The sequence below is a fragment of the Pholcus phalangioides genome, unplaced genomic scaffold (assembly GCF_987345545.1).
Source record: "Pholcus phalangioides strain wild (caught in Gottingen) unplaced genomic scaffold, Ppha-v1.0 ptg000009l_1, whole genome shotgun sequence".
Lineage (NCBI taxonomy): Eukaryota > Metazoa > Arthropoda > Arachnida > Araneae > Pholcidae > Pholcus > Pholcus phalangioides.
The window spans coordinates 52,861,273-53,005,451 of NW_028301602.1; the positions used below are offsets into that span (position 1 = coordinate 52,861,273).

The 144,179-nt window shown below is 37.8% G+C and overlaps 3 protein-coding genes and 2 long non-coding RNA genes across 7 annotated transcripts in view; 1 reads left to right on the forward strand and 4 right to left on the reverse strand.

Moving 5' to 3' along the window:
• Window positions 1–6,564, reverse strand: part of LOC149083289 (tumor protein D53-like) — a 106,139-nt gene extending 99,575 nt beyond the window's left edge. The window contains exon 1 of the mRNA XM_089236533.1: window positions 6,253–6,564. Coding sequence (XP_089092659.1) covers window positions 6,253–6,298 — 46 coding nt within the window. The 5' untranslated portion in view covers window positions 6,299–6,564. The remainder of the gene's footprint in view (window positions 1–6,252) is intronic.
• A 46,438-nt stretch (window positions 6,565–53,002) lies between these two features.
• Window positions 53,003–101,250, reverse strand: LOC149083290 (large ribosomal subunit protein mL53-like). Of its 2 annotated transcripts, XM_089236534.1 has the most exons (3): window positions 100,950–101,250; window positions 79,479–79,591; window positions 53,003–54,429 (listed from the first exon to the last, which is right to left on the reverse strand). In XM_089236534.1, the coding sequence occupies exons 1-3, from the start codon at window positions 101,063–101,065 to the stop codon at window positions 54,287–54,289; spliced, it is 372 nt and encodes a 123-aa protein (XP_089092660.1). In that variant the 5' UTR covers window positions 101,066–101,250; the 3' UTR covers window positions 53,003–54,286. The 2 variants fall into 2 exon arrangements, with proteins under 2 accessions (XP_089092660.1, XP_089092661.1); XM_089236535.1 differs by lacking the exon at window positions 79,479–79,591 and having other exon boundaries at window positions 100,950–101,209.
• Window positions 101,251–115,144: 13,894 nt separating this feature from the next.
• LOC149083291 (uncharacterized) lies at window positions 115,145–117,918 on the reverse strand. Its single transcript, XR_016193242.1, has 3 exons — window positions 117,425–117,918; window positions 117,188–117,261; window positions 115,145–115,307 (listed from the first exon to the last, which is right to left on the reverse strand). It is a non-coding gene; the product is annotated as an uncharacterized LOC149083291 (long non-coding RNA).
• A 1,048-nt stretch (window positions 117,919–118,966) lies between these two features.
• On the forward strand, window positions 118,967–123,904 carry LOC149083292 (uncharacterized). Of its 2 annotated transcripts, none has more exons than XR_016193310.1 (3): window positions 118,967–119,058; window positions 121,023–121,070; window positions 123,645–123,904. It is a non-coding gene; the product is annotated as an uncharacterized LOC149083292 (long non-coding RNA). The 2 variants fall into 2 exon arrangements; XR_016193309.1 differs by lacking the exon at window positions 118,967–119,058 and adding an exon at window positions 119,077–119,625.
• A 3,112-nt stretch (window positions 123,905–127,016) lies between these two features.
• The window catches only part of LOC149083293 (DNA excision repair protein ERCC-6-like), a 435,993-nt gene continuing 418,830 nt past the window's right edge, over window positions 127,017–144,179 (reverse strand). Inside the window, exon 21 of the mRNA XM_089236536.1 lies at window positions 127,017–127,918. Coding sequence (XP_089092662.1) covers window positions 127,396–127,918 — 523 coding nt within the window. The 3' untranslated portion in view covers window positions 127,017–127,395. The remainder of the gene's footprint in view (window positions 127,919–144,179) is intronic.

Genomic DNA, 144,179 nt, shown 5'->3' on the forward strand with positions numbered 1-144,179 from the left:
CCAAAAATCAAATTAAAATACTCCAAACTATCAATTTAAATATATCTGAAAATAATAATTTTAAATATTCCCTCTATTCTCTATTTCTATTTTAACTAGCACAAGCTAGTTAACAGCTTGTCGATGACATCACCTACGTTTTCTGGGAAAAAAACCCAAATGTGAATGAAGAAAATGTATCTTTAGTGACATATTGCAACCAAGAGCTTTATAGTTCTGAAATAATTCCTCCAAAAGGTCCTTATATTTGTCCGTCTTGTTATTTCCAAGGAAGTTCTGGACTACTTTCTTGAATGACTCCCATGCTGGTGTTTCTTGCTCATTTAGGGTGACATCGAATTCAGCATCGTTCATTATTTCTCAAATTTGAGGGCCAACCAATACGCCTTCCTTGATTTTAACGTCACTGACCCGTAGAAATTTGTTTTGTAGAAAGCTAAAACCATCGCCGTTTCAGTTCATTCCTTTAACAAAATTTTTCATCAATCCCAGTTTAATGTGTAGAGGTGGCAGGCAGACTTTCTGAGGATCCACCAGGGGTTGACCGATGACATTTTTCGTTCCCGGAATGACCTGTCTTTTTGGTGTCCATTGTTTTTTTTTACATAATGGTTTTGTCTATATCTGCTGTCCCACAAGCACAAGAAACAGCAAAATTTGGTATATCCTAGTTGAAGACCGAGTACAAGGGTAATGACTTTCAAATCTCCGCAAAAGTGCCATACATGTCTTTTATACTGAACCATCCGTAATAATGTTTTCATATATCTCCTTCATGTGGGCCCCGTAAGCGATGGGAACAGAGGGGGTTTTCATTACCATTGTGCAAAAGTACTGCTTTCAAGCTGGTTTTAGAGGAATCTATGAATAACCTCCTCTAGAGGATTATACTGATGCCCCCAATGCAACGTACAGAGCATTGACATCATTGCAATAGACAGAGTCCTCTTCCTTCAAAAAAGGTGCTGAAATTGCTTTGGTCGAGGAGCAAAGCTTGGACAGTTCGCTCAGGAATTCCCTAGAAAGGGTGAAAGGAGCTCGTAATTTCCTTGTCCCCATGGCTAGCACATGATCAGAGGTATCTCAAAAGAATCTTGATGTACTATTCCATAATATTTAGTCAGATGAGGCAAGTTTTAATATTCATAATACCCATTATAGGACTAAAAATGTTGATCTTCTAAGTATAGAGTATTAAGGCTGGTTATGCTAACCCACAACAATGAAAAATGCAATGGTGGAAAACTGGTGCCTGATGGACGATTTCTGACGATGGATTCAGAATCAAAAATAGAAAAATACGTAAGAAACTCAATAAAATACGTAAGTACTCAGCGCCCAAGAAACAAAAACCTTGTTTACATTTTATTTATTTACAATAACCCTAGAAGGCATGAAATGCACTTATACTGGAAGGGGGAAAAAAAATAATAGTCACAATGGGAAACACTAGCGCACACAGAGTCAGGTCGAAATCCTCAATAGCAGAAGCAAATCTTGCGTAGGAGACACGTACGAGTACTGATGGAAGACTGTTCCATATTCTCGCCACACGGCATCTATATCCGTGGAAAAAGCAATCCCTTCTAGCCGTTGGTATCCTTATTTGGAAGCGATGCCTACGTAGGTTAACTTGCCTGTCTATGATCTCAAAGAAAGGCTCTCTCGATGGTAGATAAACAATTTGGTGGACTAGTTTGTAGCACATCTTCAGATCTGCAACGATTCTATGCCATTCCAGCGAGTGTAAACCCAGAAATTGAAGTCTCTGGCAGTAAGATAGACCACTCATGCCCGGTATTCGTTTAGTAAACTACCTCTGTGGCTTTTCGAAGAGCTTTATGTCCTTGATTTTGTAAGGGCTCCATACTTGCGCACAGAACTCCAGAGTCGGGGGAACGTGTATACAGAAAGCATATGACAACGTATGTGCATCACACTTATGGTATGCTGTACATAACATATATTAAATTCTATTAGCTTTGCAGACTATGCCATGATAATGATCAGTGAAATCCAGAATGCAGCTCATTGCAATACCTAAATCTATGCATCTATCCTATTGCTGTAACGTTTCATTACCTAGTTGGTAATATTCAGCATCGGTGCATCTACCTAAATGCATTGATCCACTTTTCGATGATGAAATAGGTCATACTGACAACTCCACTGGAAAAGTTGTTGGCATGCAATTCTTAGGCACCTAGTGTTTTCCCCTCCCCCGTCAGCAAAATTTTGTCAACAGCTTAGAATATTTCATATCTTCAAAAAAGGATGGTTGATGACGTAAGCAACCTTTAAACCCCCCCCCCCCCAATCAAAAATCAGCAAATCCAAAACCCCCTTGATGCTGATGTAATACTTGAATGACCCCTTATTCATGAATTTACTGAAGATAGAGCATCAGAATGAAAAAAGCAAAGGTTAGAAAATGTGGGAAGAATGAGAAATTTTGGCTTTTGTATGTAACTTTAAATAACTAACATACTTCATATGAAAAAAATATATACATTCAGGCCACTTTTATGAGACTTTTTGAAAAAATACCCCACTCATACCATTTAAAGATATACCATCAGAATGTTCCCCAAGAATATAAAATGTGGTAAAAATGAAAAATTTTGGCTACTAATGAACCAACATTTTTCAAGGAAAAAATTATATTTACGCCACTTTTAATTTTTTTTAAAAACCACTTGGTTAAAAAACCAAGGTTCAAACCAAACAACCCTGATGCAACAAGACAAACAGCATTTCACGTAACACCCATGTGGGCTGACATGCACACTTCATTGATAGTAAATTACCCATGGCAATAGATGGAGTTGGGCTAGGTTTGAGAGAAACAGGGTTGGCAGGTTTGACTGACGCATGTCAGTTTTTGACAGTTTAAACCGTCACGTCAAAAACCTCAAATACTGCTTTTCAACATATAAATTCCCATTGAAAATACGCACATTGATTGCATGTAATGCTTAAAGTGACTATGCTGCAATACATAATGTGTGATTTTAAAATAATCTTCCCCCCCCCCCTACATAATTATTTTGGACAATTATATACATGTACATATACTTGTAAAATATAGAATTTGAGTAGAGCATAGCATAAAACTACGGAAGGATATGTAATGTATTCAAGATAGTTTCAACCTTCTAAAATTTCTTCAACTGTTTATTTATATATGAATATATATATATTTGCATATCAACATCTGCTCTTTTTTTTTTACAACAGATACATGTTTAAAAAGTTCTTTCATGCTTGCTATATATAATGTTGATTTCTGTTATTATATTATCTAGACAATCCCAAATATTTAAAACATTATTATTGTATATAACATTAGAATATATATATCCAGCAATCAAAATACTAAATTATCCTAAAATAATTTTTCCCCTGAAAAATTAATTAGTTCATTATTAGTCAAAATTTTTCATTGTTACCACAGTTTCTATTCTTGGGTTACATTTGGTGGTATATTTTTAAATGACAAGTGTTTTTTTTCCTATTCAAAAAGACCTTATAAAAGTAGCCTGAATATACATATTTTTTTATATAAAGTATCTTAGTTACTTAAGTTACATTACAATATCGAAATTGCTGATTCTTACATTTTCTAACCTTGGGCTATGCATTCTGACGTTCTATTTTTAGAAAATTCATGAATGGGGATTGCATCACAGATCTAAATGTAGTGGTATATTATATATCTCACAGGGTTTTCTTTTTCTTTTACCAAGAAGCAGCAACAGTAGTGACTGCATTATCATGCTAGGGGGCAGATGGTCTTATAATCCAATAAACACACCAGCTGCCCTTAGAGGACAAAGACCAGTGTACTAGAGAAAAGTCCAACTTTGCTATTTATTGTTTGAATTGTAAAGTAGTGAGGATTAATATGGAAACCAATTTCAGAAATTTCATTTGGTATTTTTTTTATGTTTAGTGAAACCAATTTCTAAGAAATCATAAATATTTAGTCTATTATTAGTTTAAAATATAATGAATCGTGGTGGAAGGCCACAGCATATAGCCTGACAAAATTTTGATAAAGTAGAGAAAAATGGAAAGATATATGCAAAATGCATTAATTGTGGAGTTATGCGATGTAATCGTGTGGACAGGATGAAGAGCCATATAGCTCGGTGTATTGGAAGGGGCAATGATGTTGAACAAATACCTGATGTACAAAAAGCAACTACATCAACATCTACAGAGTCCACTGCTTCACAGCCTATTATTTTGTTGGAATCAACAGAACCTGAAATTTTCACTCAAAAAAAGAAGCAAAAAATTGATGACTTCATTGTGAAATCAAATTCTGCTACAACTAAAAAAAATTGATTTATTAGTGGCAAAGTTTTTTTATGCCAATAATATCCCATTCAGTGTTGTTGAACATTCAAGTTTCAAAGATCTAGTTTCTGCTTTGCGACCTGGTTATAATACCCCAAGTATAAAAGCTTTGGCTCAGTCATTGCTTGATGAAGTTACAAGAGAGGTTGAGAAAACTGCAAAAGACAATTTCAGTGGAAAAGCTGTAACTTTAATTGAAGATGGATGGAGCAATATTCATAACGATCCAGTCATAGCTACATGTATGCATTCTGAAGGTAAATCCTATTTTCTTGAAGCTGTTGAGTGTGGTGCTATTATGAAAAATGCAGAGTACCACAAGCAAATAATTGAAAATTCCATACGTTTGGCCAACGATAAATATTCTTGTGAAGTAAAGGCAGTTGTAACTGATAACGCGAAAGTAATGGAGAAAGCCAGGCAACTTTTGCTTAATGAGATTGACCAAAATTTAATAGAATATGGGTGCTCTTCTCATTGGCTCAACTTACTCGGACAAGATCTAACACCTGAAGCTGTGCTCAAACAGGTGGTTAAAATACAAAAATACATTAGAAACCATCATTTGCCTTCGGGATGGCTTAATGAACATATGGGGTCAATAAAACCCCAATTACCAGGTGATACTCGATGGAAGAGTACACTTACTTGTCTTGAAACATTTTTACACAATAGGCCATTTTTTCAGAAAATAGTAGAAGATCACAAAAATGACATTGACAAAGGAATTGTTATTTTAATCAACAATTATAATTTATACAAACAGTGTAAAGATCTTTCATTCCAACTCAAGCCAAAAAGTGTTGCAATGGATATTCGTCAAACAGATACAGCTACAATAGCCGACTCATGCCGTGTTTGGCTAAGCCTTCTCAAAGAAAGTGCTCTTCAGCCTCACATTGAAAAGATACAAAACAGAATGAACCAGATTCTGAGACCATTTCATTATTTGGCATATAATTTGCATCCGAAATATAAAAGGTGAAGGACTTACTGATGTGCAAAGTGATTTGGCTCGCACATGGGCAACAGAGAAAATTAACGGTTGTCTGCCATTGCTAATTTCATATGAAACGGAAGAAACTCCTTTTCCACCTTCTTATTTCAGTGCAGCAGGAAGAATGACAAATCCTGTGATTTGGTGGAAAGGACTTTCTAAATGTAATGCTTTTTCAGCTGAGCCTGCATCTGAACTCATAAAACTAGCAATGCTTTTGCTGTCCAGTCCCGCCAGCCCAGCCTCCATTGAAGGAGTATTTTCTAACTTTGGATTTGTCCATTCAAAACTTAGAAATCGTTTAGGTGTAGAAAAATGCGCAAAATTAGTTACATGTTATCGGATGCTACGTGGTAAAAATGAACCATACTATTAATTATATATCTATTCTAGACATTTTGTACCTCAAATTCAAAATCGCAAATTATAATTAATATTTTGTTTCAATTTTAATAAATTAGTGTTTGGAAATGAAACATTGTAATATTAAAGTGCCTCATCATTAAGTTATATACCTATTCTATTCGAAACATCCCAAAGCATTCATTTAGGTTTTTGACGGTTTAAACCTGTTTTCGACAGTTTAAACCAGTTTTTGACACTTGTCACGTCAGTTTTTGACGTCAAAAACCCAACCCTGGAGAGAAAGGAAAAAAAAGAAAGCCTTTCTCTTTACACACGGAATGGCAAATTAAGTACATATTTTTTTTATTATCTTAAGTTTTATTGGATTTTTTGAGGGGCTAATTTGGAGATATGAGTCGTCAAATTAACTACCCTAAGTTGCACATAAATGATGAATTATAACTTAACGCCCATTATTTATTTTCGGTCAAAAAAAAAAAAAGAGCGATCTCTACTTTAAATAAGAACCACTATTGGTGTGAAATAACCTTTTGAAGACGATGATACCCGATCTCTACTCGGCGACGACATCATCCGTATGAGAAATCGGGATGATCCTCAGATGTTTCAAACTTCACAATACCCAGTAATCTGCTATTGTAATTGCACTCTCCCAAGTTTCAAATTCTAAAAAAATATGCAAAAATCTGCTCTACTTCTTCTTCTTCTTCAATTATACAGGGCTTTATGCCTTCGGGCCATCCCATTTGAGAAAAGAATTCCAAAAAGCATAGAACATGTCATAAAAAATATACTAACAGAAAAGCTACCATAAACACAGAAAATGTAGGAATTCCAACATTTTCAATTCTTCTCTCTTCTTGAGAAGGATATGAAAAAAAATCACAAACCAGACGAACAAACGCAGATGGAGATGTTATATGAGATGAGGAAGAAGTCTTCAGGCTTAGGGGACGATGTTAAGCCGCTTTAAAATGATATGACATGGAGTCCCTGGATGAGTGTGTGTGGTAACAAAACTGAACCAAGACAGAAAAAGAAACAAAAACCAAACGAGAGAGATAGGAAAAAAAAGAAAAACTCGCGATAAACGTTGACTGTGGGTAACAAACTTCTCAAAGCTACAGATAATACTCTCAGGCTTGCCTGAACAGAATTTGGACCAACAACTAACTGGTGGGGAAAGAGAACTAAAAGTCGAGAAACGAACTTGGGAGAACCTGATGCAAGAAAACAAAAAGTGAGAGGATGTTCAGGTACATTGCATTGTAGACAAAGAGGGTTAGCCACTTTCCTAATACGATGGAGGTAATCATTCAAGGGAGCTCTATTGCAAATGAATTTGTAAAACAACCATTCCAACCTTCTACTCGAAAAAAGAGAAGTTCTGGCAGCAGTTATAGAAAGAGCTAAACTCAGGAATAGATAAGAAAAGAGCATTACCGATATTTTCCTTGAAATATCGGAAGTAAAGAGAACGAATGTCTTCCACATAAAGGCTAGAGGGTAGTAGATCAATAGTGGAAGAAGCTACAGTTCGAACATGACTGTCAATTGCCTCATTAATGGCGATACCCGAATGAGCTGGAACCCAAATTAGTGATATGTGTTAACCAATGAGGTTAACAGCATATCACTAATTTGGGTAAACTAGTATGAACAAGTTGAGCATACAAGAGATGAGTCACCGTACACGAATGAATAGAAAAATTGTCAAGAGCCATAATATGACTGATTTGGAATCCATAAATATCATAGGCGTAAACTTATCAAAAATGTTGGGGGGGGGGGCTCAGGCTCAAACAATAGAACCTCGTTTATACGGCGCGTCGTATAATTGCGAAAACCGTACAACTGGAACTTTTCCGAAAATTCCCCCCCCCCCTTTTCCCCAGACGTTCCCCAAAAACAAATTTGTAAAAACTCTGTCGTTTTGATTCAAAATTATGTGCTTGAGAAGAAATATTTATACTATCATAACATTATACTGTTGCTATAGTGTCTCAAGCACTCTTAAGGTATTCATTTCAAGATTTAACAGGAAAAAAAAAAGTGTTATTTAAACCTTATGTAAAACGTCCTATACTTGTTTGTTTTGCTTTTGGGCTTTTGGTTTCTATATCGAAGCAAAAAGTAGATGATGTATTGAGTTCCTTTGTTGAAAGATTTTTCTTTTAAAGAAAGAACTGGTAGTGAGCATGTTTGCTATCAGCAGGGCCAGAACTAGAGGGAGGCAACTGCCTCGGGAGGAAAAATTTAGGGGGGCGGCAGTATTAGGTAGGAACAGAGAACACCGTTATAAAATTATCGAATGTGGGGGCGGCAAAACCATGTTTGCCCCAGTCGGCAAAAATCCTAATTACGGCCCTGGCTATCAGCATACCATAGCCCGTTCAATAATTATTTTAGTACCTGTCAAAAGCCATTGAACCGGTCAATCATCTTGAATTTTATGGCTTTTTCAGTAAAAAAAAATGCTGAGTCGATCCCGCTTATAACATTCCCGTTTAGCTTGGAACGTTTTTCCGCTTAGTACGATTTACTTTCGTGTTCCATCTATCACTATACTCATCGAAATTTCCTATTTGCAGCATTTTTCCGCTTACAACGTTTCTTCATTTGAAAAACGGAATGCGCTGTATTTCAGTGACGCGTTTTTGCCAATTTAAAAATTATGTGATTCGATTGATAGGAAGGGTGTTGTTTTCCAAAGACTTTTGAGAGTTTGAATAGGCTGACCATATTTCTTCGAGAGAAATACGGGACATCGGGATTCCAAATACGGGAAAATACGGGACATCGCCAATAATCGACGCCAAAACCAAACAAAGTTGCCAAACATTGTTGAGATTACGGAAAATCACAATGGCGGGAAATGATGCATTACCACAAGTAGCAGTGGATTAAAATGTATTCCACGAAAAAAAAAACGTTCACCATGGCAAATGTGGGAGATTAATATTCTCATATATAGTAGTAATTATCATAAAATAATTTCTGAGTTGAAAAATAATGTCAATCTTTGACTTCAATAGAGAATAAAAATTCAAGTAGGCTTCGTGTAAAATACGGGAAAAACCGGGACACTTTTGCCAAAAAGTCGGGACGGCCAAAAAAACAGAAAATACCGGGACTGTCCCGGGAAATACGGGACGTATGGTCACCCTAAGTTTGAACCGAAGTGAAAACATCGATTAATTGAAGTGTATAAAGGCAGGGCCCTGAGTAAAACAGGAATTATGAAGCTCTTGCGACAAGAGTCAAAGATGTTAATTGGTCAGTGAATGTATGTTGTTTGAATTTCGGGGGCTCAAAGTTATAAAGGCCCCATTTGCCCAGGGGCGTCTGAAGTGTTTTCGATCAGTGGGTGCTCACACAGGCGTACGCCGGGGGGGGGGGCAACCCTCCTTTCTTGAAGGATATCAAAAATTGAAAACGTTTTGTAAAATAAATATTAAAAAAACACAAATATATTTTTTTATAAATTCTATATACCATGGGTGGCTCGAGGCGAAATTCTCACCCATGCGAGACATTTGTTACGCGCCACTGTGGCGTATAAGCCGCATCAATGAAGCAATCCCGAAAATTTGCAACTGTGTCCTAGCTAGATAAAATGCATAAAAAATTAGTTTCTCCGAGAGTCATTAATGCACCACTATAGTTCGAGTGTTTTTACAGACGCGAAACACATTCTCTCTTTCTCTAAACTTTTCTGCAATAATATTTCTCTTTACTCCTGATTTAGTACTTTTCCCTATAGCAGTGCCCTGTGCCGATGGCACAGCCCAAAAGCCATCCCTGTTTATACGCTGTTGCGATATATATCTCTAATAATCTATTTACTCTTCGGCTCCTGTACTTAATATAAATTAATTTTTTATTTCCCTTGATAAAAAAGATACTTTATAGTAATAATTTTTAATAATTCATTATTACTAATCTTAAATAAGCTATGGTTTTTCTTTATAATTATTTTTGCTACGAGCCTAATCTATGAAAATATTTTATTACGCAAATCTTTGAATTTATACAAAATGTTTTCAATTGTATGTTAATTGTATGTAATTATGATAGGGTAAGGTAATTAAGGTTGATGAATATTTTCGGAATAGTAGTACAATAATTAAAACCTGACTGTGAAGAGGTAACTAAAAAAATAGGGTCTTTAAGCTTAAGCAGACTGTCGAGCCATTGAGAGCAAATTAAATTTCAAATAATTTCTGGAGTACCAACTAAATTCATTGTGGCGCTAATCATAAACAATTGAATTAGTATTTAGTCAATGCCAGAGCACTGGTTATAAATTTTTTCTACAATGCTATGAAGGGAGGGGACAACAATTCAAATGAATTTTTTTTTTCAGTATACGATAGGCAGTAGCGCTTCAAATGAGGTGTTACTCATGCAGACTTACGGAGCCACAGAGGAGACACCAAATCAGGGTTAAGGAAAAAATGATTAGATAAAAGTTTGACGTTTTTTCCTAAGCGTGCAACGAAAAAGAGGTTTTTCACGCAGTCAGATGCACCAACTTCAGGACCGCAACTAGTTCTTGGGCACCGAATACATCATTAATTTATCATCATAAAAATTTTATACCTCAGTAAAATATTTCATTTCGTACTTTGAACAGGGCCGTAACTAGAGGGGGCAACAGCCCCGGGCGGCAGTTTTAGGAGGGAATAAAGAACACCATTACAAAATTATCGAATTTTAAAATTGGTGGTGTGGCAAAATAATGTTTGCCCCGGGTGGCAAATATCCTAGCTACGGCCCTGCTTTGAATAATGATAAAAAAAATTGCATAAATTGAAATACATATAAGGAAATCGTCGGAAAAAAAGAATTTCACATGCGATATGGTTTTTTTGCATTTTGCATAACCTTTTCTAGTCAATCTTCATTAGATTCAGCGTACGTACCGCTTATTTTTCAAATAATAGGATTAATAACGAAAATGGGAATACACAAACTCACCTCCATCTTCACTGTGTACACCAATGGTTCTCAAAGTGGGCGTCGCGACTACTAGGGGCACCGCGGTGAGCCGTCGATATTGATGTGTGCCGGTTCTGTGCTTTGAAGCGATTCTTTGTTATAGACTATTGTGGGGAGCTGCGAAAGGGGCAATAGCCACGGGTGACAAAAGCTTGAGAGTCACTGGATTACACTAAAATTTGCAACGCACCCATGTTCATCTAAGAACGGAGGCTATATTGGCAATCATTATGGGTAGTACTGTACTTTTACTCGCTATCTAAGTAACGTAAGTAACGTAAAAAAAAGAAGAGACGACAATTGTGCAATGCTGTTGCTGTAGGAACAACCATGCTGATAACACTTAATCACAATAAAGAAGGGGCGCGGTAGCCCAGGTCGGTAAGATACTCGCCTAAAGTGCCAAAGGATGTTTAGAGGTATCGCGAGTTCGATACCCGGTTCGTCCTTGTCAGCAAACTTTCCTGACACAGGGGTACAACAAAAATGGCGACATGACCGCAGCAAAAATTGCTACCGCAGGGAGTCCCCCATCGAGGGGTTAGCGCACCAACCTCTCAACGAGTATAAAAAACAAGCCTGCCGTTCGGAATCGGCAATAAATTGTAGGTCCCGGTCTAATTAGCCCTCGTGTGCAGAAAATGACCGTGGTGCGACAAAAATGATCAAATGATCAAACAATAAAGAATTTACGATTGGCAAAATCGGACAACAAGAATCTTCTCACATGCTTCTACAGCTGGTTGTCGGCAAACCTCACTGATCGTTTAATAGCATTTTTAGCATTGGATTTTTTTCCAATGCTAAAAATGCTTGAGGAATATCAATGGTTTCAAAATCTTCTTTGCTTCTTTGGAGTTACCTCCCCCGTACCTACGTACCATTTACCACACACTAATATACCAACACCTACTAGAGCCTTCTGCTTTAGAAGGTATTGAATAATACCCGCTGCTACTTCCGCTTTCTGGCACCCAAGGGGATGTCGGTCAAACTGAAAACCCCCGTCTTTGCATATGCTCTTCAGAATTGCTTCACTAATTGTGATTAGCCACGATAGCTTTTTGATGTTATCAGGGTTTGAAACTGGAAGCTGTTTATTCTCCCACGAAATGTAAGTTTCGGGGGGCGGAAAGAATCGTGTTTCTCATTTCAGAAGAAAAGGATTTCTTTTATAAAGGTTATCGAAAATTAAGCCGCCCCCCCCCCCTTAATTTCGCGGCCAGTTGCTACCGCACCTTTCACAACTGCCTAGGTCTGGTCTGCTTCAACAAAATGGAAAATGAAAAAACAACGAGATTTCTATCGGATTGAGAAAGAGGGTCCTTCCTTGTGTCACACGGAACCCTTGTGATGGTCCCATATGCATACCCCCTTTAAAGAATAATATTCGGTATATAATAAAAGAATAAAAAGTGAATTGCTTCCTCATCCAAACTCGCTGACCCCCTCAAATTCTTCGGAAGAACCAAAATAAAGAATGCTCGAGCCCACGTGATCATGCGCAGGGCCGTCACCATCGTTATCCCACCTTAACCTTTAAAAGGGTTATGGTGAGTTCATCCCCCCCCCCTTCTCTTTTCATTTTGCAGAATAACTGTCAAAGATTTTAAGAAACGTGTAAAATAAGTGTACATTATTTTTGTTGGGGACCACCCATTTGGCTCAGGTTTCTGGAGCATTGTCCGGGATGCCCCAGCCTAGTTACACGCCTAGGACAATTACCATCATTTTTAGTTTGTCATGCTATGAATCCATTATAGAAGGACCCGTGAAAAGTCTGGATTCGGGGGCCCGCTAAAGATCCCAGGCTAGAAGCCCTTCTTCGGTATGTGGGGGGGGGGAGCTATGGATGTGCTTATAGCCCACTGAGCGCACTCCCCCCCCCCCCTTGTTAAAAGTCAGCAAAACACTAACCCCCTTTTCCCCCTTGTCAGCAAAATTTCGTCAGCAGCTTAGAATATTTCATATCTTCAAAAAGGGTGATTGATGACGTAAGCTACCTTCAAACCCCCCTCCCCCCTTGTCATCAAAAGTCAGAAAATCCGAACCCCCCACCCCGTCGATGCTTACGGAATACTTGAATGACCCCTAACTAAGAGTAGATTATTGCTGTCGAGTGGGTGGGAGGGGGGGGTGGCTGAAACAAATGTAGTTTTACATCATCTCCACAGTGTAAAAGTCGATGACGGAAGAAATTAAATTTTAATTAGAAGAGTTAACTATAAATTTAATTTTCAATTTAGAAAAAATTAAATTTTTTCAGATATGAAAAATAATTGCAATGCACCCTCTCTCCCCTGCGGACGCACTTGTCTCGTATATAGGGGACGACCAGCAACTTTCGGCCCCCCCCCCCCACCAATTTTTTCTTCACGTGGGAGCCTCTGCATGCCCCCCGATTGGTGGGGCTGACAAGGCTCCAGTTCGGGATAATTCATGTAATTTTTTGATTTTTCACGCTGTAAATTTACTATGTAGGAGCCCGAGAAAAGTCTGGCTAGGGGCCCTGCTACAGGATGCGAGTGCCATGCCACGGCGTATTGCGATTAAGCTCTTTACGGGGGCAATACATGCAAATGAATTTTATTAATTAATTAATCAATTAAATTATTTTTTTGGTGGTACTAACAACGACGATTCAGAAAAGTTGCCAACAGCAACAAAAATTTCGGGGCATGTGATGATAATGTTGCCTCTCGATATAACAATAATCCCTTTAAAACAATTATTTTTTCTTTGTCCGCAATCGTTATATCTTAGTTTCATTGCATTTCATTTAGCTATTGTTTATTTGTCGCAGTGTTACTAGTCATGCAGTATTCTGACAAAAATGTTTCGCGGCCCGGGCTCCCGAACTCGATAAGTGAAATATGGCTCTCCATATTTCACTTCAATCATTTTATTAGCCTATTTTTTAACCTTTCATTCCTCCTGCATCGTCTGGAAGAAACCTTTCCCAAGGGTCACTTTCAAACAAAAGAAGAGATGTTTTTGAATTTTCCGACAGCGGGAACAAGAAAGGGCCCAAAGCACCACCCTAAGGCTGGGACCTGACTACGGCGCGGTTGCACGCGGTTGAGGTTGGGGGGGGGGGAAGGCATCATCTATAGTTTTATTCTGTCAACGCACAGATACAACTGCAACCGCTGAGCGCGGTTTTTTCAACCGAGAAAATCCACATTTTTTGGGACGGTTGGGGTAACCGGAAAGCTGCCATCATGTATTGCAAAGGCTTGCGCTCCCTGATGACGGTTCGGCTGGACCTGCGGTTGCTTTCTTCCATTGTCTATTAAGTGGTTTGACAAGGAGGGTGACTGGATTTCGGATGCACCGGACAAAGGAATTGCTCTACTTCTCAGGCTGCCATAAAAAAATGAGAGGAGAAGACAAATTCGAGGAACTGTATGGTGAAGTTCCATGCGACGGAAACTAATTCTTTGTTTGGCGCTTTTGCACTGATAACAATAAAAAAAACCAATGAAGAAAAAATTAAATTTTTCTAACTAGTGAAATTGTTTTGCTTTCCTACATGAGTATACATTGAAACTCGGTTATAATGACATTCATAAACTAACGTGATTACGCTAAAACCGAGATGTATATTTTAGAACACTTGAATGAAATGCATTGGATCGCGATTATAACGTTTTAGCAAAAAACCAATTAGTTACCCCTTCCAAAAGAGTACAAATTACCACGGGGCCCAACCATTTATAATAAATTCATAAAAAATTAGAAGTAAAAATTATCAGACATCTGAAGGAATATATTTTTATATTTGCAAATTCTCCATATCAAACTTTTGAAACATTTATTAAAAGCCTAAGTATGAACCGGGGAGGAAATATGTCCCTAAGAACTGCATTGCGTGTGTATTGCTTTCATTATTGTCTTTTTGTTATTTATTTTGTATCGTATATGAATGTGGCTGTCTATCTGTTGTTTTTGCAATGAAAAAAAACCATCTAGCCCAATGGTTCTCAACCGGTGCTCCGTGTGAACTCCCAAGGGCTCCGCGGCCCTCGAGGAAAATAAAAAAAGAACCAGTAAATTTGAAAAAAAATAATTATTAATATTTTTGAATAAAAATAAATCAGTAACTTTGATGAATAAATAAAAAATAAGCCTACGGGGCTCCGCCATAGAAATTATATACTGGAAAGGGCTCCGTGTGTCAAAAAAGATTGAGAACCGCTGATCTAGGCAAAACGTTGTATGCGGGTAATACAGAAGAGTGCACTAAGACAATTTTCACACCTACCGTTCTTTTCAAGCAGTTTTTAATTTACATACACACACAAAGCCACAACTAGGGAGAGCGGGTCCACTGTATCGAGTGCTTCTTCTTCTTCTTACCAGGCAGGGACCTGGCTCTGTCCCGCTAGGGATATTAGCCATTTACTCGGCAGAGTTGGTCCGTGCTGGAGAGTGCTGAAGGTGTCCGACCGGGAAGCCCTCGAGATACATTCGAAGGCCATCCGGTCCGGCACATCCAGCCCCCTTTCCTCTTTTTATCCATGATGAGGGCACTATCCAGTCCCCTCCCATCAAGCAGCCTAGCATTAGTGGTGTCCCTGTGGGCCGCTCGTTCCGACCTGATTTGATGCAATCCTGCCATCTGGCTCCTTACCAAGCTGTGGCTCCCGATGTTGCACATGCGCACCACCCAGCGAAGCCCTACCTCTCCAGAATTTCTTCATCATCAAATATCATATTTAACAATTAATTACAAAAATGTCAGGAACTGCTTCGCGAGCATTCGGCTCCTCGGGGCGCAGCGTTTCCTGTGTGCAGTTCATCTTCTGCCTCGCGACATTGTGCCACTTCGGGGGCAGATGATGTTGTCGGTGCTTGTCGTTTGCTTTCGTATCTAAGCTGAGAGTTGAAAACGTATCTTCGGATGTGTTGGAGGGCGGTTCACTGGCGATGTTGAGCGTCCTTTTATCACTTTATTCCTCCACCTCGTCTGAGTCTTCCTCTGACGAAGCAGCCATCGAGGGTTTTCTGTTACTTTGTGGACGAGCTTCTATAGGCATGTAGTCGTTTTGGTTATGTTCAAGAAGGCGTATAAGTTTTCCTATTTTCTCCGTGCGGTCTGCCCTTTTCAGAAGTTCCGCTCTCCATAAAGATATGTTTTCTTCTGAAGGCGCACCAAAATGTAACTCCTTTGTGAGGGGGCATTTTGTGGAGTAGTGCATGGGGGTGCCTCTTTCCCCGCACTTGCAGCTGTCGGTTGATCGAACATGAAATCTTTTGAGGTAGGCGGGAAAGGGCCCGTGCTCTGTAAGGTACAGGGTCATTCCCCTTGACCAGCCATTGTCACCAATCTTGACCTTCGGAAGGATCTGATAGATCTTTCTTCCTGTTTTGGTGTTGGTTTCCCACTGTTGTTGCCATTTTCGAAGCATGGTTTGCTTAAACTTGTTTTTAACCCATGCTCTGGGGAACGGGAGGTGGTGATCCACGGTTTCCTTCTTGGTGGCCTGTTTAGCCAGTGTGTCTGCCTCCTCGTTTCCCCAGTTGCCTTCGTGCGCCTTCACCCAGGAGAGCGAGATGTTTGAGCTATTAATAAGAATTCCTCTGATAATTCTGGCTGCTTCCGTTTTGGATAGCGGGTCAGCAATCGATTGAAGTGATGAGAGAGAATCCGTTATTATTCTGACTGGTCGATTCATCACTTGGGCCTTTTTGACTGCCTCCAGAATGGCATACATCTCTGCTTGGAAGACCGAGGTCTCGTTATTTAGTTTATGGGCCCATTTGTGTGTAATTTTCTGTTTTTCGATGATGACGAGAGCTGCCGCCGTGGCTTCATCCATTCTAGACCCGTCTGTGTAAATCTCTGTCTCTGTTGTTGGTTGCTCCTCTTTCAGACAGATTTGTCCCTGCTTGGTGCTGGTGGCTGGGTGGGCCGACCATCCTGTAGCCTTTTGGTCTATTTGTGAGGGCGTGACTATCCCGCAGCTTCTCTCCGGTCTGGCGGGTCTTTTAAGCCTGGTCAGCAGTCCTATCTTGGCTTCAAACTCTGTCCAGAGACTTAGTGGGGGGAGACCCGTGATCGTCTGAAGGGCGTTGGTCGGGGTCGTCGAATATGCTTTCGTGATGTATAGCAAGAAGCCCCTTTGCGTAGAATCCAGCTTCTTTTTGGCTTGTTGGGACAGTTTTTTCCCCCAGACTGGTGCCGCGTATGTGAGAATTCTTTGGATGACTGTGATGTATAATATTCGCCGCATTCTGCTGTTTATTCCCCAGTTTCTGCCCGCACAGCTGAGTAGAGTGGGGAGAATTCTATTGGCCTTGTCTCCTTGTTGCTGAATGTGGTCCACAAACGACATCTTTCCATCAATGTGTACTCCGAGGTATTTAAGTACCTTGGTTCTCTTTATTAGTGAGCCATTCATTCGGAGCGATATGGGGTTTTTGGAGGAGATCCATAAAAATTTGGATTTTTCCGTTGCCACCTCTAATCCATGTGCCTCCATCCAGTTATGTATTGTGTCGAGGACCCCCATAGCCCTTTTCCTTGTCTTTTCTTTGGTATGATCCGATACCAACACTGCAATATCATCAGCGAACGCTTGTATTCTGGTGTTGTTTGGCCACTTTGTTTTAAGTAGGCTGTCTATGACTGCGTTCCAAAGTGTTGGCCCGGAGCAAGAGCCTTGCGGGCAGCCCTTGGAAAGGTCGTGAGTGGCTAGTCCGTCTTGCGTCTGTATCGCAACTTTTCTTCCTTTCAACGTGTTGCATGCGATTTTGAAGAGTTGGTTTGAGATTGGCATATTGTTGAGTTTTTCTATGATTGTACTGTGTTTGATCGAGTTGAACGCGTCTTTGATATCTAATGAGATAAGCACTGTGTCGAGCATAGCATTTTTTCGTTTGCCGATTTCTTCTTTTATTTCAAGCAATGCGTGCTCAGTTGAGCGTCCCTGGCGGAATCCAAATTGTTTGTCGCTCCACCAGTTCTCTTTCTCGGTGTGGTATATGATACGTTGGGTTATGATCTTCTCCAGCGTTTTTCCGATAGTTGGAAGAAGATGTATTGCACGGAACGAGTGTATATCCCTTGGATCCTTATCTTTCTTGAGGATAAGGAAAATCTTCCCCAACTTGAAGTGCTGAGGGAATACACTCAATTGAAAACATTTATTAAACATAGCGGGTAGGAATCCGGGGAACGTTCGGTTAATGGATTTGAGAAGTTTATTATTGATGTGGTCGTGGCCCGGTGCTTTCTTGTCATTGAAACGATTAATAACTCTAGATATTTCTGGTTTCGTAATCGGCCTTTCTCTGATTTTATTGTTCCTGGGGGTACTTAAAAGTTGTTCGAGATCGAGTTCCCTGGATGTGTTGCAAGCAGGAAACATCCTCTCCAGTTGGCGTTTTGCTGCGTCCATTATCGTGAGATTTTCTCCCTCCTCCATCATAAGTTGGGCTGGTCTTGCTTTTCTTTTTACTGTGCCTTTATATGTTGCACCATATGGATCCGATGCCTCCGTGCAAAACTTTTTCCATTGATCTCGTTTGGCTTTTTTAATCGCTTTTGTGTAAGCTGCTCTAGTTCTGTGGAATGTTTCCTTGGCCCTGATTTTTTCCTCGTCCTTGGCTTTGTTGTATCGTTTTTTGCTGGCCCGATATCGTTTCCTCATGATCTCGAGGTCTTGGCTCCACCATGGGGTGTGATCTTTTTCTGTCTCTCTGGAGACCTTTAGTGTCTCGTCCCCGATATTCTGGAGAATTTTGAAGGTTTCCTCTACTGTTTGCTCGAGTTCATTTTCGTTATTGGCCCTGTTGAATTTATGTGTCAGCCCCTTCACCTTTGGTTTTAGCTTTTTGAGAAAGTTTTCGATCCGCCTTCTTGAGTTTGAGAATTTTGTTATTGATTCTGTTTTGGGGCTATTGTGTACCTGAATGACTATGTATTTGTGTAGACCTGGGCTTGCTTCTTCGTGAATTTGCCACAAGATGCGGTCCAATATGGTATGTTCGTTTATAAGGGTGACGTCAGGGGACCCCGTTTTTCCATCGTGGCTGTATGTGATTCCTCCGTCATTGAGAATCGTTAGGTTAGAGGATCTTATAAAATCCAGGAGTTTTGAGCCCCTGGGTTTAGTTTTTTTGTATCCAAACACCGTGTGGGGTCCATTGAGATCTGCACAGATGATGGTCGGTGTGGTGCCAGCTCTTCTTATTACTGTGTGGAGTTCATTTGTCGTGTCTTTTAGTTTATCGTATGGGGACGAGTAAGCTGATGAAAATATGTACTCTCGATTCGTGAGACTGGTCTTGATGGTTACACTGTTCTCTGACGTTGCGAACGTTGTTCCTTGAATTCTGTTGTTTGGGATCAAGATAGCAGCTTTCTTGTTGATCGAGGTCCACTGTGCCCATTTTTGTGGGAATCCTTTCAGTGTTCCGTCGTCTCTGACACCCCAGGGCTCCTGCAGTAGAACCATGTCTATATTTTGTTCTTGAATAAATTTAATCAGAAGATGAGTGACTGGCTCACTCCTGTCACAATTATATTGAAGCAGTTTAGTGCTCTGTTGGTTCATTTTTTGTGTTTTTCTTTCGTTTAGATATGTAGTTGTTTTAGCAGCGGTGTGTTGTGGACGATATTGCGAGATGGTATTTCAATTTGAAATTGTTTGAGATCTCTCGACTGATGGCGTTGGCGAAGATTGGGCTCGAGCACACTATTTGTATGCCGTCGTTGGTCATTTTGGTGTTAAGAATGTACTTATCGAGTTTTGAGTACGCCATTTGTTCGATGAGGTCTCGTCTCGTTCTCTGCGTGTTGATACGTTCCAAAAAGAAAGTTTGGAGTGTGAAGCTTGACCTTTGTGAGATGGCTTGAGCGAAGGTTTTGTGCTGGGTGATTGACGCACTCCTTCGGAGTGTGTGTGGCAGTTGGTTGTGTTCTTTAATTTGATCTCTGTCAATCTCTTTAAATCTTTGTTGATTATTCCTTCTTGGAAAAGTCTGCCTCATGTATCTCTGTATATGAGAGCCTGCGATGTGTTGCCTTCGTTGCCAAGTGTCCGGGTTTCCCATACGTTTGTTACCTCCCTGTTCATAGCCGCTTCTGCTATCATGTACTGGGAGGTTCTGATTGAAATAGGTCCTATTCTTTCTTCTTCTAGTATTTACTGTGTTCCAACCTTCTTCTGTTGTTCCCTCTATCTGTTCCATTGTGCGTTCTGTGGTCGATGATGCAATGGTGATTTTGAGTGGGGCGTATTGGGCGTTATTTCGAGTGGTCTGTTGTACCTGTCCTCTTCCATTGCTGTTCGCAGTTGTCTTGGTGATTCGCCTCTGGGGTCCTGTGGTTTCTCCGTTCTCTCCCTCTCCAGATTCTCTCACTTCAGGTCTCTGAGGGTTCGCTTCTTCGGGGATGCTGGTGGAAATTTCCTCCTCTGTCTTGTCAGTTTGGTCGACAGTGGGGCAAGTGTCCTGTGTGTCGCTGGGGTCATCTTTAGTGCCTTCATTTTGTGCCGATGGTCCGTTCTGCTCGTTTGTTTCGGTCTGGCAAGCGGTCGATCTTGCTACTTTCAGTGTTGCCTCGGCCCATAGAAGGATAATATCTAACAGTTTGTCCGCTCTACGGCGTTCGTGGGTGGGCACGCTGTATTTTCGTCGTTCGTTCGGACCGGTGCTGTAGTGCAGGGTGACTCTCACCCGTCTTATCATTTCAGCTATGTTTATAACTCCGTATTTTTTCTTTATAATTTCATGTTCTTTTAGAATCTTCTCAATGTAGGCGGGATCTTCCGCATCTGCATCTATATAATTTTTTGGAGTCTCGTCCCCGTTGACCCGGTTTGTTGGTATATCAATATCTGAGTCGGAGATGTCTGTGTCCTCTTCCAGTGTGGTGTCCCTCTTTCTCCGCTCAGGGCCCGATGTTCTTTTTCGTTGCGGCGCTCCGGGGGTAGATGTCTGGGGGGGCTGTGGGGTCGTCTGTTCCCTGTCACCCTTAGCCCTCAATGCTTTCTTTCCCTGTCTCGTAATCCTGGTTGTTCCCTGTTTTGCATTGTCTGTTTTTACCAGGTATGCACTCTTCGAGTATTTTTCGGGCTGCTCATTGAAGAGGTCTAGAACATCCTCGAGTCCTGCTTCTCCTGATAGCTCAAAATCGTCTTCAATTCCTCCGCCGAAGAACCTGGAGATCTTCTCTTCGTTTGGGTTATCGTTTTCTTCAGCGGTTGTATCACGATCAGGAATGCGGCAGCATTTCTGCAGCAGGTCCTCGATGATTTGTGCTACTGCTTGGGAATCTTCTTCTTTCGTGAGGCTTGTTTCCACACTTGGGGGTTCCCCGCTGTTGGTTTGTTCCATGGCTAATGGTTGTGTATTGATTGTTTGTTCCTGTTCTCTGCTCTCCGTTTGCGTCTCTTTGTTGCATTGTTCTTTGCGACTTTTTATTTCTTCGGTAGGGATGATGCGATCTGCGGGTTCTCCTTTGCTCTGTCTTTCTGCTCGGTCTGCTCTGATTTTAAGGGTTCGAATGAGGAGCTTTAGTAGGTTGAGGTCTTGCGTTTTCAGTTTGTTAAGTCTCTTGATAGGCTTGTTGTCACCTTTCCGTTGCGTAGGAGACACCAAGGTATTCCAAATATGCTTGAAGATAGTGGCGTTGTCGAGATACTCAGTTTCTGGGGAGTCAGGTGGGGTGGTCTTCTCTGTGCTTCTTTGTAGTTCCGGCTCATCTCTTTCTGGCGCATGTTTGGTGCTACATCCGGTTTCGGTAACACTGTTGTTTCTGCTGGTGTCCGGGTCTTTGGTGTTCCCGGGTTTTGGACTGATCATTACCCAGTGTCTTGCGTTAATTGGTTGCGTAACACTAGGGTTCTTATTGCGCTGGCTAGCCAATAGTGCTATTTTTGCACCACGCGAATATGTTTTATGAGATGGGGGAAGCACAATTTCTCGCGTTGCGGTGGAGGTCCTGGGATCGCCGATCGTATTTGCCGATCGTATGACTGTTGAAGGCTTCGTACGGGTGCGAGGAGGGGGTGTCTTCTTTTCTGCTCCAGACGGAGAGGAAGTTGCTTGGTCCATCGCTAGATGAGAGTCGTGTTTGTTTGTCCGAAGAGATAAATGACAGTTTATGTCCCACAGAAGATTGTGGTGGTATTGTCGTTATCTAGTATTCGACAACTCGTAGATTGTGCACTGTTGTGTACAGGGAGACTCGTCAGATGTCTCAGAATCAGTTCGCGGATGGAGTTGCTACTATACTGCTCGAGGCGTGTTGAAAACTCGAAAATCTATGAAGACAGTGGGAAAGTTCCCACCAAAGCGTATTAAAGACGTATTATTGATACGCTATGGCTCCCACTTCAAAAACACAGGTGACCGTTATTCTTATTTTCACGTAGGTACTGTGAAGAAGGGATACGGGACGAAAAACGGGACGGTGTGAGGAATATGGAAAGACACGTAACCGTGATAGCCCGTACACTATGAATGAAGTGTTGTTGAAAAGAAGAAAACATTCGTACATGTGTTGAGAGAGAGACCATTCGTTAACAAATCTCTGCTTTGGAAGCGAACTCAAGACGATTGTTGTGTCCCGGAAGAAAAGAGACTGTCCTGAGGAATTGAGGATATATGGCAAAAGGGTGAGTTGTTTATCAAGCAGGCTTTGGGCCAAGTCGCAATACGATGCGTGTGGGCTTTATTGTCCGCCAGTCAGGTTCTCTCTCACTCCCCTATTGTATTGCTCTTCTTCCCCACCGTATTGTCCTCGGGGAAGGGGAATGTGTGATTCTTTCTCTATCAATAGACCGGACAGGAAGTACACACGAAAATGGCGCAGAGTTGAATTTTTTTTTTTTTTTTTTTTTTTAATTGAAATTACTCGCGAAAAATTCACTTTTAACAGTATATTGCCTTTATTCACCTTATAACGGTCACAGCGATACCAATGTATCGAGTGCTGAACTAGAGGGGGCGCCGAATTGCCCCTTTAACACCACTCCTTCTAACCTTTCCTTACACGGGGACGCCAAAAGCTTGCTAGCTCCAGTTAAAAAAGTATCCAGTTGCGGCCCTGTGTGTACCTTAAACCCTGCAACATACATACCGATGTACACGGCCACAACGACATGCGTGGTCAGCCGGGGCAAGCACGCATTTTGGCGCCCCCTTGATATTAAATTGAAGGAGAGATGAAAGGTTAACATTTGCACTCCTGTCTGGCTCGGAGTTCGGGGCATCAGTCAGTGCCGTCTTAACGCATAGGCCCACCCGAGCACGGCCCGGGTGCCTCAAGAGAAGAGGGGCCTACCAAAAATGAGATCCGATTGAAATTTTAAAGGATTTACCATGTAGGGCCTCCTAAAAACCACTTGGCCCGGAGGGCCCATAATACTCTTAAGACGACCCTTCATAATGTTGTATCATAATGTTTTTTAAAATTTGATTTTTTACAGTTTTTAAAACATGAAATTTTCAGAAATTTCATTCCGATTTCCTATCTGAATTTTTTTTTTCCTGACCATCAAAAGAAATATATATTTTTTTAAATAGGAGAAAATAATTTTTTCCTTGATTTTTTTTTTTTTTTTTTGGTCATATGGGGTTTCCCAAAATTACAATTATTATGCTTAATTTCCATTAATTGGAAATTTACTTTAATTACAAAGAAAAGCGTGCTAAATTCATGGCCAATAATTTTCTTCAAGCCAAAACTTCAAAAATATGTTACTTAAATAGTTTTTTAATATATATGTTATTTAAATTAATTATGATGATTCTAGTTATCATATATAAAAAAATTTGTGCGATTTGGTCACGAATCGTAAAAGCATCAAAAATGGGTCAACTTGTAGGCTGTCTTTCTTCAACTCTGAATTAATTTCAAATGGCAAATATTGTTACAGAAAATTAAATTTCATTACATGAATATTTTTATTAGTATATACAGTAAAACCCCTCCTTTTTGTGAACACGGACAGGACAAAAAAATTAAATCCATGTAAAATGGGTGACCGTTATGTTAAAAAGAGGTTTGAAATTCATACTTTTATATATTATACAACTAAATTATTATTTGCCCGTAAAAGAGGGAGTATCCGTTAAGAGGGGGATCACAAATTTGCATGCTAGCTGGAGCCAACTTCAGCTTGGCGAAAATAATTTAGCCAATCCCGAGATGTCACGTGACATTAAAAAATAAAAAAACCCCGGTTGCTAACAGCAGTGTGTTTTTCACGCGAAATTCCACGGTTGCTGATAAGATCAACCGCGCCAGCCGAACCGTAGTGTGCCGGCAGCCTAAAGGCGCGTTTACACACACCGTTTTATCGTGCGTTCTGGGGTGGACCAAACCGGTCTGAAAATCGTGTCATTTTTTGGGGGTGTCTACACGCAACGATTTTTCGACCGTTTTATCTTGCGATCCAGCTTGTGACTGGACTCTATTATGGATGTCCACAATGGAAGACGCGCTCTTGCTATTCACTCGTTACCTCTTTATCAATTACATATATCAGTTGCAGAAGAGCAGGAAGAAAAATAAAAGAAATCGCAGGTCAGAGACATAATTTACTATATTAGAGAATCGATGGAGTGGAGGGAACATAATATAAAATCAAAATACAAAAAAAAAAACCGAACTATTCACAAAAAACGAAAATTACCCAACAAAAAAACGTTGGCGCACTGCCATGGGTGGAGATACGCCTGGGGGGGGGGGGGATGCTACCTCCCCCCCCCCCAGCGTCAAAATTGAAGTCAACAGATATAATGTATATGCGTATATGTGAATTGACATCATCATGCCCCCCCCCCAGACTTCCAAGTCTATCTCCGCCTATACGCAGGGCAAGAAAAATACGTACAACTGAGGTCGGTAAAAGGCAAAAAGTGCCCTGAAATATATGTCTTCTGATACGTGGATTTTATAGACTCCTTTGAATGCTCGCAGACCATTTCAACTTTCGGGGGTCACCGAGAGATGTGCAAGATTCTTTTATGGCGTGGAAAACATTTCGTACTGCCCTAAGCCCAAATTTATTGGGACATCATTCTGGAACAACTTGTACGTTTGTTTAGGGGCGCCATGGGCGCAGAATTTGTGTTTATGGATTACAATGCCCGTCCTCACCGAGCAAACATCGTAAACGAATGCCTTGAATCTGAGGATATAACCCGTATGGGATGGCCAACATTCTCACCTGACTTGAATCCGATAGAGCATGTGTGGAACATACTTGGCCGACGAGTTGCAGCCCGTCAACCACCTCCTACACGTGTACCGGAACTTCGGAGAGCATTGCTTGCTGAGTGGAGTGATCTTCCCCAATATCAGATCGATAATTTGATACTCAGCCAGGGGCGTAGCCAGAAATTTCGTTCGGGGGGGGGGGGACCAAAGTAACAGAACAATGGATTTGGCCATCTTTTTCCCTTTTTTGGGTAATTTTCTCACATTTCGGGGGGGGGGGACCAGACCCCCAAGTCCCCCTCCCTCGCTACGCCCTTGTACTCAGCATGCCTAGGCGTTGTACGGACTGTATTTCATCGCATGGGAGACATACAATGTATTAACCATCATACCAACCATGTAATAGTAAGTTTTTGTAAAGGAAATATTTTTTACAATTGCTCCAGGGAGCAAAAATCGTAGTTTTTATGAATGGTATCATACATACTCCATCGTTTTTGTTCTTTATCTTTCGTTTAACAAATGGGCTTTATGAATAAGTAACGTTTGTTTTGTTTCTGAATTTTTATTTGCCGGAGCTGGCATTATCCTTAATTTATGACACGAGTGTATTTTAAAATACTTGAATGAAATGCATTGGATCTCGATTATAACGTTTTAGCAAAAAAACCAATTAGTTACCTCATCCAAAAGAGTACAAATTACCACGGGGCCCAACCATTTATAATAAATTCATAAAAAATTAGAAGTAAAAATTATCAGACATCTGAAGGAATATATTTTTATATTTGCAAATTCTCCATATCAAACTTTTGAAACATTTATTAAAAGCATAAGTATGAACCGGGGAGGAAATATGTCCCTAAGAGCTGCATTGTGCGTGTTTTGTTTTCATTATACTGTCTTTCTGGTATTTTTGTATCGTATATGAATGTGGCTGTCTATCTGTTGTTTTTGCAATGAAAAAAAACCATCTAGGCCAGCGGTTCTCAACCGGTGCTCCGTGTGAACTCCCAAGGGCTCCGTGGCCCTCGTGGAAAATAAAAAAAGAACCAGTAAATTTGAAAAAAATAATTATTGATATTTTTGAATAAAAATAAATCAGTAACTTTGATGAATAAATAAAAAATAAGCCTACGGGGCTCCACCATAGAAATTATATACTGGAAAAGGCTCCGTGGATCAAAAAAGATTGAGAACCGCAGATCTAGACAAAACGTTGTATGCGGGTAATATCGAAGAGTGCACTAAGACAATTTTCACACCTACCGTTCTTTTCAAGCAGTTTTTAATTTACATACACACAGCCGCAACTAGGGACAACGGGTCCACAGTATCGAGTGCTGAACTAGAGGGGGCGCCGAATTACCCCTTTAACCACTCCTTCTAACTTTTCCTTATACGGGGACGCCAAAAGCTTGGTAGCTCCAGTTAAAAAGTATCCAGCTGCTGCCCTGTATGTACCTTAAACCTTGCAACATACATACTGATGTACAGGGCCACAACGACATGCGTGGTCAGCCGGGGCAAGCACGCATTTTGGCGCGCCCTTTTAATATTGAAGGAGAGATGGAAGGTTAACATTTGCGCACCCCTCTGGCTTGGAGTTCGGGACATCAGTCAGTGCCGTTTTAACGCATGGCACGGGGGGCCTCAAGAGAAGAGAGGCCTCACAAAAATTAGATCCGGTTGAAATTTCCCAAGTAGGGCATCCGGAAAACCACTTTTCCCGGGGGTACATGATACTCTTAAGACGGCACTGAATGAATGAACGCCAGAACTTTGCCACTGGACTTAGCCCGTTGCCGAGATCTCTTCCAGCCCAGCTTCGTGGCAGAGTCTGGAACACTTTATTTAGTGTCAAAAAAAAAAAAAAAAAAAAAAAACCATACAAACTTTTTTACAACATATTTTCCCCGGACAATTGGGTACTGTCGCGATTAACAAATTTTGTGGTGATTATAGACGAGATGGGATTAGGAGTTGGAGAAGTTTCGGGGTTTAGTTAACATGAATGTGCACTTATTAGGATGGAGGTATGTTTTAAAAGTAATTGAGCCCCTCCCCACCATGCCAAAGGTGCCGACATGAAGGAAACATTGAGGAGGGATGGAGGTGAAAATCGCCATTCATTCCGTTTATAAGGGACTCAAGCACGTACTCAGGAGGCGAAATGGTGCATTGCATTGTATATTCACGAGTTACTGGAGTTGGGGGGGGGCCCAGCTTCTGGTGCCTATGGTCAGAGCGTTTGAATATTATTTCGGAGTGATAATACAAAGTGATTTGAAATGTAAACTGAAGAGCCAAAAAAACTGATAAGGGCATGCGTATGCAAATAAAGAGATATGGAACCAATCAGAGTACAGAGCTGCGGTCTACAACGCCTATATAACACAACAAGTGTCTGGCGTAGTTGTTAGATCGGTTACTGTTGCTACAATGGCAGGTTATCGAGATTTAAGTGAGTTTGAACGTGGTGTTATAGTCGGCGCACGAGAGATGGGACATAGCATCTCCGAGGTAGAAAATGAAATTTGGATTTTCACGTACGACCATTTCACGAGTGCACCGTGAATATCGGGAATCCGGTAAAAAATTAAATCTACGACATCGCTGCGGCCGGAAAAAGATCATGCAAGAACGGGACGACCGACGAGAATCATTAAACGTGACAGACGTGCAACCCTTCCGCAAACTGCTGCAGATTTCAATGCTGGGCCATCAACAAGTGTCAGCGTGCGAACCATTCTACGAAACATCATCGATATGGGCTTTCGGAGCCGAAGGCCCACTCGTGTACCCTTGATGACTGCACGGCACAAAGCATTACGCCTCGCCTGGGCCCGACAACACCGACATTGGACTGTTGAGGACTGGAAACACGTTGCCTGGTCTGACTAGTCTCGGTTCCAATTGCTTCGAACTGATGGACGTGTGCGGGTATGGAGACAACCTCATGAATCCATGGACCCTACATATCAACAGGGGACTGTTCAAGCTGGTGGAGGCTCTGTGATGGTATGGGGTGTGTGCAGTTGGCGTGATATGGGACCCCTGATACGTCTAGATACGACTGACAGGTGACAGGCACGTAAGCATCCTGTCTGATCACCTGCACCCATTCATGTTCATTGTGCATTCCGACGGACTTGGACAATGTCAGCAGGACAATGCGACACCCCACACGTCCAGAATTGCTACAAAGTGCGGTACTTCTGCGGGCTCCCTACACGATATTATTGGCAGTTTACCAGTTTTTTTTGGCTCTTCAGTGTAGTATACAACTGTAAATTACTATTTGGCCGTAAAAGAGGGGTGATCGCATCTGAGGGGTGTTCGTTAAGGGGTATTTTACTGCAATGCCATTAAAAAATAAAAAAACTCCGGTTGCTAACAGCAGTGTGTGTTCCACGCGAAATTCCACGGTTGCTGATAAGATCAACCGTATCAGCCGAACCGTAGTGTGCAGTTCTGAAATTTCCGACACGCTACTTGCGTGCGCGTAAACTAAAAATTAGAACAGGAAAAACGGAAGAACGAGTGAGTATTACACAGCTATATATATATACTCTTGGTGGCTGACGTCATACGTCGCACAAAGTGTTGCCACAATACTCCCCCCTCCCGTTAAGAAGTAGGTGGAAGCACAAATCGGACTCTTCTGCCACTTCGGGTGAACGTGTCTTTGGTAGGCACTGTGGATTTCACTTCAGTCGGCACTGGACGTAGCACACCAGCAGGTTTTGATTCTATTGTAAAGGTGGGTTTGACACGGTCAATCGAGACATTGACCTTTTTACCTTTCACCTCTAAGAGGAATGTTCTGTCCTTTCTTTGGAGCACACGGTAGGGGCCTTCATACGGTGTCTGCAGTGGTCGTCTAACTGAATCGGTACGCAAAAAGACGTGCGTGCACTGATTCATGTCTTTATGAATGAAGGTGGCTGGTTGATTATGGCGGCTCGCTGGAACAGCTCGAAGATTGTTCATCTTCTCCCTTAAACGAGAAACGAACTCGTGCACGTTATACGATGACACTTGCTGTTCGGAGCAAAAAAATTCCCCTGGCAAGCGAAGAGTAGTCCCGTAAACGAGTTCCGCCACGGAACTGCCGATATCCTCTCGTAGACTTGAGCGTAATCCCAAAAGGACCAATGGAATTGTCTCGACCCATCTTTCGGTAGCATGGCAACGAATAGATGACTTGAGGTTTCGATGAAACCGCTCTACCATTCCATTTGCAGCAGGATGGTAAGCAGTTGTGCGCCTTTTTTTCGATGCCAAGCAGTTTCGCAAGCTGGCTGATCAACCGAGACTCAAACTGAGCTCCCTGATCGGACACGAGCGCCTGTGGGCAGCCGAATCTGGATATCCAACCTGTGACGAAGGCACTGGCCACCAGTGGCGGATCATGATTTTGGGAGGCCCCAGGCGCAACCTGATCTGGAGGCCCCCCTATCAGGGACGGATTAAAGGTAGGGGCTGTCACCCCCCCCCCCCCCCCCCGAGATCAGAAAAATTAAATGGAAAGAAAAATGTTTTCTACGTTTTTGACTGAATAACAAACCAAGAAAATAAATTTGCTTAAAAAAAGGGGAAAATTCAGAATTTTTTCCAAAAGAAATCAGAACCGTCCTGAAAAATTGAACACATGGTCACAACCACCGCCCCCACCCACAAATTTGCGTTTATCCACCACTGCACCCTTTTGGCCCTAATAAGAACGAGATGGTTCACTAAAATGAACAATATTATCAAAAATCATAACTTTTTTTTTATTTTTGCATCACCAAAACCATAAACACAAAAATAAGATAAGGAAATATAATGATATTCTCTGGTACTAGATGAAAAATAATCACACTCCCATTAAAAAAAAAAAAAATCACAGTAAAATTCTGCATCATATTTTTAGTAATCTAAGATGTCCGTCCTGGTGCCTTCCTTCAGCCACACGGCAAAAATGGAGATCCGTCATAGTTTTAATAATTTAATATTACTGATTAATAAAGATTTGATAATATCTCAAATATAATATATTTGATTTGATATAAAGATACTGATAATATTTAATAGAAAAACATTTCTTCAATAGAGGGAATAGAGGGAAGAAATTATATCGGAGTAAATATAAGAATTATATTTTTAATGGAAGAAATTATTTCAGAATGAATTAAAATTATTGTCAATGAAAGAAATTATTAAAAAAATTTTTTTTAGAAATTATTATTTTTATTTGTTTATTCTATTTTATTTTTACTATTATTATATTGATTATTATTATTTTCTCTTTCAGCCACCTCGTTGGGCACTCTGCCTGTTGTGGCCTTTGCCTTTGCATTATTTGTATTCAGAGTGAATAAAAATCTTCTATATTATGCCCCCCCCCCGTTTCGTTTAATAACGAAAAATGCCACTGTATAACATTGTGGCCCGCGTACTTTATAAAATGTTTCAATATGGCCTGCTATGCCTCAAAGGTTGAAGACCCCTGCAGTAGACTCTCGCTAATCCGGTACGTATTACACCACGGTGTGCCAGATTTTACCAAAATTGCTGGATTAACTTTGAAGAAACCCATTGAAATAATATATGAAATTTCGTGCAAAGACATAGTCAGGACTTGATCAGCAATTAAGAAATATTAGAACGTGTTAAGGGGGTTAGGGCATCAGGAGAAAAGTGACACCACACCACCTAAATATCCTGGACTACTGGACGTGCTGGATTAGAGCACGACCGAATTCTCGAGAGACTACTGTAGTTGAATTGAAATGCTCAAATAAAAATTTATCAGATAATTTATATATTTTTAGTTTTGCTTACCGTTATTTTTGGAGATTCTGCAATCTAAATCCTAAAGGAAATCTTGAGGATCGGCATGGAAATTTTTTTCATTACAATAACACACATTACAATTACATTAACAATAAACACTTTTCGGTCTGACACAAAGATGTTGTCTACCCAAGCCTCCTTGACCAATCCAAAAATGTAGCTCTTTTCTTTAGAAAGAAGGAAAAGAAACCCCCTTGATTTTTTTCAGCCGGGGAGGGAGTGTTAAAAGAGCAACAGAAAAATCACGTGATTCAGAATGCATGTCATTCAGCATTCATTTCAAACCCCACTTTTCTTTTGTCATATGGTCGTATGGTTCCAGTCATAGATTGCAAATGTATATGTTGTTTGAACCAGCTTATAGTATTTCATTCAAACAAGTGGGAGACAAAATCACAATAAGAGCTCTACTACATTCATTTTAATTAGTACGACTGTCTCTTCCTGTCGATGTCGCCGCTTGCCGATAGCCATCTTGCCATCCATTATACTGTATACAAAAGCTTACACCAAAGCTGTCGTATTATCGGCGCCCATGAAAGCATTTAATACTGTGGAATGAGACATCTGTTTATGCCTTCACTACAATTTTCATTTCGGACAGACATTAGGACCTGCTGTTCTCATCCCTCCTCCTGCTTGTGCCCTTAGGGAAATACTGTTTGAAAATGACCCTCCCTGAATGATCGCTTTACAATGTCTCTTCTTTCTTTGTCGGGGAAGAACTGGCCCTTGAGAGCTGCGTCTTGTAAATTGTTCTTTTCTTTCAGTTCCCGTTTTTCTTCCATAACTCATACGTACAGTATACAAAAAATAACAAAAATAAAAAATAAAAAAAAATTGCGGTTGAAAAAAAAAGGGAGAGCAGATACTGTACTTAGTTCAAGAGATTTGTTGATGCGCATGTAAATTCATATGTAGGATGAAGCACACAACTATTTGGAGGCCCCCCGCTCTGCCGAGGCCCCAGGCGCGCGCCTCATGCGCCTGTGCGGTAATCCGCCACTGCTGGCCACAGTTTCTGCTGTCTGGTCGGCGATTGGGAGAACCTCTGGCCATCTTGTCCATCTGTCCACGCATGTCAGGCAATAACGGCAGCCTTGTGAAGTTGGCAACGGACCGACCAAATCGATGTGCACTATCTGGAATCTTTCGTCCACCAGAGGAAAATTTCCAACTGGGGCACGCGTGTCACTGGATTTTTGACACGAAATACATGAACGTGTCCAGGTGGCATAATCTTTTTTTAAGTCATTTCCACACAAATTTCTGCGTCATGAGATGAACTGTAGCACGTACTCCTGGATGTGAGAGTCTATGCACCGCATCGAACGCCATTCGCCGAAATACTGCTGGAACATATGGCCTAACTACGCCAGTAGATACGTCACATGCAACAGAAACGTTTGTGGGTGAAAAAATCAAGTCTTTAATCTCGAGACCAGAGTCGGGACCGCGCAACACCCCCAATTCCTGATCCTTGGTAATTTGCTCTTTTGCAAGCTGTTCATAATTAATTTCATTAGGAAAATAAATACTTGAAATTCGTGAAAGGGAATCTGCTACAACATTTTCATTACCAGATATATAACGTAAATTGCCCTAAATATTCGAGGTGTCTCTGCTGTCGTGGAGAACATTTCTCCAATCTCTGTTGGAAAGCAAACGTTAGGGATTTTTGATTCGTGAATATTGCGAAATTCCTGCCTTCTAAGAAATAGCGAAAATGTCGCACAGCAGAATAGGCAGCAAGCAATTCACGATCATAAGCACTATATTTTGCTTCTGCAGGTGTTAGTTTACGGGAAAAATATGCTAGAGGTTGCACATTTTTATCCACTTCCTGCTGTAAAACTGCGCCAACAGAGATAAAAGAAGCGTCAAGTATTAGTGAAATTTCTGCATCAACTACCGGGTGAGCCAACAATGTAGATGTCGCTAAAGATTCCTTACACTTTTGAAAAGCGTTAAGAGCTGCATCTGTCCAATTAATTACAGTTTTATCATTTTTCTTTTTAGCTTTTACGAATTGATATAGTGGAATTTGAATTTCTGCGGCTTTTGGTATAAATCTGTGATAAAAATTTAGAACCGCCAAAAATCGACGTAATTCTTTGACAGTGTCGGGTTTTGGAAAATTAACGATAGCTGAAACTTTTTCGGGTAATGGTGACAAACCTGATGCTTTGACCAAATAACCAAGAAATGGTAATTCGTCAGCCCCAAACGTCAGAGGCGTAGCCAGAAATTTCGTTCGGGGGGGGGGGCCACTTTCATTTCGGGGGGGGACCAAAGTGACAGAACAATGGATTTGGCCATTTTTTTCCCTTTTTTCGGTCATTTTCTCACATTTCGGGGGGGGGGGGGGGGGAGACCAGACCCCCAAGTCCCCCCCCCCCCCGGCTACGCCCTTGCCAAAAGTGCATTTGTCAACATCTATGACTAACCCATACTGTTTCAGTCGGTGAAAAACTGTACAAAGATTTTCGCGATGAATTTTTTCATTTTCAGATGCTACCAATATATCATCCAAATATGGAAAGCAGTAGTCAAGTCCGCGTAAAACTTCGTGTATAAACTTTTGAAATGTATTCGCAGCGTTACGCAACCCAAAAGGCATATATTTAAATTCAAACGCTCCAAAGGGTGTAACAACTGCCGTTTTTTGGACATCTACACTCATGTCCATAAATTAAGGATAATGCCAGCTCCGGCAAATAAAGGTTCAGAAACAAAACAAACGTTACTTAATAAAGTTAATAAACGTTAATAAAGCCCATTTATTAAACAAAAGATAAAGAGCAAAAACGATGGTGTATGTATGATACCATTCATAAAAACTACGATTTTTTCTCCCTGGAGCAATTGTAAAAAATCTCCCCTTTACAAAAACTTACTATTACATGGTTGGTATGATGGTTAATACATTGTATGTCTCCCATGCGATGAAATACAGTCCGTACAACCAGGGCCGGGCTTAGGAATTTTGCGGCCCAGTGCAAAAAAAAATTTTGCGGCCCCTCCAAAAAAAAGTTTATCAGTCACTCTCCAACTTGTAAATTTTTAGACTTACGAACATAAATCTTGAAGGGGAAAAAATTGTTCAGGAAAAGAACTCATTTTATTACACTTATTTTTTAATTATTTCAGGAACGCATTGATAGTTGAGATCGTAATCAAACACAATATATTGAATGTAAATCGCGTTTTAATTAATTTGACGAAATTTATAAATGACTAATAATAATTGGCGTGGTCCACTTGCTTACACTTCTTCGTGGCTCGAATCATATTGAACAGACATACATTTCTGACATACTTTTAAAGCGTTGCATCATCTTTAGCAAAGATATGTTACAATTCGATAACTTTGATCATTTTTCGAATCTTTTATTATTGTTTTTGCTGAACTAATGTATATAATAGTAGTAAAGGAATCAAGAGTACTGGGATTCACAGAAATAAAGTGTATTCCGTTTAACGTTCCCACTTGGAAAGTTCTCGCTGTGAGTAAGACTTTTATTTTCGTAATTCTACATTTTACTAACACAAAAAATTTCCCGTTTAGAGCATTTTCCTGCCTACAACGTTTTTTATGACGAGTTTTTGAAAAACGCTTCAAGTGGGATTCATTATATATGAGCACTCCAATGTTAACTCCTTGTTACATTCCTCCTTGTTACATACAGCACTCCTTGTTTAAAACCAATTGCCACAAATAATATCCAAGATTGTAATCTCAATATTTGAATATTCAAACTTGAAATTCAAAAATTCAATTAATACATTGTATATCCGCCTTCCGGAATGTATGAGAGAATGATTCTCAGATGGTGGTGTTAAGAAATTTCGAAAAAGTTATCAAGCCTCCCTAGCAGGGCCGTAATTAGGTTGGGGCAACCGGGGCACTGCTCCAGGGCAACGAGCGTAATAGGGGGGGAACTCCAAAAAATTTAAATTCTTTTTGCTTAATAGAAACCCTTTCCGAAGGGCTCCAAGGAAAAGTCTGCCCCGGAAAGGCACACTACGGCCTTGTTCCCTAGGAAAACATCATGACAATTCCCAGGAAGGTATGCAATTAACACTCCGACGTTACCTCACTCCGGGGCAGTCATCATTTAGAGATGTCCATGCCACAGGATACTATGGCTAATGGAGGCACCACCGGATGAAACTACACATTGTGCGACTATTGGTACCTTTAGACCAGATGGTAACTCCAATGAGGGAAGGATAAAATTACTAGATTTCTTTTCTGGTGTCCCTTTTGTTTGATGCCCTAAGCATGTTTTTTTTTTCTTGGTTGATGTAGCCGTTATATCTTTAATCAGCGTTTTTCAACATTTCAGAACCCAAGGACCATTAAACTGTCTGAAACAAATTGGTGGACCACTTTTGTCCCGTATTACGGGACATTCCTGTAATTTTGGTTGTACCGGTTTTTTTTATACATATTGTCTCGTTTTTCCAGTTTATTTGAATTTGTAATATTCACTGGAGTAATGCATACACATCATTATTTCATTATATATAAATTATATTATGATAATTATTTCAAAAAAATATAAATTTATATTTTAAATATAAATACGAGGTATATATTTATATATATATCTCACGTATTTGTCAAGTTCAACGTTTTTTCCACAATTTTTCAGTGATTTTAACACAAACTGGTGATTGTGTCTACTTCTGGAGCGGATTTCGGTGACAATTTCCGATCTTCCGTATTTTACTCCATTTAAGAGATTCTAGTTACCATATTTTTTTCTCAATGAAATAAAGTGATCCGTTCATTTGAATAATTTTTTTGTGCACATTTTTTAACTGATTTTTTGCAGCCGTTTATTTTCCTCATTTTTCAGCAATTGAATTTTTTGGTAAATTTTAGAAACATCCCGAATTTAAGATTGCATTTTCATAGATCTATGGTGAACCTACATACATCATTATTACTACACGATATTTTATTAGATGTTTATACGTTATTACGTGTAACGCACGAAGGCATAATTTTTAGATAACTCCATAACGTTATTAGGCCTATATACCACAATGGTTGAATAATTTTTCATTCAGTCAGAATTAAATTATGAAGTCTGCTTGCGGACCACTTCTGGTCCACGGACCATAGTTTGAGAAACGCTATCTTTAATGGCAGAAAGAAAAGCTAGAATGATTTTTTTATGGGTAAAAAATGTGACCACCTGCATACACTCTTTTCCTGTTTGAAATAAGCTAGTATATATACCTAATAACATAAAAAATGATATTACAGGGGGGCTTCTAACTGAAAGCCTCCTTTCACAATCAATAATAGTTTGAGGGGAAAAAAAATTAAGTTTTAATCAAAAATTTCCAAAACAACTGCTGAGAAAGAAAAGGGTTTCTTTTGGAAGAATTGCGGCCCTTGAAATTTTGCGGCCCGGTGCGACCGCACCTTTCGCACCCCCCTAAGTCCGGCCCTGCGTACAACGCCTAGGCATGCTGAGTATCAAATTATCGATCTGATCTTGGGGAAGATCACTCCACTCAGCAAGCAATGCTCTCCGAAGTTCCGGTACACATGTAGGAGGTGGTTGACGGGCTGCAACTCGTCGGCCAAGCATGTCCCACACATGCTCTATCGGATTCAAGTCAGGGTGAGAATGCTGGCCATTCCATACGGGTTATATCCTCAGATTCAAGGCATTCGTTTACGATGTTTCCTCGGTGAGGACGGCCGTTGTCATCCATAAACACAAATTCTGCGCCCATGGCACCCCTAAACAAACGTACATGTTGTTCCAGAATGATCGGATCGCAAGATAAAACGGTTGAAAAATCGTTGCGTGTAGACACCCCCAAAAAATGACACGATTTTCAGACCGGTTTGGTCCCACCCCCCCCCCCCCAGAACGCACGATAAAACGGTGCGTGTAAACCGGCCTAGGCCGGTTTTACACGCACAGTTTTGGGGAAAAGAGGGAGTGTCTGCGATAAGATGGTGTCGTGTAGACGGAAAAAATCGAAGGTCAAGTGGTTCAAGGTCGCGTCAAAAAATCTGGTGGCCGAGCAATAGTTTTCCGTGAAATAGTACGATAAAAGGGTGCGTGTAAACGCGTTTCCGTTTTGTCGTCAGCTTTTTCCCTCCTCGCACCCTTTTTTATGGAATTAATTTCCGTGTACAGTCGATCCCGGTTATAACGTTCCCATTTATAACGTTTTCCCGCTTGATGCAACTAATTTTGGGGGTCTAGGTAATTCTAATTGAGATTTCCCGTTAAAAGCGTTTTCCCGCTTACAACGTTTCCTCATGGCGGTTTTTTGAAAAACGTTATAAGCGGGATCCACTGTATTTTATTTTAATTTCCTGAATTTATTTTTCCCAGTCAGACTCATTTATAACGATCGCGGTTTTAATGACAATTTGGCTATAACAACAATTCTTGGCGGAATGACTAATTCCCATACAGAAGAATTTTCATGAACGTTGCTTACAACGTCGAAGAAATTCAACGCCCTCGGTTACAACGATTCATTTTTTTGTCAATCTTTCTTTTGTTTTTATGGCATGTCTTTTTAAGAAAATTCTCCATTTCTCCCAATTTTCAATAATTCTACCTACAATTGGTTATATTTTTAGCAAAAATTGGTGATGCCTCGTATTTATGATCCCAATTCACCATACTGTTCTAGATCAATTATGGTCAATGAACACTTCATTTACATTATTTGATTTCATCTGATTACATTTTTGATCAAAAAAATAAGTACGTCAGCCTCGCTTGTAATGACTAGAGCCCGGAAGTTTAGGCACTAAAGATGGTCGAAATAGGCAGGCAAAAAGGCACTAAAAATGAATAAAATAGGCACAAAAATGAGACATAATTTTAATGAAAAAAAAAAACTACAAATAACTAAAAATTAAGGTATTAAGGGCCCAAAAGATAGCTGAAAAATCGATTGTACTTAATCCGTCTATTATTTTAATTACAATGTATAATAACTGCATTATTATTTAAGTTAAATGGATTTCAAAACAAAAATAAAATGTTACTAGACCGTCAGGATTAGGCCAATTCCAGTGCCACGATTACCAGACGCGGGGTCGGTAGGGACAATGATCTGTGGAGCTATCTCGAGTTGCGAATGATTCTCGTTTATTTGTCGTATCATTTTGAATAATCATTGTCATTTCTATAGTTGAAACATGGCTATCGTGTTCTATTTTTGTAAAAAGAAAAAAAATATTTTTTTTGTATTACTACGTATACAAGACTACTTCATGGGGGGCTACTACTGCGTGGGGCCGTGCATAACCCTGAGGCCCTGCGAGAATAGATCTTGTGACATCTGTGATCAAGAACGTAAAAGTTTTTATTTGCGAGCCATTCGCAGCAAACAATTTCAATTTCGTGGGCTTTAAATTTTTGTAACTTCTACTACGCGGAATCACGGAAAACGCTGCGCCGGTATCAACCAGGTACCGATTTCCGGTAGTTTGGTCAAAAACGAAAAGGCGAATAGCTTCAAGTCCAACATTATCCGTCGCCGCGAGTGTTGGACGATTTAGTTTTCCGACTCGAAGTTACATGGCTTGCGGCATTTAATGGCTTTACTACCAAAGCGAAAATGATACCAGCAAGTTTCAAATTTTCTAGACCTACTTCTGCTTCTGGATCGCGATATTCTGTCTCTCGATGTCGATCGCATCATATTTCGTACTCGTTCATTAAACGTTGCGATTTCTTGACGCAACAAGGCATCTCGGATTGATCATCAACGTGCGCGATTGTTGCGGATACAGCCGAAACTTCGACGATTTTATCAGCCATCAGAGCCAGTTTGTCAAGCGGATCAGCTGAAACGCCAAAAATTTGCTGAACAGAAACTGGAAGTCTCTGTAGCCATAGAGCACGTATCGCATCATCTTTGAAATTTGAATTATCAAACTCCTTCTTCTCGCGCAAACAGATGACTGGGTTTTTTGTCACCCAAGTCTAACTCTAGCAACAACATGCGAAGTCTAGCGGTCTCCGATTCTGAAAATTGACCAATAATTCTAGCTTTCAGAGCATCATATTTTTGAGTGCTTGGAGGATTTCTCAACAAGTCACTCACATGCAAAAGAATATCGGAGCTTAGAGCTGAAATAACCGAATGATATTTGGTTTCATCTGCGACTATACCCGAAATAATAAATTGTGACTCGATATGATGAAACCATAAATCTTTATTGGCTTTCAAAAATGTCGGAGGCCTAAAAGCTACTCGAGCCAACTCGGTACCTCTCGACTGGGGTCTCGTTTGGTTTTCGGTTGATTCGTTCATCGTGACCCTCCGCACAAGCACAATACCACTTAACACGATACGAAAAACGGGGGAAAAAAATGTTATACCTCAAGAATAAAAGGTGTCGCACGCTCCGTAATCCAGAATCAAGAATATGACGAGCAGAGCTTTTCGTCTGTCAACACCAATAATTCAGTCCATTGTTGAAACGATGAATTTCTTTCGAACGCGCGCGATGAGTACGTCATACATTACTTGGATTAGACTCGCGCCCTTGGTCACCAAATTAAACAGTCACGAGCTGCTTAGAATTTATTTTTTGTTCAACACTACGGAATAAAATCCCAGCGATGCATTGACAGTTAAATATTTATTTTCAGAAATACAACATGATCAAATTCTGAAATTAGTGACACGCAACTTGCGTGCGCGTAAACTAAAAATTAGAACATGCAAAAGGGAAGAACGAGTGAGCATTACACAGCTATATATATACTCTTGGTGACTGACGTCATACGTCGCACAAAGTGTTGCCACAGATGCCATCCAGACTTCGGGCAGCTACGATTGCAACCGAGGGAGAATGATAATTGGAGTTCGAGTGTCGTTGTTGACCGTGAGAAAAATACTACAAATTTTTACAAAAAAAGAAAATCAACAAGTCGATTGCGATTTTAAAAAAAGTATTAAAATAAAATTTCATACAGCTTTTTTTGGGGCTATTTTTTTAATCAAAAAATATGGGAAACGTGTCCACACGAATTTTTTTTTTTGGGGGGGGGGGCTGAGCCGGTCCTTCGAAATTATTGGGGCGGCCTGGGCCCGTGGGCCGGATACAAGTTTACGCCTATGCTGGCTACTTCACGAACTGGCCAATTTCGGGCTTTTACTACTGTACAGTAGAACCTTGATTAACTGTTGGTATTGTTTAAAATGTTAAAAAAATTATTCAATAAGCTTGGTGGCGATATACAGTACGAGATGTGCTGCTTCCTATGGAAAGAAAATGTCTGTGAGGTAATGTAACTGGTCTTTGTCCTTGAAAAACAGCTGGTCTATTTTTGGATTATAAGAGAACCTGTCTTTAACAGGCCAATGAAGTCACTGTTGCTGCTTCTTTGTGAAAGAAAAAAAACCTGTGGGATAATCATGGCCCCCAGGCCAGGATTTTAAGTGGGGCCCCCTTTATGATGGATTTACAGAGTGAAAAAAAAAAAAGGTAAAAACCGTCCCGGGCCCCAGGGCTGGAGCCTTGTCAGCCCACCCCTTGTGGAGGCCATGGGGATAATACACCAACACCACGTATGTGTGATGAAAAACTTCTTCATGAATTTGCTTAAGATATATAGAGCATCCGAATGTAGTGCAAAGTTCTGCTGAAGTACACTATGGTATGGCGACGCCATCTGGCGAGTGAAATATGAACTGAGGGTGCCGGCACACCACAGATACTCCCCCCCAATGTGTACTGGAAGTACAGAGAAATTACGATGATTACAATGTTTAGACACAATCACGATATTTAAAATTAAAGCGAACAGTTCGTCCTGAACGAGTCGTGACACCAGATTTTTTTTCATCGCAGTTCTTTTTGTTCTTCACAGTTATATTCGAAAGATTTGATGCCGTTAGGGTTAATGGTTGGTTTTGGTCGGAGTTGGTTTCTGCAATGTCCAAGAAACATGGTTTAACTCTGTCCAGACTAACAGTTGATCTCTTGCCATTTACATCCAGAGTGATTAGTTTGTCAGTCCGAGACACAACTGGATACGGGCCATCATAAGGTGGAGTTAGTGGAGGTTTGACGCAGTCAACTCTGAGGAAGACATGAGTGCAGGTTGACAGTGCTGGATGTTTGAAACATGTAGTAGAATGTCAACCTCACTCTACAGGAGTGAGTTGAAGTTGGTACTGGCTGCAACTTGGCCATAGTGTGGCGCAGTTGTTCAACAAAGCTGCTAGGATCTTCAGCTTGGCACGGTGTCGACAAGCACAACAGTTGACCTGGTAACCTAAGGGTGGTACCATACACTAGTTCAGCACAAGTACTGCGAAGATCAGTTTTGTAGGCAGAGCGGGGACCTAGTAACACGATTGGTAGTGTTTCAGTCCAACGCTTGTTGGAGTGGCACATTAAAGACTGTTTTAGTGAACTGTGAAACCGTTCCACTAAGCCGTTGGATGCCGGATGGTATGGAGTTGTTCTAATGCGCCAGGCACCAAGGAGAGCTGTAAGTGCTCTGAAGAGGTTGGACTCGAACTGTCTGGACTCCTGGTCTGTGGTAATATTAGACGAGATGCCGAATCTTGAGACTCATCCTGAGACAAATGTTCGAGCAACTGTGTCAGCAGATATATCTTGAATAGGGTATGCTTCTGGCCATCTGGTATATCTGTCGACACACGTTAAGAGATATATGTAACCGTCTGATGGTGGAAGTGGACCTACTGGGTCTATGTGCACATGATCGAATCTTGCAGAGGGCAGGTTAAATATCTGCGATGAACTGTGAGTGTGTTTGTTCACTTTACATTTTTGGCATTGGGCACATGACCTTGTCCATTCTGCAACATCTTTCAGCATAGAAGGCCAGATGAAACGTTCCTGGATTAGTCGTTTTGAAGCACGGATACCAGGATGAGACAGGTTGTGAAGGAATGTGAAGACTTGATAGCGCAGTTTATGTGGCACATACGGGTGAACACTTCCGGTGCTAGTGTCGCAAATACCATGAGTAGAGGGTGACAGTTCGAGTGATTTCCAGTGCAGTTGAGAGTCTGTCTTCATCAGGTTTCAAAGCTCTTCATCTTCTGCCTGAGCTGTAGCAAGTTCTGTGTGGTTCGGGCATTGGAGATTAATTTCATTGATGCGGGACAGTGGTCAGCGACTAAAGTGCTAGAGCCAGAAATGTGTTGGATGTCAGTACTGAACTGGCCAATGTAGTCCATATGGCGAAGTTGGCAAGGAGAGCAGGAATTGGAATTCTTCTGAAAGGCGTATACCAGGGGACGGCGGTCTGTGAAGATTATGAAGTTGGTGCCTTCCAGGTAGTGGCGAAAATGTTGAACCGCTGAATATATACCCAGGAGCTCCCTGTCATAGGTAGAGTAGTTACATTCGGCAGGCTTCAGTTTGCGAGAAAAGAAGGCCAAGGGCTGTAAACCAGAATTTGTGTGTGACTGAAGAACAGCGCCAATAGCAACATTAGATGCGTAGACTGTAACTGATAGTTTATGATCAGGAGAATAATATGTTAGTGCGGCAACATTGGCCAAATCTGATTTCGACTTCTCGAATGCTGCGACAGCAGAGTCTGCCCAAGGAATAGGTCGTTTGTCGTTCTTCTTGGAATCTTTGAGGAATTCATGTAGTGGTGCTTGAGTGTGTGCAGCTTGCGAGAGGAAACATCTGTAGAAGTTGAGCATTGCCAAAAAAAGTCGGAGTTTGTTGACTGTCTTTGGTTTTGGGAACTCTCTAATAACCTGGACCTTCTCTGGAAGGGGTTTCACTCCGGTCGAAGTAATAAGGCATCCTAGGAACTTCACTTCTTCCGAGTACACATTTTGATGGGTCGAGTTGAAGACCATGGTGTTTCAATCGAGAGAAGACTTGGTATATATGTTCAACGTGTTCTTCTTCACTGGTCGATGCTATCAGGAGATCGTCAAAGTATGGGACGCAGAAATCGAGTCCAAAAAGGATTTGGTGCATGAATCGTTGGAAGCTTTGGTCAGCATTGCGGAGTCCAAACGGCATGCAAGTGTATTCAAACAGCCCAAAAGGCAGTGGCGGATTACCGCACAGGCGCATGAGGCGCGCGCCTGGGGCCTCGGCAGAGCGGGGGGCCTCCAAATAGTTGTGTGCTTCATCCTACATATGAATTTACATGCGCATCAACAAATCTCTTGAACTAAGTACAGTATCTGCTCTCCCTTTTTTTTTCAACCGCAATTTTTTTTTATTTTTTATTTTTGTTATTTTTTGTATACTGTACGTATGAGTTATGGAAGAAAAACGGGAACTGAAAGAAAAGAACAATTTACAAGACGCAGCTCTCAAGGGCCAGTTCTTCCCCGACAAAGAAAGAAGAGACATTGTAAAGCGATCATTCAGGGAGGGTCATTTTCAAACAGTATTTCCCTAAGGGCACAAGCAGGAGGAGGGATGAGAACAGCAGGTCCTAATGTCTGTCCGAAATGAAAATTGTAGTGAAGGCATAAACAGATGTCTCATTCCACAGTATTAAATGCTTTCATGGGCGCCGATAATACGACAGCTTTGGTGTAAGCTTTTGTATACAGTATAATGGATGGCAAGATGGCTATCGGCAAGCGGCGACATCGACAGGAAGAGACAGTCGTACTAATTAAAATGAATGTAGTAGAGCTCTTATTGTGATTTTGTCTCCCACTTGTTTGAATGAAATACTATAAGCTGGTTCAAACAACATATACATTTGCAATCTATGACTGGAACCATACGACCATATGACAAAAGAAAAGTGGGGTTTGAAATGAATGCTGAATGACATGCATTCTGAATCACGTGATTTTTCTGTTGCTCTTTTAACACTCCCTCCCCGGCTGAAAAAAATCAAGGGGGTTTCTTTTCCTTCTTTCTAAAGAAAAGAGCTACATTTTTGGATTGGTCAAGGAGGCTTGGGTAGACAACATCTTTGTGTCAGACCGAAAAGTGTTTATTGTTAATGTAATTGTAATGTGTGTTATTGTAATGAAAAAAATTTCCATGCCGATCCTCAAGATTTCCTTTAGGATTTAGATTGCAGAATCTCCAAAAATAACGGTAAGCAAAACTAAAAATATATAAATTATCTGATAAATTTTTATTTGAGCATTTCAATTCAACTACAGTAGTCTCTCGAGAATTCGGTCGTGCTCTAATCCAGCACGTCCAGTAGTCCAGGATATTTAGGTGGTGTGGTGTCACTTTTCTCCTGATGCCCTAACCCCCTTAACACGTTCTAATATTTCTTAATTGCTGATCAAGTCCTGACTATGTCTTTGCACGAAATTTCATATATTATTTCAATGGGTTTCTTCAAAGTTAATCCAGCAATTTTGGTAAAATCTGGCACACCGTGGTGTAATACGTACCGGATTAGCGAGAGTCTACTGCAGGGGTCTTCAACCTTTGAGGCATAGCAGGCCATATTGAAACATTTTATAAAGTACGCGGGCCACAATGTTATACAGTGGCATTTTTCGTTATTAAACGAAACGGGGGGGGGGGCATAATATAGAAGATTTTTATTCACTCTGAATACAAATAATGCAAAGGCAAAGGCCACAACAGGCAGAGTGCCCAACGAGGTGGCTGAAAGAGAAAATAATAATAATCAATATAATAATAGTAAAAATAAAATAGAATAAACAAATAAAAATAATAATTTCTAAAAAAAATTTTTTTAATAATTTCTTTCATTGACAATAATTTTAATTCATTCTGAAATAATTTCTTCCATTAAAAATATAATTCTTATATTTACTCCGATATAATTTCTTCCCTCTATTCCCTCTATTGAAGAAATGTTTTTCTATTAAATATTATCAGTATCTTTATATCAAATCAAATATATTATATTTGAGATATTATCAAATCTTTATTAATCAGTAATATTAAATTATTAAAACTATGACGGATCTCCATTTTTGCCGTGTGGCTGAAGGAAGGCACCAGGACGGACATCTTAGATTACTAAAAATATGATGCAGAATTTTACTGTGATTTTTTTTTTTTTTAATGGGAGTGTGATTATTTTTCATCTAGTACCAGAGAATATCATTATATTTCCTTATCTTATTTTTGTGTTTATGGTTTTGGTGATGCAAAAATAAAAAAAAAGTTATGATTTTTGATAATATTGTTCATTTTAGTGAACCATCTCGTTCTTATTAGGGCCAAAAGGGTGCAGTGGTGGATAAACGCAAATTTGTGGGTGGGGGCGGTGGTTGTGACCATGTGTTCAATTTTTCAGGACGGTTCTGATTTCTTTTGGAAAAAATTCTGAATTTTCCCCTTTTTTTAAGCAAATTTATTTTCTTGGTTTGTTATTCAGTCAAAAACGTAGAAAACATTTTTCTTTCCATTTAATTTTTCTGATCTCGGGGGGGGGGGGGGTGACAGCCCCTACCTTTAATCCGTCCCTGATAGGGGGGCCTCCAGATCAGGTTGCGCCTGGGGCCTCCCAAAATCATGATCCGCCACTGCCAAAAGGAGTAGCGACTGCTGTTTTTGGGACGTCTTCTGGATTCACTGGGATTTGATGATACGCGCGGGTGAGATCCAGAGTAGAGAAGATCGTCTTGCCATGAAATGCTTGCATGCAGTCTTGCAGATGTGGCACTGGCTAACGGTCGGGCACAGTAATAGAATTCAAGCGACAGTAGTCTCCACGTGGACGCCATTCGCCGTTAGCTTTGCGAACCATATGCAGAGGACTTGCCCAAGGTGATTTTGATGGTCGAATTATTCCAGCTGACATCAGAAATTCAAATTCCTTTCGAGCTATCTTCAACAACTCAGGTGACAGGCGCCTAGGTTTGCAAAAGACCGGTTGTCCTTTAGTTTCAATGTGGTTATGTATTGTCGAAAGTTCTGCTTTGTTGGATAGTTGAGACGGATTGGTTATCTACGGATACTTCGCGAGAACTTCATCAGAACCGAGAATCACCCAAAAGAAGACTGATGATGGTTGACGGCAATTGAGAGCTAGGTGGTTTGCCAGAGGAAGAAAGGTTAGCGTTACCATCAATGAGACGAGAGTTCTTGGCACCAACTAGTAGGTTGAAGTGTTGCAGGAAGTCGATCCCGACGATAGGTTGTTGTATGTCTGCCACAGCGTAGTTTCAGGCCGAGGGTAAGTCTTTTAGTGCCAAAAGTTGGAATTTTCGTGCCGTTCGCGGCAAATAGAAGCAAGTCCGCTGGCGTTTTGGCTTGAGGTACGAAGTTCTTCGGGAGCACAGAAATATCAGCACCTGTGTCTAAGAAATTTTGTTTTCGAAGTCTGGTCGGCCAAAACAATTCTGTCGATATAGCGATCGCTGTTGTGGCCGTTTACGGATCACTGTTTCAGTTTTCCGGCTGGGCGCGGTACTCACATGGAAGGTTACATTTCCTGGCTCTTGAACCGAAGTTTGTATGGTAAAAACACATATTGTTCTCCGGCTCTTTGTACTGTCTATTTCTTGAGCTGCTCCTTCGGAGGACGGGGGGGGGGCTACGGTCGTAGCTGCAAGATGCATGGACGACAGCCGTTAGCTCGCTCACTTGCTTGGTTAGTTGTGCCACTTGCCTCGCCAGTTCCGATTGTTGTGGTGGCACCTGTATAGCAGTGACCTGCGCCTGAAGGGCCAGGTCACAAATTTTGTCGGCGATGGCTGCCAGCTGGTTGAAGTCACCACCTAACGCGGCGAGGACACTTTAGGTAGTACTCGGCAGCCTGGCGAGCCACAGTGATTTGAGTAGAGGTTCTCCCACACTACCTCCAGCTAACGCACGCATGCGTGTAAGAAGTTGGGATGGGCGTTCGTCACCGAGTTCGTCCTTGTAGCAGTGTACGAATTCGCGAGGTTTCGCTTTGCGAGTGTAAGTCGATAAGTCGTTTTTCTAGAGCCTCGTACTTGTTCTTTGTTGGCGGGTTAAGGATGAGATCGATGGCCGATGCGAGAACGTCTGACTCCACAACCGAAACAACGTAATGGAATTTAGTAGTGTCTGTGGTAACGTTTGCGAGTGCGAATTGCGCCTCCACTTGGCTGAACCACAAAGTTGGATTCGCTTTCAAAAACGGAGGGGGTTTTACTGCTACGCGGGCGATTTGTGCCGCTGATGCGGGAGAATATTGGTCGTCAGTCTGAGGCATGGTCGAGAGGGAATATATATGACGAAAATAATGAGGAATAAACACGGACGGCTTCGTTTCAAACGTTCAACTTGAGTGTTATGACATGAAGAGAAAAATTAAAGTCTACGGATGCACCCGGATTGATGTGAAGACAACGCTGTGGCACCGTAGCCGTCTGTCGGTATGATGTCGAAACTTGTCGCGTGTAGGAACACGGAAAAGGTCACCAGTTGTAAGACATATTGACGACTCCAGGAGAATCAGCAGTATAATTACATTAAAGCGTATTTAATAATTTACAACGCAAGGATCGTTTTCGCGACTCGAGATACCAACGTGTCTCGTCTCTGGCGTGACGTGCGTCTGCAGCAGACCCAAAACCAGCAACCAACCAAAAAGCATCTTTTGACGTCACCAAAAAGGGAGATCCCCCTCCCTTCCTCGCTTAGCGGTGACTTGTCCTGCTTGGCGACTTGTATCAAGGTTTCTAGAATATATAAAGGACTTGTATGTCATTTTGGCGGGAGAAATTTGTGGCGTCTTTAAAAAAGGATTTCGAAAGTAAATCCCCCCCCCCCTATTAAGGAAACACGTGAGAAATGTCCACAAAATTTTATGTGAAGGTTCCATTTCTTGCTTTGAAGAGAACTGTTCTGTGTGCAAAGTTTAGAACATTTTGTGATTACAGAGAACATTTGAAAGAAGTGCATTCTGTTACGTAAACTTAACATAAAATTTCTGTTACGAGGATATAATACATCAAGAACAAATGAGTTTTCCTTCAAAAAAATTATAAACATGGATTTTTTTATAATTTAAAAAAAAATCTACGAAACAAAAAAATAAATTTTATCAGTCATTTCATACTCACTATTCATGCGAAATCTGCGTTAAAACCCTTACTTTTTTAGTTTATTAATCACCTTTGCAATTTAAATATTGAAAGAATTAAGTTTTATGTTTTTGTATTTTTTCTGCTTTAACAGGGGTTTGATTCTTAAAATTTCTTGGGCAATTACTATTGACAATAACTTAATATGATTTTTAAAAAAACATGTAAGATTTATCCTGTTTTGATTCTATCATGTCAGACATAAATAAATAGAACATTTATTTATAAAAGCATGCTTATTTTGATTGGATACTGGTGATATGAATTAATCACATTTAATCATACATTAAAAAAACGAAGATAGTAATGAGAAAAACAAAAAAATCTCAGTCGAGTTAGTGGGATTCGAACCCACAACCTTCCCAATGCGTGTCTTAGGCCGGTATTACACTATGAAAGTTCTTTGTCAAAGATCATTTATAAATTCCTTTGACAAAAAATTTCATGGTGTAATGGGCAACTTCGATAAAAGTCGCTCTTTATCAAGTTTTATTTTATCAAAGTTAGCCTCCTCGTCCTATATTTGAAAAAAGATTAATGCTGATGCTTTCTATACTGCAGTTTCAATTGCTGAAGTTTACGTATAGGCTATACTTTATGATTTCATAAAGAAATTAGAAAATGAGTTGTAAGGTAGTCAGTGGGAGCTACAAATATCTTAATGCCGTATATGTGAACATCATCCTACAAAAACAGAAACAAACAGTTGGATGCTTATCGGTTATAACGAATTCAATTCCGTCCTAGTGAACCTGCAATGCAATACTAAAATAATGTTGAATATATCGTTATAACGAATGGTCATATTTATATTTAAGGGATACAAGGGGTCTCATATTTTCAAGTAATACGTCACCACTCGTGGTGGTGGTAGTGGGGGGGGGGGGTCGAGTTTGCTGACTTTAATGACAAGGTGGGGGGGGGGTGAAGGAGTTCGAGTGATGATTGTTTGAGAAATAGAGGAGTAAGAAAATATGAAATTGGTATATGAAATGGTATATTATTTCCGAAAGTAAAGTATTTATGTAAATTAGGCCCTATACTTCTGGTACTTGCAATCAGGTAGTGGGAGCCCTATAACATCACTCGGTCTGGGGCCGTGGCCCCCCCAAGGGGTGGGCTGACAAGGCTCCAGCCCTGGGGTCCGGGATGATTTTCGTCATTTTTTTGTTTTTTCAACTATACATTCATCATAAAGGGGAACGTGAAAGATCCCAGCCTAGGGGCCCTGCTTCAGGATGTGGGGGCCATGCCTGGGGCCTTATGATGCTCTTAAGTTTTACAGACATGGGTTATAACAAGATTGGGGTTGGATGGGTCAATGAAGGTTACATGTCGTGGGTGACAATCTACGAGTCCGCAACTTTTAGGGGGCGGGATTGTGTCCAAGTTTTTCTTTGGGGAGCCACACTGGTGGTTCGATTTTTTTTCAATGGATTAAGTTCCTATAAAATCGAAAGTTGTATTTCAAGAAAAAAGCCCGAATATCTCTCTGAAGCACTACCGTACTATTGCGAGAATCGACGTCGGGTGTGTTTTGTCAACGCGATAGCTAGATGGCGATCTCTAGCTTTAGATAACACTCTGATTCTGTTCATTCCCATATAACCACTCAAAGAAGGATCGACGTAACTACAGATTTGTGTCAGAGTTCCTCACTCTTCGTAAGCCAATGCGCCACAGCGTTGGTTGATTTTCAACTTTGAGCCCTGAAGGCTAGTCGATCTCACGTTAAAAAGTCGCGCCACTGAGAGCAACAGTCCTACAACAGTACAAATATTCAATCATTACGCTTCACTCACAATTTAAAATATCGATGGCAGCACTGGAAAATCAGACAGCACTGGTACACTCCCACATTTCCGGCACAACTCATTCGGTAGTAACTTGCCCATGACGATAGACCGGAGTTTCGCTAGGTTTGAAAGAAAGTCTTTGTAAACGTTAGAACCATTGAAATATTGATAACAATTCAATGGATCACTTACAGCCATGATTCCATGGCTCCCTTGTCTCAGTCAACGGTTTACCCACGGCTCTCTTAATACTTGAAATACTACTTCAAATCACTGAACAGTTACACATCAATATAGATAGCTTGGCTCTGATAAAGGCTGGTGACTCACCCATAGAAGCTGCGACTCACACTTTGAGAACAACTGACTTGCAGTACACGGGTATTAATATTTTATTCAAAAGCTACGTGAACATCTTTAGTGTTTGTGATACATAAGTAAATAATTTTAATTTCTTAAAATTTTTAAGTCTGTTCGATGACCACCTCTTCCATTATCGCGAATAGGTTGAGGACTCAGTTTTCTTCATTAAACTCGAATATTTACGTTGTATCGGTTTTCACGAATATCGGATCTGTCGAATTTTTTTCACGTGCCACTTCGCTATATCCGGGCTCGACTGACACATCACTGGATTTGTTGGTTCATATAGATGATACATTTATTTCATTATCATCTGAGATAGTTCACAGTAAGCCAATATCAGGTGGGAAATCTTTTATCAAATATTGTCTCCTCATCAATGTTTGATAAAAGAGTTATGCCGATGCACTTCCTATCCTGCACTGTGACGTATTAACTCTTCAAAAACCTGTTATTTCTACGCAGGGCCGCAACTAGATATTTTGTCACACGGGGCAAGTCGGCATTTTGGCGCCCCTTGTAATGTAGAAGCAGTAAAAGGGTGAATTCGGCACCCCCTTCTGGTTCAGCGCCCGGAGCACCAGACCCACCTACTCCCCCTATTTGCGGCCCTGTTGCCACTCCCTTCTCTGGGGACAAAAAAAGATTCTTTTCCGTGTGTATTTCTTGGATTTAAAAAAAAACAACTTGATTTTCTATCATATTTATTGTTGAAAAAAAAACGCAAGAATCTATAACTAGGCTGAGGTAATCGGGGCACTGTCCCAGGGCTCCGAACCGAATGTAGCGCACAAAAATTTACACTTACTAGGGGTCTGTTCATCCAAAATTTGGGTCCGCTTTCCGGACCCTTCACAAAATTCTGTATCCGAAAAATGAACCCTTCACGAAGTGAAAAATAATGAATCCATAAATTTGAAATTTCATTTCTTTTGCTATAGATCAACTAGATTATTTCGCTTCCCACAAAATTACTAATTTCATCCAGGTTTAGGTTCACTTGTATTCAATGCCATGAGTTAGGGTCCCGACATTTCCAGAGGGGTGCGGGGTCATCATGCGCTCAATGCGTGGAGAGGCGGATCAGTGGGCAAAGCGCACTCGGCATCATAGGCGGCGATAGACTTGGAAGTCTGGGGGGCACGATGATGATGATGTGTCAATTCATCTATACATATATGGGTTAGATCAGTCAACTTCATCTTTGATGCTGGGGGGCAATGCCCCCCCCCCCCGTATCTCCCCTATGCTCGGCACCCCCACGCGCAATCTCATGACGAAATAAGTTTTACTTAAATACTTATTACTATTAATTCATCAATAAGTATCATTCACACTAGTAATTATAATTATTAAACAATTATTAATTAATCGAGATGGTTGAATTAATGATGTTAAATTAATTAAAACGGGCTTTAACTGGTAGGAGTAAATTAATTATGAGCATCAATTACTTAAATAGCATCCAAAACTCATCATGGTGGTTATTTCGTTTGTTAATTCATTATTTCGTTTGTTAATTCATTATTTGTTTATAATTAATGAATTATTATTCATAAACTATTCATCATCAGGAACTAATAAGTTCGTGATGATCAACTGATTCATTTAAAACGGACTTTGACTTGGTAAAAATCCGAAATGAAAACTTTTTTTACAAGAGTTTTTTGGACTTTCACCAACTTGCTTTGGTAAAACCCGAGTCTTTGGGATTTTACCGTTACATATAAGACGCAATATTAATATGATGAAACACGGGCAATTTAGTCGCTAAACTTTTACTCTGAGCGTTGTATTCCTCAACTTCTTCATAAACTGACATATTCATTAAGTTGCGTTCCTAGCTAAAGATGTAATGCATCAAAATAATTAGCTTCTTCCGCAAATTACTCCATCCAATACAATCATCCACATAAATTTCATGTTTTTTAAAACCGAGGCCATTACAGAGGTTGCAAATGGTAAAAAAATTTCTTCATCCATAACTACTACCAGCAACAGCACAAGACAAAGGCCGGGATTACACTATAAAAGTTTGATAAAAGTTCGTTTATAAAACTTCAAAAATGCAACCAATAGGCGGATCAGTTAAGTTCGCTCGAATGTAACAGATGTGTTTATTGGTTACATTTTTCAAGTTTTATGAAAGAATTTTTATCAAAGTTTTATAGTGTAATACCAGCCTAACGACGACTGACAAACGGACGAAAACGTTTGCAAAAACAATTGCATATAAATCTTTTATATAGTGTAATGTGGTCCATTTCCTTTATAAAATAAATTTAAAAAAAAAATTGAATGCACAATTTATAAAAGATCTTTGCTAAGTTTTATGAAAGAAAATTTATCAAACTTTTATAGTGTAACGCCGGCCTTACCACTGTACTAATATGGTTATAAAACACCTGTAAAATTAGGCATATCTATCAATAAACGTCGCCAAGTATGTTGGCGTCAATCAACAATCGTGCCAAATAACCAAGATTATATCCTGCGATAAAGCTGTAGTGAGATGAATCGTCTCCACTCCCTATTTACTGACGTCATAAAATGCTGCTTTTTGATTGGTTGCTGGTTTTGGGTCTACCGCAGGCTGTAGACGCACGTTGTAGACAACTGATTAAAAAATAACATGCCATCGTGTAGTTGTACTTCGTACATGAAGGAAAAATTTGTACTGAGTATGGAAGTATACTATGGTATGGCGACGCCATCTGGCGAGTGAAATATGAACCGAGGGCGCCGGCACACCACAATGTATATAATTTTCGGCAATTAAAATGGTTAATATAAAAGAAAATTTATATTTAGGCCATTTTTATGAGATTTAAAAAAAAAAAACATATCTTGCACCATTCAATGATATACCATCAGCATGTACCCAAGAATAAAATATGTGTGGCAAGAAAGAAAAATTTCAACTGATAATGAACCACTATATTTTTCAAGAAAAAAAATTATATTTAGGTCTCTTTTTATGTGATTTCAAAAAAAACAGACTGTTTTTTTTTTTTTTTTTTAAACCATGTGGTTTAAACTAAACAACTCTGGATAGAGATACATAGAATGTAAAACAAACCAAAAAAGGCTTTAATCTTTTTGGTTCTGAAATGATACATGTACAAGCAGAAAAAAATAAAGTATTTTATCATTAGATTATAATTAAAACAGTATTATAAAGATCAAAATGTGTAGTTGATTAGTTGCACAATGTTTATATAAACTTTTACAGTTCCTAGAGTGAAATACTATCACATCCTCACACCTAAAGAAATGGCTCATTTAAATAATCAGAAAAGAAAGTGAGTTTAATATTGCAAAGCTGAACTGGCTGGGAACTTTACAGGGATTGTTTGAAAAAAAAAAAATTGCCCTGGTGTGAAAATGTTGGCTGCCAAATTAGGGCGAGTGTATTTTGATCATTTTTATCGCACCACGGTCATTTTCTGCACTCGAGGGCTGAGTATACCAGGACCTACAATTTATTGCTGATTCCAAACAGCAGTCTTGTTTTATACTCATCGAGGACGACTCCCTGCAGTAGCAATTTTTTCCATTTCACAGTTTTTGGTTTTTTTTGTACACGTGTTAGGAAATTTTTCTGACAAATATAAACCGGGTATCAAACTTATGACACCTCTAAACATCCTTTGGTACTTTAGGTGAACATCTTATCGACCTGGGCTACCGCACCCGAGTATATTTTGTGCTTTAAAATCAAAAATACTTTTTTTTTTCACACTTTAGTTCATTTCATAAAAATGATCAGCTTTGCTTTTGAAACATGTTATGTTTAAGAACTTAAGAAATATGCAGACAAACACAGATATAATAAGTATTGAGGCAAAATAATTCTTTTTTTTAGAAAACTTTTCATTTTTCACATTTGTAGCTAATATAAAAATCAATAATTTGAAATGGTCTACATTTATCACATTTTTAATTTTAAAAACCTCAAACTACTGCATAATATTCAAATTACTGCACATAATAAATGCAAAAACAAATAGATGAGATATCAGATTTTTGTTTCTGCACAGAAATGTCATTCCATTCATTCAACTGGCTTGATTTTGATAAACCACGACAAGATAAAGGCTATCAAGACTGTACCAAGAATAAAAAAAAATGTGAATATATAAAAAGTTTCCTCATCAAAAACATCTACAAATGCTGGAAGACTATCATAGACCTTGTTGAATATGTTAATATTAGCTTCATATGACTGCCGAATCATGTTGAATGCAAACAATGAATACAGATTTTGATTTTTTTTAAGGAACTGAAATATTTTTAGTGATATTGTGAACTTAAATTCCTGTATGTTTGTTTCATAGCTGTAAAGAATTAAATTTATTTATTTTTCTTAACACCCTTCAACTTGACAATAGATTCTTCTGGTAAAACAGCAAATCTTGTCACTATAGTGTTGAATTCTTCTGCAATTTCTGAAGTTGAAAGATTTCCAGTTTTGAATGCAACATTCACACCATTTCCTGAAATTAAAAAAAAATAAAGAATTTAGATCACAAGCAGATTCAAAACCTGTAATACAGGGGTTGACCAATTCCAGAGTGACTCCCATAGTGAATAATGACTTAAAAATTTATAATTGATGCCCGAAATTCATTCCATTGAGATTATTAAACTAGAACTGAGAACAAAAAACTTTTAAAATTTACGTTAGTATATTTTGTTCCATATAATGCCTCTCCAAAGAACTTGACATGGTAAACCACAAAGTAATTCGAAGGACAGTACAAATTTATTTTACAGAACAGAAAGGAACAGCTTCGGTATAGGGGACACGCCAAGTTGGCAACTTTTTTTCCGGCGATAAGTTGCCATCGTTGGCGTGTTCTGGTTTGTTGTTGTTCTGCTGGGTTGTTGTTGTTCCAGAATGTTCAAAGAATTCTGCCAGATAGTGGCGCTGGTTGTTGTTTTTCCGTGTTCCTAACGTGTCTTTCAAACAGGTCTTACTGCCATTTTCAAACTGGTTTTCTCTTTTTCCATATTCTATTCTCTCTCTTTTTTTCTTTCAAATGAGGTCTCCTTACAGCCGCTGCGTTTTGAAAAACCGTTGGGATAGTTCTTCATCAAGGTTTCTAGAATATATAGTTCATTTTCTCTTCCTTCCGTATATATGATGTAGTGTGTGTGTCAGATTAATTGGAATTATTTTGGATATCTTTTCCCTCAGGTTATACCTTATAACGTAGTATCTCGCATATCGCAAATAAAGACGGGGGCAGCGGCAAATCCATTTCAAATAAGAGAAATTTCGGATATGTATTTATGTATATTTGAAAAATGCGATGATAAATGCATTGAATCGGTAAAGTATATCAGTAATGCATAAAAAATCACCAATCTTCTCGGTAAGTTTGATAAATTTCGCAAGATTTATGCATAATCCTTTTAGACCCTGTATGCACAAACGTACGGGTTGCTACTTTTCACTTTAGATATTTTTTTTAACCTCAGGGATGTTCAGCCCAAACTTCAAGAATTGCTCGTTATCGTTGAGATTAAAGCCGAAGTCCCTGAGGTTAAAAAATATAGAGAGAAAAATAACACCCGGGCGCATCCCGAGATCCTCAAAAGCAGAGGGGCAACACGAAAATGAGATCTAGTTAAAATTTTCTAGAATTTACTAGGTAGGGCCTCAGAAAAACCACTTGGCCAGGGGGCACATGATTCTCTTAAGATGGCCTTGCCCCTTCCCCAGGTCCGTAGCGTGCTTTCTCGGGGGCAGACTTTTCTTAAAATGGTTATGCTCAGAAAAAGGAGTTACAAGTGTCCCCCTCCCATTCCGCTCGGGTCACCGTCCAAGTTGCTTCGGAATAGTTACAGGCCTACCCAAGTTGCAGACCCCGGTGCTTTAGCTGGTGTTTGCCTGCCCTTTCCGTTTCTTGGTACTGGGTCTAAGAGGGATAATTTTAAATGAAGTTCATGAGTTTTATAAATATGAAAGTAATCGTACGAAAATATCACTTTCATTTAACCACTTTTATTATGTTTAACCCTTACGTGAAACTATACTTATTTTACCATAAAATTCAATTAAAATAAGTATGAAGAAGATAGATCCTTTGTGATTAGTACCCTGCATAAATGTGTGACGTTTTTAAATCTCTGAATTAAATCAAACAAGTTGGGTTTTTATGCTTGTTTACAAGTTAAATGGTGGTAACCACAGGGGCGTAGCCAGAAATTTCGAACAATGGATTTGGCCATCTTTTTCCCTTTTTTCGGTCATTTTCTCACATTTTTGGGGAGGGAGGAGTCCCTCCCCCCTCCCCCCCCCGCTACGCCCTTGGGTAACCCCCATTTTAGGAAGAAAGCTTTTCCGACTTCGTCCCTTATTATCCAACCAAGAGGGGTAGGGGGTTGGGCGATGGGGACGATCACCATACACCGAGTCTGATAATATGGTAGAATGAATCTGCCCTGTATTTTACTGGACAGTAATGACTAGCAAAAATTATAGCCACTACAATAGGGGCCCTTATCAAGTCGCCTCAGCAAAAATTGCCTCCTCCGACACATCACTCTGGATCTGCACCTGGGGGGGGGGGCGTTGACTACTGTTTTTGCACCGAGCGCAACTAGGTCTAAGACCGGCCCTGTGTATGCTATTATTCATTGTAAAGAAATAATTGTTTTCAATTACCTTGTCTAATTAGCAGAGGACCGCGGACTTCCGCTAGTTACCTATAGTCCATTGTCTTGGTCTCACCCTCAATAGCCTTATCGATATCGTTCCTTTACAGTTATCAAACCGTTGCCAACCAAAAATACAGAATATCCGAAATAATTGCTATAGTCGACAGAATATGCAAATCAATGGAGTGACGTCATTGTTTTCCCAATGTGCCGGAGGAAACTCATTTTTTCAGTGCGCCAAGAACAAACTTATTCTCGGCCATTATAAACCAGAAGCATCGCATTCAATCTTCTAACTTCTGGATTAACCAGAAGCATCGCATTCAATCTTCAAACTTATCACTCCACTCAAAGGGGTTGATGGGTGTCTAACCCCTACTAACAACTTGTTGTTGGGATGTTATTAACGTCGTAAAAAGGCGAACTCTTAAGCTAGGCTATTCCGGCTGGTCCGGGTAGTTGATTCAAATATAATCTTTTAGTCATTTTATAGTCATTTATCATGCATTCTAGTCAGTTGGAAAGTGGTTCTTTGAAAGGGTCAGGTGATCCTTAAAATGATACGTCAGCCAAGTTATGTACAACTAGGTCTTCAATGTAGTGCCGATGATCGATAGCATGTTTCGCAGATGGGTGTGATTCAGCGAGTTCTTCAAGTGGTGCTACTTCGGAATGGTGCTCCGATGCCTATAGGTTCCTAAGATGAGCCTTCCTCGAGTGGTCAACATAGTCTGCCTCACCTGAAAACAGAACACTTCGTTCTCGACGTAGGACTTACTTTTTTGTGTTACGATGTCTCGCTGATAGTAAGAGTTGATCCTTGGCTGTATTGGGTGAGTCTTTTTCCTTGTTGTTTTGCAAATCAGTGTTGTTGTCGATTTCAGAATTACCATGTTTTCAATTGAACTCTAACATGTAACTTATTCAAAGTATGTTGTAGCAATAAATATTTTGATCTGGAACTTGCATAGTTCACTTATTGCCTCTTGAGTTGATTGGATCTTTGAATCACAGGACTGTAGCACATAAATACGCTACAGTTTGTCTCAATGGAATCGTTCACAGACTTTCTGAAGAGTATTGGTTAAGCCGAAATGTCTGCCAGTTAGGCTTCCATGCATCTCATTCAAGGCTTCTTTTACATGGCTTCTTGGTAGAATGAGTTCTTACCTGAAAGTTTTTCCATCCTCAGACTCCCATTTGCGGTGCAGCATGCCATTTATCATCTTCAAGAAGTCCCATAGCACCCATTATCTTCTGGTTGCCGGATTGGAAGAAACGACCAAGAATAAACCAGCGTCTTGCTGGTTTATTTTATTTATTTATTCACGTCTCAACAGGCAAGGATTGCCCAATTACAGAGATGGACAAGAGAAGAAAAATACAAAAACGCAAATACAACATACTACAAAAAAAACAAAAAAAAAAACAAGTGGAACAATAGAAATACATACGGAAAAGCATAATAACATGTATATTCCATACACACATATCACTTTCAAGAAATTCTCTTATAGTTGAATTGAACATATCGGGTTTCACATCGCACTGATTATATATATTGAACATCTCAAAAATAGGGGACCGTCGTAAAATATTTGTTTGTGGTTTAGGGAAGCGAAAAGTTCGCCGAACAGACCTATTTCCAATTGGCACAGAAAAATCAACAAGTTGAAGAAGGTAGCAGTCATCAATTATATTATTGGCAATTTTATACAAAAAGTGAAGGTAACTTCTTCTTCTTCGGCATTCCAATGATCGGAAATGGAAAAAACGTTGCAGTTCGGTTGTACTTACGTCATTTATGTAGACGTGAAATTGCCTGTAAAACATGTAACGTAGAAATCTGTTCTGGACTCTTTCTAGTATCAATGAGTCTAGATTGTTGTGAGGACTCCATATAATAGTGCAGTACTCTAGTTTCGGGAGCACATAAGTCCTGAAAAGTGTCACGATTGATTTGAAATTATTGCTGCTCCTCACAACAAATCAATTCAATCCTGTTTTCAATTTATTCAATCCCGTTGATTCCTTCGAGTCCATTATTGGTCGTATGTCAGGATCTTCAAGCTGGCCCTTCCGGGTGTTCCAGTCGCTCTAAGGATCATCACTCGAGACTTCAGATGTTATTTGTGTCACTAGGGTTCATGGGGGGCCCATACTTCTCTTCTACTTTAGGGCAATGACAGTTCTGTGGACACAGTCTTCTTGTCAGGGCATTGGAATTTCCATGCACTGTTTTCATACTAGGCTGGATCTTCCTCTTCATGCAATCTTTTTCCCACTTCTGGAATGGCCATCAATTTCTGTGGAAGAAATTCGTCAGGACCACATCCGAATGGGTTGATGTATTCCTTAAGCATGTACAACTGGTCATTCAAGTCTGAGAAAAATCCATGTTTTTCCAAGTCCAGTCCAATGATACACCGCTGTGGTGGTCGAGTGGTCATAGTGATTGACTCGTGTCGCGAGGTCCCAGGTTTGAACCCGACCGTCGCCACAGTGGTAGTCGGCTGAAGTTGGTTTTCTGTGGTTCCCAACTTCAAGGTGCGAATGCCAGCTGATCTCTCCTAGAGCAACAGACCTACAAACAGTACAAATGTAATTCAATCGTAACACATCACTCACTTCACTTCTGAAATATAGATGGCAGCACTGAAAAATCAAATACAACACTACATACGCACTCAGACTGTTAGGTACACACACAGTTACACTTCCGGCACAACTCACTAGGTAGTAAATCACCCATAGATGGTGATAGACCTGAGTTGTGCACAGTTTGAAAGAAAGTCCAAAAGTTCTATGTCAGCCACGAAGACAATGAGACATCAGACAAGTGGGGCAAATTTCGTTGAGACTTCCAATTTAACATGCACAGTCATCTTCTCTCCTGTGACCATCTGCAGTGTCAATGATGTTGACAGGTAGAGAAGCTGTTGCTGGAATTTCCAAGCCAGGTCCATCCTAACAATACCCACATTGGTTCCAGTGTCTATGACAATCCTACATGGAAGTCCATCAATTTCGCTTCTCATGTAGAATCCATAGTCCCTCTGCACCAGTGGTTCTCAACTGGGGGCACCAGGATGTTCCAGAGGGCCCATGGAAGGAAAATATCGCAAAAGGGGAGCCATGGCTGCTGATAATGACAAAGAAATTTATTAAAAGAGTGACAAAAAAAATTTAATTTGAAACAATGCATAGAATATTTTTTTCACAATTTTTCCCCTATTTAAGTAACATTAACATGAAGATTTAATTGATTTTTCAACACCGCAGGATATTTCAACACCGAGCATAAGGATCTGAGTAGATGAAATTTAGTACTTGAAGTATCAAATATTTTAAGAGTTTTATGAAAACAAGCACAATGACATTTTTGTGTGTTCTCATCCAATTTCTCATAAGTGATGCTCTGATTTTTATGACCTAAAGATGAAACGTTGTTGCTGATAAGTTATTAGCAACTGCGTTTCTTTTTTAGGTCATAAAAATGAGAGTCCCACTCATAAGCTTGTGTTATCAATAATTATAAGGTTTCAAGATGAATGTATTTATATATACAGTGTCACTTTAATGAGTGATTGACAGTAACATTTATTTGAAGACAACCAACCAGAAAACTGTGTTAAATACAGATAAAATGATTTTGTTGGCATCAGGAAAGAAAGGGCTACACTTTGTAATTGGGTTTTGGGTTTTTGAGCACACAGTGTCCGCACAAAAAGTTAACATTTTTATTTTCATAACTATACAACCCTTTGCAACATGAATGACATATCTCAGTACTACACACTATTTGGATAATTTTTGTAATTGAAAGTATTCCTGTAAAGTGAACGGTTTGCCAGTAAAATACCATACGCCTTGTTACCTATGTACCCTGTACATAACATATAGTAGTGTCTGTTAGGTGAAATATTGTGTTGTGTTTAAGCCAACTCACACGTTGCTTTGTTCGCTTGCGAGAGACAGGCCACATTATGAACCAAAAAAGCCACTTGGAGATAGCTTGTCATCCAACGAGACATCAGATTTTCACGATGAATGTAAATCTCACCGTATCGAAATTATAATCAATAAACCAATAATTTTTTATTTGAAATCTGATTATTTATAATTTCTGATTAGTTTGAAATTCTGATTCATCCAAATTCAAATTTACCCAAAAAAACTAATTTGTAAATAATTCAAACTTCATCCTGTACAGTAACTTTATGACATTACGATGTCTTCAAGCGCAAAGGGGTCGTTCAAGTATTACGTCAGCAAATTTTTAGCCATTTTTGACCCCCTTTGTCTGCAAAACACTGAATCCTTGTCAGCAAAATTTTGTCAGTAGCTTAGAATATTTCATATCTTCAAAAAACCGTGGTTGATAACGTAAGCAACCTTTAAACCCCCCATCATCAAAAGTCAGCAAATCAGAAACCCCCCCCACCCTCTCAATGCTGATGTATTACTTGAATGACCTCAAAGTTTACATTATTTGAAAATAATTTATTATTTTTTTTACTGTGTTGTATTATGTTTATTTTTGCTTTTCGTTATTTTCATTAAAAATTAAAAATTAATTAAATTTAAACACATATTTATACTTAAAACACTATTTGAATAATTGCCATTTAATGGGAAAACGAGGGAGGGGGAAGGGTAGAAAATTAATCATGGTCACAAGGCGGCTACAGGAATGAGAAATGGTTGAAATGGGGGGCCATGAGCAAAAAAAGGTTGATAACCACTGCTCTACACCAGTGGTTCTCAACCTTTTTTTGTCCATGGCCCCCTTTCAACCATTTCTCATTCCTGTGGCCCCCTTGCGAATATAAATAATTTTCTACCCCCCACATTTTCCCATTAGAAGATAGTTATTCAAAAATTGTCTGAAGTATAAATATTTTTGAATATAATTTGATTAATTTTTAATTTATGAAAATAACGAAAAAGCAAAATAAACATAATAGAATATAGTAAAAATAGAATAAATCCCTTGGGGTCACAAAGTGTCTGTATCATCGTAATGTTACTTTTTGTGAAGTTAATTGTTTGGTGTTTTTCTCAGTTTGATTTGCATGTTTTATGTGTTGTGTCAGTCCAATTTAAAAAAATATATATTTTCAATCAATGTGCCGTTTCCAAGCGCAGAGTTTACAATGTCATCAAGTTACTGTACTGGATGAAATTTTTATTATTTCCAAATTAGTTTTTTTTTTTTTTTTGTGTAAAAGATTATGGTTTCATTGAGAAATGTCAGTTGTAGCTTCCAAAATATGCATTCTTATAATGATAAAAATCGCAAAAAGTGGTAGCAAGCAGTTTTGTTAATTTTATTCTCTTCATGCGGATAAAAGTAGTAATGAGGGAGTAGCCACACAAATGAATCACAATTGAAAAGTTCAACCTTCCACATCGTTTTCAACAATAATACATGTATCAAGGATATAGGTTCATGTTGTAGCCCTACTATGAATTTAAAAAAATGAACTAAAATACGTGCGAAAACTTTATTAATATTTGTTTGAACCATTCATTCCAGAGAAATCATATACGCAGTGACAAAACTGTTCATGTGAACATAATAATGATTCATTATCAGGATTTCAAGCCCATCGGAAAATATAAATAATCAGATTTTCAAATAAGAAAATTATCAGTTTGTTGACTTCAATTATGATACGGTGAAAATCTGATATTTCGTTGGATGACAAGCTACCTTCAAGTGGCTTTTTGGTTCATAATGTGGCCGCTCTCTCGCAGGCGGACGAAGCAACGTGTGAGTTGGCTTAAACACAGGGCAATATTTCACATAACAGTCCGTACTATATTTAATATACAGGGCGCATAGATAACGGGGCATATGACATTTTACTGGCGAACCATTGGTTCTAGAGGCATACTTCCAATTGGAAAAAGTACCCAAATAATGTGTAGTACTCAGATATTTGATTCATGTTGCCAGGGGTTACATAGTTATTAAAATAAAAATGTTAACTCTTTATGCGGACACCTTGTGCCCCAAAACCCAATTGGAAAGTTGTTTCCTGGTCTCAGACAAAAAAATTCAACGTGTCTAAGTTCAAATTTTCACTGAGATATTCCAAGAAAGTTGGAAAAAAAATTGCATTAAATGAGGGGGAAACCATTTTACCCGCATCGAATGCTGTTTTTTCCCAAATTTCCTCAATTTTTCGAATTCGCATATCTCGGTGAATATTGCACTTAGAAACGTGAAATTATTTTAGTTGGCATCGGGAAAGACAGAGCAACAACGTCTTAATTGGGTTTTTTGGCACACTGGGACGGTATAAAACATTTTTTTTATCTTTATAACTGTACAACCCCTTACAACATGAATGACATATCTGAGTTGTGTGTGGACACGTGATTTGGATACTTTTTCTAGTTGGGTATGCCTCTAAGATTAATGGCTCACCAGTAAAGTGCCATACGCCCTGTTACCCATGCAGCCTTCAAATTCACGTAAAAAAATAGTTTGAGACGAAATACAGTCAACTCTCATTTTAACAAATACCATTATAACAGGAAAAATATCGTTTTAATGAAAACTTTTCTAATCCCTCAGATAGATTTACATAGGAACAATAAAAAAATCTGGAATTCCTTTGTAAGGAAATTTCGTTATTACGAAGTGATTTTTTCTCGGGTCTCTTGGAGTTCCGGTCTAATGGGGGTTTGACCAAAGCGTATTAATAAAGGGTCTTTAATACGCTTTAGGTTTGACTGTATTTCCCCCAAAAAAAAATCGGACATTTTTGCAGTTAAGTAATTGAACTTCGGCAATTTGATCTGAAAATAGTCAGTTTTATAATGATTATGTCCTTTTTACTTTTATAAATTTAGGAAGGAAACAAAAGGAAGAAAGGGTGCGGAGAAAAAGAAAAATGGCCAAGGCAGGCTCGGTTGTGCGAAAATGCTCCGAAATTCCACTTGTGCGCAAGAGGATTCGTGCCTCACTCTCAGTTTTATGACAAAATTTCACATTTATGAGACTTTTAACTACGGGCACAATTAATCTCTATATATATAATTCTGTCAATATTAAAATATTTCATTTATACGAAGCACAATTTCAATTATTTGACATTTTCATTTTGATTCAAATTCCAAATCTTTGGCATTTAGACATCATTTCCAACTATCAAATCCAAGCAGTTTTAGCAGATTGTGAAAAAGCGTCGCTGAATTGGTTGTGGATGCGTATTATCAACACTAAAAACCATAAATTTTAGGTTGACAGATACAAAGAGACGCATTGAGCGGGTTATGGATATTTCAAAGTGAAGAGTTATGTGAGAATTTATTTCACTTTTTTTAGAAATCAGCAGATGCAGTGAATCTCTAATAAACAGATTTAAATTGCTTTAAATGTAGTCATACGCCTTTATAGAATTTTTTTTCCAATGTCCACAACATTGTTCTTGCAGGACAGGAAAATTGCATTGAAATTATAGTCCTCCGACCACGAGATGAATTTTCGCAGCGTCATGTCACGTCGGATGATTTTATTCAATTTTTTTTTGGTAAAACGATTGCACATCGAGAAAAGTTCATCAGTGACTGAGCTTTCACGATTGGCATGTCCTTCTAGGCTAAAATAGAATCGTTTGACGTGACATGACGTGCCGTAGCCAAATCTCATCTCGTGGTAGGAGGACTATATTTAGGATGCTGAAAGGCCAATGTAGGGCAGTTAAAACGAAGCATTACAGTATCGATTAAAAAAACTTTAAAGATGTGGTGTCCATCTTAGAGGAAGTCCCAATACAGGGGAAGATCGAGCCTGCCGCCTGGGTGTGAAGCCTCATGCGCCACCCCTACTGGCGACCCTGCCAGGAGACTGATAGGGCTTCGGTGAAGAGCACCTGGAGATAAACCTAAGCCGCATATCATTGTTTACCATGCAAAATGTACGTGACCATATGTCCCGTTTTTGAAGTAGAAAATTTTTTGTCTTTTGTTTCAGAATTATTTTACCATTTTTTTTCAAACCGAGCACAACTCAGGTCTATCGCCGTAGGCAATTTACTACCTAGTCGGTTGTGCCGAAATTGTAAGTGTGTGTACCTAACAGTCTGAGTGCGTATCTAGTGTTGTGTATGCTTCTTCAAGGCTGCCATCTATATCTCAGGAGTGAAATGAGTGATGTGTAGTGACTGAATATTTGTACTGTTTGTAGGCCTGCTGCTCTCTGTGGCGAGACTTTTTAACGGGGAGATCGGCTCGCATTTGCGCCTCGAAGTTGGGAACCACCGAAAACCAACTTCAGCCGACCACCACTGTGGCGATGGTGGGGCTCGAACCCAAGTCCCCGCTATGCGAGTCCGTCACTATGACCACTCGACCACCACATCGGCTTATTATTATTTTACCATTCTTAATAAATGCCAGATAACTTAATCCTTGAAAGAACACTTATTTTTGTGAGCCATCATCACTTATCCTGTAAAGATGATATTTAACAGGGTAATTTTTATGAAGAAAATTTTTTCAAAGGTGTTTTTGGTATTCCAGGGACCGGACAAGTGAAAAACCAAATTTTTCCTTTGCCTTCATTTGATTATTGTGGATCAAATTCTGAGTGAGGGTATGGGCCCCTAGGCTGGGATCTTTTGCAGGCCTTCTCTCCGTCAGATTTCTCACGGCATTTTCTATAGTTAATGTATAGCCTTAAAAAGCCAAAAAATTATGAGAATTATCCCGGGCTCTTGTAGGGCCATGGGCGAGGGAACCAAAATGCACACATGCCCTTGTAATAGAGTACAGGGGTGGCGCTTGTCTATGTAACCCATTGCGGCCACACGGGGCACTGCTTAAGAGGATGCTAAATCCGGGATGAATGGGTAAAAAAAATTCCATTGAAAAAAAAAAACCAAACTGTTGGCTCTGGAGGGGCGCAAAATCCGAAATGAAGGGCTGAAAAAAAATGTTTTGTTAGGAATTGTTTGGATAAATTGTGAGGGAGGGACATGACCTTCTAAGGGTAGGGCTGACAGGGCTCCAGTTGAGGGCCTGGACTAAATCCTTTTAATTTTTCTTTTTTCACTCTATAAATTAACTGTAGAAGGGGCCCCGTGGAAAATCGGGCATGGGTCCCACGAAAGATTCCCTGACGCAGGAGGTAGGGGCTATGGAGGGAGCAATAGGTAGGAGGCCCAAAAAATAGGTTCCACACTGGTGCAGATTTTGTCTCGAGCCGTCCAGATAGCTTATCATTCTTGTTTCTGGTATTACGATCAGAGGCCTTGTCTATTTTCTCAACGTTTCCGTTGTCAAGGTATAGTATGACTCAAAAGCGTGATGTCGTGAATTTTTACTGTGTTAAATTTTGTTGTCTTAAGTAAAGTCTACGCTGCCGCCCCTTACAAGCTGCCGCCCGGGTGTGCTGCACCCCTTGCACCCCGCTTAAGCCACCCCTGTCCCAATACATTATCACAGCAATGTAGTTTTAGAAAATTAAATTTCGCGAGTATTTTTCCTCATGTATGATTTTGTCTCTTGGAGTTCGTTATAACTGAATTCGACTTTATTTCTGTTCAGCAGAGGCAATGGATTGGCACCCCCTTTCAAAATTCATAAAAAATACCCCAGAGCTCTTCTCTTATTCTCTCTTCAATTCTCTATTCGATTTTTATAAATATATTCCCCATCAGACCACTCAGTGCTGGCTGAAGATAGCTTTGTACTAAACTAGATGGTTATCCGTCTGTAATTGCATAAAAACGATGGGGTTTTTTTTACAAGCTTTTATTATTCACCCATCTACTTCTTGTATTACATTTACTATGACCACTCAAAAGAATGTCAATGAATGGTCAACAAATCTTTGTCTGTTTTCTTTATGGCAGCCCTCTTTGAATGAAAAGTCTAAACACACACAGCTTTGTCTTTACAGTTATTCCATTTTGCTTAAACCTCTTCTACAGTTTGTGTCAGGGCCTACTATCACCCCCAAGTCGTAAATCACCGAGATTACATGAACCACTTTTTTTATTTCCTTCTTCCTCATGTTAATGTTACTTGGATGGGGAAAAGTTACGAAAAAGATATCCTATGCATTTTGTTTGAAATTACATTTTTTTAGTCAGAGTAACTAAAAAAAATTTAATGTCACAAATTTCTTCATGGCCCCCGTATCAGTAGCTGTGGCTCCCCTTTTGCAAGATTTTCATCCGTGGCCCCCCTGGAATATCCTAGGGGCCCCCGGCTGAGAACCACTGCTCTACACCATGCAGCTGTGAGATGAAGAGCACCACCTAAGGTCATCACCGTGTTCAGTGCTCTGTGCTTTTATGTTGATTATTTAATATTTTTTAATAAAAAATTGTGAAATAAAATGTAAGTAATGTACGTAGGAATGTGTGAGGAGTATTCTGGTGTTTGCTTGAGGGATTTTGTCAACAAATTCAAAAGTTATTACCGTTCAACTATGAGGCCGTCATCGTGGTGAAATTTTAGCGATCACCATTGAGTATGCGTTGAAAGAAAGGGATTGGAAAGAAAAAATACTATGGGTGAGTTTCTTCAAACTTTCAGCAAAAATAAATAAATACGCCTCCAGATTTCATTTAAACATTATTGAAAAATAACTGTCAACACAGCGACTGTGAATGTGCTCGTGTTCTACTTACAAAAAAAAAACCTATTTGGTGACAACGAACATTGCTACCTCTATGGTTGAAAATTTAAACAAAAGATAAACTGCCAGTTGTTCCAAATTATATCATAAATATAAATTACTGTAATTAATAAAAGCCTAATGCCGCATGATGATGTTTTTTTTTTTTGCCCTTGTTGTTATTGTCTGCCATACATTTTGGAAAATTTGCATTTGTGATTATATCAATTTTGCCGCAGTTAAAATAAAAAATTGTTGCCACGGACATTACTATCCTGGAAACTATTGGCTCAATTTCATTTGTTTTTTTTGTAACGGTCTTTAATTAATTTGTACATTACTTTGATATACTATAATTTTCTGTAGCTTTTTGCAGCTCAGTAATTTTTGTCAATTTTGCAAATAACCAAATTAAATATATACCAATATATAACAATTTATATATTGATTGTTTAGAAAAGGTAAACATTTGCACACTAACATACATTTATATGTAGATAAATTGATTGCCATCCAATTTTACATTTCATAAATTGGCAAAATTTAAAACATTTCTAAAAAAAAAAAAAAAAAAAAAGTGTTTTTCTCATATTTTTGAAACTATTATTAACACCTTCAATTATGAAAAACCACACAGAATGTGATGTCCCATTGGACTTGGATTGTAATTACAATGAGGCATCATTAGTACAAACTTAGAGGAAGTCAAGGTATTATCTTAGATCAAAGGTTCTCAACTGGGGCTCTGTGTGCACTTCCCAGGGGCTCTGCGGCCACTCGAGAATAATAAAATAAATCAATAAATTTGATAAACAAAAAAAAGAGACCTAAAGGGTACCATCATATAAATAATATGCTAAAAAGGGCTCCTCGAGTTAAACAGGGCTCCGCCATAGAAATTATACACTGAAAAGGGCTCCATGAGTCAGAAAAGGTTGAGAACCACTGTCTTAGATCATATCTGCAACAACAGGTAACACAAGACTCAATGACGGAATATCTCGATAAAAGATCGACGGACTGTTTCAATAGTACTCATACTAAAATGAAGTCATCTACATCATTCAGCTTTGAAACCAAGACAAGAGAAGGTTCTCTTAAATCAGAGACAACATGTGAGCAAAATGACACTTGCTAATGGTCAAAATTTCAATGTTGACTCTACTATACAATCTGAACTGAAGGTACAAGATGAAATTTCTGGGGTGGAAGCTCAAACCGATAAAAATGTTGATAATCACCTTTTGGACTCTCCAAGTTTTCTTGTATCAGATGTATTCTCTGATACTGTTGAACAAACAACAATGGAGAAATCAATAACTTAATCATGGACATTATCACTGAGCTGTCAATGGAAGAGAAATCATGTAGAATTAACTGATGCATGTAAACTTAGTAATGAAGGAGGCACTAATGCACAGTCATCGTTCCTAGCATCAATCTCTAACTACGTACCTTTGCAAGCAGAAATGAAAACACAAACAACTTTGTCAGAGAAATGGAATACCAGATTATTGTTAGGATCTCAGACATTTGGTTTTACTCCTACCAATGTTCTTCCATCCCAATTCTACATGGTCTTACCATTTGGAAACAAGAATGATAAATACATTAATGATGGAAGTAAGCAAGCTGGGAGGTTAAGATGATATTGATAGCTCAATGGAAAATTCAAATCCAGGAGTTGTATCTAACAAACAGGAGCCAGAGAACGACACCATCACTTGTGACCTTAAAAGTCCTGGAAAGTTCCTGAATACAGACAGAGCAAAACGCAACAAAATCCAGATGATAAAGGCAATAAGAATAGAATAAAATGTTCTATTCATTTCATGGTTAGAAACCATTCGCAAAGCAGCCATGTGACAAAAATATTCTGAACCATTTACAACACACATTCACACATTAGATCCATTTACATATGCAGTAGGTACAATGATTTACATTAATATAAAAAGAATATACAAATCATATACACACACATGCATACAAACCAATACATACATATAAATACATATATACACACATATGCTCTGATTCTACCATGGACCAACGACTTACACAAATCAAATCCCTCAGAGTTCAAATAAATTCCTAAATCTTACATCTGACAGGAAGAAAAAACATTTTTCATAATTAGCTTCATAATGTTTAAGAAATTCTGTCATTGTTAGTGATAGGGCAGTTAAGTCAAAATATTTTAATCTGTAATAGTTATAAGATCAACAATGAAGGAAGACATGTTCCCCTGTTTCTAGATCATCTTCATTGCAAAATGCACAAGGCATTGATGGAAAAATAGCCAGTGTATTACCGCCGATGTAGATCCTGTCCAATCCCAGTCATAACTGAGCATAAATTCTCGTGTATTTAAAGTTTTTATTGGATATAATAAATATTTATCACCACCGAAATCTTGTTTAAGGGATTTGTACTGGGGGAAAATGGTTTGGTTCAAATATATGAATAATCATTGGTCACCAGATATCTGAATTATTTGTGGGATATATTTGTCCAGTATAGAGGGGTCCTGGATCTCCTTTATAAAATTCATTCCGCAGTCATCAAAAATGTTCCAGATTGATATTGCCCAATTACGTTTGTTATCATTGGATATTTTTGCCCGTTTAAGCAAATCTACTAGACATATTTTCGGTAGTCTGCCTGATGGCATTTTCAAAATTTGTATTAGGAAACGAAGTAAACATTTTTTAAAAAGGACTGACATTCCTGGTAAACCAAGTTCTGATCTTAGAATGGACCCCTGTGTCTCCCTCGGGAGGTGTAATAGTTTTCTTGCAGAGATATTTAAAATTACGTCGAAGTTGTTTATATATTCAGTGACCCAAATCGGAGTGCCACATGAAAGAGCAGAAGTCCCAAGAGATGAAAATAACTTAAGAGCTACATTCATTGATGTACATTTAGTTTGAGTGAGAACTGGCCAAATCACAGAAATAGCATTTTTAGCCTTTGAAATTAATATTTGTTTGGCCAGTGAGAATTTTCCGAAGGAAAAAAACAGTATTCCCAAATAAGTATAGGATGACACCACTTGGATGGGTGTTCCCCGGAAGTTCCATTTTTCGGTTTTTTTAAGCTTTCCACCCCTTCGAAATACCATAACCTTCGTTTTATTAATATTTACTTCTAACCTATATTTTGAACAAAATTGTTCAAGGATTTTAATTTTCTTTTATAGGTCTATCACACTTTCGGATGCAATAACAGTATCATCTGCATAAAAGAGACAGTGGACTGCTGTTTCTTGTCCGATCCATAGGGGTTGGGTATCAGATTTATTCAAGGACTCAATTAAGTCATTCAAATATGAACTGAATAAGTGAGGAGAAAGAATTTCACCCTTTAGAATTCCACGGGTTACTGGTATTTAATTAGTTTGGCCAAAACTTGTTCTTGCACTGAAGCTTTAATATACATGTTCTTAATAATCCTGATGGAGTGTTCACTGATGCCTACTTTTCTGAGAACAGACAAAAGAATTGTGTGATCGATTGAATCAAAGGCCGTCCTGAAGTCAACGAAAAGTGTATATAAGCGGCCCTTGGGTTTAGATAGTTTTGTCTGAATTAAATAATTGAGTAAAAATATCGTTGCAACTGTATAACGTTCAAAATCCTGCCTGTTCCTCAGGAATTGCAGTTCGGTCAATCAGCCAAGTATTCAAACTAATATTCAAAATGGATGTGAAAAGTTTAAGGACTGTAGAAGTCAAAGAGATAGAATGAAAATTCTCTGGATTTGTAGGATCACCCTTCTTGTATATAGGACATACAATCACTTCCATCCATTTTTCAGGAACATCACCACAATGAAAAATATCATTGAAGATTTTCAGCATGATCTATCTCCCTTGGTTTTCATGTCAGGTGCCGCAAAAATTCATTCAATACTAGGTCATTCCCATGAGCTTTCCCATTTTTTGTTTTATCTATTGCATTACATAATTCCATATAAGAGATATCATTATCCAGGATATTACCAAATTCAGGATTTAAATGAGATGAAATGTCAAGGTTTATATTCTGTTCATCATTAGCATTTTGTGAGATCAAACGTTCGTAGTGCAATTGCCAGTTTTCTAATGAGACACTATGTAGAGTGAAACTACTTTTTTTGCTTCTAAATCTATTGACAATCTCCCAATAAACAACAGTGTTTGTTGTGTGACAAAGAGTGGAGCTCACACTGCTCAAATATTCCTGTTTTTCCTTCACACATATTTTTTTATATATATTCCAGTGATTTCTGAAATTTTCCCAGTTTTTTCAAGTATACAAAGAATTCAGATCTGAGTGTCTAACACTCCCTGTCAAACCAAAAATGAGAGGATCTAGAGTTAGATTTACGATTACCGTTCCCCAAACGTATAATCATCCCAGCTTTTTCTGCTGCGGTAATTAAGAGGTCTCCAAAACAGTTTACATCAATATCAGAATCCTGTGATTCAATCAAAAAATTCAGCTCGGACTGGAAAATTTTTTTACCTGATTCTATCGACACACACTTTTTTTAAAGGGGGTACTTGATTTAATAGATTTACTACATATATTTGCTGTATGAAATATGAATTTCACTATTATTGGCATATGTTTTGATGCTGGGTTTTTTCCTACTTCAAAATCCACAAAAAAGTTCGTATAAACAGGGTAAAAGACAAAGCAAAGGTCAATCTCTGTACGCTCATCGTTTTCAAACGGAAAATATAATTTTTCATCCATTCTGGAATTTGAATCAGTAGCTATGACGGTATACACATAACCTTCACACAGATAATTTAAATATGTTAAAAATTCAATAAAGTCTACATCATAATCTTTATCAGGAGGGAAATATAAAAAAATAAAGACACATTTTTCTATATCAATAAAATTGCATTCAATAATTATAAAATTTCTATTTTTCTGAACAACATGCACATTCGTAAACGATTTTCTATTATATGCAAACAGAATGCCACCACTAGCACGACCAAAAGTTGACTGTTTGACTGCGAATTGATCAATAAAATCACAATTGTTATTTACAGACGTGCCAACTTTTGAAATCCAGAAATCCGGAGATTCTTGCGAGGGGGGTACCACCCCCACACTCAGACTCGATCAAAAAAAGAGTTCATAAAAAAAAAAAAATTTTGGGATTTTTTTTTTTTTTTAAATACTTGTAAATTAAGAAAAAGTTCCCCCCCCCCCCCAAAGGCAGGTTCTGCATTGCCCCTGAGAAGAATATAATTCCATGTCAGTCTTTCCATGCAGAATAGAGAGAGAAATCACATCTACAAATACTGTTCATAAAGTATAAGTTTCCTTTCGTGGATGCTATCAGTGATTGATAATCTTAGGTATTGAACTCTTAAAAGCTTTATATTTAGTTTTATATAGCTTTAAAGTTTTATATTTTCTTTCTGAAGACATATTTAATCGGAGGAAACAATTTAAAAAACTTCAAAATGAAAAGCTCTGACGAGAAAACTTGTGTTTACCGCACGACTGTTAATGGAATACAATAACGATTATACAGGAATTTCGGAAACCAACGTCATGTGGCCCTGATAAATGATTGCCAATAAACGCTACGAAAACGAAGTCTTTGCCAGTTGCTTAAATGCGGTCACAGAGACTTTTCTTATGGCTGTTCGATGGAAATTACTACGGCTGTCCTCTATGAGTGTTTTCCTTAACGACGAAGGTAATCATTGACGCCACCACAATGGGAAAGCTCGAGTAAAATCTAATTTTCTGCCAAAATCTGGAGAAATTTTAATAACTCCGGAGAGCGGGAGGAAGGATGAAAAATCCGGAGTCTCCCACCTAAATCGGGAGAGTTGGCAGGTCTGTATTTAGTTTAGGAATATTAGCAGTATTTAAATGCCATGTTTCAACCAAACAAAATGCTTCATATGAGAACAAATCGTTCCAAAAATTAGGAAATATACCTTTGTTATTTAGACCCTTGACATTGTAAAAAATCAACGATTTCACATCAAAATTACTTACTGTATTAGATTTTTCATTATCAACCTCTTTCCTGGTTACGAAAGATTCACTATTGTTAAACTGGCTGAACATTCACTGTGGCATTGGATTCAGAACATCCGCTGCCCAGCCGTTCAAATCGAGTGACAGTATCACTGTCATATCAATAAATCCGATGACCACAGATTTTATACTTGATCTCGAAATTAGATCCTAATGATTGTGGAAATTGATGCAGTTTATATCGAATAGTTCTTGTACGATGACAAAAATCTTCATTGATGTAGATATTTGTTCCCTTTAGTTTTGATCGGTTTTGGAGCACCAAAGTTTTTTGAGCATGGAAGGTAAACTTACTAATGATCAAACGTGGGCCACCGTGTCTTGATCTTCCCACACGATGCACTCTGTCCATCACGATATCACTTATTCCTAGACGGTCAATACAGATCTTCTTAATTTTGAGTTCCAAATCATTTACCGTTTCATTTTCCTCCTTGACAATACCGGAAAACACCAGATTATCTCGTCTCGAACGATCCTCCAAATCATCAATCTTAGACATCAGGTTATCGTAATTCGTCGATGGTTCAGCAGTAGCAATCGTTGGATCAACATGAAAATTTTCTAATGCCTTTATTCTTTCATCCATGCACCTGATCATAGATTCAACCTCCTCCAATCTTGACTGTATATTTCCAGTATTCTCCTCTATTCTCATCAGGTTTTCAACCAAGTCCATGTGTAATGACAACAGCAGCCTTATGCCCTTATTCATATCAAAACCTTCATCTGATTGCTCTTTCAAGTTTTTCACCTCTTCCATGTAACGCTTGCTTTTTTCAAATTAGCGTCCACAAGTTGCCGTGAGGAACGATCCTTTCGTTTTACGCCAGTGCTTGAACATGGAGTCACTTGACCCAGATTTACTGTCTGCAGAGATACATTCGATAGACGCTCAGACCTATTATCCCGCGGCCGCTGCAAGCAACACCAGACAATTAGCACATTTCCATCTTGCTTTTTCGCTTGAAGGCATAGACGCAGTCGGGACAGGATCAGCACAAGCGTTGTGGAAAGATGACCAGCATGAGATACATTTTATACCATCCTTTAACTCAACATCATCAATCTCACATTTTCCGCATATAATTTTAGCCATTCTTCAGAACTCGAGGGTCAAATAAAAATAAAGTAAAAAACAACCAAATAAATAGATAAATAATAATCAAATAAAAATCTATGTATTTTAGGTTTAGTGCTGAGCCGATGTTTTCATGCCATCTTAATCGCCACATTGGACAGGGTGTTCGAGAACTCTACCGCCCAAATAAGAGGATTGACACACAACAAGACAAGCAGTTTTTCCAATGGAATTCCACAGTCTAAATCCAAAATTAGGTGATCAAAAGTGACTTAAAAAACCGGCGTGAAAACTAAGTGGGCTATAGCCCAGGACGGCATTTTGAGGAATGAACACCACAAAAAATTTGGCTAGAATGGGAGAAAGGCGGCAAAATTTTTGTAGCTGGCCCAAGGGCATTGCGGGGGATGGGGGGGGGGGACTTGGAGGTCTGGTCCCTCGACCCGAAATGTGAGAAAATGACCAAATCTATTGTTCTATCACTTTGGTTCTCTCCCCCCCCCCCCCAAAATTAAAGTGGTCCCCCCGGAACGAAATTTCTGGCTACGCCCCTAGGTGGCAAAATGATAAATGTCAACCTATGCCATTTAAATAACAAACTTCTGCACACAGACATATAGTGGCATGTTTTCTTCTTCTATGCTTGAAGAAATCTCTCCTAAAAAATGCCAGACTACTGGATGGGTCGGATTGCCTACTGTATTTTGAATAATGAAGCTCTACTGCGCTTAGTGAATTAAACACTGGTAATCAGCAGTTTAGATAAAACAGAACATGAAATTATATATTATCTGTTCTAGACTCTTTGTATGTCAAAAAATTCAAAATTGTAAATTATAATTAATAATTTCTAATTATTAGTAATAAATTAAGTTCTAATTATTGCAACTAATTGGTGTTAAAAATAAAACGTAATATAAAAAAACAGCATGTTTCTCAGTAGCTATATACTTATTGTGTTCAATTAAGCATTAGTTTACATTTTTGATAATTTAAACCAGTTTTTGACGCTTGTCATGTCAAAAACCTATTATTGACGTAAAAAACTCAACCCTGGTTAACAACCCGAGTGCCAGACTCAGAATTTCACTGCAGAACCAAGCCTATTCATTCAAGATACAAGTTCATTCGAGAACTGCACCAGAAATTTTCATTTCTATTGATAAAATTAAAATAAATGATAAAAATGAAATTTTCACTAAAATGCTCACAAAAAAAATGTAGTTTATGACAAGGAAAGAAAATGTAAACCTTAGAGCAAAAAAGTCGTTTAAATTTTATTTTATCATTTTTTTAAACACTTTTTGTGGATGCACAGCATGAATTTTCAATTTTATTTTTTAAATTTAATCCTATTAATATATTAACAAGACGGCTATAGAAGAGTAAGCATTATTTTGACAGTTAATGCATTTGAGTAACAAAATACAATTGCACTTATTATATTACTACATTAATTATATTTGTACATTGTCTTAATATAATGATTCATGCTTAATAAAAAGAAATTTATATTTTATTTTTCATGTACGCTTATATGTTTATTACAGTACTCACTAAATTTAGTTTCATGAGAAGTTAATGCAAATAATTCAAAACATTTAATAAATTTTAATATTAAATGAATTCGTGAAATAATTAGAAATGTTAATGTAATGTGTCAAATCAGTCATTGAAAAAAAAGGTTTTGGTTCAAATTCATACTTACAAGAAATTCATTTATTGTTGAATAAAATAATTTTTTAAATTAAACCTTCATGTTCAGATTCTTAGAAAAGTGTTCAAATTCCAAATAATTAAAAGAATAGTTAATTTCACTTTTAATTGATCTATAAATATTTCTTATGATGCAACAAAGGCGAACTTTTGCAATCTGGCATTATATTTTTTACATAAAGAATCATTTTGTATTTGATAAATCCAGATAATATTATTAATCATATATTTTGTAACATGCTTAATTATATACAGGTATTTTACCAAAACGGTGTTAATTTTCTTTTATTTTATTTTTACAGCATATATTTTAATAAACATATTTAATGTATATGATAAATATGAAATGGTTATACTTCAGTGAAAAAAATTCTACATTATAATATTTATACAGGCCTATCGATTTTTCCCAAGATATAATTTAAAATTGCTGATAAAAAGCCAGAATATAAGGCACCAAATCACTAAGACTGAAATAATTATCAGATACAAACCTGATTGTTGTAGCTGAGGCAGATGGAAGAGAGTAGAATTAAAACCAAATGTATATAGTGCCTGGTGGTTGATTTATTAGATGTGATGTTTCTTGTTGTGATGATTGTAAAGATAATAGCTTCTGGGAAGATATAAACAAACTATGGCACACTGGCCTCTGTCCTTCAGAAGGTAGCCGGTGTTTAATTTGATTATAAGACTTTATCACCCCAGCACACAGGTGATGATAAAGTCACTGCTGATGCTTTATTGAGAAAACTAAAACAAAAGTGTTAGAACTAAACTGCCTCCACATACAAATGATGCAAGTCTCAATTATACCAAGTATTTTATATCATCATTTTCGAATTAAAAGTGAAATGTCAGAAAAGACACTTGAAATTTATAGTGTTGGAAAAGAAACGGGATCTGACTGTCATAAAAAGTGTTATGCAAATGTGAAAAATCTGTTACCTATTACATCATTGGATGTAACGGACAACAATCTTTTGATCTTGAGGAGTGGAGCAAGTTCTGAACATTTATCTACTGTGTGTAAGCATCATAGAGCTTTTTTCACAAAGTAGTATGAAACATACCCGAAAGCATGCTTTAATGCTTTTAAATGTCATGAGAAAAAAATAAAAAGTTTAAAGATATTAAACTTGTATTTTTCACAGAAAATAAATGAAATAGATGGTTTTACAAAATCAATTCTAGGGCAAAAAATATGCCATGCTTGTAATGCTTGTAGGGACAAAGTGAATAAACACATCAATAAATTAGGTGAAAAAAACTGAATGTTGTGAAGAGATGAACAGTGATATTCATGTAGAAATAAGAAACTTGGAAATGTCAATTTCTAAGCAAGAAACACTTGAAGAAATAAATTAATCTCTACAGAACATAGAAGAGTCATCAGTTAAACTTCATAGGGTAGCTCCACAGTGCAGGTCAAATTATGCTAAAAGAAAAGTTGAATCTGCCTGAACACTTTCTGGCACTTTAAAATCAAAGGTTTGTAAAGTTTTTGAAGAATTACCAGAAAATGAATCTCAAAGCACACTTAATGAAGATATTAAACAGAAAGCAAATGATATTATTTGATAGAGTTAATTTGAAAAAAGACTCAATTTAACCATCACAACAAGGGAAAAGTTTCAAATTTTAACTCTGGCCCCTGCTTCATGGAATAAGGAAAAAAAATCTGTGAAGAGTTCAATGTCACTGAATATGCTGTGAAAAAAGCAGGAGAGCTTTTGTAAATGAAAAAGCAAAGGTGAACCATTGTGTTTGTGTTTATAATAAAAAGAATCAAAAACTAAATTTCAACAATTTCTTTTGTAATCAAATTTTTTAATGCAAAAGTTTTCTTTCCTAGTCATAATCTATATTTTTTTGTGAGCATTTTAGTGGAAATTTCATTTGAATGTATTGAAAATCTGCAAAGTTACGATATATTTTCACAAATAATATTGCTTGAACGGGGTTAGCCTTAGAGACGTCATTCGTGGGGTTAGAAAACATTTTTTTTTAGATATGTACATGAAATTTTGCATGGTCAAGAAGGATAGTAAACAAGAATTAATAAACAAAAAATATTAATTGGAACCTGGGAAGATGGGTTGCATTTCAGTATGTAGTTGAATGATTTGAAATCGGAGCAATCCAGTCTTATTTCGATGAATTTTGTGTTGCGAGACAGAATAAATATATTTAATGGTCAAAAAACCATTATTTTTTTTCTCCAGTATTTTACTTCATATATTTAGGAAAAATTTAAAGAAAAAGTTGTTTTGGTAACTGCTGTGCCTCTGGTCTAAAAATACGTTAGAAAAATTGTTCCACAAAAACAGAGTTTACATAATTTTTTTGCATATAAATTTCAAATGTAAATGTATGAATTATTTTTATTCATATTCTGTATGTTTTTGTGAACAATTTAGTGAAAATTTCACTTGAATATATTGAAAATTGAAAAAGTTATGATTTATTTTCTCAAATAATGCCGCTTAAAAATTAAGGCTTGGAAAAGTCATCTGTATCATTTTTGATAAACTTCAACATTTTTTTTCTCAAAAGGTTTTAGGGATATTCAAATAATATTTTACACGGTTAATAAGGATGGTAAAAGCAACAAATAAAAAAATTATTGAAATCTGAGACTATGGGTTTCATTTTGGCATTCTGCCGGGTGATTTGAAATGGAATGACCCAGTGGTTAATTTTCCGGCAGTGAATTGCTGGTGAGTGAATTTTCCTAGCGCTGAATTGCATGGTGGTGAATTTTCCTAGCGGTGAATTGCATGGCAGTGAATTGTTGTCAGTGAATTTTCCATAAACCGTTTGCAGAATTGGTGATTTAAAATTTTGGTGACAATTTCAATTTTGAACTTTGCCAATCTTTCAGTGCTGGTAGCTCACCATTAAAAACAGATATTTTGATGAAATTGATGTCACCTTATCAAATTTTTTTGTGCTCTTTCCAAATGTGTGCTTAGTTTGTGTATAGGTCTCTGAGAAACATAACAAATTTTGGTTTTTCAGAACTTGACGCATTGTTTTTCCATAATCGATTATCTATCTGCTATAACTCAAAAACATAGGTAGGGCAGGAGGGGTATTTCATGATCCACTTGAGCTCATCTATCGCCCCTTTCCTTTTGAAGAATAAATTCGATTCACCCTGCATATTATAGCAGCTAGTGCATGCTACTGTAGATTTGACATTTCCGTCAATTATTCTTCAACTAACTATTGGGCTACTCAAATATATTGCCAGGCTTTATTAGGTTATATTGCTATTTTGGCCCTATTAAACAGCTTCAGACGTCTTTAGCCAATTTAATTTATCCAATAAATATGCATAATACACAAAAACTAACAAAATTTGAAGAAAAACAAAATTACCTAGAGATATGTTGAGAATGGGTTCCGATCGATCATTCACAATTTCAGATCTTACCATACATAGAGGTCCTGTTTTACGAATTCTTTTTGATGAAATGTGATACAAAAAGTCCCTAAAATATACATATATATATATATATTATTAATTAATCAGACTTCTGACTTTGACCAAAAAAAAATCATAGAAATGTAAAACAATTACAATTTTGGAGGAAAATGATTAAAATCAAGATTTAAATTAGTTCTTTTTTTTAAACATAAAATTCTGATTTCTCATGAGGATTCTGAATCCTCACTTGAAGTTGTAGAACTATCGAATGTTCTATTAATTATTAATTGTTGTTGTTGCTTCAACACGTCTTCCATCTACAATATAAAATTCCTCCTTTTTTCAATAACGTGCTTTATGCATTGCTGCCAAAGGAAAGGGGAAATTTCTTCCAAGACTTGATGAATGAGATTTTTCACATCTTTTAATTTGAAAGTGGTATTTTTCTTTGCCACTTTCCCTTTTATTTGACTCCATATCAATTCTATGGGGTTGAGCTCACAATGATAAGGAGGAAAACAGAGAATCTTGTGACCCACAGCTTTTGCTATATTATCGACACAATAGCAATCAAACTGAGACTTCACTTACTGCACTATTCCTAATAGTTCCAGCTTTAACATGTTAGCCTGAAAAGATACGCCCTTAGACGTTAGCCAACACTCTGAATCTTAGCTTTCCTCCATGACTACTACTACTACTTCACCAAACACCAACTCTGGCCATATCGCTATATTGCAATTTACTGCCATTAGTGAGATGGGTTGGAAGTGAAGGCGCTGTCTATCGGTTTCCTCCATGACTGGGTGGGAACTTTCTCACTTCACAGAATGGTAAGAGATGTTGTCCATGACTACTGTTCAGTGATGCGATGCTACATTGATTATGAACGAGAACATAACTCAAACTTTAATAATAAACATCCAGCCGACACAGAAGTTACCATAACAACCAAGCTGGCATTCGAATGCCATACTGTTGCCATTCCGCAACTCATAATAACAATGATCATAAATTAATAACATTTTCAACATGTTCCTCCCTTTAGGGGAAAACCATGTTTATAATTTGTGAGAGTAAGTCAGCCTGGGTGGAGGCTTTACCAGGCAACCCGATCTTGTGACCGTGTAAGATCCATTATCCCGGGTTGTCTGTGATGACAGGTCTGCTTCCTGTTTCTGTGGTGTTGGAAACTGGCATTGCAGTAATACCTCATCTTTGATAGCTGGAGATTTAAGACCACTTTTTTCTGGCTTGCACTCAGGCAGGGATGCGACATTGTTCTTGGTGGTGACAGGCTGGCTGTGAAGATGTTTGCTTGATTTCCATATCTTGTTGGACACATGGTTTAATGAATTGTCTGCTTCTTCTCAACGTGGAGCCATCATTTGTACAGATCTCATACGTGTGCGGACCAATCTGTTTTGTTACAAAGGCTTCTTCCCAAATCGGTCTCGGTGTAGAGGGTTCCGGTGCCACACTGAAGCTCTAGGATGCAATGGTGCAAGGTCTTGTGATGCTCTATTATGTCGCTGAGCCATCTCATTTTGCCTTTCTAGCTACTTTGCATGGACTTCAGAAACCTGCGGTAAAGTGAATTGTAGCTGATGGCAACTGGTCGACAGGTTCATCCGTGTAGGTCTGGCGCGTTACGTTGAACTAATAAGCCCAGGTATGGGTTCTCTCCTGAGCAAGCACACTTTTTGAAAATTTCACAATTTTAACAGCAGATGCCCCCTGCCCATTGGAGCGGCTGTTCCCAGGGCTCGACATGAGATAATTGTTGCTCTCCGTGGCGAGACTTTTTAATGGGGAGATCGGCTCGCATTCGCGCCTTGAAGTTGGGAACCACAAAAAACCAACTTCAACCGACCCCCACTGTGTCGCCGATAGGGTTCGAACCCGTATCCTCGCGATGCGAGTCCGTCACTACAACCACTCGACCACCACAGCGGCTGGCACTTAATCCAGCTGAAACCGGGAATAAAAAGGAAACAGCCCCACATCTACAGAGTTCCAGAAGCACTGAAACCTCAAGTAGAACGCCAGATTGGGGAGTTGTTCGATAGGGATCTAATTGAATCATCTAGAGCTGAGATCGCGTACCTTATTGTGTGTGTGGCCACGAAAGATAGTACTGTAAGACTTTGTTGTGAGTATCGGGCACTTAACACAGCTAGTAAGGTGGTCCCATTTCCAATACAGAGTTCCGAAGAATTGAGGTACAAAGCAGGAGCGGCATGTTACTTGACTACGCTAGATATTTTAAAAGGATATTGGGAAATTCCTTTGGATAAGGGGTGTAGAGAGTTGACAAGTTTCGTACGACCAAGAGGCCATTTTGGTTTATCGGAGGCTGTGGCAACGTTCCAAAGGACGATATATGAACCAGGCTTTGAGAATACATAGTGGGTACGCAGAGAGTTTCATAGATGATATTGTTATTTATTCAGGTAGTTGGGAAGAGCATATGACTCACTTGGAAGCAGTGCTGAGCACATTAAAATCTCTGAACTTCTAGGCCAATCTGGAGAAAAGTACATTTGGAAAATCGGAAGTGAAGTGCCTGGGACACGTCATTGGTTCAGGGAAACATGGTCCTGATACGGCGAAGTTAGAAACTATAAAAATGCTGAAGGTTCCCGAGACGAAAAAGATGCTGAGGTCAGTGTTAGGACTGTTTAACTATTACCTTGAATATATGAAAGATTACGCGACCGTGGCTAAACCATTGACCGATCTAACAAAAAAGTCAATACCGAATGATGTTCCGTAGACAGAAGAGGCAGACACCGCTTTTCAGAAACTAAAAGGAGCATTGTCCAGTGTGGTTTCTTTATTCACGCTTGACTTAGAGAAACCATTCAAAATCCATACCGATGCATCAGAAACAGGAGTTGGTGCTTGTTTAGCGCAGCGAGGTGTCGATGGCAAAGTCAGACCGATCACCTTCGTGAGCCAGAAACTGACTCCCACTCAGAGTAAATGGAGTACAATAGAACAAGAGGCTTATGCGGTCGTTTGGGCTTTGGGAAAATTTGAGCAATTAATTTTAGGTAGGATGTCCCACCTGTACACAGACCACAATCCGCTCAAATTTCTATGCGAAGGGGTGCCCAGAAATGCAAAGTTGCAGAGATGGGCTCTGGCTCTTTCAAAGTTTCAAGTCGCAAAGCCGGAAGCCAAAATGCGGATGCTCTACCCAGGCTCTATGAATGATGTTGTACGAAAAAGGGAAATATGTCATAGCAAATTATATTTATCAGTATGATCCACCTTATATGTGATTGAACAAGTGTGGATGTGAAAAAAAAGATGTGATTTATATCGCGAAGAAGAAAAAAAAATGTACGTTGTTCTGTGCGTTATTTGCATTTATGGATTTCTATGTCATTTGCATTTCATGTATTTCCATGCTATTTGCATTTCATGTATTTCTATGTCATTTGCATTTCATGTATTTATGTTGTTGGCATTTCAAGTATTTCTATGTTATCTGCGTATAATGTATTATCTGCATATATAGTGTATTTTTGTTTTCTTAAATTCCGATCATGGTTCAGAGTAACATAATGAATGAACCTTGGTTATTTTGGTTAATGAGTTTACGAATTATGGACAATTGTCCAGTAATTGTAAACTGGAGAAGAGGTGTCATGCCTAGGGGTCTTACAGGAAAGAACTGATCGAGGAAAAATAGACTGCGGGGGAGTGAATTCTTGTTGGGGGGCCCGAAGGAAGAGAAAAAGAAAAGACGTAGGGGGATGCTTCTCTGGTGACGAAGGCCGGAGGGTTTTTCTTTTTTATGTATTATGTGTGTGTTCGAGAGAGAGAGATGTGGTTTTCTTGTACTCTCATTTGGTAATTAAATATTGTTTGTTTTCACAAATATGAGTGGAGTTACTTTTGTTCAAGGAGATGTTGGTAGTTGATGGAGTAAGTTCTCATAGTTGCAAAATATTTACATAGTTTTTTACTAAACTGCACATGCTCCTAAACTATAAAGCAAATGTACGTGAAACAAGAAATGTTTTTTGAGAATGTAAAAAAAATTCAATATTCCAACATTGGTTACATTTGAATTTCATTGAAAACTAGTTTCTTTTTAAGACTTTTCGTCAGACTATTGGGTTTTTTCATTATGTACAATATATACTGCTATGGCTTACTCCATTCATGATGATACTCTCAAATCTGTTCCAACAGTGGTGGTGCCTGATTATCTGCACCATGATAAATATGCAGTTCCCATATTTAATAGTGCTTGAAGTATGTTGTAAGAAAAATTAAAGATGACTTTCCACAGCTGATGATCTGTAAAGTAATGTATTGTTACGAACTATAGACGATAGATGATGCGATTCTTTCGATGGATCTCAAAATGTCAAAATCAGCTGATACCGGTTTCGGTCTAGCGCAGAGACATGCGATTGGCGAAGAACTGCCAGGAACATTCTAGAAAGTCCCGCCCCTCTAGACAGTGGTCCAACACCCCCGTATGGTGGCACCGCCAAATTGGAAACTGTAAAATAGAATTTGGTGGAATGTTCTTTTTTTCGAAGTTTCGTCTGGGTTATAAATAGTGCGGCGCTCACAAGATGGCAGGCTCAAGATTTTAGAAAGATTTTATGAGCAGTAAGTTGTATTTAAACTTTGTCAGAAAGTTGTTAGCGCTCTGGTTAGGTTGTAAATACGTGTAAATTGCTGTTCTGTAAATAAATCTGTTTTTGTCCGTTGAACCGCTTCTTGTTTTGCAATCTCGAAGTCTTGTGGAAAATTATCCGGAACAGTATCAATCGGATAGAACTACTTAACATTTTAAGCAGAGAAATATTCTATTCGCTTAGCAATGCTACAACCAGGAGATATAGAATGGGGTCATTCCATGCATGACTTACACTAACTAACATTAGACAATTTTTCAGGCATTATAGTGTGAAGTAGAACATGTTCAGCACAAACAAACTTTTTTGTAAAAATCAATACTTTTGAAAAAAAATTATCTTGAAAAAAAGAATGGTTCCCCCCCCCCTAATTTACTTGAATCTACATGAATTTTTTCCAGCATGCCCGAGGTGTTTGATCACTTGCTGAGGTGACTTCACGAGGTGTTTGATTCATTCGCTGTGACAGAGCGGCGAGCCATGTTCTGGGTAGAAGAACGAGATATCTCTATATGAATTAAATAATTAACTTATAAAAACATGTTCTATCCAAAGGTTCATTTACTTTCATTGTTTACTAGTAAGAAAAGCTTGCAAAAAAGCCCATTAACATATGCAGGGTTCATACAAAATTTTCAAAATGAAAAGTAAGGAGTTTTTAAGGACTTTTTAAGGAGTTTTAAGGAGTTTCAAGCAGTTTTTAAGGAGTCATGGAAAACTTCATAATTTACAAGTTTTACAACAAAAAAGAGGGGGGGCACATATTCAAATTTATTTTTAATTTGCAAACAAACTTTCCCTCTTCTCAAAAATATAGATGTAGAAGTGGTTCAAAAATTACAAGTTTCGATTTGTTACCCAGCATCATAAGAATTCATAAAATAATCAATCCACATACATGCTTTCTGTTGTCACCAAAGTGTTCTAAAACCTTCAAGTATTAGTCAAAAAAATAATTCATAACAGCATCACATAAATTATAAAAATTCTAAAAGTGATATTCATTCCCCCTCCAATTATTCAAAATAAAAACCACAGCCGACAAAGATTTTTCTTACAAAATTATTTATATTTGCTCTAGGCACACACACACACACACACTTCCAGCACAACTTCCTAGATAGTAAATTGCCCAAACATGGTAATAGACCTGAGTTGTGCTTAGTTTGAAAGAAAGAAAAAGCCCCCCCCTCTCCCCGGAAATCACTCACTCAAACAATCTGGGAATGTGCAGCGGGCCGCTCAATTGAAGTAAGAATTTGCCACAAGCCACTTGAGGCAGGCCACATTTAGGCCATGCGTTGAACTGAAATTTTTTTTCCTTTCTTCTTTTTCAGTAGCGAGTTGTAATGTGAATAAAACACGTCAAAAAAACTGCGGAAAGCAGTGACATTTTGCGGTTTCTCTGAATTTTCGTAGTGAGATATTGGCTGTAAGCAAATGGGAAGGAGGGATAAAATAGGAATAGTAGGAGAGAATTGCGGTGAAAAAAAGGCGATTGCGGCGAAAGTAGGAAAATAGTAGCAAAAATATGAAAGCTGCGAGGTCTGCACTCAGGATACTGCGTAATATAGGAGGTTCGAGACATCGTTTCGCCGCATAAGTAAAAACTTAAAAAAACTTTCTCACCACTGGGCATGGGGGAATTTTCGGCTACTGGTTGAGCGGAGTGATGTCGTTCTACGGACCATCGATTTCCAACGCTGACCAGTTTGCGACATAGGCAGGAAAACACGTCAAAACTAGCAATTCTGTAAAAAATCGTAAATTTTTCAAAAATTTCCTACTTCAAGATCAAGACAAGAACCCACAAGTTCCAAACACTTGCGGCATCCTTGGCCAGTCAAAGGTGCCAACATGAAGGAAACATTGAGGAGAGGGGGCTGAAAATCGCCATTCATTCCGTTTATAAGGGACTCAAACCTGTACTCAGGAGGCGAAATGGTGCATTGCATAGTATATTCATGAGTTATTGGAGTTATGGGGGGGGACTCAAATGGCATTAGCCCCCAGTTTCTGGTGCCTATGGTCGGAGTGCTGGAATATTATTTCGGTGTGATAATACAAAGTGATTTGAAATGTACGTTGCATTGCAAGAAAATAATTTGAAAATAAGACTTTTCGCAGCTGCTACACATAAAACTTAGGTACACTGTCATGAAAATTCCTTAAAGATATATTCTCTGCATGAATACATTTAATAGTGAATCACGGAAATCCCATGCTGGAGGTCCACATTGATCACAATTTATCTCGATGTGTACCCCCAAAGCCCTTCGCTGCAAGAAATGGAAATCCCTACAGAAAGCGGGAAGCGCGGCCTATACGATGGAAACTAAATTTTAAAAATTTATTTAAACCCAATTTATTATTTGGGTTAGCTCCCCAATGCCCTTCACTGCGAGAAATGGAAATCCCGACAGAAATGCGGCTTATATGGTAAAAATTGAATTTTAAAAATTTATTGGATCCCAATTTATTATCTTGGTGTACGTTCGAATGTCCCCCCTTCAGTGAATACTTTCCTTCATTTGTTAAAAATTAAAACAGATGGAAAGGGGGAACATTTCCAATAAATGAGAAAAAAATTAGATTCATTTTTTACGCCTAAAGCAACGATCCAATTTATAAGATCACAACAAACATGTGAATTTTAAAGCAATTCAAATTTGTCGTGACGAATTGACAATAAATACAGCGACAAATGACTCTGCGAAAAATTTGTAAGAAATGAGCGATAAATAAATATAAATTAATCGCGGCAAAATGAGTCTGCGACAAATTTGTACCACGATGAAATGAGCCTGCGACAAATTTGTACCGCGACGAGTTTGTAGCACGACGAATTGTCCTGCGACAAATTGACCTAGACCCCTTTATGGAGCACATTCTCTGTATTCAGCAAGATCATAATTGAGACCATTATTTAATGGGGGGAGGGCAGTTTAGTTCTAACACTTTTGTTTTAGTTTTCTCAATGAAGCAGCAGCAGTGACTTAGTCATCACCCGCTAGTGATAGTCTTATAATTAAACAAGACACCAGCTGCCCTCTGAAGGACAAAGACCAGTGTACTATAGTTTATATCTTTACAGAAGCTATTATTATATTTTACAATCATAACCACAACAAGAAACATCACATCTAATATATTCCACCAGGCATTATATACATTAGGTTTTAATTCTACTGCCTCAGCTACAACAATCAGGTTGTATCTGATAATTATTTCTTTTGTGATTTGATGCCTCATATTTTGGCTTTTTATCAGTAATTTTAAATTATTTCTTGGGAAAAATCAAACCCGCATAGGCCCGCATAAATATTATAACGTAGAATGTTTTGCCACACAAGCATAACCATTTCATATTTATCATATATATTAAATAAATGTTTATTAAAACATATGCTGTAAAAATAAAATTTAAAAAAAAATTTAACACTGTTTTGGTAAAATAACTATGATTAAGCATGTTAAAAAAACTTCAAAATACATCTATATATAGACATATATGATTAATAATATCTGGATTATTATACCAAATACAAAATAATTCTTTATGCAAAAATATAATATCAGATTGCAAAAGTTCGCCTTTGTTGCATCATACGAAATATTTATTGATCAATTAAAATAGAAATTAATTATTCTTTTATTTGGAATTTGAACACTTTTCTAAGCATCTGAACATGAAGGTTTAATTTAAAAAATTATTTTATTCAACAATAAATGAATTTATTGTAAGTATGAATTTAAACCAAAACCTCTTTTTTCACCAACTCTGATTTGACGCATAACATTAATATTTCTAATTATTTCACGAATTCACATTTAATTTTAATTAATCACATTTAATCTTAACATTTATTAAATGTTTTGAATTATTTGCATTAACTTATCATGAAACTAAATTTAGTGAGTACTGTAATAAACATAAGCGTACATGAAAAATAAAATATAAATTTCTTTTTATTACGCATGAATCATTATATTAAGTCAAAATGTACAAATTAATTAGTCATATAAGTACAATTGTGTTTTGTTACTCAAATGTATTAACTGTCAAAATAATGTTTACTCTTCTAAAGTCTTCTTTCTTAATAAATTAATAGGATTAAATTTTGAAAATAATTTTAAATTCATACTGTGCATCCAAGAAAAGTGTTTAAAAAATTATGTTAAAAATAAAAAAATTAATACAAAAAATTAAATTTAAATTACTTTTTTTTTTCTAAGGTTTACATTTTCCTTTCTATTCATAAACTGCATTTTTTTGTGAGCATTTTAGTGAAAATTTCATTTTAATGTATTGAAAATCTGCGAAGTTATGATATATTTTCACAAATAATATTGCTTGCATGGGGTTAGCTTAAGAGACATCATTCGTGAGGTTAGAATACATTTTTTTTCTCAAAAAGTTTGAGATATGTACATGAAATTTTGCATGGTCAAGAAGGATGGTGAACAATAATTAATAAACAAAAAATAATAATTGGAATCTGGAATGATGGGTTGCATTTCAGTATGTAGTTGAATGATTTGAAATCGGAGCAATCCAGTCTTATTTCGATGAATTTTGTAAAAGTTTGTACCGAAGAGACAGGACGGTTTCGTGGAGGTGTTGGATAATAAATTAAATAAAGTGTTGTTTTCTTCTTTTTGGGAGTCTAGAATCCAGTTATTTCGCCCTGGAATCATAGTGGAGGTACAGCCGAGGACCTACGACCGATAAGAGTAAAGTTCCCCTCTTCTTCTTATCGGTTGTAGGTCCTCGGCTGTACCTCCACTACGATTCCAGGGCGAAATAACTGGATTCTAGACTCCCAAAAGGAAGAAAACAATACTTTATTTAATTCATTATCCAACACCTCCACGAAACCGTCCTGTCTCTTCGGTACAAACTTTTACACTAACTCTCTTTTCGAATGTCTCTAATCGTTCTCGTTTCCCTCTCTCGCGACTCCTGTTTCTCCTCTGCCTTTTTCCAACCTCTTTTCTCCTGAACCTTACACGTCCCATCATCGAAAAGCACATCCATAATTTTTAAATGATGATGATGCTTCAAGAGCGTAACTCGGTTTCTCACGGCTACCGTGACAGGGCGTCGGCATTACCTTGCATATCCCCCTTCCGGGTCCGCCAGGCCAACGCATGACGCTATCCGGTAGGCGAGCGCTGTATCGTTCAGCAGCAACTACTTTGGTGGCCATACCATCCTTGAATGGCAAATAACGGTTGTTCATCCAAGAGTTTATGGGGTGGTGGTCACCACCGGCATAAGAGAAGGATGGCCTTTCCCTGTCCTGATTCCTGGGCACGCCGTTGATTGATTGGCCGTTGGCGATTGAAGATTTAGCTGGTTGGCTTCTGGTTTTCTCGGTCTTCGACTGCCAGTTCGTAGCTCTGTTGATTCCTTTGGCAAATGGACACGAAAACAATCGCCAGTTCGATTGCTTGGACGTTTCCTGCCTAGCCGGGAACCGGTTCGGTGCCGATCTCCTCCCTTTGACAGCATGATCATCGTCGTATCGTTTCGAGTTCATCTTCTTGAGCTGTGAGGCCTTGCCCTCGGATGCGGACGCGACCCGATTGGTCTTGCACTTGATAAGGGCGAACATCTTCTTCACCATATTCCCGTTGACGCAGAGACAGTGCCTCGTACAGACATCCGGTATCCTAGATCCTCGATTGACGACTGCCACGTCTACGACTTCTCCGGGTTATGATATAAACTGCGACACTGACTCGGGTGTCATTTCCTCGAACGGCATGTTGCAGACCAGGATCATTTTTGCGCATCTGGTCTCGAAAGTCGGTACAGGCACAATCCGGCGCACTTTAGTGCCTCCTCCGTTGACTTGGAGTTTGTTCGAGTTCCTGAGACAGTACTGGACGACCCTCCAGTCCTTGGTCAGGGTCTTGACCTTCCTGAAAGATGAGACCAACCTCAGGCTGATGTAGCCCTCCTTGTTTCTCTGGATTTGTTTCAGCAGAAAGTTGTTCTTCATGATGTTGAAGTCGGTGAAGTAGCTCTCGACTTGGGATATGATCCTCTCTTCAAGTTCTTCGTTAGGTATGCAAAAATCGTTGTTATTGCCGTCGTTGGCCTTCTGTTTGCTATCGGCGGATGAAGTACACACACCGTCCCTACGGCTTGGCTCATTGATCGGACTTGGAACTAGTACATTTCCCAAGAGTGTGTCGTACCCCGTCGGACATATTAACATTTCCTTTATCAAGCGACTCGACACTGTGCAAGAAATCGGCACGTACCCGTGTTTGCCGTCGCTGATCTTCATCATACATATTTTCAGAGGGGCTATCTCACTTTCGCCAAATGCAGACTTGATCCTTATTCTCCCCTCGCCTTCACTGTCGTCGATTTCGACCAAATCCGATCTAACGACTGAGATCTGGGTCCCAGAATCGACCACGCCTCTCATTGTCTTCTGACCATATTTCAAACTCACGGTCTGCGGTGTGTCTATGTCCGCACCGACACCAGCTGCCGGCACAGTGATATGTGCTGTTAGGACTGTGGTTTCTTCAATCATGTCCCCCTCTTCTGTCTGGACAGAGTTCGCCTGGGCCCGACTCAAGGGCTCCTGCTGGACTCTTGCAGGACAAAACCTTGCTACATGGCCTTCTGCTCCACACGCATAACAAGTGACTGCGGCTCTCTCTGGTATTCGAACCCATCGTCGCTTTAGGTGGGAAGGACTCACCCTGAAGTCTCTGGTTCCCGCTGGCTTTCCATCTCCGATTTTGATGAACCGGTCTTGGGGTTCTCGTCCTGTCACTAGGAAAGGGTGTCTTCAGAGTCCTCTTCACATCATCGAATCTATCTAGTTTCTCCGATAGCTCACTTGGTGACACCATATCACTCCATTCGTCCAGATAGTGTTCTTTAAAATCTGCTGGGACGTGTTTTTTCATTTGATCGGTGATGATTAAATCTCTTAGTTGCTCAAACATCGTGACCCCCAAAGCCGCCGTCCATCCATCAAAATAGGTACACAGTTCGTGGTAGAAATCTCTCCAGGTACCCTCTTGATTCTTGTGGCGCGAAGAAAACATCTGTCGGAACTTCTCTGGGGTGAGTTTGAATCTCCGCAATAACAATTCCTTAACTTGATTATAGTCCTGTACTTGCTCTTCCGGCTCGTGGGCAATTAACTGGTTCATCTCGTAGGGAAGAAGTCCCAAGAGCTCAGCTAAACCAATCTTCCCGTGCCAGGGCCGCGCGACGAGCTTGCCGCTCGAACAGCACCAGGTTACCGACTTATGTCTTCTTCCATTCTGAACTTTTGCATCATGTTCTGGAAATCCCGGCTGGGGGTTCTGCCGCGCCCAGCTTGATTACTCTCCTCTCTTCTGACTCCTGTCTCGATCCTCAGTCTTTCGAGTTCATGTTCCATCTCTTTCTCTCTACGCCTCTCCTCCATCTCCATCTCTTCTCTTTCTTTCCTATTGCCTATGATCGTTTTCAACATCTCTCTGCACGTCGCTTCGTTGTACAGTTCACTTTCCTGTATGGTACTCACTAGTTGCATTAAGTTGAACTCCGGTCGGACTTCTACCCCCAAGTTGGCGGCCATGGTCTCCTGATCCTCCTTGTTCCCCTTTGCCAAATACGCCATCTTTATTTATCGTCTCGATACCGCCGTACAACACTTGCTCCTTTTTGCCTGGGCAGGATTGACCCTCTCAGCACCGGTTGTCGGGTTGACTTCACGAAAAAAGAAAAACAGTGTGGGTGCTTGACGCTGCTACTATCCTTCTATACGAACCGGGTGGTTCCACCGTCGCTAGGACACTCTTCTTCGAATTCAGCTCGCAATCTTGAGTCGTTGAAGCTACGACCTCATCCTGTCGACTGCGCCAGTAAAGTTCCCCTCTTCTTCTTATCGGTCGTAGGTCCTCGGCTGTACCTCCACTACGATTCCAGGGCGAAATAACTGGATTCTAGACTCCCAAAAAGAAGAAAACAACACTTTATTTAATTTATTATCCAACACCTCCTCGAAACCGTCCTGTCTCTTCGGTACAGACTTTTACACTCTCTCTTTTCGAATGTCTCTAATCGTTCTCGTTTCCCTCTCTCGCGACTCCTGTTTCTCCTCTGCCTTTTTCCAACCTCTTTTCTCCTGAACCTTACAGGGTTAGCCTAAGAGACATCATTCGTGAGGTTAGAATACATTTTTTTTCTCAAAAAGTTTGAGATATGTACATGAAATTTTGCATGGTCAAGAAGGATGGTGAACAATAATTAATAAACAAAAAATAATAATTGGAATCTGGAATGATGGGTTGCATTTCAGTATGTAGTTGAATGATTTGAAATCGGAGCAATCCAGTCTTATTTCGATGAATTTTGAGTTGCGAGCCAGAATAAATATATTAACGGTCAAAAAACCATTATTTTTCTCCCCAGTATTTTACTTCATATATTTAGGAGAAATTTAAAATAAAAGTTGTTTTGGTAACTGCTGTGCCTCTGGTCTAAAAATGTTAGAAAAATTGTATTTTTTTTAATGAAAAATTCCACAAAAACAAAGTTTACATAATTTTTTTTGCATGTAAATTTCAAACGTAAGCTAAAGGATACGCACGTCAAAGAATATCCTAAGCTTCCGTTTATTAACAATATTAATTAACACATAATCATAATACTATTATTATTCACAATTCTAGATTACTGTCATGTTATACATGAAGACTTAAAAAATTTTAGATGGAGTTCCTATAGAGATAACCGACGGCATTCTGATGCTCATGTAGACTGTTTGCGTAACAGTTTTCTTCTTCCGTCTCTCCTCTGCACTTTTTCTTTTTCTACACGCATTTTGCACCCGGCGCGTCTTTAGTCATTAATCAGTGGGCCGCTGAAAAGCGTATGAATTATTTTTATTCATATTCTGTATGTTTTTGTGAACACTTTGGTGAAAATTTCACTTGAATATATTGAAAATTGAAAAAGTTATGATTTATTTTCTCAAACAATGCCACAAAAATTGAGCCTCGGAAAAATCACCTGCATCATTTTTTGATAAATTTCAACATTTTTTTCCTTTAGAAGTTTTAAAGATATACAAATAATATTTCACATGGTTAATAAGAATGGTAAAAGCAACAAAAATATAAAAAAAAATCATTGAAATCTGAGACTATGGGTGTCATGGCTAGGTGATTTGACATGGAATGACCATATTCTTTAGAAATACATTTTAGAAAAGTGAGAAAATTAAAAATGTAACAGAAAATGATAACAATTAAGCAAAACTAATGCAATTAATACAAGATATACGGAAGACTGGATGTTGTGAAGATATTTATTATTTGAGATGTTAATTTTTTTTTTTAAAGGAAGGAAAAACTCATCTCTGCCTCTACCGGGAGTCGAACCCGGGTCCCTCGATTGCCGGACGAGTGCTCTGGCCACTAAGCTACAGAGGAGATAGAGATTTCCCTTCACTAGAGTGTATATATGTGCCGAACGGAACCGTGCAATGGACAGTGAAACGATCAGCCAATAGCTCATGGACGACGAGCCACCAGATAGCTATATATATGACATGAATGCCGCTCTTCACTTGTTAATACAAGATATCCGGAAGAATAGTGAAGATATTTATTATTTGAGATGTTAATTTTTTTTTTAAGGAAGGAAAAACTCATCTCTGCCTCAAATAATAAATATCTTCACAACATCCAGTCTTCCGTATATCTTGTATTAACAAGTGAAGAGCGAAATTCACGTCATAATGCAATTACGCTTAGCATGAAATGTTCAATAGTTTTTAATTCAGAGGCGGATTATCTTGCTTTTAGAATTCTTCTATACCCAATCTCTCTCGAATGTGTTCTTTGTCATCAATGAACATAGCCTATAGTAAATTTTCAGGGTGTGCATTGTGTTCAATTACTGGATTAACAACTTGAAGTAAGCTGTCAAATAAACGAATGTGTGTTTAATGATAATATGTTTGAATTATCATTAAACACAAATGTCAATAACATTATTGTATATTATCACTTTATACAAGAAAACCGGTCATGTATAGCAACAGACCTACAGAATACTTTCATCTGCCTGACGATTTCAACAGGCAAATTTTCAGGGTTGGGCTTATACTATGAGCATCTTGAAAAACCAAGCTAAGGCTTATTTTCTGGTTGTCTTATTTTTGGAGAAAAACTATACTTTTTGTTCTGTTTAACTTGAAGGTGTTCGTTACCAACGTTCAATTCAAGAATCCCACAAAGTTATTTTCTTTCATTATGCGATAATGTTATTTTTGTCTCTTGATATTTCAGTTATGAAAGTCTGATGTACCTGTATAAAACTTATAGAAATGTAATGCCAACATGTAAAAAATATTTTCTGAATGAAAATTCAGTTTACATACATTGGTTTACTTCACAAATGCTTCAATTTATTTATACAAGAATTTGTGTGTGTGAAAAACTGTGATATGTGTGTCTTTGGATATGCTTATTACATATCAGATATATTTGTTAAACTAAGGTCCGTGGTTACATTTTCTGTTTGCGGCTTCTTGTAACATTTTAATATGTGAATCTAATATCTAAATGCTTTCATAAAACAAAATAGTCAGAAAAATTATAAAAAAGTATGAGTGATACCAAGAAATTATTTATTTTCACATTTTTGTTACTAAAAAAAAATCATTTGAAAATATTTCAAAATATACATATTCTTAACACCATGCAGTAATTTTTGGAATACATAAACTAACCTCAAACTAAAATTTTAACCTGAAAGCAGGGCAGTCGTAAAAGTATTATGGGTCCCTGGGCCAAGAGGTTTTTTTGGAGGCCCTACCTGGTAAATCCTAGAAAATTTCAATCGGATCTCATTTTTGTGAGGCTCCTCTTCTCGAGGCCCCCGAGCCGTGCCCAGGTGGACCCATGCGTTGAGACAGCTCTGCCTGAAAGAGCTGTGAGAGAACACATTTTCTTCGAAAGCAAACAATATTCCCCCAAAAAATCCGGATGTTTTAGGCTAAAAGACCCAGCCCGTGGGAAAAATTAGTATCTACCTGGGGAGCAAATTTGACAACCCCGATTTTAATGGTCAATTTTAAATAGTTACACCTCCATAACTGGTTTGGCACAGCTTAGAATCACATAGCATGGCGGGTGTGGACCCGATTTTGCACGCAAATAACCAGAGTTTAACACTAGAATGGCCAGAGCAGGGCTGTCTTAAGTGCATCATGAGCCTCCAGGCCAAGTGACTTTTCTGAGGCCCTTTTAGGCAAATCCTCAGAAATTTCAACCAGATCTCATTTGTGAGAGGCCCCTCTTCTCTTGAAGGCCATGCCTTAAGACGGCACTGGGATAGAGTAGTCATTTTGACAGTTTTTGATTTTGAAAACGCTATAGTATCGGCAGTATTTGATGTAAACACTCCATTTTTTATGACTTTTCATTATTTCTGTACTTATCTTCGTGAACAAAAATTTGAAGACATTGAAGGTTTTGTTCGGTTGAAGGTTTTTTTTACATAGAAGGGTTTTTTTACATACATTTTTTTTACGTCCAAGAGCAGTCGTTGTATATGTTTTCTCCTTGTGGTGTATATTTTTGCTGATTGATGTATATTTTTACTTTTAGGTTTATTCCCTATCATTCCCTGATGGCACACATATATTCATATTCACAAGTAACATATCAATAACAAAAAATAAATAAAATAATACTATTCGTTGCATCATGTTACTGGGCAATCTAGAGTCTATTGACAGGGACAGTATGTATTCACAATCAAAACCCTTTATCTTATTGAGCTTATTATGTTATCAAAGTTGAAGAAACTTTTTTATCGTTCACCTGGCAAGCTTAGTTCTTGTTTCTTAACTCTTCATACCACCATCCAGGGCCATCTCAAGAGCATCATGGGCCCTCGGGCCAAGTGATTTTTCTGAGGCCCTAAAAGACAAATTCTCAAAAATTTTCCCCATATCTTTTTTTTGTGAGGCCTATCTTATCTGGAGGTGCCCGGGTGGGCCTATGCTTTAAGACGGCACTGCCACCATCTGCTTTGAAAGCTTTCTAGGAAACAGAGGTTCATTCAGTGTGTAGAAATGGCTCTTAGAAAAAGGATGTATTAGAACAAATTAATCTAATTTTATCAGTGTTGAATGATATTTTGGACAATAAATCTGAGGCTGAGGAAACTTACCATGCAAACTTTGCAATGGAAATCATGATTTTTTTGCCATATCTACCCGAAAGAGAAAGTAGTGATTCTGGAAGAGACTAGTCTGTTTCAGATGATACTGACAAAATAGAAAGACAAATTTTTTTTTTTTTTTTAATTGTATATTCTTCATAAGTTAATATGTAGTATGATAGTATAGCTTTTTCCTTGATACTGCAAATTCAGAGACGCCATTGATACGTTATAAAGCATCAAATACCCACAATTTCGGAAAAGGATGCGTAAAAATTTTGCTCACGGGACGAGTTCTTTTCTAGTGCTAAGAAGAAAAAAGTAGAGAGAAAAACCTGCGCAACTTTTTCCCCTTTCTTTTTTTTTCTTTTTACCGTGCAACATGAGCGCGCGACCTTGAAAAACTGGTTTTAATACTTTGTACACTACTGTATACACACGTGTTGTTGAAGAATAAAATGAGGGATATCTCTGGTTGCTTCCGTGAATGAGGGGCCATGAACAGAAGTTTCAAATTTTGGATTTTTATTATCCTGCAGATTTTCTCCCTTCTGGTTATATACGAGAAATTATGGTACTTTCGCAGCTATGGGCCGGCATTCAAAGACCGTGTTTATACAGCGTAAATTTGTCTGGTTCCTACAATATTGCGAATGCACGCTTTTTTTTTTTTTTTTATGGATTGGAACGGCCATTCAAATTGTAAAATATTCCCGATATCATGGAAAAAAAATCGAATCTGTAAAAACTCGACCTTGAATATCCAGTGTTTTGTCATCTAGCGGCTATGCGGTAGTCACCGTTTTGCATCACGAAAATCACGGGTGTGTAAGCAGAATCGGCTTTTGGAAGGGCACAAGAATCTAATTCTTCACGGAAAGTCTGGGTATATATATATGTAACTAATACTCGTAAATAATTTTAAATGAACACATAGTATAAAAGAAATTATTTTATTCCAATATTTTATTTCTCTACAAAAATATTTTCAATTTTTGATCTTTTGGGAGAGGGTGGGGGAAAGAGGCCCCCTTATAACCTCCCAAATGTGGCTTTTGGTGAAATTCTGTGTTTGGAACTTGCGTAAAATGGTAATCGACTAAAAATGTGATTTTCTAAAGAGTTCAAATTTTGAGTTGGCTATTCCTTTGAAAAAAAACTTCTGGTTGCCACACCGATCACACAGACCTACAGCACAAATATGCATACATTGAACTTCAAATGCACGCATTACCAGTTTAGACAATAGATGCAGGGCCGCAACTTGGAGGGGCAGGTGGGCCTAGTGTCCTGGGCTGCTCTGGACTAGAGAGGGAGGGGGGGCACCAAATTCACCCTATATAACTGCTTCTTCTACATAACATGGGTGTACAAAAATGTGAGTTTGCCCCGTAAGAAAGTATCTAGTGGTGGTGCTAGATACCACAACTGAACCTACTGAACACAAAACACGCCAAATGCTGGGCACACACACATAAGCACACTGTTAAGTTTCTGCAACACAAATCTGACATAGCTCCCATATTCAGGTGTTAAAATATGTGGCAGTTAAATGGCGACAGATCAGAATGGTGGAACATCTCAGGGAAGGAAAATAAAATCATTTCACCAGGAAAACCAAAGTATGAATAGGGAATGAGAAAAGTGTCTGAGGAGAGGGAGAATCTAATTTGCTTTAAATTTGATCAGAAGATATTGAAAATGCTAAGATATTTTTAACGAAATGTAAAATCAATCAGAAGGGAATTTATACATTGATTACTAGTAAATATATAAATGTGTGCCTTCACCTGTTAATTAAAGTGGATCCTGCTTATAACGTTTTTCAAAAACAGTCATAAAAAAAAATTATAAATAGAATTACTTATTGTTAGGACCATGAAAATAAGTTGGACTAAGTGGAAAAACATTCTAAATGGGAGAAACGTTATAAGCGGGATCAGCTATATATTTGTTTTAGATTTATTACATGTGTGGAATTCCATACGTTAAATTCTCAGTTCTAATGAGCTTCTTTGCAAGTTTCTCCTACTAATAGATAATGAAAGTAAATGAACCTTTGGATAGAACATGTTTTTATAAATGAATTACTTGATTCATAGATACCTTTTTCTCTTACCCAGAACATGACCCACCGCTGTCTCAACGAAGAAATATAAGCAGGTGATCAAAGAACTGGGGCATGCTGGAAGAAAATTCAGAGATACCAGTGAATTATGAGGGAGGGGGGCATAATTTTTTTTTGAGAGGGATCCAGGTAAATTAGAGTCCAGTGGCATCTCTGAAATTTACAGTGACATAATAGTATATCCATAACGTATGCGAGGAACGAAATGAAGTGAACAAAAAAAAAAAGACTGATATACTACATATAAAAGTGTGTAAATCACAAAAATGGAGCAATGTATGATGTGCTGTAAATGCAATGTTTATGTTTTTTTCATGATAAATCTGGTTCGCTGAAGCCCTCGAATTTTCCATATTTACATTTGGAAAGTCATTTTAGGGACACCTTTTCACCTTGTATGCTTAAGCAAACGCAAATTTCTTCAAAATGAACAAATTTACCATGTGGGATAATGCTTGTTATTTTTTATTGCAAAAATTTAGTGTGATTAAATACACTGGTGTAAGAAATTGAGAGAATTTGCAGATTTGGTCGATTATCTTTGAACTACTGTACCGATTTTAATGAAATTTGATATGTACATACATTGATACAATACAAAACAAATAACCATTCAATAATTATAATACACACGCATGATCGTGCGTAACACTAGTTGGAGTCGGAAGGTATGAAGCAGCAGTTGCTGTTGGTTAATATATGGGTTAATAGGGGATATGGTCCCCTCTTACAGATATACAGGTCTCGTAGCGTGATTTCATACTTGAAATAAGACAGTTTATCATTTCCTGTGGCAATTGGTCCCACTCATACAGCAACGCTGTTTTCATTCCCTGGATGGTTCCTGGAGGGGGGGTTGCGAGTTTCAATTGCCCTCCCCAGAGCGTCCCAGACATTCTCTATAGGGTTAAGATTTTGAGATCTGGCTGGCCAATCCATTCCGTGAATATCCTCACTCTCTAGAAAATCGTCAAGCAGAAGAGCTCTATGTGGCCTCACGTTATCGTCCATTAAAATGAACTCAGGGCCAACTGCACCCCTGAAAAGGCGAACATAGGGCTCTAAGACCTCATCCCTATACCTCACACCAGTCACAGTGCCTCTTTCAAAGACATGGAGAGGTATGCGGCCATCCAACATGATGCCTGCCCAGACCATTAAACCTCCTCCGTCATAATAGTCGATTTCGCGGACGTTGGAGGGTAGGTAGTCCTGGTTCTCTCCATAAGAATGTACGGCGAGAATCGGTGCTTAGGCTGAACCGGGACTCATCAGTGAAGAGAACAGTCACCCATTGATTCATACTCCAATCTCTATGCTCTCTGCACCATGATAAACGGATTCTCCTGTCCGTAGAAGTGAGCGGGACGCAAACAGAGGGTCTTCTTGCAAACAACCCTCTCTCATGAAGTCTTTTGGAAACAGTCGCCCTTGATACACGTGTTCCCATGGCTGCATACAAGTCACAAGAGAGCCGAGAAGCTGTAGCACTCCTGTTACGCCTCGCTATAATCGACAAATGGCGATCTTCTCTGGCCGTCGTGGCTCTTGGACGACCTTGCTCAGGCTTTCTCTCGATGGATCCGGTATCATAGAACTGTTTCCATAAGTTACACACGACGCTGGGCATTAAATTGAACTCTCTACAAATCTGGACTTGAGATTTGGCCTGCTTCTAGCCTCCCCACAATTCGCCACCTCATTCCATCATCTAAACGTTGGTAGTTACTCATTTTTACTGTTACAATTTGAAATTAACCGATTGCTGCAAAATAACATCAAGAAATTCGCCGAGGTGTGCTACCGAACGAAATGCGTCTTAACTTACGCGAGGTTATAAAGCCTGTTTCTCTACTGGCTCCGCCTACACACACGTGTACGCTTACGTATTTGATGTACGAGATTCACATTTTTGTCTAGAAGCAGTTGTTTTACATTCAGTTCAGTTTTTTTCATGAAATTCGATAAAATATGCAAATTCTCTTAATTTATTTCACCAGTGTATATTGCACAAAAAGAAGCATCAGTCAAAATGACCGCCAGCGGCCCTATTGGGTATAACGTAGTCTGTCCCGTCTCTTCTTGTGTTAAGACCAAAAACGAAACAAACATGTGAAAAAATTTCTCCAAATTTAAATACGTTTTTCGTGGTAGAAAGTTTGAACCACTTTGCTAACTAATCACATGATAGACACCCCCCCCCCCACCCGAAGTCCCTCCAAGGCTCCATACTTGAAAGGTAAGAATAACTGTTCCTAACTTCTATTTCATAAATTTCCTGCTTTGAAGAATTCTGGGGGGGGGGGGGGGGATAGCACAAAAAGTATCGTTTAATTGAATGCGTTTAACATAAAATATATTACAATCAATGGTAAGAGCGTTTTCTGGCACCCAAACATACAACTAGAACAAACTTATTTTTTAACTTTACCTAATAGATGAGACTCCCTGATAGAAAGGATTAAACTGGAAAATTAATCGTTTCACTGGTCTCAAATGCAACTTTCTCAACTCCTCATGAAGCACACGACCGCTAACAGACGACATAACAAACAACAACTGAAGCAAGAGACTAGACTATAGAGATGGGCGATCCGCTCATGAACCGTGTAGAAAAGCGGCTCTCTTCAAAGAGTGAGTGAGCGACGATTCTTGAAAAAAGAACCGACTCTTAAGGCCCCTTTACACATACAAACGCCTACAATCCACACTCTCTTGGTAACACAGGAAGCGTTAGCATGCAGGTGATTGGTTATACGAGCACGAAAGATACCAAGACGTCACGAGGGGCGGAGCTTTTGGCGAAATCGAATTTCGCTAACTCGCTAAGCTGTTTTCAGTTGGCGCTACAAAAATTAGTTATGAAAATAATAATATAACATAATTAGAGGGATACGGAAATTTCGTATTTACGAAGTGACCGCGATAAATGCGAACTTTGCCAATTTTGACGAATAAATGCTAAAATTTTATTTTTTACAACTTTTTCACGAAATTTTGGCAATTTGCACTTTTTGAAGTGGAAAATCGTAATATTTTTGCTCAGTACGTGTGTGCGTGCTTAAAAGGAGGAACCCCAAACATCACTTCTTTCCCCTCGGACATTGTGTTTCGATGTAAACACAGTCGAGTTCGGTTGTAACCATCGAGGAGCCTCTTAAACATAGCCCCTAGGTCAGTGTTTCCCAAAGTGGGCAATATCGCCCCCGGTGGGCGATTTAATGGTCCAGGGGGGCGATAAAAGCTACAGGTTCAACATAAGATCCTGTGGGTTCGGTTGAGTAAGGGGGCGATGAGAGAGAAAAAAATTCTGAAGAAGGGGGCGATGGAACAAAAAGTTTGGAAAACTATGCCCTAGGTGATTCGAGAAGTGTATGTAACAACCGACGTATATGTTATAAGCGAGGAAAAGAAATTAGCTTACGTAGCAATAACATATATGCATTATATCGATATAGTCGGGGGCAAAATAAGCTTATGCAGCAATTGAAATATAATATAGTATAAATAGAGTTTTTGATTGATTCTTGAAAAGTTTGGGAAATTTGCTAGAAAACGAGATATATAGAATAACATGCAGACATTTTTGCAAATGTTAATGATTTTTTTTAGTTTTATGCTAACGGTTTTTCCCCTTTGATGTTGACAGCAGTGTGCAATTTAAAAATTTAGAAAAAAAAACCCTCCACTGATGTTTATGAATTTGATATATACGTCACACCAACAGCAGCATAGCATTAGCATAGCTTTTCAAGTGACCGACTTGATTTGCAACAATTGTTCTGCCATCATCGTCACCAATAAAAAGACCACAAAGTAATAAAAACAAGTAAAAATTCAATAATTCGAAAAGCATTAGACGATACAGTTTTACACAGAAAGACAGGATTTTATTAATTGTCAAAAATTTTATTGCTGAAATAGTTACATTTTTCTTCGAAAGATGACGTTAAAGTTAAAAAGTTATTTATTGCCATCTGTTGATCAGAACTGTAACTGGCAATGTATTCTGTTACATTTCTTATCAGTATATATCTTTCTATGTATTCTGCCAATGTGTTAAATTATTTTAAAAAAATTTAGGTCTTTTTTGTGGGAAAACGGTCAAAATATCACCCAAATAAATGTACAAAAGTGTTTGTTTTTTGACTATTTTTCTAGGGTTTTTTTGCAGTATGTCATACAGTCGAATCCCGTTATAACGAACGCCAAGAGACCGGAGGAATCACTCCGTTAAAACGAAATTTCGTTTTAAAGGAATTATAGGTTACCTAGCATTGGGGAATAAGAATAACCCCTTAAAACGGGATTCGACTGTATCCGGGTTATTTTCTTGGTTAAACCATTCTTTTGGTTTATTATATCCACAGTGTATTTTTAAGCAAGGTATGCTATAACAGAGGTAAAAATATATAGAATATGAATGAGCCATGGAGTTCCCACAACGCATCCCAGACCTGTGGATACGTTAGATGTCACCTGGATAATGAACTAGCTTTGAACTTAAAAAAAAAAAAAAAAAAAAAACAACAACAACCTGTGTTATATATTTACCATCTCAGTACTCTGGTGAAATACGGTAACCCGTATTTATTTAAATTGTAATCGCATTTATTCCCATATGTATACTCATGTTAAACTCATATATTCGCATATATTCTCATTTATTCCTTTTCGCAAACTTATGACAACACTTATTTTTATTTTGTGGACATTTGTGGATTGTGGTCAAAGTTGTATATTGCAATTATTATAATTTTATTTTTGGAAATTACACTCAGTTTTTGATAATTATTATGCTAACGGCATTAGTCTTGAGTCTTGCTTGTATAGTTATGAACGAATACGTAAAAAGTATTACAAGGTCTGTGCAATTTAGTAATAACCCATATAAGAGGGTTGACTACTGAGGGATAGTCACAGACAGTGCAACTATAAAAAGTGCATAATTATTGTACTATTTAATGAATGAACAATATTTTTTAAAAAAAATTACTCATGCTTTGTAAACATAAATCTCTGATTAGCATCTCTCAATTATGTCACATAATCCGTGGGGGTTTTTGGGTAACACAACAGCAGCTACTCTTTTTACCCCCTTAATGACAAATGTTTCTTCAGAATATAGTAGTCATGGTAACTCGTGGGAAATTTCCCATATTCGTGGGAAAAATTGGTCCACATAGGAAATTTCTTGGCGTTTGTGGGAAATTTTGTGAGTTCATCAAACAAAAGAATTTTCGTTGAAAAAAAATATAAATGCAAAACAAATGCTTTTCTAGTATAAAATACTTGACTGCATAATTCCACCGATAGATGGCAAGACAATTTTCGGAATGTGTGGGAAAAATTTAGTCAAAAGGGAAATTTTGCTTGACAAGGTTACCATCACTGGAATATAGTAAATATTTCTCGTGATGAGTGCTCTGAATTCAAAGATCTGTAAAGTACCCACTTAGGTTGACATTAAAATCTATATTTCTCTCTACACATACACTCACTACACCACTATCACGCAAGCACAACTTGTCTTTTTCTTCATATGCCAATCCCAGGCAATTTGTAGGTCGGAAGACAGCCTGTAAAGGCTAGGAACCGACGAAAACGTTCAAATTCTGGTCTGGTATGAATGGGGCCAAATTCTAAGGATTACACCAGTGGTTCTCAACCTTTTTTTATCCATGGCCCCCTTTCAACCATTTCTCATTCCTATGGCTCCCTCTTGCGAACATGAAAAATTTTCTACCCCCCACCCGCCCGTTTTTCCATTAGGAGATAGTTATTCAAAATTTGTCTGAAGTATATAAATATGTTTGAATTTAATTTGATTAATTTTTAATTTATGAAAATAACGAAAGAGCAAAATAAACGTAATAGAATACAGTAAAAAAAAATTGAATAAATTATTTTCAATCAATGTAAATTCTACGCTTGAAGGCGGCACAATGTCATCAAGTTAATGTACTGGATGAAATTTGTATTATTTCAAATTAGTTTATTTTTGTGTAAATTATTATGGTTTCAAGGAAACAGTTATTTTCCGGATATTATGCTGAGATGAGCTCGGAAAGAAAAGTCATCACGTCTCCGCCGGGACTCGAACCCAGGCCCTCTTGCATACCGGGCAAGCATGCTACCATCTACACCACTGGAGACACATGAATCTGCCTTCCTAATTTCACGCACTGTGTCGTGAGGCGCTGAAGTAGAGGCATTAGTAGCCTCTCTTAACTTCAGGAAATGGCCCCCGGGTGGGACAGTTTAGAGAGATTTAAATGGCTTTTTTCTCAGCCAAAGAGAGGCTACTAATGCCTCTACTTCAGCGCCTCACGACACAGTGCGTGAAATTAGGAAGGCAGATTCATGTGTCTCCAGTGGTGTAGATGGTAGCATGCTTGCCCGGTATGCAAGAGGGCCTAGGTTCGAGTCCCGGCGGAGACGTGATGACTTTTCTTTCCGAGCTCATCTCAGCATAATATCCGGAAAATAACTGTTTCCTTGATATCTCTGGCTGAGAAAAAAGCCATTTAAATCTCTCTATTATGGTTTCGTTGAGAAAATGTCAGTTGTAGCTTCCAAAATACGCATTCTCTTGTATTGATAAAAATCGCAAAAAGTGGTAGCAAGCAGTTTTATTAATTTTATTCTCTTCATGCGGATAAAAGTATTATATAATGAGGGAGTAGCCACAGAGAAATGAATCGCAATTGAAAAGTTCAACCTTTCACATCGTTTTCAATAATGTATCAAGAATATAGGTTTATGTAGCCATACTATGAACTTAAAAAAATGAACTAAAATACATGTGAAAATTTTTTAAATATTTGTTTGAAACATTCATTCCAGAGAAATCATGTGCGCAGTCACAGGGCCGGATTAACCATTAAGCAAAATAAGCACGTGCTTAGGGCATCAGTACAAAAGGGGCACCACAAAAAGATATATGGTATTTTTTTTTAATGCGCGATTTTTTTTCAACATCCACCATCCGATAGAAGATACTAAAATTGTAAGAACACTTGATTGTATAGTTGAAGATCATTATCACGTATTGGATGGCAGGAAAGATGAGAATCTAATAATTTTGCGAACTAGACTTCACATTATTGCCAAGTTTTTCGATTAGCTTTCCACAATTTTCATAAAGTGAGGGGGGTAAAATTCCCAGGGCTGTCTTAACATTATCATACGCCCACATACAAAGCGACTTTTCTGAAAGAGTCACTACTACCTTGCTAAAAATTCCTACCTATTTGCATATTTACTCTTGAAAATCGGAACCAGATCTAATTGTCACTTGGTTGAGAGAAATGACCAGATGGGCCCCATGCAGCAAACTTAGTTCTACAGAATAAGGACATGATTTTTGACGTGCGTCTGCAGCCTGCGGTAGACCCAAAACCAGCAACCAACCAAAAAGCATCTTTTGACGTCACCAAAAAGGGAGATCCCCCTCCCTTCCTCGCTTAGCGGTGACTTGTCCTGCTTGGCGACTTGTATCAAGGTTTCTAGAATATATAAAGGACTTGTATGTCATTTTGGCGGGAGAAATTTGTGGCGTCTTTAAAAAAGGATTTCGAAAGTAAATCCCCCCCCCCCTATTAAGGAAACACGTGAGAAATGTCCACAAAATTTTATGTGAAGGTTCCATTTCTTGCTTTGAAGAGAACTGTTCTGTGTGCAAAGTTTAGAACATTTTGTGATTACAGAGAACATTTGAAAGAAGTGCATTCTGTTACGTAAACTTAACATGAAATTTCTGTTACGAGGATATAATACATCAAGAACAAATGAGTTTTCCTTCAAAAAAATTATAAACATAGATTTTTTTATCATTAAAAAAAAATCTATGAAACAAAAAAATAAATTTTATAAGTCATTTCATACTCACTATTCATGCGAAATCTGCGTTAAAACCCTTACTTTTTTAGTTTATTAATCACCTTTGCAATTTAAATATTGAAATATAAATATTGAATTAAATATTGGTTGGGGGAACGATTGAGTTAATGATGTTAAATTAATTAAAACGGGCTTTAACTGGTGATAGTAAATTAATTATGAGCATCAATTACTTAAATAGCATCCAAAACTCATCATGGTGGTTATTTCGTTTGTTAATTCATTATTTGTTTATAGTTAATGAATTATTCATAAACTAATCATCATCAGGAACTAATAAGTTCGTGATGATCAACTGATTCATTTAAAACGGACTTTGACTTGGTAAAAAATTTCTTCATCCATAACTACTACCAGCAACAGCACAAGACTAAGGCCGGGATTACACTATAAAAGTTTGATAAAAGTCCGTTTATAAAACTTCAAAAATGCAACCAATAGGCGGATCAGTTAAGTTCGCTCGAATGTAACAGATGTGTTTATTGGTTACATTTTTCAAGTTTTATGAAAGAATTTTTATCAAAGTTTTATAGTGTAATACCAGCCTAACGAAGATTGACAAACGGACGAAAACTTTTACAAAAACAATTTCATATAAATCTTTTATATAGTGTAATGTGGTCCATTTCCTTTATAAAATGAATTTTAAAAAAAAATTGAATACAAAATTTATAAAGATCTTTGCCAAGTTTTATAAAAAAAAATTTATCAAACTTTTATAGTGTAACGCTGGCCTTACGCTCTAACCACTGTACTAATTGCGGTTATAAAACACCTGTAAAATTAAGCATATCTACCATTAAACGTCGCCAAGTATGTTGGCGTCAATCAACAATCGTGCCAAATAACCAAGATCATATCCTACGATCAAGCTCTAGTGAAGATGAGAGGAAAAAACCTTCTCCACTCCCTATTTACTGACGTCATAAAATGCTGCTTTTTCATTGGTTGCTGGTTTTGGGTCTACCGCAGGCTGTAGACGCACGTTGATTTTTGTGGGTCATTAGTGGATCAACTGTGTAGTTTGATCCATAGAAGTAAAAGAAATGCTACCAGGTGTAAATTACAAACTTGACACTGTATCTAAAAAGAAAAAATACCCAATATATATAACGGTGAATCGTCAGAAATAAGATACCTACTGGCAGGGCCGCAACTGGATACTTGGTTAGCCGGGGCAACCACTCATTTAGGCACCCCACCCCCCGTAATGCTGAAGGATAGGTTGAATGTGCGCCCCCTTTTGTAATGCGTCTGGGACACCAGACTCGACTGCTCCCCCGCCCCCTCCACTAGTTGCGGCCATTATAACATTCAATAGTTTCTCCTTGGAGTGTTGGTACAGCCTTTATCCATCAACCGTTCGTCGTAGTGGTATGGTTCTAATTTTAAAAATTCTCAAAATATGACCAAAAATCACCGGGTACGAGTTTTGAGGATCAAAATACAGTGTACACAAAATAAAAAATGTAAATTTTTGCTCGATCCCCACCCCCTCTAATTTCCAATCAGACAGTTGTTGCTCCTTCTCTTCTGAGCCCAACAAACAAATCACATGATTTTAACTGCATTATTCCCCGAGATATTTAAATTCTCAAAATCGGAGACAGATCCGGGCTCGGAAGAATTTTGCTGCCCAATGCAAAAAGAAATTTATGTAGTTGCTCCCCGACTTACAAACTTTCCGAGTTACGAACGTAAATCTTGGAGGGGAATTTTTTTCCAGAGAGAACGCATTTTATTACACTAATTTTTTTCATTATTTCAGGAACGCGTTGATAGTCTGGATCGTAATCACAAACGATCCATTGAGAGACAATGACATTTAAATTAATTTTACAAAATTCAAAAATTATTAATAATAATTAGCGCGTGGTCCAGCTGCTGACATCGTGGCTCGAATCATATTGAACAAAGTTTTGTCATACTTTTAAAGCGCTTCATCATCTCTTTATCAAATATACGTTGCAATTCGATAACTTTGATCATTTTTCGATTTTTTTATTGCTATTTTTGTGTAATTAATGTAAATTAATAGAAGTAAAGGAATGAATTACTGGAATTCCATGACTTCCACAAGAGTAGGGCTGACAGGCAGGATCGTCGTAATAGCATCATAGCCCCCCCCCCCCCCGAGCCAAGGGATTTTTTGGAGGCCCTAATTGGAAAATTCTCGAAAAATTCAACTACGTCTCGTTTTTCTGAGGCACCTCTTCTCTTAGATGACCTTCGGGCACGGCCCGGGGTGGGGGAAGCATGCGTAAAGACGGCACTGCCTAAGGTTTCGACCAGGCGTCCTCTTTTTTCAGTTTTGAATCTGGTAACCCTATTTGAAGACCACGTAATCCGTATTTTCACTTATTTGTTCGATCATCCATATTGTCCGTATGCTTTTGTGGAAAGAAATAATTATTTTTTCTACATAAAATCGATTATTGCAAATGTACGAATTTTGTTTACGAAATTTTCGTCTCATAAAAAAATTTCATGCCAAAAATGACAAACTCTCTATCTCTCTTTCATCATCTCATGAGTTGCCTGAAATTTCGAGATTAAATGGCAGCACCAACCGTATATAAATCAAGCCTCTGGAGAGAGTAGGACGTCAGCGGTCTCCACCTTGGCAGTGCTGAGAACTGTGTTCCCCAATATCTTTCGTCGGAATATCACGTGACTCGGTGAAAACAAACACGACACTTCCCCCCCCCCCCCGTTTTTTTCTTATGGCATAAATAGGAGTTTAAAACAATAAATGAAAAAATAATTTCAGCATGGACGAGATAATTCCAAAATTAATGAAAGTTACAATTTTAGCATTAAAAAAAGATAATTTCAGCATTAAAAAAAGATAATTTCAACATTAAAAAAAGATAATTTCAGCATTAAAAAAAGATAATTTCAGCATTAAAAAAAGATAATTTCAGCATTAATGGAAGAAAATATTCTAGAAATAATATAAGAAAATATTCTAGAAATAATGGAAGAAAATATTCTAGAAATAATGTAAGAGATAATTACAGCATTGATAAAAGTGACAATTCCAAAATTAGTGAAAGAGATAATAAAATTAATGAAAGATAATTCCAGAATCAACGACAGAAATAATTCCAGCATTAATAAAAGAAATAAATCCAGAATTGATGAAAGCAATTATTTCAGAAGTAATGAAAGAAATAATTAATAAAGGAAATAATTCCAGAATTAATGAAAGAATATTCAAAAAATAATGAAGGAAAATTGAAGAAATTATGAAAGAAATAATTTAATCTTTTTTCATCTTTAGATGAGTTCTTCTATCCTTTTTTTAAATCTCTAAAGCCCAATATTTATAGACCGAACTGTACATTTCTATGGGCAAATTGCCAGGCGGGAACTTTGTTTTCACAGAGTCACGTGATTTCCTTGCATTTTATGTCGCTGCAATCGCGGTGGCTGGATACTCCCTCCAGTAATAAGTCCGACCAGTAATGTCACCTGCTTCTCTCCAGGTCACTTGCTTTAAGCGTCTCCTTGTGTCCTAAAAAAATTACTGAACTGGCAGTTCATACTTCCAGTTCTGTTTGTGAGCTTACCTTGTAGGGAACCGAACACAAACCGACTACTTCCCTGTCGTCTGCTGATTAAGAGGCTCTTTGTTTTGAACGTCTCTTTATGCTCAAATAAAATAACCGAACTTATAGTTTAAATTTCCAGTTCAGTTCACGAGCTTTGTTTATAAGGAACTGAGCGGAATAAAGAATATAGTTTTTTTTCACTTTGAACTTCATCTTCACCACGAGTCACTTTTAAATTTGACATTAGATGGCAGCACATTGCTATAAAGTGTAGTGTGGAAAAATTCACTTTTTAAGATCTTACCTGTCGTTTGCTTGTGTGGAGGACCTTTATTTTGGATGTCTCTTTGGGTCTTCAAAAAATTACTGAACTGGAATTTTGATCTTTCAGGTCAGTTTATAAGCTTTGTTTATAAGGAGCAAAGCTGAATGAAGAATTTAGTTTTTTATACCTGAGCTTCGTCATCACCACATAAGGCACTTCTGATTTTGAAAGTAGGTAGCAGCACCAACAATATTTTTAAAAATGAATTTCTTAAAGTATTCTAGAGTATTAAATTAATATTAATTCCCTTTTAAAATTGTTAGTGCCATTGTGAATTCGCGGCAAATGCTACAAGGAAAAAAAAAACTGCTATTGGCGGACGGCGTAACATTTCGAGTCACATGGTATATACGAATTTTGTCATTGCGTAACGCAGTGACAAAACTGTTCATGTGAACATAATAATGATTCATTATCAGGATTTCAAGCCCATCGGAAAATATAAATAAGGGGCCATTCAAGTAATACGTAAGGAGATTTTCAGCCATTTTTGACCCCCCCCCCTTGTCAGCAAAACACTGATCCCTCTCCCTCCCGTGTCAGCAAAATTGCGTCAGCAGCTTAGAATATTTCATATCTTCAAAAACGGGTGGTTGATGACGTAAGCAACTTTCAAACCCTCCCCCCCCCCCTGTCATCAAAAGTCAGCAAATCCGAAACCCCCTCCCTCCCCTCGATGCTGACGTACTACTTGAATAAAATGAGATTTTAAAATAAGAAAATTATCAATTTGTTGACTTCAATTTCGATACGGTGAAAATCTGATGTTTCGTTGGATGACAAGCTGCATTCAAGCGGCTTTTTGGTTACCGATAATGATCATTTTGTTAGCGAATGAAGTTCAGATTTGAAGGAAATCATAAAAAAGTATCATTACTCACCTTTTTTCGTCACTTGTTGATGGCTTCAAGTAGTAGTTGAAAGCTTTCATTGATCGGGGATAATTACTTAACATATATTTAATACCTAAACGCGGTCACTCATCACCTTATAATTAATAAATTATTCTAAATTCCCTATTTCATTCCGGGTCATCGTAAAAACAATTCAGCGCGACCGCCATTACTATGTCGATGTTTGACGATAATGTTCACTGCGCATGCGCTGAAACTCGATTCACCCTGCTGGATCGCCGATATCGGAGGTTCAGTTTCAGGCTCGAAAAACTGGTCCGTGGATCTCAATTCAGGGGCGGTGAATACCAATTTTGAGGTGAAACGCGGTTTAGAACCTGGATCGCGTTCTGAACCTGGACGGTGAATACGGCCGTTAGAGTCATACTTCCAGTTGGAAAAAATACCCGAATAATGTGTAGTACTCAGATATTTGATTCATGTTGCCAGGGGTTACATAGTTATTAAAATAAAAATGTTAACTTTTTATGTGGACACCCTGTACATAATGGGGTTGACTGTATTCCCACCAAAAAAATCTGATATTTTTGAAATTTGATGTGAAAGCAGTCGTTTTTATCATGATTATGTCATTTTACTTTTATAAATTTAAGAAGGATACAACAGAAAGAAAGGGTGGGGAGAAAAAAAGAAAAATGGCCAAGGGGACTCGGTTGTGCGTAAATGCCTTGAAATTTCACTTGTGCTCAAGGGGATTCGGGCCTCACTCTCAGTTTTATGACAAAATTTCACATTCATGAGACGTTTGACTATGGTTACTATTAACCGCTATATACGGGGTGATTATAAAAAACCCGACAAATGGGCCCCCTAACTATCTATACCATTCACAGAAACTGAATGAAATTTTGGCATAAGGTATTTTGATGTATGCGCTCAAGAATGATATGGAAAACAACAGTGTCACTCTAACAGTTACGGTTACAGTGAGAAAATTTCGAAAATATCAAATGGCAACGGCAAGTTTTTTGTATTGGAATGCGATCTCCATACTGAAAAACACTAAATAGCATTGGAATGGCACCTGTAGCACGAAAATCCCCGGAGCTAGGCAAGGAAAAAGTAAAAAGGACTTTGCCGTGCACCAGAGCATTAATGTTCGTTTCATTCGTCACACCGTTTCTTCGGCTGAGATCCCAGCCTGGTTAGTCCTCCACAAGGTCATGTGGAAAATTTGTGAAACACAATAAAATGCTTTATTTTATGCTGCTTCTCAGTCCTTATTGGTTGTCCTCACTTTTAGCCTATCTACCGCCGGTGATTTTCATGCTACAGTTGCCGTTTGAACGCTATTTAGGGTTTTTCACAATGGAGATCACATTCCAATACAAAATACTTGGTGTTGCCATTTGATATTTTCTCACTGTAACCGTAACTGTTACGGCCGTATTCACCACTCACGGTCCTGAAACGGAAGCACCTCAATCCTTGTCCGACTCTGTTCTAGTGTCGGATTTGATTGGACCGTTACTACCACGTGATCATTGACGTAAAATCAGGATTTTCTTCCTTGTAACCTTTTGCATATGGCTTTGGCGCTATTTTTTTTTTTCTCTCTCTTTTTCCCGCGCTTGTTACTTTTCTCTCTTATTTTCCATGTGCTTCGCTCGTAGTTTCTCGCCCGTTTTCATTTTCGTCTAATTTTAAATTTCATCCTTGTTTTATTTAATTTTTCAAAAGGCCCTTTTCAGGGCCAAATTCCTTTCTTGGAGCATATATTTGTTGATTTTTTTTTCCTTGTTGATATCAGGTCTTGAAAAAAAAATGGATTACAAATGCTCAATTTGCGGCGCGGAATTTTATTTTAAGCGTTACTTGAGTGGTCACAAGTCCCGGGTTCATGGATTAAAAACGACAAATGATAATGCAGGGAATAAGTTTGTTTGCCAATATTGCGAGAAAAGTTTTGCTTCCCAGAGTGGTCTAAACAAACATAAGAGGGAAATCCACGAAGTGAAGAAACTCACTGTTCAATGCAAAGAAGACGATTGCAAGGAGAAATTCCGGACCGTGTGCCAACTCAGAGATCATTTGAAGGATAGTCATGATTTTGGAAATATTGGAAACTGCCAAGATTTGGAGTTCAAAGAGTATTCAGGTACGTATAGTATATACCCTATATGCTACTATATTGGTTTTTTTTAAGAAAACCCCTGCTATAATATTAGTGAAATATTGCTTAAAGACGACTCCTATAGTATTGAATACGAGAGGAGAAAAAATTTATAAACACTCAACATCTAATTTGCGATCAGATTTTTTCCCTTCCTTTTTTGATTTCTAAGTTCCAATCATAATTTTGTAATAGCAACGGCGAAAAATGTGGAAAAAACCGCCATAACTACGAAGAACAGCCAAAACTAGAGAGGGAATCTTTAATCAGACGTCATTGATCACGTGATACTAGCTATCCAATCAAATCCGACACTAGAAAAGAGTCGGACAAGTATGGAGGTGCTTGTCCTGAAACGCGGATCAGTTGAAACCCGTTTCAGTTTTAGAACGAATTTGGCATTCATCAGTGAGTCTCGAGTGCGTATCAAGTGAAACTCGGTTCAGTTGGCGAGTATTTGGCGTACATTAGCTTGGCGAGAGTAGATCCGACGCTGATTGGATGAAGGGTTTTTGATCTTCTAATGAAGTAGAAAACTCAACGGTAGGATTCTTGTGTTTACGTTTTTCAACAATTTTTTTTCGATAAGCAAAATATGGTTTTATCATCCCCTTTTTAATGGAAATTCCATTTCATTCCAGCTACGGTTTTCTTTCCTACTTCCGCTATATCTATAATGATGGTTTTTCATTTCGCTACGAAATTGCTAATATTCTCAGATTAGATAAATTATATATCGCACGTACAATCAGCTTATATGCGCTTTTCATTGCTTTGAAGAAAAAAAAAATGTATCAGCACATACAAATTTTATTAATCGTGAATGAAATGAAGGGAAAACGGACGGTCGCAATTGTGTAAAATTTATATTTTAAAAAATACTAATAAATTTGGAAATTTTTCAAAAAGTAATTTTTATCTGAATATTTTTTAAATTATGATTGTTTTGTATCTGAAATCACATTTTTAGATACACATATTAAAATGAAAAAGTACAAAATTCAGTGAATTTGATTTCCAAAAAATTTTTTTATGCTAATAGTAATTGTTGTGATGCACATTGAATATTAAATTACTGAACATTAATAGCTATATTTCCTATTAGCCAAATAAGTTAATATCTGAGACTGATTTTTTGTAATTATATTTGTTGAAACTTGTATGATAGTTGCATGCAATCCTTCCTACACACAAGATGTGCCCCCTCTCAATGTATAAAATGCTAAACCCAACAGTTTTCTTTTCAACAAAAAACTGTTCCAACATGTGTACTAGTTTTTTGATTAGCTTACATAAAAAGTTAGATTCAGTTCAAAACAGTTCATTATATTATTAAATATAAGTTGAAAGGACGTCCTTTAAGCTGAAAGATTGTTAAAAATAAAAAATCTGTAAACAAAGTTTCAAATCTGACAGTCAATACAAGCATTAGTGTATGGACAATTTTTTTTTTTTTTTAATGTGTAAAATGCATTGCCTTTGAATCATGTTTAACTAAAGGGTAAACTCATAGCCAAGACTAAAAATTAAAAAAAACTTGACATATATTGATAGATTCAACGTCATTATTCATCAACATTTCCATCCCTCTTTTTACTAGCAGGATTGGTAGTTAAATCTGGATTTTTTTAAAATATATACTGTATTTACATGATAATCACAATCTAGTAATTCGTTACTTTCAAAATTTACATTGTAACTTGAACATAATTAAGGCACAAATTCAAACTACGTAAAAAAAAGGCTAACATTTTCCTCACTTAAGAAATAACGACAAATCAATTACCAAAAATAATTTATTCATATTTATATGGAAGTATTTGAGATTGCTTAAAAAAATAATGGTATGTATAACACACACACAAACATTATAAATAAATATTGAGATTTTCTTCCATGATGGAGTCAGCTCGTCTTTAGTGGCCACATTTTATCATAGATGTGTTTTTACCCTACTTTTGCTCCCAAATACTTGTTTCATCTGAAAAATTAAAAACATAGTTTTCATGAAAAAAAATTTCCCTAAAGAATGAAGCAAATTATACTCATGTGTTGTGATTTCAAATACAGTGAAATCATACTGCATAATACGAATAGAGCACATGTAATCAGCAATCACGTTGTACTAGTTATGTAATGATAGATTACTTAAATATTATAAATTTCACTCAATCATTGCCCAATGCTGGCATGAACTGCATATAAATAAGGTTCCAAAAAGTAATTTCATGAATTTTTGAATTGGTGTTTTGAGCACGAAAGGCATGATCACACACTAAAATCTCAATAAAATGATATTCTGCAAATCAAGAAAAAATATCATTGTAGAGGGATTGCTGTTGTATTAAGATTAGAGATGTAAAATTCTTGAGAATATTGTAACGAAGGACTCTGGAAGGACTACTATTGTAAATAACTTGAGAATATTCTTATTATTCTTAATAAGAATATTCTCCAGTTATTTATAATATAATTATACATAATATCCTAGAGAACATTCTTTGGAAAGACTACTTTTATAAATTACTGGGGAATATTCTTATCAAAAATAATAATTATTCTCAAGTTATTTCTCATATTAATATTCTCATCTCTAATCGAGTGGCAGCAGTTTAACATTATACTATAGGAATTTCCAAACAAGACTTTCAAAATATTGATGTAGAGGGATTTATTTTTATATCAAGTATCATTGTAGTGAGGTTTAACTGTAAATAATAAACGAATGAACTGATATTTATATGCAAAATACTGATGCACAAATAGAATGAAATTAGCTGATAATTATATGAATTTTGATAATGAGAGTGCATCACAGAAAATATTTTTTGTTGTGCACGTGTTTTCATTTGTGCAAATACTGTGGATTCTGCTTATAAAGGGTTTTTTTTTTTTAAAAATTACCATGAAAAATATAAGCGGGGAAAATGCTTTAAACAGGAAATCTTAATAAAAATTAATTCGAGGAGTAAGCAGGAAAATATTATACATGGGAATGTTATAAGCGAGATCGACTGAATATGAGGAAAATGTCATGTTGACACACAGCAGCAAAATATCAGCAAAGTATCAAATAAATATATTCCTGCCAAGAGGTAAAAGCTAAAAAAAGGTAATATATTTTGCTTGGCATTAATATAAATATTTTCATGTTAGAGACGAAACATTTCATACACAAATCTATATTTTAGAGTGTTGGTGAATATTGCATTGTTTAGGAATTAAAATGCACTACTGTAATGATCGCTTTTGCCTAGTACATTTTGCGAGTTCTTAATGTACGAGGCTCCTCAAGAGAAAAAGGGGCCCCACAAAAATGAGATCTGGCTGAAATTTTCTAGAATTTACCAGGTAGGACCACAGAAAAATTTCTTGTCTCGTTCCCCCCCCCCCCCCATGCTCTTAAGATGGTCCTGGTTAAGGAAAAAAGAATTTTGTATACAAGTAATACAAAAAAAAAAAATTTCGTATACACTGTATACAAGTGACTATTCCTGCAATTCAAAAGAGATATTCATGACTTCTTTTCAGACCAATGATACATTATTTTCAGAGAGGAAAAAACTTCAAAAGCGTGACACTATACCCTGCCATTTTAACCTTTAGGTCAGGACCGTAAATAAGCTGGGGCAACCGGAGCACTTCCCAAGGGCCGAGAGAATGGGGGCCCTCACAAAAATGTACACTTTATTTTACATAATAATACTTGCAGGGGGCCCCCACTCAAGAAAAGTCTGCATCGAGAGAGCCCACTACCAGTGCTGTCTTAACGGATGGACCTACCCGGGCATGGCCCGGGGTTCTTCGAGAGAAGAGGGGCCTCACAAAAATGAGATTTGGTTTAAATTTTCTGTAATTTACCTGGTAGGTCCTCAGAAAAGCCACTTGGCCCGGAGGCCCATGGTGTTCTTAAGACAGCGCTGCCCACTACGAACCTGTTTCAGGTACCATATAGACAAATTTTTCATTAATATCAATACATGTATATTACAATACAGTATATTACTCATACAATTCTATCATTATTTGATAATGATCATTTTGTTAGCGAATGAAGTTCAGATATGAAGGAAATCATAGAAAAGTATCATTACTCACCTTCTTTCGTCACTTGTTGATGGCTTCAAGTAGTAGTTGAAAGCTTTCATTGATCGGGGATAATTACTTAACATATATTTAATACCTAAACGCGGTCACTCATCACCTTATAATTAATAAATTATTCTAAATTCCCTATTTCATTCCGCCTCATCGTAAAAACAATTCAGCGTGACCACCAGTACTATGTCGATGTTTGTGTTTGCAGCGACGATAATGTTCACTGCGCATGCGCTGAAACTCGATCCACCCTGCTGGATCGCCGATATCGGAGGTTCAGTTTCAGGCTTGAAAAGCTGGTCCGTGGATCTCGATTCAGGGGTGGTGAATACCAATTTTGAGGTGAAACGCGGTTTAGAACCTGGATCGCGTTCTGAACCTGGACGGTGAATACGGCCGTTACAGTGACACTGTTGTTTTCCATATCATTCTTGAGCGCATACATCAAAATACCTTATGCCAAAATTTCATTCAGTTTCTGTGAATGGTATGATAGTTAGGGGCCCATATGTCGGGATAGTTTATTTTATAATCATCCTGTATATATATATATAGCTTTCAATATTAAAATATTTCATTTATACGAAGCACAATTACAACTATTTGGCATTTTCATTTTGACTCGAACTCCATTTAGACATCATTTCCATCTATCAAATCCACGAGGTTTTTGCAGATTGTGAAAAATGCGTCGCTGAATTGGTTTTGCATGCGTATTATCAACACTAAAAACCACAAATTTTAGGTTGACAGATACAAAGATACGCATTGAGCCGGTTATGGACATTTTAAAGTGAAGACTTGCGTGAGAATTTATTGCACTTTTCTGAGAAATCAGCAGATGCAGTGAGTCTCAAATAAACGGATTTAAATTGCTTTAAATGTGGTCATACGAAATTTTAGAATTTTTTTTTTCTAATGTCCACAACATTGTTCTTACAGGATAGGAAAATTGCATTGAAATTATTTGGGATGTTGCAGGCCAGCAGCAGGCTTACGTAGTAGGGCAGTTAATAGGAAGCATTACAGTATAGATGAAAATTTTTTTAAAGATGTGGTGTCAATCTTAGTCCTACTAAGTCCCAATACATTATCTGCTTGGATTGCATATAGAAACCAATCAGCAAACCAAATGACGTTAAGATCGTCGTAAATATGTTTAAAATCACGTTTTTCCTGTTAAATTGAAATGACTGGCATATGAACACTTGTGATTTTGAAACAACAGCAAATTTATGCAATTACAGTTTCTTGAGTTATACAGCAATGTAGTTTTAAAAAATCTAATTTCGCGGGTATTTTTCCTCATGTATGATTTGGTCTCTTGCAGTTCGTTATAACTGAATTCGACTTTATTTCTTTTCAGTGGAGGCAATGGGTGTTGGCACACCCCTCCCCAAAAATGCATAAAAAAAAATACCCCAGAGCAATCATTCTTTATTCGATTTTTATTAATATATTCCCCATCAGACCACTCAGGTTTAGAGGTGTCGCGAGTTCGATACCCGGTTCGTCCTTGTCAGAAAACTTTCCTGACACAGGGGTACAAAAAAAAATGGTGACTTGACCGCAGCAAAAAATTGCTACCACACGGAGTCCCCCATTGAGGGAGTATCGCACCAACCTCTCGATGAGTATAAGAATTATTATTCTTATTATTAATAAGAATTATTAATTATAATGTTACGTACGGCATACCGTAAGTGTGATGCGCATACGTTGTCATATGCTTTCTGTGTGTACGTTCGCCCGACTCTGGAGTTCTGTTCTCAAGTATGGAGCCCTTACAAAATCAAGGACATACAGCTCCTCGAAAAGCCACAGAGGTCGTTTACTAAACGAATACCTGGCATGAGCGGTCTATCTTATTGCCAGAGACTTAAATTTCTGGGTTTACACTCACTGGAATGGCGTAGAATTGCTGCAGATCTGAAGATGTGCTAAAAACTAGTCCACCAAATTGTTTATCTACCATCCAGAGAGCCTTTCTTTGAGATCATAGACAGGCAAGTTAACCTACGTAGGCATCGCTTCCAAATAAGAATACCAATGGCTAGAAGGGATTGTTTTTTCCAAGGATATAGATGCCGTGTGGCAAGAATATGGAACAGCCTTCCATCAGAACTTGTATGTGCCTCCTACGCAAGATTTGTTTCCACTATTGGGGATTTCGACCTGGCTCCGTATGCGAAGTGCTTCCCGTACTGACTATTATTATTTTTTTCTTCCAGTATAAGTGCATTTCATGCCTTCTGGGGTTATTGTAAATAAATAAATAAATAAAGCATCATGAAGAAACAAGCCTGCCGTTCAGAATCGGCAATAAATTGTAAGTCCCAGTCTAATTAGCCCTCGTGTGCAGAAAATGACCGTGGTGCGACAAAAATGATCAATGATCAGACCACTCAGTGCCGGTTGAAGATAGCTTTGTACTAAACTAGATGGCTATCCGTCTGTAATTGTATGCAAAATACGGGTTTTTTTTACACACAAGCTTTTATTTTTCACCCATCTACTACTTGGATTGCATTTACTACCAGCACTCAAAAAAATGTCAATGAATGGTCAACAAATCTTTGTCTGCTTTCTTTATGGCAGCCCTCTTATAATTTGTTGGAGTAACTGTAAAAGTTACTCCATTTTGCTTAAACCTTTTCTATAGATTGTTTCAGGGCCTACTGTCACCCCCAAGTCGTAAACCCACCGAGATTACATGAACCACTTTTTTTAATTTCCTTCCTCGTGTTGATGTTACTTGAATAGCGGAAAAACTGCGAAAAATATATTCTATGCATTTTTTGTTTGAAATTAAATTTTTTTTAGTCAGAGTGACTAAAAAAATTTAATTCCACAAACTTCTTCGTGGCTCCCCTTTTGCCAGATTTTCATCAGTGGCCCCCCTGTGGTCATATGGCCCCCGGTTGAGAACCACTGCGCTAGACGACTAGATAAGGATTATTCTAGTGGCTATAGCCCTGAGGGGACACAAAATGCTGGTGTCCTTGACGTCTCAGTAGCCATGACCATCACAATGTCTTTTCTTCCTTCCTAGGAGAACGACTGCCATGAGAGCCGAGGGAGGGGGCCTTGTACAATGTTCTTTTCTTCGTTTCTGGGTTTTTTTTCCCGTTTATACATGTGTATAGTTAAAAAAAATTTCAATGAGATCTAAGGTACGTAGTTCAAGATATCCGTCCATACGAGTACAAATTGATATGATTGATATTAAAGAGTCCTGTCTATTTTTCCTATGGGATATATCTGAAAGAAAAAAAATCATAAAGTTCTTTCCAGGAGGCCCCAGGGCTGGAGCCCTGTCAGCCCCCCCCCCATGTGGGGGCCATGGCTGTATATATTGTGAATTTGATTTAATATTTGTACAATTTGTGATAAGGCTGTGCACCTGTATGGGTTTTGTATATGTGGTATATACAAAATGAATGTGTCTAGTTATATGTATGTTTTAGTTATTTTACAATTTTTTACATGTTTGGTATTTTCCATATATGTTGATGTATCAGAATTTTTTTTTTCTACCCTAAAAAACTAACACATTAACCTTGTATATTTCTTTTTTCTACTTGTCCTAAAACCCTAGGTTGGGACAAAAGGACGTGAAACAAGTCAAAGTCAAGTCAATAAACTGGTAATGTAACTTAAGAGTACACTATGGACTTTATGATACACATATATGAAATGCAAATGTGAATAAAGAAGGTGTAAGTCAAGGCTTGACAAATCGAAAAAAATTTTAAGCACCAGCCAAATTTCTTAGGAGCCAAGGATGATATTAATCTTAAGAAAAAGTTCTAAATATTTTTTTTTTTTACTTTCTATCATTTTTTTATGTTAAAAGACAGCTGTTAGAAATCAGAAAATAGACTCGAATTTAGCTATCACAAAGAAAATTTTAAGTGTCAATACAGATTTTATAGTCATCATATGGACTTGGCACTAGAGATTTGTCAAGCCCTATGTTAGGCCCCTTTCACACGGAGTGGATGCGGGGCTGCATACCCTTTCACACAAGCACTAAAAATGTGGGTGTTTCACCCGCATCTTTGTTTGAAATTCATGCATAAAAACTATTTTTTCGAAATTTTTGTAATTATTTTTCTCCTTCACCCCTGATTCAGTGCCTAGAGGAATTTTTCGGTGGTTTCATCTGGAGCCCCATAGAATATGGGTATAAAGATGCCTTCATTCCGATTCTCACAAGTAGTCGATGGGAGAAAATGTTAAAATATTTTCAAAAAATTTTGAAAAAAAAATCTGTCTTTTCGGAAAAATATGATAGAAAAATTCCAAAAACACATCCAACGTTCGAAAAACCCAATCCAAAACATTCGATGTTCCAGAAAAAAAAAAAAAATCCAGGAGATATCAAAGAATTTGCAAGTAGAAAAAAGAGGGAGGGGTGGAGACTTTCAAAATGTCTGTACACTTAGAAATATTCACTTCACAATTCTGTATTAGGCCGGGATTAAACTATAAAAGTTTGATACAAGTTCGTTTATAAAACTTGAAAAATGCAACCAATAGGTGGATCAGTTAAGTTTGCTCGAATGTAACAGATGTGTTTATTGGTTACATTTTTCAAGTTTTATAAAATAATTTTTAATCAAAGTTTAATAGGATAATACCAGCCTTAGGCTGGGATTACACTATAAAAGTTTTGTAAAAGCTCTACGATAAAACGTGAAAAATTCAACCCATAAGATCACTGGTTGCATTTGCTTAAATGCAACTGATGCACCTATTGGTTGAGTTTTTAAATTTTTATAAAAGATCTTTTATAAAACTTTATAGTGTGATCCCGGCCTTAAGCCCAGATTACACTACGAAAATTTTATAATTCTTTTAAAAATGCAACCAATAAGCTAATCAGTTGCATTTGTAATTTTGTTGCAGTTGTAAATTTGCTCGAATGCAATCGATAAACTTATTGGTTGCTTTTTTCAAGTTTTATAAAATAACTTTCATAAACCTTTTATAGTGAAATCCCATCCTTAGATTAGTCACTTCTGAAATATAAAATTTCTTTTTTCAGTTTATAGACTGAATATTGAGTAAAATGTACTTGTAGGTATCGGGGGAACCACCAAAAATATTCAAGTGCTTTGGGCCTTCAAACGTCTTAATCCGGCCCTGAGTGAACAATAAGTGAGTGATAACATTGTTTAATAAAAGTATGTTTTTTTAAGTTAAAAAAAAAAAATAAATATTTAAAATATTTATATTTTTATAAATAATTTTTAATATGTAAAAAGAAAAAAATTAAAATTTTTAAATTAAATTTAAAAGTTATTAAAGTATGTAGTCAATTAAATATTCGTAATGAACAGAATGTCTTATAATTTTGGTCCCGTCAGTGGCCGTTGTTGGCAGGTTTTATTGTATAAAATTGTAAAGTACAGACAAAAGGCAGTTAAAGTTGCTATATCTCAATCTCAGAAGGAAACAAAGGGATAGATGTATGTGGGTACATCATATTTGATGAACAGGGACCTTCATATGGTGTTTTTAAGAGAATTTATGGCAAATAATTAAAAAAAATTCAGTGCAAAATAAGCTTTAAAAAGTAGCCAAAGATGCGGACGAATTCGCTCTGCATCGTGTGAATAGCGCCGAATAAACCTATTGTCAAAACTTCTATGTGCGGATGCAGAGCCCGCACTTAGGTTTTGACACCTACGGACGACGTCCGGACCCGCATGAACATTTCCTAGGTGCGGAGATATTTCGGCTCGTCTGAAAGGCTCAGTATATCCCAATTGTTAAAACTTCTTCCGGACTAGCATCCACTCCGTGTGAAAGGCCTCTTAGTAACAGTTTTTCCCTTCAACTAAATGAAGAAAAGACTCGCGGGCAAGTATTGCGAATATGAGAGGGGTAAAAAAAAATAGACTATTGTAAAAGACTCTCTGGTTACGAATTGGACGCCATGTTTAAAGTTTTTTAGATGCTCTTGTGTTGCGTATGATCGAAACACCCATGAACATTGTGGATTCCTACCAGGAATCATTCTGCATTCCTTCATCAAATAATTGGTGTGCTGAAAAAAAAGCAATTTTGTAGTAACACTTATGGAAGTTAAACACTGTGTCATATATGGATTGCCCTTGTATTGCACATAATCCAAAACCCCACGAACACTATGAATATATTCTTACCAGAAATAATTGCTTGATCTGAATAATTTTAATTTCTTTTTTTTCAGATGAATTGCTGTTGGGTCACACAGTTTGAAGCAAAGAACTACTTTCAAATTTCCTGATCTGTTATTAAAGATATTTCTGTAATTCAAAATTTACTGGCTAAATGCTCTAAAGTAGGATGGTATTTGATTATATAATGTAGAAACGTGTGGTATTACGAATATGATATTTGTGAAGTCTTGCTTTCATAAGTGATGTACATTGATTATGTGTGTGCATATTTTTTTATTGAATAAATTTATTCACTCATTGAGCACATCAATTGAAATTATTGAACCTGTTTAGCATTTAAAGAAAATTGAAATGATAATCAAACATTCTTCTAAAATTTTTATGAATTTTGTAATAAATTTTACAATATTCCAAGTCAGTAGTGTCCATTTATGAAATCCTTTTCTTCTGGGTTTTTAATGTTTCTGAAGTTATTTCCTTTATATAATCTAAATTATTTCTGTAAATAGTTTTTTTTTTGATGCCGACTTTAAAATTAAGGATCGGGGAGAATGAAATTCCTCCCTTTTTTCCCACCTTAAATATTTCCATATGTATCATTTTTGCTAAAATAGAAAAAAATTAAGTTCAAAAGTAAACATGAATATTACAGCTATAAATTATTAGTGTTTAACTGACATTTCACATCATATTCGCTCACGAACTGTAACGAATTCCACTCGTGACTACTAATAATTTTATGAAACCATTAGTAACCATGTATTTTTCTTTTCTATTTCCCACAGTAAATTCGATAATTGAAATTGATCATTTCTCCCTAAAATTTAATTTTTCATACTCATTTGTCTCCATTTCAGCGCGGGGAATTCTGTTAGGTTGCCATGCCAAGTCTCCAACGCAATCATTTTTTTTAAAAATCTGTTTGGCAGTCATTTCCAAAGCGAAGATTATGTGCAGCAACAATGTAGGACCTCAGTGAAGACCAAAATGGTTGACAGTTCCGCTTGTATATGAAGGCGTCTTAGTGAGACCAAGACGCAGAACATGATGTTAACAAGCAATTCACTTTTTCTGCCTGAATTATTTAATTTTTAATAATACTAATCTGGCTCGGAAGGACATGTTGAGTTTTAAAAAACCTGTAAATACTATTTATGGAATATCCGATTTTGACAAAATTCCTTTTTTCCAACCAACATACACACATTTTTACTACACACACACGATCTCGTGTTACTCTTCACAAAGGAGCCCATTTTGAGGGCAGCAGATGTCTAAACAGATAGGCCCTGCCATAAAATTTTTTCAGTTCAGTATGATGTGGGGAAAAGATCATGTCCTTTCTACAGAAAACCAATATGGTTGGTTGGTTAAGAGGACTCCCTACCTGCCGTGGTCTATTACAGTCCACCTCCCTCCGCTAGGAATTATCACATGATCCCGAGAACACTGCTTTGGGTGGGATATTATAGATGTTGAAAGGTCTAAGAACATTTTTTTTGTTCATCCAGTCTAAATAGCTTTTTTGCCCCACCCATATAATGTCTGCGCCAATGTAAGGTGGCTAGGTATTGTTCTTTTCTGTTGCTACTCACCCATCCATCCCTCCGAGGCAAAAAAAAGAATAAATAAAACCTGAGAGAGAAGAAATATTGAATGTCGCAGCTTTTCCAAAGCCTAGATTTAATCATGGAAAAAATCGAAAAAAAGATCTCTGGAGAATCAAAAAAATCAGTGACCTTCACTAAAATTTTGTGACTTTTTTGGGACTTCCATGACCTCTTTCTTATTCCGGGACTTCGTGACTTTCCCGTGTTGGTAGACACCCTGTATTCTATTTGTATATTTAACTTGTCCAAAAATAATTCTGTAGAAAGCAGAATTTTATTTTACAATCATTTTATTTATTATTTGTATAATTTAGTCACTTTAAACATAACATGCAATCAATGTGTGTATTTTCAACGGGAATTTTAAATTGAAAAGCAATATTTGAGGTTTTTGACATGACAGTTTAAACCATCGAAAACTACCATGCATCAAAAACCTGTCAACCCTGTACAGTATGTATGCCTTTCTCACTGCACAAGTCAATGCCTACTTCCTGGAACCACAAATCATGTCAGCGCATATATAACAAGAGTTGCCTGGTGAATTTATACAGGGGCTGTGAATTGCAGCACATTGACCACACAAAATTTATGTAATATGTTAAAATGTACAAAATTTATTTGTTTATTTTCTGTGTACCGTCAATATTTCCATACTGGAAGCGTACAGAATGTTTTTTATGCTGGATTTTTTGGGTGTCAATAATTACATTTCTTGTGTAAAAAAAAAATGAAACCAACAAATATTTATACAAATAAAACAATTCGGGGGGGGGGGGGGATTTTCCATTTCTACCCTCTCACCTATGCTAATAATACAAATTTAAACAATGGGGAGCTTTGGTAAACTTGATATTTTTCTCAATTTTTTACTCCTAAATTTAATAGAATATACAAGATATACAGAAGACTGGATGTTGTGAAGATATTTATTATTTGAGATGTTAATTTTTTAAGGAAGGAAAAAACTCATCTCTGCCTCTACCGGGAGTCGAACCCAGGTCCCTCGATTGCCGGACGAGTGCTCTGCCCGGCAATCGAGGGACCTGGGTTCGACTCCCGGTAGAGGCAGAGATGAGTTTTTTCCTTCCTTAAAAAATTAACATCTCAAATAATAAATATCTTCACAACATCCAGTCTTCTGTATATCTTGTATTAACAAGTGGAGAGCGACATTCATGTCATATTAATAGAATATATTATTGATCTTTCGAGAAGTGATCACACTCAAGTGCCACAGGAAAAGATGTGTAGGGAGAGGAGCGACCAAAATATGAAGAATATTTCTGCAGTTTATATTTAAAAATAGTGATATTCACACAACATTATTATTTCTAAATTGTTGTCTGAGCAATGATTTTTATAATTATGAAATTTTTAAGCATTCTTTAATTTAAAAAACCAAGCTGATAGCGAGTTTCTATTTGATACTCTCTGCTACATCAAACGCCCTCACTATGTGTACTATGTTCCTACCTCGCAGCTATATTCTCGTGTCGCTGCTCTTCCTTCTCATTCGTTGCTTTGCTCACCGCTTCCACTATGTCCTTAGCCTTAGTGTTCAGAGACCCCAAGTTTATAAATATAAAAGGTGGCTACTTTCATTTTGGTAAAAAAAAATGAAAAATTGTTGAACAGTATAAGCTATATGTATCCAGTCCACCCAACCCCATCGTATCACAACAGCATTATCACTCCTGTAAAGCTGTAGGTGTAAATTTCATTTCGATGTGTGAATCACACATTTAGATACATAATGTGAACACTGGAGTACAGTGTATATAGCTATTCTCAATTTAAAATTAAAAACAGTCAGAAAAAATTCTTATTTATTGAACAATGTTACAGCATGCGGTAGAAAATTTCATTTTGAATACATAAAATCAAATACTATTCGCCTTGTTCTATTATTTCTTTCATAGATATAGTTTACTGGGAAAAAAAGTGAAAAGAAAATACAATATTTGCTTGATCTGTTCAAAGTATACAACATAAATTTGAATAAAGGAAATAGATGTGTGAGAGATCTGTGGCTATAGAAGTATTGATACCTTCCTTCCCTGTAGGTTTATTTATCACTTCGAGAAAGTTGCTTTTCACGAGAATTGGACCAACATCTTTATCACAAACAGCGATGCACAACCAAAATTTAATCTCCATCAGCTTGTCAGACTTGGATGAAATATTTGTTTCACCTGAATTCTTCTTTCAAATTCCATACTCCATCCCCACTAATTGACCTAGAAAAATCACAAATTTTACTCAGCAAAGCCTTGAATACTGCAGTCTGTTCCTTCGGTATTCTGTGTCTAAACTCTAGAAGGAGCTCCCCAGTAGTTGCTTTACCATCATCAGTTGCCCGGAATGCAATAAAGTTTTTTATATCTCCTAAAAGTTCATCAATCCCCTTTGACTGTCTTAAATATACAGCATGATTATTTTCACCTTCCATATCATCACTTTCATTATCATCCTTAAAATTTTTCTCATCACCAAATTCTTCCTTCCTTTTTTTTATGGTGGCTAAAAGATCAGAAGAGCAGGTACTTGCTGATAAATTTGAATTTTTTCCATCAAAAGAACTCCTTGTTTTTTTTGCCATGAAACCAGAAGTGCTAGGAGTTGGTTCTTCAGGAGAAAAATTCCCACTTTGCTGAGAAGCAATCCTTGTATTTGAATTCTGAGGGAATGTCTTCTTGATACCAAAGTGGTGTCTGCAAATTTAACAGAATATTAGAAATTTTGTCTTTGAAAGGCAATTTAGTTTTATTTTTGATGGAATTTGAAAGGTGAAATATAATATGCAGTTCATTCTGTGTATAAATAAAAAAAAAATGGTTTCACTAATGCTGTTTTTTTAAAACGGTAGAAACTCAGTTATTAAAGTACATGTGACACAGGCCATTTTTTTCTTAAACCTAGAGCTTTGGTGATTTTTTTTAAACCCAAAATCAGTTTCAACTGTTTTTTGATCACTTATTTTCATTTTTGTACCTATTCTTTCTCGTTTACACAAAAAGAAAATACTTTCAAAATATTCTTGTTTTGAGACAGAGCATTTCCCACCCAACTACACTTCTATTTGCAGCCCATATTTATGGACATTCTGCGATTAACAAAGTTTTTTCACATGATCACTTTTCTGAACAAAATGTGATGAAAACTAAAAGTAATGAAAAACAGTGTTCTAACCAATCAGTTGTTTTTAACTCTGACAATGTTTTGGAAGATCAAACCATTGAAACTATGCAAGAGAGATTACTCTGTAGAAATCTGAAAGAAGGTAGAAAAACCAAACAACATAAAATAACCTATGTGGTTTTAGTGATTTCAGCAAAAAATATCTTAAGAATAAATAAAGTGATTTATATAATATTAATGAAATTTAAATGATAAATGAAAAATTAAAGTAATTTTTTACATGTTATTCACACATACTTTGATTTGTAATGATCTCTTCAAAATGTGATCAAAGTACAATCAAACCTACTTTCTCAAAAACTCCTTTTCTTGAAAAATGAAAAAAAAACCCTCAAGAACTGCACATGCATTTTTACCTCTGTCTTAAAGTCATATATATGTGGGCTCTTCACAGAGAAAAACACACAGCCTCCATTTTCGAAACATTTATTATGTGCAAAAAAAAAAAAAAAGACGATCACACACAGATATAACAAAAAACGCGGCCTCTCCCGCCGACTTCTCCCGGATAAACTCACTGTTGCCAAAACTAATCTTTACAATACTACTTATTCACTTGCGTTCCGCAGCGCCATCTACCGACAACAAAAAGAACTAAAAATAAAAATCTTACAGCTCGGCCATCCTGCAACTCATTGGCATTTTAAATGACCACAATATTCGTATAAGCACGAAAAATTCAGAGCATAAAATTTGTATCAGTATAAAAAATTCAAAACATCGTATTCATATAAGCATAAAAATTCAAAACACAAATATTCGTATACATTTTTAATAACATTTCATGCTTTCATGAGATCAGCTGCGGTAGCAGTGGTGATAGGACCTGAATGATCTCCGACTTTCTTGACCTCATATCTGTCCTTAGCATTCACTTTTGTCACTTCATATGGACCAAAGAATTTGGGTCTCAACTTTAGTCCGGGGCCGAACTGAATCCTTTGTATAGCCACCAGGTCACCAACTTACTACTTGGGTGCCTTTTTTCTCTTTTTGTTGTAAGTACGCCTATTTTCAGACTGAATCTTGTGGATATTTTTCTTCGCCTCTTCTCTAATCACATTTGATCGTGGAATTCATCTACTGCCTCTTCCATCAGGAGATCTCTTATTACAATGTTTTCTTTATTTTTCATTTTCACACCAGTTTAAAGTTCAAATGGCGTGTATTTCGTACTTCGACTAGTCGTGCTGTTCAAGACCCTCTGCAACTTATGGACTTTCTTGAACCACTTTGTTGGATCGTCTAGAGTCAACTTGGTTAAGAATGGTATTAGAGTATGGTGGATTCTTTCGACCTGTCCGGTCCCACTTGCATGATGCCCTCTTAAGCACAATAATCACTGAAAGCTTTCGAAGCGAATGCTGAGCCTCTGTCAGTTATAATCCGGTACAGACTCCCAAAAGTCTTCTGCTGAAGCTTCAACTTCTCTAAGGCATCCTCTGCCGACGTAGACTTAACCGGATACCACCAGGTGAATTTCGTGAATGCATCTACAACAGTTAGTATATGCTGGTAATTCTTATTCGTTGAAGGTAAGAGACCTATGAAATCAACATGATAAGTTCCTAGCGGTACATCTGCTTTTGGGATTGGATTCAAAATTGGGATTTGGGTTCAATTGGGTTCCCTTTCTTTTCCCCACATTTTTTGTTTGCCAATATGCATGGAACACAACTGAGAATAACTCTTTCTGTCAGCTTGCTCAAGTTAGAAATATGGAACTCTTGCTTCAGAACCTCTTCCGTCTTAGATATGGAAAAGTGACCTTTTTCATGGGCTAATTTTATCAGCTCCATCTGCATGTCTTTTGGAACAACAATGAGTTCGCGACCATTCATAAATTTGTAGAGAATTGTTCCTTACAAAGTATTCTTCAGATTCATTGTCAGTGCTCTAAGGGCACAAATCTGTTCATCTTCTAATTGGGCATTTTTCTGTTTGGCCGTCAAGGTGTCATTCCCAACTATCATGACTGGGTGTCTACTTAAGGCGTCGACATGCTGCCTCCTCTGACCGGGCCTATGAGTGATTTCATAATCAAATTATTCCAGAAGAAGAGCCCATCTAGCGATTCTTGTAACAAGATCTTTCTTGTCCATGGTCTTCTGAAATGCCGAACAGTCAGTGACAATTTTGAATCTAGTACCCAACAGATATACTCAGAACTTCAAGGCTTTGATAATTGCTAGAACTTCTAGCTCATAGCTACTGTACTTCTCAGCGGGACTTGTTTTTTCCGACATGTAGTAAACTGGATGTAAGCTTCCGTCATCCGCTTGTAGTAATACTGCACCGTAACCATGTTTGCTGGCATCTGTATGCAACTCTATTCTCCGCCCTTGTTGAAAAATACTTAGCACTGGACTTTCGGTTAGTGATGTTTTGAGCTTATTGAATGCTTCTTCTTGTTCGGGACCAAAATCAAATATATGGTCTTTTCTCAACAAATCACTTAGTGGTTTGGCGATCTTGGCGTATCCTGGGATAAACTTTCTGAAATATCCCGCAAGTCCTAAAAAACTCTGCGTTTGCTTCATGCTCGTTGGGACAGGAAATTTTTTCACTGCTAGTGTCTTTTCCGGAGACGGGCGTATTGACCCATTTTCTACGATATGTCCGAGGAACTCTACCTGTTGTTTCAAAAATTGACATTTTTTCAATTTGATCTCAAGGCCATATTTTGACGCCACTCTAAAAACAGTTTCCAACTTATCCGAGCCGTCCCTTTCATCAGCCGAGGCGATGATCAAGTCATCCATATAAACAATAACAACACCTTTGTTCATGAGGTCCCCGAAAATGCTGAAAACATACCGCTGAAAGACACTTGAGCTGGTGCTTAACCCGAATGGGACCTTATTAAACTCAAACTGACCGTCGGGAACCACGAAGGAAGTGTACTTTCTACAGTCTTCAACAACATCTACATGGAAAAACCCATTTTTAAGATCCAGTGTGGTGTACAATTTTGAACCCTGCAACTTATCAAAAACATCTTCTATCAATGGCAGAGGAAATCTGTCTTTGACGAGCTTCCTGTTCAATTTTCTATAATCAATGCACAACCTAGTTGTGTTGTCCTTTTTCTTCACCAATACCCTTGGGCTGGCATAGTCAGAAGAACTTGGTCTGATAATTCCTTCTTCCAGCCATTCATGGATCTGCTTGTCTCTCAGGAAATGATAGGCGCTGAGCTCTCTGATATACAGGTGTTTCATCATTGAGAATATTTCTCATAGAGACATTCGTTTTTTCAGTCTTTTCCGGCCTGTAAGACAAAACAGTCTTTCTTAGCTTCTCCCTCACTTCTCTATCACAAATGTGACCCAGTTCAAGTTAGTCTTGATCACCAAAGCAAAATATGCTGAAGTCTGCAACGTATGTCACAGACCAATCAGTGCTATTGCAGAACAATTAGGAAGGATTTTAAGAAAAATTTAGAAAACACTATTATGGGAACTGCAGAACATTTCCAGTAAGTCAAGGGCTCATTGCAGAACAATGCAAAACATTCTGCTTTGGGGGGGGGGGGTCTTGATTCAGTTCAGATATCTGCATGAGCCAATGTCCTCTCTCTCCTCCTTACGAAAAGTGACTTTACTTTCGTTGAAGTGCAATGAAGCCTGTTTTCGGATTCCAGCTCCAATCACTGCTTGAAAGTTCAGTTGTGTTGTGGGTACAACATGCCACGTAAGGGTAAAGCTATTTCCGTCCAACTCAACTTCCTGTTCGAAGGATCCTTCAGTCCACACCTGTCCCTCCCCAATTCCAGATAGTAGTATGGGCTTATGAGTGAATTCCAGAATGCCAACATCTTGTCTGTATACATGCTCACGCAACAGGCATACTGCACTGCCCGTGTTGACGAGTGCACAAACTGTCAAATTTTTTAATTTCATCTGTTTAGTAGGAACCTCTCCAACTTCGGTACTATCACTGTGTTTGGTAATGTGACTATCTGACGTTTCCTGTCTCTCGCTGTCCTTGTTGAACGATGTTGAGCAATTGTTGTTCTTGAATAACTCGGGACACTGGAACTTCAAGTGTGGCCCCCATTACCATCCCCATAACATCTCATCTGACTATTGTTCTTCTTGGTTTGTCTATTTCCATCCTCCTCCTGCTTTATTCTTGACGTCCTTGATTTTGCAGAATTTATGCTGGAAATTTTGGAATGTTGGTTTCTGGAATTTTCGTCGTTTCCACTCACCAGCATGTGATGTTTTCACAAGTCTCTTAACACTTTCATAATCATCAAGTTTTTCTGACAGTTCGGTAGGAGAGACAAAATTACTCCATTCGTCTAAATGATAATCTCGGAAATCAACTGGGCTTTGCTTTTCAACTTGATCTGTGATGATCAAATCCCTTAACTGATCGAATGTTGTTACTTTTAAAGAGGATGTCCAGCCATCAAAATATGTGCATAATTCGTGATGAAAATCTCGCCAAGTACTGGTCTGCTTCTTCTGATGTGAGACAAACATCTGACGAAACTTTTCCGCCGTCAATTTGAATCTTTTCATCAACAGATCTTTTACGAGGTCGTAATTCTCCACATTCTCTTTGGGATCTCGTGCAATCAGTTGGTTTATTTCATGAGGTCATAGTCCAAGAAGATGAGTGACCCATTTCTCCTTTGGTACTGATACACGGTGAGCTTGCAGCTCAAAGAGCACAAGGTAGAAACTTATATGAAAACTCATATTGAATCTTTGCATCAGGTTTTGAAACGCTCTGCCTGGACTTTTAGCGTTTTCAAACTGAGCGCTTCCGCCTGATCAGGATTCTACCTCAATTTTCAGTTTCTATATTTCCAGTCTCGTACGTTGTTCTTCCATCGCGTCTCTCCTCCATTGCTCCTCGACAGCGTCTCTCCTCTGTTGCTCCTCGATTGCGTCTCTCCTATGTTGCTCTTTCATCTCATCTTTCCTCTGCTGCTCGTCCATTGCGCCTCTTCTCTTCTGCTCTTCCTTTCGATCACCTATGATAGTTTCCAGCAACTCTTTGCAAAACTCATCATATTCTTTGCTTTCCAGAATGCCGTTCTTGAGATCTATGATTTTGAAATTAGGGGGCGTGTCCAATCCTAATTCACTCGCAAGCACCTTCAAGTCCTCTTTGATGCCCTGTGCCAAATAAGACATGGCGACATCGTGTGAAAGGATGTAAGTGACACTGCAATGTACTTTCGGTCAGAAACACTTATAGCGATCCACATTTATCACTGACGCGCACTTTTCGAGTCTTGACGACCTTCGGCGGAGACGAAACAGATCACGAAATCTCCAGCACAGTCTTGTGAAGACGGAACTGATCCCACGAAGACAGAAACCTTCCTGCAATCGTCGAACCTCCGAGCCTGGGTGGCTCACCTGAATCAGTGCGATTCTGAAGAGGAAACTCAAATCAAGATGATTTGCCCTCACATCCAAATCTGACGAATTCAAATCGATCCCGGCTGAGCCCCCAATTTCTCTGTGGGCTCTTCACAGAGAAAAACACACAGCCTCCATTTTCGAAACATTTATTACACGCACAAAAACATACGAGACGATCACACACAGATATAACAAAAAACACAGCCTTTCCTGCTGACTTCTCCCGGCAAAACTCACTGTTGCCAAAACTAATCTTTACAATACTACTTATTCACTTGCGTGCCGCAGCAACATCTACCAACAACAAAAGAACTAAAAATAAAAATCCTACATATATATATATATATATATTTAATATATATATATATTTATATAGATATATATATTTAATATATATATATATATTTGTATAGATATATATATATATTTAAAAAACTCTCTCAAACTAAATAGTTCTATTCAGCATATAGACAGCAGCGTTGATAGCTTCTGTCCCCAACTGTAATGGAAGTTGTCGCTCATGTATCACACTCCTTGCACTTTCAACGAGGGTTCTATCAAAGCCTCCTACAAGCCGGAATGTATCAGTCTGCCGAGGTTGTGAGGTCACAATCCGGGTCCTTAGTATGGCTATTTTGGATGTTTTTAACGAAGCATGCAAACTCGAATTTCAAAATCTGATAATGAATCGCAAATTTGAATTTCAAAAGCGGCGAGCGGATCGCAAATTCAAGTTTCAGCCGCATCTGACATTATCCCTTGTAGTGATGTTAATTAGATACGTAAAGCTGTTCCTCGACCCGATGGATCATGTGTTGATATTTATTACGGAATATCCGGAACAAATATAAGGTTACGTTCACATGATATCAAAAAATATTGTGAAAAAAATAAGACTAGATATAATAAGAATGTTATCGATTTCAGTGGTAAAAACAAATGTTCAGGGAAAGTGAAAATCACTAAACTCGAAGCTAATCATGTTAACGCAAAAATTCCGCGAAACTTTCACAAAGCTATGAAATCTCCTGATTCATCTGAATGGCAGAAAGCTATGGATGCAGAGATGGATGTTATGAATGAACGTGAAGTGTGAACTTTGGTTCCTTGGAGAATACAAAAATCTTGGAAAATAGATGGGTTTACACAGTGAAAAGAAATGAAAAAGGGAACATTGAACGCTGTAAAGCTAGACTTGTAACTAAAGGTTACAATCAAATCAAAGGTGACTCTTATAAAGAAGTATTTAGTCCTGTGGTCAACTTTACACTTGTGAGGTTATTTTTCAGTTTGTTAGTAAGTTGTCTTGGATGGCTTCATTGTCAATTAGATGTCAAATACGCATATCTTTATGCGAAATTGAATCATGAGGTGTACATGAAACAACTATTTGGTTTCATTGACTCTATCAAACCTAATTATGTCTGTCGCTTGAACAAAGCAATCTATGGTCTACGCCAGAGTGGACGTGAGTGGTTTTTAGAATTTGATTCTGTTCTTAAATCTTTACAATTTAAGAAATTGAAATGGTGTAATTGTGTATATATTTGGAACAAGTGTATTATTATCATTTTATGTCAATGATACTATTATTTTTGGAAAATCAGAAAATGATTTAAACCATGCTAAATCTCTTTTGAACAGTAAATTTGACTTAAAAGATTTAGGTCCAACTAAAAAATTGTTAGGTGTTGAATTCATTGAAGAGGATGGCAAGTTATTTATTCATCAACACCAATATATAGATAAAATTTGTAATATGTATTCTAAATACAGATATCCTCATTGTTCTTTACCTATTGCTAAAGGTTGTGTACTGACAAAACTTGACTGTCCAGCTATTACTGATCAAGTAAATGAAATGAACAATTTTCCTTACAGAAGTGTATTAGGTTGCTTGGCATTTATTGCAAATCGTACACGTCCAGATCTTTGTTATGCTGTTAATATATTGTCACAATTTCAAGAAAACCCAGGTCTGAAACACTGGAATATTTTGTTAAAATTATTGGGATATGTGAACGATTCTAAACATTTTATGTTGAATTTATCAAATGTCAGAAATTTGAAATTACATTGTTATTCTGATTCTGACTTCGCCTGTAATAGGGATGATAGGATTTCCATGGGAGGAATGATCATGTTATTGGATAATGCTCCCATATCATGGCGAACATTTAAACATAAATGTGTTAGTTTATCAACTATGGAGGCCGAGTATATACCATTAACTGAATGTGTTAAAGAACTTATTTGGGTGCAAAATCTTTTATTTGAATGCAAACAATTAGAAATTGATTTTGATAATTTTATTGTGTATTGTGACAACCAGGCCGCCATTGATTTTTCATTCTCGCTCGTTGAGAACAACCGCTCAAAACATATTGATGTAAAGTATCATTTTCTAAGAAACCTTGTGGAAAAGGAACTTTTTAAATTTAAATATATCAATAGCAAATGTAATCTTGCAGATTATTTTACGAAACCTATTGTTCTCAGTAATATGAAATTATTATATGAACTTTTATATGAAAGCATCTGGCATGAGGGGGCTGATTGTTGGGGAAAAAAAAAATTCTTCATGCCTTATGCAAATGACAGATTATGCTCGTAGACAACCGGTCAATTTCCATGAGGGAAAGAATTTCCCTGTCTATAAAAGATGATGTTTGTTCTCCATCAGTGTTCATTTTTTTTTTGGTTATAGTTCAATATATTTTCGTTATGTCTCGTCACTATGTTATTTTCATGCCTAAGCCAGCCAGATGTGGAATAAAATGAAGTCTTCAATCAAATTGAGTTTTTATTGAGCGACACTGCACACGGCGCTGACAATCCCAACCTTTTGCTTCATTTCATGAATTGAAAAGTTTCCTTTATTTTTAATCAATTTTTATTCAATTACAGTGATGTATTTTATCATGCACGTAAGCTGTTTTTAATGAATTTTTTTTTTTTGAAAATTTACAAAAAATTAAGTATCTAAGATACGTAAAACTTTATACCAGCATAGGATAGCACATATAATCAAGAACATGGGTTAAAAATTTAAAATAAATCAATGGGTTAAATAGTATTTTTAATATTTCTACTAGAGTATAGTTTTTGCCATGCTAAAAGGTATGACACCTCATAAAAGAAACTTGCTTCCATAAAACAATTTTAAAATTACATTGAATAGTTAGTTAATAAAAAAAAAAAAACATACATAGAGGCGTGGGAAAAATTATTGATCCATTTTGATCAGTGCCGCTGAAGAAAGTCATAATGTCGTCCCTGATAAAGACATTCCTCGAACAGCAACTGGTTTCTACTCCTGATGAACCGAAACTCAGACACATTGTCGATACTTTTGATGAGATTATTCAAAGTTCGCGTGCCATTGCTGATGAAGCTGTTACTCTGGACCAGGGTTTAAGCTGGATAAAAAATTTCCTTTCGCAAAAAAGTGAAAATGGGGGGGAAAGCTTTAGCAAAATGCTACAATGCTAATGTAATGATTGATGGTTGGATGTCTACTCCTTGCGTACCTCCTGTACGCATTTTTGCGAAAGTGGCTATTATTTTTTTCAAATTCTATGATTTTCATTCACATTTTGCAAAAAATGTGACCGTAGCTTAAACCCTGCTCTGGACCCTTGGCTCATTCAAATCCTGCTGGAGAAAGTTGATCCAGAAACGCGACAGCTTTGGGCTCAAAAGACAGCAGAACAAGATTTTCCAAAGTTCGGAAACTTCCTTGAGTTTCTCAATTCGAGATGCGCTGCCTTCGAGATCTTCAATCCTGAAAGGTCAGCAAGTGGAATCAAGGCGCCACAGAAATCAACATCGTCACCTAGCAGTATCATCAAAAGCTGTCCATCATGCAACAGACCTTTACAGGCTACACAAGTGTCCGATTTTCAAATCTTGGTTAGTGGTCGAGAAAAAAACTTCGTTCGTAAGAAACAGTTATGTATCAACTGTTTCTCCAGCTCTCACAAGATTTATGAATGTTCGCTGTTGTTCAGGTGTTCGCGATGTGATCAGTGGCATTATTCAACTTTGCACGAAATTGTGTCCACTAGTGTTACAGCTGCGTTATCGGATATGCCTGTATCTACCGAGTCTAAGGTGCATGAATCCACAGTGTTGCAATCAAATATTTCCGCTAATGTTTCTTTCTGTGCGCTATTGCCCACTGCTCAAGTGTGCGTCTTGGATACGTTGGGTAATCGCCATATTATCCGTGCACTTCTCAACTCGGGCTCTCAGTGTTCCTTTATTAGTGAGGCATGTGTTCAAGCATTGAGAATTCCCCGCAAAAATGCCCCCTTTACTGTGAAAGGAGTAGCAGCTGTGGATGCCGGTACCACTAGAGGAAGTGAACTTGAAATTGTATTCTACCTATGATGATAATCATTATATTGACATTGATTCGTATATCTTGAGAAAGTTAACGGCTCCATTGCCTACTGAGTTTATCCATTCGGATGAACTGAATTCTTATGCTGATTCACTTAAATTAGCTGATGTTTACTTTGATAAGTGTAAAAATATTGACATTATTATTGGAGCTGCGTATTTTTTTCTCTTTGATACGCCCAGGGCAAATATGGGATAAAGATAGTGCACTCATCGCACAAAATATATTGTTTGGTTGGGTGCTGTCAGGAAAGATTCCTACAAAATATAATGGAGCTAATAATAACTGTCAGTCTAATGCTAATTTGATATGTCTTCATTCTGAATTGGATATCGATTAAACAGACGAGATTCCTACAGTGTCCCATGAAAACTGTCTCTCCCCTGAAGAGGAATTTTGTGAGAGGTATTTTCAAGACAATTATCAACTGTGAACGGTAACTTACGGAACATCATCGAACCCCTTCTCCACTACTAGATCATTGCATCAGATGGCCTTGAACTGTGAGGAGAGCTTATTAGCTGTTTTGGACGTCATTAAGAACGACACGTATGTTGACGATATAGTATCCGGTTGTGATGATTTGACAAGCACTATAAACGGTTCGCAGCTGCAGCTTATCGGTGTTTTCAAAGAACATGACTTTCATTTGAGAAAGTGGCATTCTAATATTCATTGGAACCAATTGAACATATTTCTTAGGATGTCTCTTTTGATGGATTTTACTTTGCAGGATCTGTCAACATAAAACTACACAGAAGTCTCGGATCTCTTTCGACGAAGGAATATATTGTTATTTTTGTGTTTTGCCCGAAAGCTGTTCATATCGAAGTTGTCAGTGATCTTACACCTAGTGCATTTATTGCAGCCGTTCAATGATTTTGTTTCCGCAGAGGTGCTAAAAAAAATGTTTACAGTGATAATGCCATGAAATTCATTCGAGTAGAAATGTTATGTTCGAGTATTCGGCATTCGAGCTACTAGGGGTATTTTTGAAAGAAATTTTTAGTTTATTAATCAGATGCTAAGATATGTGTTCTACTTATGTATCAAGAATAATATGACACCATGCATATATTCTTGATAGGGGTGGGAGTATCTTTGTGTATGTAGCTAGAGTATTCATATTATATTCTTTTTCTCTATCACCACTAGATGGCACCGCTTTCACAATTATTACCTATGTTATTTTTCCCGCCTTTTGAGGCAGATGTTCTTTTGTATCGGCTCGAGTCAGTCGTACCTTTGCTTCATCTCATTAATAAACGTTTTTTTATTATAATTGAAACCTTTTCTATCTTCAGTCATACGCACACACAATTTCACAAATTTTTAGTAAAACACATCCCTGCTTAGGTGCTTGAAATTCAAATCCTTTATTCAGATTCTGACTAACTGAGAATAGATTCTTGCTGATGTTAGGAATCAGGGTTGTTTGGTTTAAACCTTTGGTTTAAAACCAAGTGGTTTTTTAAATAAACCAGTTTGGTTGTTTTCAAAAAATCAAATAAAAGTGGCCTAAATACGAATATCATTTTTTTCCTTGAAAAATATCATATTGGTTCATCATTAGCCAAAATGTTTCATTTTTACCACATTTTATATCCTTGGGGTACATTCTGATGGTATATTTTTAAATGACATAAGATTTTATAAGTGGGGTTTTTTCAAAACGTCTCATAAAAAAAAGTGGCCAGAATATATATATATTTTTCATATGAAGTATCTTAGTTATTTAAAGTTATATACAAAAGCAAAAATTTCTAATTCTTACATTTTCTAACCTTTGGCTACATTCTGATGCTCTATCTTTAGTAAATTCATGAATAAGGATTGCATCACACATCTAAATGTAGTGGTGTATTATCTCACAGGTTTCTTTTTCCCTTTACAAAGAAGCAGCAACAGTAGTGACACCATCATGCTAGGGGCAGATGGTCCTATAATCCAATAAAGACACCAGCTGTCCTTAGCGTGCCTGCTTGTGTGTTGCCAACCCAAGTTATGAGTCATCGATTGAGGCCAACATGTTCGCTTTGCTTTCTTCTTTCAGATCGGGAATTTTGTTTTGCAAAGATTGTGTATTTTGAATTTCGCTATGTAAATGTTTTAATGATTTTTAATTAATTTCTGCAATTCTTTATTTGTTAGGTGGTTCTTCCCATTTATTTCCGTGATTATTTTTATATTTCGAGGTAAGCCTATGTTCATCATTTATATTATAATGTGACTTCGATCCAAACATTCACATATTTTTTATTTCCAATTTTTTTCTTCAAATGCATTTTTTTTTTAATTCGAATTTCTTTCATTTCTGGTTGTAATATTTTAATAGCCAAACTTTTTGTTTAACCCTTAACTGGAGTTGTGAAAATTCTGTGTTAAATTGCTGTCATTGTTGGGTCATTTTTCACCCCAGCAAGTATTAATGCATTTAAAAAATCAACAAAAACAGTTTTCATAAAAGCAATGGGAACGGATTGTTACATGCCTCCATTCATCCATCAATTAGTTCACTAAATAATTTTTTAAATTTCTCTAATTATTTTTTCAAAAATTTTCTTTTTTAGGACACACACTTGGAAAAAATGGAGGGATACATGACTGCTTAAAAAATTTTTAAATTATATATTAAATTTTTTGAACGCAATCATCAATCAGATTTCATTACATTTTGTTCTAACGTATATTCTTTTATATTTCAGATGCCCATGCAGTCAAAACTACATCCGAAGTGAATTGTGTAGGCCACTTCACTCCTTGATCACTTAGCGACATGAATTTTGAGTGCAGCTTTCACCACTGAAATTAAGAGATGATGTTAAACTTCTCAAATATGACTGATGAGGAAGCGTCAGCATGGCATATGCAGCTGGATAGCTGAAATAAAAGCGTGCAGCCCACAGGATTGTTTCACAACTGTATCGGCATTGTTTGCTTCCAATAAAAGATATCTGATCTTTGATAAATTGAATCTTGGTCAATTCAGGGTCATCATCCGATATGCCATTTAAAAGTGCAATAGTTGAACTTACTTTTGATTAGAAGTCATTTCTTCTATCTTGGAGGATTTTAAGTAACTGAGCACACTATCCAGCTTCGCCTATCTATCCAGCTTAGGTTCTTTTCCCAGGACAAAACCTAGAATATTTTTGGGACAAAGATGTTGGTTTTCATAAAACAATTTTACTTGCAAGTCTTCTAAAACTTGAAAAAAAATAGTCACTTGTGAATACAGAACTGTTTTGCTGCTCCAATATGTCCAAAATTCATCTAGTCTACTTTTTAAGTTGGGTTTCAAGTCTTCGAAACCCTCAATTCTGTCCTCTTCACACCACTTTAAAAAAGCATTCTCATCTTTTTCCTGAAGTGCTGCCTCTCTTTCGCAATGGTCTTCGATAGATATGCTGGCTGATTTTGGAACTTAGTCGGATATGCGTCATCTTTCAGTGTTAATTTTTTTCCGTGGTACAGTGATCACAGATCTGTTTTCTTGCAGAATCTTGTCCTCACTGACAATAAAAAGTTCATCAAAATGATTTACACATACAACAGCAGATGAACCTGGAGCAAAGTCTTTTGGGTTGATTGCTGCAATCCATTGCTATCACCTTTCTACATCTTTTGGAAACAGGAAACCAGGGGTGTAAGTAGTCTGTGATTTATAATTAACAGCACACCCAGGTACACGGCATTTCCTGGTGTTTTTCAAGTTTTGATATCAGAGACTTATGAAGGTAAGTTTTTGAGACAAACAAGTTTAAAAGCCATTGTTACAAAATAGCAATGGACAAAATCATTATCAGAAATGAAATTCTCATCAACATGTATGTGTCCATGTGGTATTTCTTCGGATATTTTAGTAACAAAATGTTTGCCCGTTTTTTCTAACATTCTGCTAAACAACTATTGTAAAGCCAAAAATGATTTGCTAACAAAAAATAAGAGTAGTACACAAAAAATATCAGCATTATCAATTTCGAATACGTAATTATGTACACTGCTGGCCACCCAAATTGCAACACCAAGAAAGACAAGAGATATCGCAACAATATTTATTTTGTAGATAACATGTTGACCAAGCATCAAATGATTAAATTTATAGACTTCTGTGAAGTGTGGTTCCTGCCAAAATCAGTAGCCAGAGTAGCCGCCATTGTTGGAGATCACCGCTGCCACACACCTCGGCATTGATTCAAAGAGACTTTGGATGTGTTCTTGGGGTACAGCAGACCAAGCAGCTTCCACGCGTTGCCAAAGTTGATCTGGTGTGGCAGCTGGGGATGTAATCTGGGTCAATCGTTGAGCAACCATGGACCACATGTTTTCTATCGGCGAAAGATCCGGAGAGCGAGCTGGCCAGTGAAGCAATTCAATCTGGCGATTGACGAAGAACCTTTGGACAATGCATGCCATGTGTGGTCGCGCATTATCCTGTTGAAATATGGTTGTGGGCAAGCCCTGAAGGTAAGGAAGGACAACTGGCTCCAACACCTCGGAGATGTAGCGCTGGCTTTTTAAAGCACCGGCAATGCGTACTAGAGGAGTGCGAGAGTGATATCCAATACCGTCCCATACCATAATACCCGGTGCAGGACCAGTGTGGCGGTGCATAACGCAGCTGTTCAGCATCCTCTCTCCACGGTGTCTCCAGACTCGAATCCGACCATCGTGGTGTTGCAGACAGAAGCGTGACTCGTCAGTAAAGACAATTTCATTCCATTTTGCCGTCCACATCCTTCTTTCATCGCACCATTGGCGCCGGAGACGTCTGTGGTTCTGCGTCAAGGGTAGACGAAGCAATGGACGTCTTGCGGACAGACCACTCTGCTGTAAACGCCGTCGAATGGTACGCACAGACACTGGATGATGCAGTACAGACTGAATGTGCTGTGCTATGGTTCGTGATGTGGCTGAGCGATCCGTCACTGCCATACGCACAATTACGCCTGTCATCACGTGAAGTGGTGCACTGAGGTGGATGCGATCGAACACGTCGGTCCGTCGTACCCTCCTGCATCCAACGATCACATATCCGCATTACAGTTGTTTGGTTTCGTCCAACACGACTACCGATTTCCCTGAAAGATAATCCACAATCTCGGTAGGCCACTATCCTTCCTCTGTCGAACTCGTATACTTGATCAAAAGATGATCGCTGTTTTCTACGAGGCATAATTGATCGTTTTTTTGAAAAAACCACAAGAAAAACACAATTGCCGTACTTCAAATCGTCGAAATCTCCAAGCCTTAAATAGCGCTTTGAAGTGGCGCCACAGGCGCGCGTGATGTGCGTCTGCGCTGAAATTCTAATCATTTGCATATCTCACCTCTGCTAATGCATGTTGTAAATTTCATATTATTTGCATGCTTCCTTCAGGGTGTTGCATTTACGGTGGCCAGCAGTGTATTAGCCTATTCACATATTCTGTAATCAGAGGGTCAAGATCACACTGTCTTAAAAAAAATTAAGGATATTCACAGCTTGAATGAATTTTGGATGTAAATAACTTGGTTTATATAACCCCAAATAGTCTAACAGACTTTTTTTAAATTACATATTGTATGTTCATACACATTGTGTAGGCCTGTATATATATGTTTACAGCGGAACTCCAATAACACAATAACAACCTCTGTTCTAACTAGGGACAGGACGAATAGCAATTTGGCCCAATAACCAAACATTCATCAAACGAATATCAATTTTCCTTAAATTCATTACAATTGTAAATGAAATTATCAATAACTATTATCAATTAAGAACACTAATCTCAAATAATAGAAATAAAATTTAATATTAAATTGATTACTTACAGAATAAATATTTTTTTAAAAACTTGTTACAATTTTACATGTAATTAACCGACTGGCGGTTCGAGGTGTTAGCACAAAACCACTTCAAAAATGCTTGGTCTCCAGGATTAAAATAGCTTTGAAAACGTTCTGGCTATTTTTTCTTCCCCCCGTACGCACAGCAGGACA

Coding starts and splice junctions, on each gene's coding strand:
- LOC149083290 (XM_089236534.1), bottom strand. CDS start 101,065: ATGTCGTCTGTTAGCGGTCGTGTGCTTCATGAGGAGTTGAGAAAGTTG. Junction 79,592..100,949: donor CAGGGAGTCTCATCTATTAG/GTAAAGTTAAAA, acceptor TGTATATTTTAG/GGACTTTTTGTATCACATTT. Junction 54,430..79,478: donor CATTCTCAACATATCTCTAG/GTAATTTTGTTT, acceptor TTTTAATTTCAG/GAAATGGTGTGAATGTTGCA.